Genomic DNA, 121896 nt, shown 5'->3' on the forward strand with positions numbered 1-121896 from the left:
GCATTGGCTGTGTTTGCACACTCTGTGAATGATTATGTTCAATTGTGAGTCACTGAATGCAGAAGCAGGGAGCTGCATGGAGACATTAAGGTCCGTTTTGTGGAACTGACTGTGGTGACTTACTGCTGCCATCCAGAGGGACCTGGACAGGCTTGAGAGCTGAGCCTGTACAAACGTTACAAAGTTCAACAGGGCCAAGCACAAGGTCCTGTAGCTGCCTCAGGGAAATCCCAAGCACAGATGCAGGCTGGGCAGAGAATAGATTGAGGGCAGCCCTGAGGAGAAGGACTTAGAGGTATTAATTAATGTGTTGGTAGACAAGAAGCACAACATGACCCAGCAACGTGCACTGGCAATCCAGAAAGCCAAATGCATCCTGGGCTGCATCCAAAGCAGTGGCCAGCAGGGTGAGGGAGGGGTGAGATCCCACCTGGAGTGCTGCATCCAGCTCTGGGGTCCCCAACAGGAGAAGGATGAAGACATGCTGGACTGGGCCCAGAGGAGGGCCAGGAAGATAAAGGATCGGGGGCTGAAGCACTGCTCGTATGACAACAGGCTGAGAGAGTTGGGGCTGTTCAGCCTGAGGAAGAAACTTTGGGGAGACCTTATAGCAGCCTTTCAGTACCTAAAGGGGGCCTGCAAGAAAGCTGGAGAGGAACTTTCTGTGAGAGCATGTGGATTAGATATAGGGAAGAAATTCTTCATTGTGAGAATGATGAGACACTGGAACAATCGCCAGAGAAGCTGTGGATGCCCCATCCCTGGAAGTGTTCAAGGCCAGGCTGGATGGGGCTTTGAGCAATCCAGTCTAGTGAAAGGTGTCCCTGCCCATGGCAGGGGGGTTGGAACTAGATGGCCTTTAGAGCCCAACCTTTCTATAATTCTATAATTTGCACACATGAGGTTTTATATTAGGACAATAACAACCAGGCAAAAAGCTGCAGTCCTAGATTGTGGAGGGCCTTGTTTGATAAGAGACAGGAAAAGTTGTTAGTTCAGAAGTACAAGCATGATTCGCTCACAGAAACAGCAATCACATCTGATATCAGTTTATAGGGTAAGAGGTGGAGGGATTTAAGTATCTGAGTGTTTGAATATGCTTTTCCCCATTATTTCTTCTTCTCCTTCATCTTCTCCTTTGCCTTCTCCTTCATCTTCTTTGTCTTCTTCCATGTAACAAGAAGCTTGCTGACAAAGGATCAGTTTTCCTGTGCTTTCTACCTACTTTGCCACCAGTTTGCTCTTCCAGGGAATGAAAAGTTTGGTAAGTTCAAGGAGAGAGGACATAACTGTTCCCTTCTGGGTCTCCAAAAGTACCCCCATGGCATTTACAAGTCCTCATTCTTCCATATATTTGAATTTTCTCACAGAATTGCAGCCTGTCAATCAGTTGAGCTTACCCAGCAGACTCGAATGTGTTTCTGGTAACTGTGGTCCTTCTCTTGGACAAGCAGATTTGTGACTGAGTGGGAATAAGAAGGCCAGTCTGTTTAAGATAAACTGTTGTATACTTCTAACAGCAGGAGCAAACCATAACATTAGAGAAACATGATATTAAAATTATACCAGGTCTGTATGTAGTTCACCTTTCCAAGTGCTTGACTTTCCTCTTCCTGGGGTTCCTAAAAGGTAAACCTTTCCCTAAATTCTCATAAAAAGAGTCTCATTTCTCAGTCTCGAGACATAATCTCTCTCACTTTCTTTCAAGTGTATTTCTTGAAAAATTCTTGAATCTCTGTATTCCTGCTCTCCCTGCAACAACTGCTCATCTCTTAAAAAAAACAAACAAACAACCTGAATAAGCTGAAAAAAATACCCCCCCCAACTACTCCAATTTGTCTATTATAAAGATTGTATTTAAAAAATCCCAAGAAAACAAAACCAGACTTTTCCCTTATGTCTCAGGTGTATGAAGAGTCTTAATCTAGCCCCACCTTAATTTTCCAGCCTGACTGTGCCACTGTTATATTAGTTTAATATCTGTACACAGTAAGTCAGTGCATAGGATTCAGGAATTGTCATGGGCAGCTTTAAATCTATTTGAAGGACTTGTTCTTTGCATTGAGTCAAAAAAAGTAAATTAAGAAAGCAAAATGAGATATTACTGTTATATTACTGGTTTTATATTACTGATATTACTGTTTTCATCCTCAAAAATAAATCAAAGTTGGGAAGATGTAAATTCTTATGTAGAAAGAGTTTGCAATTGCTTAGTCTGTGTTTGGCCTGCCTGATATCTTCTAGGCTGAGCGTGAGATTAAAAGTATCTAAGTGATTAAAGATCAAGGCTGTTTGAGACTTAAAGGGATTTTGTGCATTTAAGGCCTATCTGTACATTTTGAGCTATCCTTTCGTGCTAATTTTTTCAGTCCCTAATGGTGGAAAACTGTAATGTAACAACTTCTGTGAGCTAAACTGTGTGTCTGCTATGGTACTGCTGGGCTGAGAAGAGTACCATAGGCCAGATGCATGTCTAATGTGGCTAGGCTCAATGATCCTGAAAATAGGATGTGGTTTGATCCAAAGTGAGAGATATTAGGTTAATTTTCCATCTGCAAAAGAGTTCCACTGTTCTATTTACATTACTTCTCTGAGCCTGAACACTTGTTACAGTTCTTTGAAAGGGAGTCATTTACCTTCTTCCTTCTCAAGATATTTATCTGCAAACTCTCAGGTCTCCTAGAGCCCCCTCCATTCCCTCTTCCTTTACCTTTGCAGATGTTGGCACACAGCTAACTAGTCTTCCTGGCCAAAAAGTTCTGGCTGTGGCTCCAAGCAGCGTCATTCAACACTGCTGTTGGCTGAATATAAAACATGTGCTGCTCCTGCTCCTTGTTACACAAGCTCTGCTTCCTGCCTCCTCACTGCTCATCAGAGTTGGCAGTGCAACTCCTATTTAATGAGAACATCTGACAAAAAAAAATTGGCTGTTATCAACTTAGAAGTTTAAAGATGTTCTTTAGGCTGTTCAGTGTCCCAGAGTCCACTGATGCCTTTTATATTTTTCATATATTTGTAGCTTTGTAGATTGCTAATGCATGGCTGTAGCTCCTTTCCTATCCTCTTTCCCTACATTTAAGAACAATAAGCTGACCTTCTAAACACATTCCTAAAATATTGTTTAGTTGTATTCCAAGAAGAGAACCAACTACAAGGATATTCTGTTTTCCAACCAGAATCTGGACCAGACATAACTAAAGTGGGGCAAAGAAGTCCCTGGACCGCTTCCAGTGGGGCAGGACCCAGAGAATTATTACCTAACCAACTAACCTTTTAATTGGACAATATATGATAGATATACTAATCAATTAACCTTCTAAAATTGTAGAATTACTGTACCATATGCTTTTTTTGCCATATTGTGTACCTGAAAGCTTTCAAGTAAAGTTTGCTTTTATATTATCACTCTAACGTTGTTTGGGAAGATCTGTTGTATTTTCCACGCAACACCATGTTATTTGATCCTCTGCTGCTTCAGTAGTAAACCTTCTGTTTCTGGAGCCTCATCCAGTTTTGTGTGATCATCTTTAGGAGGAAGGAATAGGGAAGGAACTGGAAACTGTGATTTTCCAAAAATTGTGTAGTCTCTGTTCCTGAAACAGTGGGTATAATACTACAATATGTGCCATGTGTACTGTCGTGCAAAATAGTTCTGAGAGCAGTATCCTACTTTCAGAAATGTGGTCTGCTATCCAGCAGAAACTCGATACTTTTCAAAGGCAAACATTTGGAAAAGTATCTTTATGTCATTGTAAGGAAGGTGGTCTATATGTGTTAAAAGATTTGGAGAGACTCATCAAAGAAATCTCCAAGATCTTCAGTTTGCAAGGGCAGAGGTTTGTGACTGGTGGTATTCCTGAAGAACTTAAGGCCTTCTGTGAGTGAGCCTGAGCACAATGATAAAATTTAAGCCCTCTGCAGGAAACAACCTGAGGAAGGGAGTTCTCCACCTGCTCAGGACCACGAAGGCCACAGGCAGCTCTGTGTAAGGAAGGGAGAGAAAAGTTGCAGTAAAACTCCTGGAAAGGTCCAAAAGACAAAGTGAAGGTGCTGAAGGGGCTGTGTAGAGTAGGTAGTAGCAGAGAAAAAAATACTATGAGATTTTGAACCAAGCATATGAATGGCATTGATGGGAACACTGCAAGGAAGGGGAGAGGGCTCTCTGCAAGATGCGTAGCCATGTGATTGAGAACACCTGACTTTTACTGCTGGCTCTGTGACCATGCCAAAATCTTCTCCTTGTGTCTGAATTATTCAGCTATAATCTGGGAGCTTGTCTCGTAGGGAGTATTCATATTATTTTGGTATTTGCCAGATAAGATGTAAGAAAGAAATACTTAGTGAAACCATGTCTTCAGCAAAAGCCTCGATGAATTTGAGAATTATGCTGGCAGACACATAAGTACTATCCTGTCACTGACAATATATTTTTTCATGCAAAAGCAATTGATTGTCCTTACTCGATAGTGCTCTTTATCAACCTCATTCATTTCAAATGCACTACATACATTCACAGCTCAGATTCTGTTAAATCATTACTGAACTTTGCAATCTTCTTGCTCAAAGCTCATAGGTACAAGGAAAATCCTTTATATTTTCCATTGTGTCAGGTAGGGTAGACACTCTAAAAATCAAAGCCTTCACTATACCATTTCTCCTGCCAACCCCCTGAATGCTGAATGAGCTAAATTTCATATTTAGGAGCCAAAATAAATATTTCTGCCACTTACTGCTGGCAGTGTTAGTCTGATTCCACTCTAAGCTAAAGTAAAGATGTTCCTGGAAAAAGAAATCATTGGCCAGTGGTTGTCTCTCAGAATGTATTAGAAAGCTGTATATATTCTAACCATCAGGGATACAGAATTTAAGTGAAATTGGATTAATAAGGTTTCTATAGTGTTTCTGTAGTGTGTGTATGCCAACATGCTGAGGAATATTTATTTCAGCTAATATTATATTATAATATACATTATAATATAGACCATTAGTCTGGCTCCACATGTAGGCTTTTCATGGGGTCAGCAGATAAACAGTTCCAGAAGGCAATTATTCTATTTAGCTTTGACATCTATGCTGGGAACTGGTGAGTTTCCCTCAGGTGTCTTGTATCCCTTCATTGACTACAGAGGAAGCCTGTACAATCAGCCAAGCCTAAATGCATAAGTGACTTAAGTGACTACAGGTATCTATGATAAATTCACCAGGTACTGTAAGTATATGTACAGTATGCAGCACAGAAAACTTGGAGAGCCCAGGGAATGCACAGTGGTTTGATGTGGTGTGGCATAAAGGATTTATTGTTATACACAGTGTACAGACAAATCTCTGTGGCTTATCCCAAATTTGTCCCATTTCTGCAGCTTAGCACCTTGCCTTCACAGGGGAGGATAATTGTTTAACCACACACACACCCTCACATATCAGTGACTGCTGTTTCATCTGCTGTGTGATGTAGAAAATCTGAATATAGCCTGGTCCTCTTCCAGTTTATTTTCATTGAATCATGGAATAGAATCACAGAATCAATTAAGTTGGAAAAGACCTCCAAGATCATTGAGTCCAACCTATGACTGATCACCACCTTGTCAACTAGGCCTCTCCTAAACCCATGCCTGATCCTCTGGTTGCCCTGTATGTGCCATGTGATTGCACTCAAGATTTTGTATCCTCCCTCAAAATGTCTTCTGGATGGAACAAAAGCAATCTATTAGACAATACCGATTAGCTAAAAGAGTAGAGGAAAAACACTGAAGATGCAGGGAGCATGGGGTTTTTTCACAGAACTGAGGGAAAGGGCCTTGAGTTATCAAATATTTTTTGTTCTTACTGGAGATGAAACAATATAACAGTTTTAGTAATCCCAATTTCCTGCTTCAAAATGGCATCAGATCATGTGTGACATAGTGGCAGCAAGGGGTGCCAGCCCAAAGGGGGCAAAAGTAGAGATTTGATAAGACTTGGTTTTAATTTATGTAAAGTGGGCACTTCTAAAGAAGGCTTGGGTGAGATTTAAAGATAAAGGAAAAATAGTAGCATTGGCCTAAGATACCAACAAGTAGTTGGAAAGTTAAGATAATGACAACAGCTTGAAGGAATGGCTACAGTCCCACAGGGCTCACAGCTAACATGCCAAGCAGAGAGTGAGACACTGATTTGTTCGCAAAAAATCTCAGTGGTTGATTGGAGGAGTGACAGGTAAGTCTGTCTTCCAGAAATAATCATGAGGGACAGCAACTTACGGTAACTCATTTATAATCATCACCAACTTATAAATACAGGCTTCAGGAGTTTGCTAAACAGTGAAAATTCAGTCAGTGCTTAGAAGAGTGATCCAGGGTGTGAATTCATTTTCACTTAGTGGCAAAGGGGAGGCAACAGTGGAGTCACACACAAAATGAGAAGTTCAGAAACCGCAGAAAACTCCCTCATGTTGATCTTCAAGGTTTTGGTGCAACAAGCCATATGTGGTGATCTTCCTCCTCTCTCCTCCCCCTCCCAGTTTATCCAGACAAGCACTGCTCATTACAGGCTATTCAAATGCCAAGTTTTATGTTTTGTTGTTTAGCCATCCTGGAATAATTGACCTGCAGAAACTTTGTGACAATGGACAAACTGTTCAATACATTTTGTATTGTATTGTATTTATACGTATTGTATTCAATACATATTGTGTTTCTCACACACAAATCTCAGACATGTCTCAGTAGATTGTTTTGTTTTGTTTTTCCCAAATGTTCTCCAGAAAAAATTGCCTTCAGCCAAATACTAAGCATGGAAGATTTTGGCCCAAAAGACCAATATTTTATGAGGTTAATGTATTATCATGGAAATTACTTGATAACCAGTGGTAAGATAGATAGTATTGATGTCAGCTGTCACATGTCTATGTCACAGGTGGGATTGGTAGCACTGTCTTCCCCCAGTCTTCCCGTGATAACACCTTGCTTTTCCATGCTTTATAACTTTGTTGAACTCACACAGTTTAGGCTGAAAATTTCCATGTCAGGTGTCTGCCCGAGTCTGATTATTTTGGAAAACTCAGTTCAGCCATTTCCAAAAATAAGACTAGAGGAAAATATGTTGGTTCTGACTATGTCTAAAAAGCTGTGGCAAACTTTGTATTGAAAAGCTCTAGAACTCCAGTGCCTTAAGGCACAGGTGTACCTATTTCTGGGATTATGAGGCTGAAAGCAGGGGAAAAGCTTTGTGTCAGTGACATAACTTGTTAGTCTGCTCAGTGCTGGGCATGTATGGTCAAGTTATAAGCCTCTAAGAGAACGCATTTTGCATGGACTCTGAAAAGGCCTACTTGTATGTAACAGTTTAATAATCCTAAATTATATCTCTGCTCAGACCATTTTGCACCTTAAAGTTTGGCAAGACTTTCTTTGCAACTACAGATAGGTGCTATGTCTGATCTAGGTAAGGGCAAAAGAAACACTAAAAGTAGGGCCCATGACAGGAGATATGAGTAAATAGGGAGATGAACGAGAAAGTAAATGTGAATTATATTCAGATATATAGAGGTGGTATGAAGGAATTATCTGTGGCTAGTCAAGGTGACAGAAATAAGGAAAGAACATCAAAAGGAATGGAATTATGAGTTCTTGTACCAGAAGATGGGTGCTAGATTTGGAGTCCTGAGGAATGGCTTCAAGGAATGAACTAGTGAAGGAAGTGAAGCCCTGCAGATCTGGCCCTAGACATAGGCAAAATACTTAGAAGAGCGAAATCCATTTGCTTGCTGCTTATTTTGGCCATGCTAAAGTCCTGAGAGGTTGACAGGCTTCTGAGGATGATAGAGGAGGAGATGGGATGTACAAGGCAGCATGTGCTTCTGCTAAATCTCTCATGTCCCAGTTTTTGCAGGAGAAGGATCTCCTGCTCTTCAGCAGTCACTTCGGCAATTTGACATGAGTCACACCTCTTCTTCCCATGCCAGCCCTGAACAAGCCCTGACATTATTCATAGCATGGCAACAGGCATCTTTCTCTTCTCTTTTCTGTGTTTGGCTGCCTGGACTCAAGACTGTGAACAGCACTTTGCTTGTGTAGTGTCCATAGCCAGCCTTGAGTCCAAGAGAAGCCCTGATGAGCTGTTGACTACTTTTCTCAGGAGCTGCTCCTAAGCAGAGGGGTTTGCCCTCGGTTCTGTCTGAGCTGTGTTGTAGCTATGCCCTTGCCTGACCATGTCTCTTGCTCATCCACACCAGCTCAGATAGAGTAGGAAAGTGAACCTGCAAGTAAAGCCTCAATATAGTCTTTACCAACCCAGCAGCTAACACTCACAAATGAGATTGGAACCCAGTATGCTAAGTGTTGTGTTTTCTTGCCTATGGAAATGCAATCTCAGTAAATAAAAGGTGGGAACAGACAGGGAGCTACAAAAACATGTGACTTCATCAAGATCAGTTGAGCTGAAAACCCAGTTTATTATCCATGTTTCCTGGCTTACATATGGATCACACTGACAACAAAGATGTGCAAAATGTTATCATCTAAAATACTTGCCATTTCTAGGTGGTCTTTGACCATTGCATTGTTAGTTATTTATTTTTTAGTAGGATGGGCTGGGAGTCTGTCTGGAAAAGAATCATAGGGGAACTAGTTGGGGATTGTCTATACAAATGAGATTGGGATGCAGAACCATAAAATTAAGTATTTTTCATTGCTGGGTGACTCCTTTGGCTTTTTGGCTTTCATTTGGCACTTCATTGTTGTAGCTTTACACTACTGTAGTCGTGGCAGTAACACTAGCAAAGAACTGGAATTAAGCCTTGGCAGATTAGGAAGGCTAAAATTAACCACATTTCTGAACATTTATCTTACTATTTCAGGGGTAAAATAGTATGTTTTCATAAAAATTGATCATATTGACACTTGCCTTACCACTGAAGCAGGTTTTTCAAGTCCAAGAATTTAGATGTCACTATTGTGTGTCAGCATTCATAAACTTGATGTTGATAGGAAGACAATATGGTATTTATCTCCAATAAATACGAGTGAAGTGCCCAAGGCCCTTGTGTCCATAGGGAATCTTAATACTGTACATTCATATTTTAGTGCATGAAAGTAATTTGTTTCTGGTACTGCTTATTGTATCCAGGTTTGACATATAAACAGATATAATAAATAAATGCAGACCTCAGTTTGTGTCAACGAGTGCATAGCTGATTTTAAAAAATAAACAAACCCCAACACACCTCTGCTCTGTGCTGTTGTCTTGGTCAAGCACCTTTGACATTCTGCTGGCTTGTGCTTTCCTGAGTGCTGGTAAAATGACAGGTAGGAGGTATTTGACAGTGTGTCTGTGACTGAAAGAAATTAAACTAGTGGAGTACATCTGTTTGTAGCAGGTGGTGACATGCAATGCAGGAAGAAGAGAACATGAAGTTGTGTGGTGTGGTTCAAAAGTACAGACTGGAACATTTTATCTAATGGTATATAATGGGAACACCAGGAAAGATGTGCAAGCTAATCACAAATGAGTGCCACTGACACTTTTTTTCAAACTGGCTGTTATGTATTTATTGTGTGTATACTAGCAAAACTACTTGCAAAGTACTTGGAGGGTACTTAAAAATTGCATTTCCAATTTAAAATAAAAATATTGAGAAATAAATAGAATAATAGTGACACTAAAATTCAGAATTAGATTGGAGTTGGTACTTAAACACATTTTGAAGTATACGGATTTGGACCACTAAATTTGGAGGCAAAAAGCCACGAACATGAAGCCCCTGCCCTCTGGGAAAATTCAAATCTGATTCCATGGTGTCTGGCTGAGGCCCAGACATATAATACAGTATTTGCCTGCAAGCATGTACACATAGGAGACGCTGGTAAAAGAGAGATCATGTTTTGGTACACCAGAGATATCTGGGGTAATTCAACTGCTGTAGGAAGAACCACATATTTACAGCTGCATGCCTAAATGAACAGTATGGTCCACAGTCTCCAGAGTGTTAAAAAACATTAAAAAATAGGGCAGTCTCTTGAAAGCTCTCTCTGCTTTTGTCCTATTGAAATTATATAACATTTAATAATCCTTTCTTTATTTTCAGACTTACTTGTTAGGTCCAGGAATTATTATTTTTTCTTGGCAACAGCTTATCCATCATTCTCTAATTTCTCTACCTTGGAAATTGCATTTTTTATTTTACAGTTGGCATCATCCTCAAAACAAAACAAACAAGCTGGTAGTCAGTGAAAGAAAGGACAAGAAACATTAAAGAAAGGAAAGGGAAAAAAACTTCAAATCATGTTTAGCCCCATCTGGCCCTAGAAAAACATGGAAATGGATGATCGAGTACAGATTCCAGGATGGGCTGCCTTTCAAGGGAAACAGTATCTGGATATTTCTATGTCTAGACCACAGAAGAAAAAATGCTTTGGTGCTAATTAACCCATTAAAAGCTTACAAACCCTGAGTGGTGCCTGGCAACATATGTAGGGAAGTTAGCAGATTTAAACTCCCAAAGGAAATGTGGGAGGGTGCAGCCTGGGAGTCAGGAGATCTGGGTCCTGCTGCTTACTCTAGCCCTGGCTTGCTCTTTGATTTTAGCATCAATAGCTCAGCTATTCTCTACCTCATTTTTTCTCTCTCTAAAGGGGGACTGTGACATTACTCTCCCTCCAAGAGCTCTCTGATACCAAAGAGAGGAAAAATGCTGTGAAGCCAGTGCTAGGTCTTCCTCTTCTATGTTGTCTGAATGTTGTCTGAGTAGAAACCAAAGTCTAAGTCTGTATGCTGTAGTCAGATGTTAAATAGTCACTGAGTAAGCACTTCTTTAGGACCATCTATATTGCTAAAAGGGTACATACAACAGAAAGTAATATGCTCCATACTTCTCTTTCAGTGCACATGTCGAGAGTTTCTTTCTAAGGGAGGTTTAGAGGGATATACTGATATTAGCCCCACAGAAGCCTATTAATTATGCTTTAGACTGATTACTTTTTAATTACTAAAGCGTATTCACTGTAAGTGTGCCCTTAAAAACCCGTTTCAGTATGGATGGAAATGAAAAAGTAGAAACAATATTTCACAAAGGCACATGCTGCCTTTGATTCTTTCCATGCTCTTCAGCCCATCCCTGCAACCACCTGCAATTATGGTCCTGCTGGTTGGGAGCAGAGTGGAAATTGTTCCCATATGACAGCAAATACCCTCTAGAAGACAGAAAAATCCCCATTAGCTGCATCAAAGAGAAAAAAAATCAAAATCCAGGCCTGGATCTGGGAAATGCAGTGATCATCTAGTACCTGAGTTTTACCTCTTGCTCCCTTTTCAGCTCCCTCTAACGCCTTGGCAACCCACCCACTCCTCTGTTACCACAGCTTCTAGCTCAGGCCTTGCTGCATTAATTTCACTGTCTCCATTACCCCCTTTCCCATTTGGAAACACATGTTCCTCATTTGTTTACATACCACCTTTTTCCTAGTTTGCTCTGACTTTCACAAACTGGGGATTTCACAAACTGCTGGGGAGGGAAGGGAAGTTGGTGAAGGTTGGTTTGATGATGGCTAATGGGCACTCTGTGTTAGAGCTTCAAAACTTAGTCAAACCTTCAGTAGCACAACAAGTTAATTAATAATATATACTTGGGGAAGGAGCTTGAGAGGGAAGGGTCACTTTCAGCAATTTGGCATTCCTTCTGTGTTTACAGACATCTCCCACTACTAAATGAGTTCAGTGTGTTTCTTAGCATCTACTTAACCAATATTTGGGTTGTCACCCACTGATTACTAGCTTGAGAAGTGTCCAAGCAAAGATGTACAGTCCCACCAGGTCAAGATGCCCGTTCAGCAAGAATTCTGGCTTAAATGTTTAAATAAGTATTGGTACCTTGAGCTTCTAGATTTACCTGGTAGGATCTCCTACCATGTTTCTCTTCATTCTTTCTTCTATATTGCCTGTTTCTCACTCCAGCTTCCTATAGGGTATTTTTGTCCTCCATCCTGCATAATTTAAATCTGTATTGTCATTCATTCTTATTCTGGACCTCATGTCTTCTTCCATGCACCTGCATTCAGTCCTACACATCGTTGTCACTGAATCCCAGAGTGGCACAGAGCAGCTCTCTGGAGTCTCACATTCAGTCTGCATGGCTGCTTAGAACCACATCCTGCTGGGTTTTGACATACCCAAGGATAATGACTCCACAACCTCTCTGGGCATCTTTTCCAATGTGTTCCCAGCCCTAAAGTAAAAGAAAAGATTTTTCTTCCATTTAAATGGAGCTTTCTGTATTTCACTTTGTGCCCATTGCCTCTTATTCTGTCAGAGCATCCCTCTGAGAAGACTCTGGTTTCATCTTTTTTTACTCCACCTCCTCCACTATTTATACATTTTGGTAAGATCCCCCCTTTCTTTTGGTAAGACCCTTCTTTTTTTTTTTTTAATTCTCTCAGTTGGTTACCATATCAAATGTTAGACAGGGAGAGGACCACTGCAGTGAAAAAGCCCTAAGAAGTACTGGCCAGTTGCAAGATGAGACTGCCTGGAGTCATCAGACTGTCTGTGCTTGGAAGACAAGTGCCCCAAAGCAAATGGATATTTCCCAGGGAGGAAATAGACTGAGCATGGGCAGGAGCTCTCTCCTGGACTTCTCTGACAGTGGTGACAAGGAGTTCAACTCAGTATTCAACTCAATATTGGCTTCAAGCTGGAGAAAGTGAAGCAATGCCAGAAGAAAGTTCTCCCTGGAGAAAAAGAGCTCTAGACAGAAAAACAAATAGTTTAGAGGAAAATAGGGTCAGGCATCTTCTTACTTCTTGATAGAAATGGATCATAGGTTGTTGTTTTCATAGAGTAGGTTGCAGAAATCTGGATGGTGGCAGAAATTTGAAGTTCATTTGAGGAACATTGGCAGAATAGTACCCAGACCCTTGAAAATAGACCTATGCTGACAAAACCTGAATGGAGTTTTGATAACAGAACATTGATAAAAAGTGGCATTACAGGGTACAGGACACATTGGTGCAAAACTGGTATCAAATACCAGCTGCAAAGCTCAGGTTTAGCTTTATGTCCTTTGCTATAGCATATTTCAGCATTTCATTTTCTGTCTTTGAGCTAGTCTCTAGTCTTAAGATATGAGAGGTTTTTTTGCCCTTTCCAGAGACCCTGTAAGTTTGTAGGAGTGAAACCTTTACATCATATCCTGCTAATACTCATGCCAGAAGTGTGAACAAAATGTGAACTCCAGAGGAGATAGTAATAAGGGAAGTCAAGTCAGCTGACCTTTTAAACCTGCTAAGCAGATTTTTAAAAACATGCTCGGATTTGATAATGAAGGAAATTTGTTTGAATTTGGGTCTTTGTTACAAATTGTCTTAACTCCTGAGTCAAAAAGAGCATGCCAGCATATTAAACTCAAAGCCAGACTGCCAAATGCATGTTGATTTATAACCTGTGAGATTATAAAATTACAATTAATGAAAATATAAACTTTGAATAGTACAGCTGTGAGTTCAGCTTTGGTCACTTAGGAAACTAGCTTTTGTCCTTATCAGTCCAAAAGCATTCTCCTGTCTAAATGGGAAGCCTTTCTCTTAGATAAAGATTCAAGTGTATAACTTCAGAGTTGAAAATGGAAATATTTTGTTATTCTTTGTAGATGGTCTTTCCACTCTTCATCAGATATAGTGTATATGCCTTTGTAGTACATATATATTCCCAATGTAAGCTCTCACCAAGTTAAGTCTTCCATCAAATAAAATTTCCAGAATTCCTCTGCAGAGTGTTGTGCTAACAACTGATTTTTGGTTCAGTAGCTGAATACTTAAAAAGTCAGATCTAAATTGAATTATCTATTCCTGACCAATGTGAATAAATGATGCGGGTTTTGTAAGTCAAATTAACATTTTGGCATTTGAAAAGAACAGATAAGTGGAGATGAATGACTAGACTTGAGGAATGTGGACAAAGTCAGTGAGGAGGCTTTGGCGCTGGGAGATAAAAAAGGAGTATTGAGATAAAAAAAGGAGTATTCTCCCTTTGGCTTTTTCTTTGCTTTTTGTACAACTGTTGCAGAATGTAATGTTCTGTTGATGCTCAAATGAAATGTTGAGTGTGCAGGAAAATTTTTTTTTCCCCCAGTTTTCCTATAAAGTGAAAAAAGGAAACAAGAATTGGTTCCGTCTAATATTTTCAAAATTTCTTGTCAAGCAAAAAGCAATTATTTGCTCATTTCTACTAACTAGAGTTTTATAACTTGAATGGAAGAAGAAACACCAAGCAACATCATTTAGTAGTAATTTCCCAGCTATGTACAGAGACATAATACTTGATTTTGAGTTGTTTAGGGAAGCCCATCATTCCCATAACATTTCCTATGTCCTGTAAAGTTGTTATTTCTTTTTCCTCTGAAAATAAGTGTCAAACTATACTTTAAAATTATGCAGCATCGTTTTTGTTAATGTTTTATATCACTGTTGTAGAACATGGTGCTGTGTTTTATAAGTATCTATTTCTTCTTCTTTCTAGATATTTTTATTACTAAGTAGTCAAAGTTAAATTAAGCAGACTGTGTCTTAAAAAGTGAAGTTGTTTTATATGATGTTGAAAAACACTGTGTTTTGCTGACACAGGGTCATTCTGTTAACAAAGTAAAAAGGTGAACAATAGCAGCTCTGCTCATAAATCTGTTTTAGTGACATTTTTGTGTAGGTTTTCATTTCCTCAGAGATTAAAGCACATCACAGAAGAATTTGGAAAAGATAGATTAGAGGACATTTAAATAGTTTGGTACGTGGAATTCTAATTTGGTTATTCCTACCAATTCCATTTGAATCAAATTCCATTAGAAGCAGAAGTAGGCAGATTACATGCAAAAAATATTTTAATATATATTTGAACAATACACAGCTTTACACAGAAGTTGTAACACTCTCTATTAGTATTCCAACACTCTTTGTACAAACCAAGAAATTTAGTGTGGAGGGTGCTGAAGAACATCAGGAATTGTAAACATGCATGTGTATTGAAATTCTCACCAGAAGTATTCCTATCCTGCTTTCATACATATTTGTTTGGAAGAGGAGTTACCTGTGCAAGCAGTAAAACAAAACCATGTCACTTGGGCAGCCATCATAGTAGGAAGAATGAAAATGCAAAACAGTGGTTGTTTCAAGTTTGCTGTAACCAGGTTGCATGTCAGCCTTAGTTTGTCTAACCTGTTTCATGGCATGGAAGGTCTTTACAACCTGTGAACCAACAAAATGTGCTAATTTAGTTGAATTCATAGTCCATTGTGAATAGTTAATACATCTGAGCAAAGACCAATGTTTGGCCTCATTTGTGCAGGCTGATTAAATCATCCTGGAAACCATTACCATTGCTGCTTACTGTTTATAAACGTAGGTCCTTTGTGTGGTTCTGATTTTCCTTTCTCACACACCTCTCTAATGAGGTGTTGCAGTTACTTTGCAAACTGCTGTGACTGAGGAGCCAATTTCTTAGCATTCCAGGGCTAGCTAGTATTCAGATTTCTCCCATGTTTTCCTGAGTGCTAGTATCTATTCCTTAGTTCTGCTTGGAGCCCATCATTGTGCTGTATCAGTTACTGAAGTCACATCAACATCATTAATGGGGACACCATTTTACATTAAAGAGTTTGTCATTAACTTCTTGAGTATCAAAATGCTGCAAGGAGTGTGGTTTCTGTTTTTCATTTTTTTGGTTTATAATGTTATTGATTTCCTTTGTGTCTAGAAGAGGTTTAGAGGTGGATAGGACATAGTCCTGTTGAAATTATGTTTTCAGTAGCATGGTCCAGCCGTTTTGCATCTCCCCATATGATGCCCAGCTGTTTCTTTCCCTTATCCTGTCATTCATTTACCCTTTGTGATGTAATGGAGTGATATTAGTATAAGCAAAAAATTCTTTACATAGCCATGACTATGTAAAAATCACCCTTCATATTTCATAGATAGCAGCCCTGCTGTAAAATGCTTTAGAAATATGCAAATACAATAGCGGGATTTCACTATACTACCTACTGCACTGTTCAGGATGTTTGTCTTTTGCTTGAAGAGCAATCTCTGCCATAATTTCTGTCTTTCTGGAGGTTAAACCAAAAAAGATATCATGAAGAGGGACTCCAAGGACTGAAGTCAAAATGGCTTTTCCATTCCTGATTCACTTAGAGTCTGTGAGGACACTTAGTTAATGTTGCTATAACAGTTCCTAAAGCACTCTGAGTGCAGAATTGTGGAATCAGCTGCATTAATATGGTTATCTAGTTCTAAAGGAAATTTTAAGCATCTGAATTTAGGTTTCGGTTATAATATGAAAAATCTTTTAGAGAAATAAACACAGCAGAGCAAATTCTCAGATGGTTATCTATCACTCAGCATGCCGAGTTATCAGTGGTTTGCACGGGCATTTCTGCCTTCAAAACATTTGCTTTGGAAACTCTTGCCCCATTGTGCAGCACAAAAACCCCCATATTCCTGTTCTTCATTATCCCATATCCTTTGGCACTTCCAATGATATTGCTTGAGTGCCACAGTGTGGCTGGTGCACTTCCGTCATGAGAAAATAGTTCTGGTTTCAAATACTGTAGCACATGGTTTCTCAAGCTACTCTTTTTCTCTGAGTCTCTCTTTTGTATTTGTTGTTTGGACCTTCTTTGTCCTCAGCAACACTGGTATTCTCTCCAAAAACAAGAGTGAAGTCCAGGGCTGCTTGAAGCAGCTAGAAGTTTTGCTTGGATGTCAAAGAATACATGAAAGAAGATTTTTCCTTATAGGAAGAAATCCTGATAAAGGGCAAATGTGTTTGTTCCTGTTATGACTGTAGGGTAAGATTCTTTCTGGGTCTCTGGTGGGACTAGGATAGTGCAATAGAAAAAGCAAAGAAGAATTATGGTGAGATTTTTTTTTTAAAAGGTCTTGCTCTGTTAATGTGTCGAAATGTGTGGGAGGTATTGGTAAACCTGAGGAAGTTTGTGCTTGCATTAGAAAAGAAACATAGATCTGACACCTGCACAGCATCGTAGAGAGATTGTGGGACTGCCAGAGACAGTGTATGATTTTGCTTGTGATGCAGTGGTATGTCTGTGGCAGAGTTATCCCAGCACACTTTTTGGTAAGCTTAGTTATTAGAGGTGCTAAGTTGGCTGTCTGTGAAACTAACCTGGGGCTGAAAGACATGAGCTTTCTTGGTTTCTTTGTTAGCCACTACTGAGCTCTTACATGTAAAACCTCTAGGGTCCCTGACTCTACGTTTGCTAGGCTTCCCGTGGGGTATTGTACCAAAGCGGATGCCAGAAACAAAATGTCTGTCACAACTGGAATTTTTGTAAAATCTTCTAGTCCTTGTTTGTTTGTTTGTTTTAATTTGGTGGTTGTTTAATTCTGGGATTTATGCTCCAGATAAGGTTTGTAGCTCTTACTTCCAAAATCCAAACAATGCCTTATATAGTGATTATTTTGCAAGATAAAAGCCTTATAAGATAATAATTCTAATAAAAATAATAAAATACAAGTACTTTTATTTCGCTTTGACTGACGACAGTATGTAATAAAGGACATTCCTCTTTGTGTAGCTGTATTTCAATGTTGCAGAAGTGCAGGGAATGGTAATGATATCTTGTCTGACTGACTAAATGAAAACTGTCACTTCTTTTGGATATGCAATAAATGAAAACAGTTTTGGCCCAAGATGAAAATGGGTAGAGCGCAGACTGATCTGTTGCTAATAAAAACCGACAGTGAGAATTACTCAGCACTGCAAATTCATAAATATTGGTTATATAATCTTAGTTCCCATTAAAATGTGCCCTTGACATCATAGTGCATTCATTGGAATTCATTGGTAAATAAAGCAATTATGTGTGATTAAGTAAGCCTACAACAATGTCAGTCTACCTTTCATCGTGTTTTGGGGTTTCCATAATGACATTTTGGCAAGTAAACTTGATTTTCATCTCCATAATAAATGCACTTTGGTATGATTAAAGGCATACCACAGCAGTCAAACTTCCCCTGTTTATCTGGCCAGCTCCATAACAGGAGAGGAGAGAGAGCTCCCAGATCCAAAGTCTGTCTGTCTGGTGGATGCTCACAGCACAAGTCTTAACTATCATGGCTTACACTCACTTTGATGGATGTTTTGATTATATCTAGTGTTAAGCCTCTATGACTTGTTTTATTACCCTTTTCAGCAAAGTTTGCCAGTCATAGCAAATTAAATGTCTTTCCTGCAAGGAGTGCTGTGTTCAGTCTCCTCGGGAATATCTGCTGTGGCAGCAGGATGAGGGGGAGAAATTGTAGAAAAGGGCTGTTTGCTGGAGAGGCCCTGCTACAGCAGGGTACTTCTGGTGGGCAGACCAGCACCTGACAGTAACCACACAGAACGAGCTGAACGAAAGTAACCAAGCAATGCACTGGGAGAGAAGGATGCAGAGACACTTCATAAATCTGTAATTCAAAGAACAGTTCACCACATGTTCTAGGCTGACGTTCAGGCCAGTTTATTGCATTCAAACCTTCTCCTTTTTCTTCATCAGTGCCTTTGTAAGGTTGCATTCAGCAACCACCATTACAAACAAATGGTTAAGGTAATGAAATATCTTGGACTAAGCTAATCCTGTAAAGAAACTGCTGATGCTTAGTCTGAGAGTGTTGAGAGAACAGAAAATTGGTGGGATGATGGGTTGGAGGAAGACACAGAATGCCTTTTGAGTATATTGCTTCCTATTCAAATTCTCATCTGGATGCCATATCAGGAATGTACTTTTTTATTTGGCCAAGATAGTCAGTCCTTTTTAATTCTGCAAGTGGTTGTTGGCATGTGAACCTGAAATCAAAAGAAGCAAAATGGAAGAAGCCAAGTACTTTGTGTAAGATTCAGAAAATAGTGTTAGAGGCACGTACAGCATTATACAGTTACGATACTTTTGCAGTATTCTTATAATACAATAGAGAAAAATAAAAGGCCCACACGATTACCAACTGTGTATCTGTTGTGGGGATTTGATGGAAGAAGTGCATTTATCCATCAGGAACCTGATTCTGCTTCCATTGAAGTCATACGGAGTTTTGCCAAAGGCTTTAGTAGGTGAAAGAATAGGATCTGGGAGGCTATAGATGAGGAAAAGCCAGGGCTTGTAAAGTTTTCTCAGCATGTTATTGGATAAATGCCACTGCCTAGAGGGCAGTGGGTGGCCCAGAGAGAAGTTTCAGGAAAAAGAGGTAGAACACGAGTTCAAACAATTTGTTGGGTAAAAGTCTTGTATAAGAGAAAAGGCTTTTGAGGGACATCATATCTTTCTATTGACTAGTGATAGTGGAAGGGTCCACTGTGTCAGAAAAAAACCAGTAACAAGTCTAGGTTTGAGTTTTTAAGTGTGTTGTTTTGCAAAGTGGTGGTGTTAAAGAGATGCACCAGACAAAAGAAAATGGATTTGGGTGGCCAATTGATGTTCATGGCTGTCAGCCCAAAGGCCGAATTGAGGGTGTAGGAAGATATGCCTTGGAGATACACCTTGTGCTTTGGAGACTTTTGTTCATACGTCGTAGCACTAAGTGGAAAGCAATTCTTTAGTTGTCATCCTGGGGAAGGGGCACAGTCAGGGAAGGGGGATATATGAGGACAGTTCACACATAAACTAGGAACAAAATGGCATAGTCAGCTTGACTGTTCAACTACCTTCATTGACTTCCACAGGATGGTCCACTGAGAACATCAAGAATGGTGGTTTATCAATTTAGGATATGTTTTTTTCCCCACTATGTAGCTCAGGATTTTTTAAAGACCACAGATTTTCTAGTCTGTGATCTATAAAGGCATCAGGAAGATGCTGCTGGATACACAGACTAACTATAGTTACTCTACTCTCCACACAGTAGTCAACACAGTGTAGACAAAGACAGGAAGACCTGGACTGTCTGGTCTTCACAGCACTGCTGTTACCATCAGAAAAAATCCACTAAATTTTCTTTGTGTCCTGGAGGAGACATCCTGGATAGACTGTATTCATGCAGTTTTGGATATCTTAACTACTCTTGCCTTTTTACCTTGATAAAAATGGGCAGTTGACTACATGTGCAGACATCAACACACTTCAATCTACACAGTACCATCACAATGGGCGTGGCTAGAGGTGTGCAGGACATGCAGAGAGACTGATTCTGGGAATACCAGTGTTAGACATATGGGAAGAGACCTGAAGGTGCTAAGTGTAAGTGTCAGCCTTTGAGAAAGCAGAGAGACAGTGGTACTTGTATAGTGTAGGAGCATTATACTGAAAGACTGGAGAACTGGCAGATTCAATGTCCAGCTCTGCCATTCTCCTCTTTGAATGCTTGGACACACCATTCTGCCCTCAAGGCTCATTTTGTAGAAACCATGAAGATACATATTTCTACAGCCTTTTTTTTCTGGTTTGGGAATTCTGAGCAAAGTGAATACAAGGTAGTATGCTGAGGTAGATCAGAAACTGCTGTTTTATCAATCTCAAAAAACCAAAACAAACCCAAAACAAAACCAGCTGTTGGCTTCAAGCATCTTCAGATGTGCAGTGAATTAGAGTGCAGAGGCCATTATTTTTATGGTTTCAACCAGGGTTCAGATAGCAAGACCAAGATCTGAAACCTTTAAGCACTCTGCATTTCTGGTATTTTTCCTTAATTTTTTCCTATGTTTAATTTCACATTATGTACGTCTGCTAGCAAGGATTCAGCCAGGGGCACTTGAGGCTGGAAAAGGTATGCCAGGGAATCATGGCAGGACACCAACATTTCTGTCTCCATGCTTTTCTAATTCAGGAAAACCATGGTGAGGGGGACCTTATCTGCCACCCCAAGATTGCATTAGGGTTTGAGTTCAGAGAGCCATAAAGCTCTCGGTCCCAGAGACACTGGGGCTCAAAGAGTCATGCCAAGGGGATCATCAGGGCCCCAACATTGCCACCTCCACACCTTTCTCATCTGGGCCACCCAGGGTGATGGGATGAGGGGAAGTCATTTGAGGAGTAGCTGAGGTCACTTGGCTTGTTGAGCCTGAAGAAGATTAAGGGGAGACCTCATTGTAGTCTACAGCTTCCTCATGAGGGGAAGTGCAGGGGCAGGAACTGATCTCCTCTCTGGTGATCAGTGATAGGACACGAGAGAATGATATGAATCTGTGCTTAAACCAGAGGGTGTTTGGGCACTTGAACAGGTTCCCCAGGGAAGCGGTCATGGCACCAAACCTGCCAGAGCTCAAGAAGTGTTTGGACAATGCTCTCAGGCACAGGGTATGACTGTTGGGCTGTCCTGTGCAGGGCCAGGAGCTGGACTTTGGTGATCCTTGTGAGTCCCTTCCAACTCAGGATATTCTAGGATTCTATTACTCTATTTTTCTATTTGGAAACAGCAATATGTATTACCACTTGCAACAGGAAAGGTCGGAGCACAGGATACAAACTTTGGACTCTTTAAAGTAATATTCTGGAAGGCACAAAGCTATAGCTGAAAAGAGGAACTCCTAATTCACCTTTTATATCCATTTTCAGCATTCACATAAGGGGATACAGTGGAGATTTATGTACCAGAATTGCTAAATTAAGTGAAAATCTAATATCTCTGAATGACCTGATGCCGTTCATTAAACCAGGGATCATTGAAGACCTTTCTGTATGTCATCCCGTTATATTTGTCTGCCAAGAATCTTGGCTAATATATTCATCAGTTTTATAATGGAAAATCAGTTTGTGTGTAGTAAAGAACTTACATTTTCTTCTTAGCAAGTTGTTCATATTTACAATGAAAAGGTATGCATCTGATCTACAAGCTGGGCAATAACCACTCTTGGATAGAGGAGTATAAGAAAAAAATTGGAAAGAAGGGGGACTTCTGTTCCACTGGTATCTCCTCTTGGGATCCTTCCAGCAAACACATATTTAAGCACTTCTATAAACCTACCGTCTCAGAAGAAATATCAACACCAATTGCATTTCAGCCTCTTTTACAACCTGATAATTGTGTGTGTTTTTTTAGGGACTTGTGAAGCTCTATTTCAAATAGTAGTCACTGTTTTATATTACCCAATTTGCTCTGGTTAAATCTGACAGTAGCACTGCATGTGAACAGCAAATGGGCATACACAGATTTCATGTTGTGTATACAGCTTGTTAAAGAGCAGCAGCCTGCAATTCTTCCTGCAATGTTGCAAAAGTCCTATCTTATACCAAAGAACAGGGAAAGTGCTTTTGCCATGGAGTTTCTTAACTCCCTAGGTTTATATGCACGGTGAGGCCACACAGTTAAGAGAATACTGAGCACGAGAAGCTTCCTTTGTCCTTTGCAAACATACCTCCTTCCTGAAAGCTGTTTGCCCCGTGAAGGTAAGGAGCTTCTGTGATGTGGTGCACAAGTTTACCACATTGCCGAAGAGCTGCAGTGGCTGTCTGAGGAGTCAGTTTGCAGTACACACATGGGTCAGGGAGATGTGCTAAGACAGTGAAAGCCACACCTTGTGGCTCCCAGTGATGTCCACTGAGCACATCCTCTGTTCAGCTGTCACAGAAATGGCTGCAAAAATACACAGCACTCATCATCAAACCAGAACTGTGTTCACTTCTGCAAGCAAACCAGAACTGGCATCCTAACCCAGGTTTGGTCAGGTTGTATGGATGATTTCAGGCTTCTCTCAGCTTCATTCTCTTGCTTCCTTGTAAAAGGTTCAGTAATGGAGTTGTCCTGGGTTGCAGTGTATTCTATCACCATCCTCATGAGCTGTTGAAACCAGGTGGGGCAGTGTTTCCTTGCGTCCTCCCCCCAGACTATCTGTTAATGGCCCATCATTGTCCTGCCGCATGACTCAGAGATAGCTCCCTCCGGACTATCTTCTGTTAATGAGCCTAATCAACACTTGGCCTCATGACTCATCACCCCATTGTGAGATGCTCCACCCAGAGGGAGGAACCAAGCATCCCATCGTGGATATAATCTGGGACTCTGACCACTAGAGACAACTCTTCCCACTGGCTTTCCAGAGGACAGGAGCTACACAGCCACTACTGGACTTTCTGAGGAAGAGCAGACCCTTTTACTACAGGATCACCACTTCAGGAGGACTGCAGCCACCATTCTACCAGACTGCTACTACCACCCTGCCTAACAGGGTGTCAGGTTGTACCTTGACTCTGTCAGTTTGAACCAGTGTTTTCTTTTACTTTTTTTTTTTTCCTTTTCTTTAATTTCCATTAAATTGTTTTTCTGACTTGGTGCCTTCCACTGGTTTGTTTTCAAACTGGTACAGGAATGAAGCATAAAAAAAAAAAAAAAAAAAAAAAAAAAAAAAAAAAAACAAAAAAAAACCCCAAACACAATCTAGAGCTTTCCTTTGTTTCCACAAGCAAATACACATATTTTTGAATTTTGAGGCTGTACCAGGTGTTCAGAGAACAGTACAGAGATCTATGCTAGAGTGAGAATCACTGGCAACTGCTCTCATGTTAATGTCTTGTGTATATATAATCTGAGGAACTGTGCTATCAATGGCATCATTTTCATACAGACTAATTCTCTTTACACCAGCTGTGCAGAACACACCTAAATGTTTATTTATTTATGTATTTATTATTACATGCAATTTCACACACACATCTCGAGGTGGATTTAAAAAGGGCTCAGGATATCCCTTAAGAATATATTACTATTGCAAAAAAATACCAGTTAAGGTAATCCAGGTTAATAAGATTGTCATATATGGTAGAATAAGAGAATAATTTTGAAATAGAAGTTTAATATTCTTTTAACTCTTAAGTTTCAACTTATCTGGAAATTTAACTTAATTATTAAAAAAAAATAACTTGCAGCAAAGCTGGCAATGATTCAGGTCTTGGGTTTGGGGATTTTTCACTTTCTTTGTTATGTGTTTCCTGTGAGCCATAAAAATTATCTTCTTTGCATTTGTGTTTCTTATTTGCAAATTTTAATATTCTCCCAAACTCAAGAAAAATGGAAACTGACAGCAGCATATCCAGGAGAGAACAGCTTGGTATGTTAGAAATTTGTCAATTTTGTTAAGATCCAATGGTCTACAAAACTAAATGCAAGTTTCATTTAATCTAGTTTGTACTTTTTAAAACAGTGAAACTAAGAATATCAATTTTAGGATAGAAAGGCATGATTTTATTTTTAAAACAAAGTGTTAGGTTTCTTATATCTCAGTAAGGATGAAAACTGTTAATTTTGCCTTGAAGAGGCAAAAGCACCATGGTAAAGGTGGATGCTTACTTTTGGTGATGTCGGAGCATTTATTCATTTTGAGCAATTATTTTCAACACTGATTTTTTTATCTTCTCATATGGAGATTGTGGTAGTTTACACTGTCTATATAAAGTTTCTTTTTCACCTTTCACAGACTCCAGAGAAGCAGTTCAGTGGCCCTGTGTTCACAGTCTGAAAATAAACAGATAATAAGAGTAATATTACTACCTTACTCAGTTTAACATGTCCAGTATTGACAGAAAAGATTATACAGTCTCCCTGTAGACAGTCTTTTAGGAAGGGAAGTATTAGAACTGACACAATGGTATCATGACCAGGTAGTTTCATGTATTCTGTTTTGACATCTGAACCTCCTTTTTCTTTAAGGATTTTAGTCATACATCTGTTACATTTCCATGTAAACATAGGTATCCAACCTCACACACATGTTCTTTGGTTCATGTGTAACACATATGAAGTTGGATTCATTGTTTTTGTTGCCTGGATATGCATTTTATACTGTGAGGTCTGAGAGGAGGGGCTGCTGAGGGAAAACCAGAGGCCTTATGATGTAAATGGGTCATACAGAGTCATACTGCAAAAAAAAAAAAAAAAAAAAAAAAAAAAAAAAGTATGTATATGCCAAACAGCAAGTTCCTTGAAACCATGCTTACTTTAAGCTCATGAATAGTTTTTCATACAAAGTGACTCATGTCTGGTCTAAAATGTGAGGAAAAAAAAAGATGGACCCCAGATTACTTGCTAAATTTTGCTTTTTAGTATAGAATATTACTCAGATGCCAAGCCTACTAACTGTGCCCTACCTTCACTCTTTGGCTGAAAACACTGATGAGTACTGTTAAGTAGGAAGTTTTATGCCAAGCAAGCCAGCAGCAACTTAAGTAAAAAGGAACTTAAGAATGGGATAAGTGAAAACAGACACTAATACTGTTTCAGAGCCATATGGTTCTCCAGGAATTGTAACAAAGACACTATGACCTTATTGCAAACCAAGCACTGTGATTAAAGGAGTAATAACTTCAAGACTTTTTTTCTATGAACATGAAAACTAATTTCGTAAAAAAGAAACTTCACACACTCGCTAAGGTGAGGGGAAAGTCTATCACTTGGCTAGAATTAAGAATACTTTCTATTGGACTTTACAATGGCTTTGATTTTTGCTTTTATAATGAGTTAAGTAAAAGGAAATTTAATTTGGATTTTCTAAGTTGTACTGCCAGAGACTTATGACAAAACCAGACTTTCAGGAACCCATTTGAAGTAAGTATATTCCACTGGATCTGTAGGACTTCCATGGTCTGAAAGAGAGACTGGCATTTGTGGAGTAAATGAGAGTGTTGGCTCTTCCCTGATCCAACAGGGAATCTACCTACACATCCCATTCTGGGAGATTCAGTGCTTATCTCTGGGAGCAGGACAAACTGGCCTGGACAACACAGAAAGATGAACTTGCCCTCCTTGTTTTAAATTCATTTCCTGGTCAAAGAGTGCATGGAAACAGCAAAACTTACTCAATGCAGAAGAATAGCAGGGGTCACTAGCGGGTTTAAGGGTCTGTACTTACTTTTTATTATGGGTCTTATAGTGGCAGACAAAAAGATAAGAAAACATTTAGCTCTGACTGATACTGGAATTTGTTGCAAATGCATTCTGCTTATACTTGATGCATTTCTAAATGATTTGTCTGTTATGCTTGTCTGGGTATCTGACAGTTTGCAGTTGTATGTTCATCTGTTAGATGGAAATAACATTTGAGTGGAGAGTCCTGCTTGTGTATTTTTAACGTCTGCTAAGCCAACAAACACAGCTGATGTGTTGCCAGTTTGTGGCATTGTTTTCTTCTAATCTTAAATTCTCACTCATGCAGATTACTCCCAGCAATTAGAAACTGACTCACTCCTTGAATTCCTTTGCTTTTCAAAGTTTGCTTTGGATTTCTGAGGTTTTCATCAGATTTCTCTTTTATTTTGTCATTATGAATCTGTTTTTTTTCTAAGTCTGGACAATTGGAAAGGTCATACCATCCACAAGAGTTTCATAACACATTTCTGTGATGCTTATTTTTGCATTATACAGAGGCTTTTTTATATATAGTCTTTTTTTACATGCAAAGTGGTTAAATGCTCCCTTTTTAAATTCAAGATTTTTTAAGAGATGTCTTTATAGGTCTCTATTTTAATTTTAATTAACTTTGCCAAATTTGAGCTGTTTATACTGATATTTTCCATGTTGGTCTTAGCCTGAAATTCTTGTTTTAATGTTTCCGATTAAATGGTACAGATGTTTCCAAGAACAAGATTAGGGATAACTGCATTGTTTTTATCTATTGTTGATCTTTTTTTCTTAAGTCCATCAGGAATCTCTAGAGCCTTTCATTCTCTGGAACAAAGATTTGAAGCATTAGGATAAGAGGAAAGCCATGAGGAGGAGGTGCAAAAAGAAATGAGATGGAAACAAGCCCTAGGGGATCAGTCTATCTAAACACTGTTCTCCTCCTGAATGTTGCTTTGGACCTGTGTGTCCCAAGTGTTTCTTTCCCTTGCTCTCGGCAGTTAGTTCTTTGCAAAACATTCTTTGGAGACATTTTGGAAAATGATTATTAGCCTCTTCCAGGTGCACGTTGATGCCACTTGGGCAGTCCTCATTATGGCATTTCCTGAGAGGTTTTTTAAGTTTTGGATTGTAGCTATCTTGTTATCAACTTTTTTCCTTTTCTATAACTATGCATGCAGTTTATGTGATGAGGGTATTCCAAAGGCAGTTAATGCAAAGGGGAAGAAAGAAATGCATTTCCATAGAGAACTCCTATTTTAGTGTAAGGGCTGATGCAACATATGAAGAATAGTAGTGCAGAAGGTGGCAAGGGAAATACAAGGGCTAAACAAAAGGTGTATATAAAATAATTGTTAGGTTTTTTTAATATGAAGCATCTCATAGATGTGGACTCTGTCTAAGGAAAATGGAAGACTGAAAACAGGGCTCATTGTGGGCACTTGTTTTCAGATGACTCTTACCAGCATAAGATAGTCAAGTCATGAGTAAATAAAGCTTTGTAATTCCTGCATTAATCTCTGACCAAAAAACAAACAAAAAAACCAACCCCAAACCCCAAAACAAAACAGCAAACAAACAAAAACCCCCCAACAACAACAAAATATTTTTTAAGTTTTCTTCGACTTATGCTAGGATAACAAACCCAAGTGTGTATTATTTTTGATATGGACATTTTCTCACATTGAGTTTTCAGTTCTTACAGAACACATAGTCATTATTGCTCCCCAAGCAGAGACTTTGTGTCTTGCAACATATCACATATTCTAGTCTACAATACCACTGTGTTTGCAGAGCTTTGTATTTTTCCCTGGCAACTCAGTGTGACCCACATGGTTCTGTCTTGTACCCTTCACTAATTGAAGTTTTCTTCCAAAGTAAATGCCAAATCATTAGCCAGAAAGGAAAAAAAAAAAGATTCTGCCTATGCAGGGCAAACCCCTGTTCTGTAGTTCATTTTTTAGGACAACTAATGTAATGGTAAATAAATTTGTCAAAGAAAATTGTTTCACAGATCTAAACAGATAAATATTAATAAGCACTTTCTGCATCCTTGGCTCACACAGTCCCCCCATGACTGCAGGGAAGAAAACTTGTTCTTAGAAAACATTTTTCCTTCATGTAGTCCAGCATATTTCACAGATCTGCATTGCCACAAATCATAGCCAAAGATGAGTAAAAGTTATGTTTTCTGTGAGGAAGATCTCTGAGTCTGGAAAGGTTCAGAAACACATGGAGGTCAGAGTTCACATCCATTGGACACATTTTACTGGGTCAAATGCAGAGACAGGACTTGCAGCCCTAATGGCATCACATCACTCCCCAAAACAGTCATGTCCCACAGTGACTGGAGAGCAGCTCTCTAAGTTGCTCAGACTAGGGATAGACTATCAAGATAAAATGAAAAGGACAAGCCTGAAAAGCCAAAAAAAAGGCTGGGATGAAGTGTTATTAGGAATGATAAGGCAGAAGGCAGGAAGATTGAGGACATACATCAAAAAATCTGTAACGATCCCAAGGAAAAAAAAATAGGATCATGCAACTAAGTATGCTGTCATCGTGCACATGCAGAATTAGACAAACTTAACCTTACCTTTGACATTTCCCAAATTTTGAGTGTTTGACTCTATGACTAGTTTCTAAAGTTGGTTGTTGGTTTTTGTTTGTTTGTTTTTAGTTTGTAACTGTACACACATGTATAGAATGAATCAAACTTTGAACAGGTATGTGGAAGGGTGTGTGCTGCCTTGGGCTGTCCTGCTTTTACATGCAAGCTTGATCTGTAACAGGCATTTTCAAATGGAAGATTTGAATGAACACAATGCAGCAGAGGTGGAAGATAATGTGATTTGTTGGGATTTCAGCAGGAATCTTATTCTGTACATCTACATGGTCTTCCCCATGCAAAATAGGCTGAGGGTGTGTTAAAAAAACCATCTAGTGAGGCAAGCAGGAAAAGTTTCTGAGCACACTGGTTAGGGACAACTGGCCATCTGCAGGAGAGTATACCTGGATTAAAACACAATGGAGATGTTTTGCAAGTGGAGGAGAAGACAAACTGTTAGAGCCACCCTGGTTGCTACTTCTGTCTTGTCCATCTGGCATGGAGTATTGCTGGTTTAGTCTCAAAATACTGAGGCACAGACACATCCTTTAAAGCTGCCTGGTGTAACTTGCCTTTTCTCTGCTCTCACTCTACTTGAGTGAATGAGAAAAGGCAAAGAGGTAAGGAGTGTTCATGCTTATCTCCTCATCAATCCCCTTGCCTGTTAACTAGCTAGCTGATGGGCTAAGAACTTAACTCATCACAGGGTTCAAAGTCATAGGGCGTTTTTTGCTCTTAAATCAAATTATCTATTTGGCACAGAATGCTATATGTCTGTTACAAGGATCAAGATAAAATGCAAGCTTCCCTTCCCTTCTGCCTCCCTTTTTCTTCTGTCCCTCTTTTTCTCTTTGAAACTTGCTAAAATGAGTACCAGACGGTATTCTTTGACAAAGGGGTAGAGCTTTCTGTAGGTCATTTCAGAAGCGGGTCTCAAGTTCTCATGGGAAAATCAGATTGCAAATGAACAACACTCCACATAGAGTCTAGTGTTTAAATAAATTCTGATCTCTTGTCTTAATATTAGCATCTATCAAATACAATAAGTTGTTAAAACAACATGAAGAATATGGGACTGAAATTATCTGTTTATAGGGAGAAATTTTTAATTGGTTTTCGTAGTGTGCAGGTACTGTTAGTGAGTGAATGAAAACAGGAATTTGCAAAGGGAAATGGCTGCCAAATACCCATTTTGGTGAGATTTGGATACCTTAATCTCAATTTGAAATTCCCAGCCACAGCTCTTAAATATATTGTTTTAGTCTATAAATGCTAAAAGATACTCCAGATCTTTCAAGAAAGATGTGTTTATCTAAAGTGATAAAGGATCTGGGTGTAGGATAGTAACATGAGTTCTGTTCAGATGGTTTTTTCCCCCACATTTGCACACAGGAGAATAGAGCTATCCAAGCCCCAGATTCTTCCCCCCTCCAATCCAAGCAGTCCCCACTCCCTTATTCCAGATGAATTTACAAGACTTCACATCCAGGCTTTTATGCTGTCCATCAACTCATGACAGACAGTCCAGAAAATAGTGTGCCCTAAATGTCATGTAAATGTTAGTCTTAATCAGGCAGCCAAATACAATATTGTGATACAGCTAAAAATGAATTAAGGAACCTGCCACACACACTTTTAAAAATTTCCCTAGAAAGGAAGGTTTAGGGAAAGTTCAAATGCATAAAATAAGGAGAACATAGTCATAACAGGATATGCCTTCTGTTAACTGAAAAAATGAGGAAGGGTCAGCATCCAAAAGAAATGACACCCATTTAAAATGTTATGGTAGAGGGGAATCCATTGATGCTGGGTGAGAAGGCCTACCTGTCTGTTTTGTCTGGGGAATGTGGAAACAGTGTAGAAAACTAAGAAGACTCAATATCTCAAGGCACTGTGAAAAAAAGAAGTGGCAGGAAAAGCCTTTTCCATCATTTCACTTCCATATTATCAATAGCTTTCACAAAAATTGGCCAAAACCACCTTTCCTTTGTTACCCTTCAGCACTATCTTAGGGATGAGTAGTTGGTCCCTTTTATAGTAGAGCTGCTACTGTAGCCATTAAAGCATTCCCTGTTTCTTAATGGTCTATAATGAACTTTGCAAACATCTAAAAAGGCTGTCCTATGAATTATTACACTACATTCTGAGCCACCAAATGGCTATCCAAAGGGACAGTCTTTCTTTTGGTTAGCAATTCCCAGTTCCTGATCCAGAAAGGGATAGCAAAAGTGAAACTAAGGGTCCTTTATTGTGCCTCAGTAATTTTCAGGTCAAAGATCCATCTGACTGGTTACTGAGTATGTTTTATTCCGTGTTTCCATACTCAGTTGCAAAAGCTTGCTTTGTGCGGCACATGTGGCACTTTATCCTTACTGTGAGGTGTGGTGTGATTCCTTTCCCTCCTATTCTGGTCTGGTCTATCAGCTGATTTTGGTTTGTTATCATGTTCTCACTTTGTTTCCTCCTGGGACATTGATAATTAGGTGACATTTGCTGTGCTTGCTAACAGCTTTTATTGGCTGTTGTGGATATCGCTATTCCTTGCAAACTGCTTTGGGGTTGGAGCTCAACAGCCTTGCTCTGATTATAATCTGAAGGTTCTTGACTAGGTTTGTTATTTTTCTGTGCTCAATACAGACTGTAATATATCAGCCTGTTAGTTGTCTGAATTAGTACGCCTTTTGAAATATAGGCATATAGCCAAATAGCTAATCATATCATCTTACAATTAGTTTCTTACCGGGAAAATGAGAATTAACAGAATGGTTTCCTTTTGTAGGGAAAGTTGATATCCCTTTTTAAATGCCAACAATTAGGCAATAAAAAGTTCCCACTTGTTATTTCCATTTGAAGAAAACACCCTGATGATGGTAGAGTGAAGCAGTCCTGCTTATGCATAAAGGATGTACACAAACCATGTTCATCTGACCATATTTGAACAAAAGCAGTTACATGGAGCCTGTAGCTCCATGCCTGTCTTTCCAGCAAGCTACAATAAAAAAGCTGGTGCTTTGCCATGCTATTTGCCTCCTCCTTTCTGTTTTCCTCCTTGCTGCGTACAGTACACACCTACAGTTGAATCCATGTCCAAATCTTGATGGTTTCTTTTGTTTTCTTGCATAGCAGAAGGGCACTGAACCTTCTCTGCTTTTGCCTAAGTGGCCTCTCCCATTTGATTAATTGTAGAGGTGTTTGTGATTTCCTTTAAATCACAGGCTTATTGAGTAATGTCTAATCAACCACTAGTATTCTGGGCAGTTGTGAAAACAATTGCCTATGAATTTCTTTCTGTATATTTTTCTTTCAGTATCATGTAATTCCAGGAGGAAAATCAGATTCCAAGCCAGGATCCCGTCTACATAATTTGTTGCTTTTGAGTCCGAGCTGTTTTGGGATTTCAGCAATCGAAGCAGCTAATCATCCAGCCCATTAGCCTGGGAATGAACTCACTTTGCCTGGCTTTAAAGGTGTTGGAAATACAATGGCAAAAGGCAGGTTTGCTTCCAGGTCCTTTTAACTTGAATTGTTGCTACAAAAGGCTATAGCTCTGGCAGGACTTCAGTGCATCACATTTGTAGTATATTGGCAAAACTGGCAGCTTCCATGAAGCTAGGAGACCTATATTTGCTTCCCTCAAGCTGTGATACAGGTAACTCCACATCATAGTATAATCCTCCCAGGTAACAACTGATACAACACATCTTTACAAAGTTCAAAGCTCCTGTTTTTTACTGAAAGGTACCATTTTTATTGATTTTGGCATTAACAATATTTATTTTTTACTTGGTTCAAGTTCTTTGATATAAGTAACATTGACATTCGGTTGGGAATGTATTGCTGTTTTGAGAGAACATGTGGGAAAGAGGTAAGAAAGTTCATGAGGTATTAATTTGACACTTCAGATTTGAAGTCTGGATACAAACATTGGTTGCCTTCTGTTGTTTGCTACTTATGTTCCACTTTCTGAATAAGAAGTACATTTATCTGAAGTTTTTTATGTAATGTTTAAAAACATGTGCAATTGTAACTTTCCTCTGTATTGTGAATACGTTTACTGTTTATAACAGAGATCTGAAACTCATGCTTCTTTCAGGTTATACATTCAGAGGCTTGCCTTTTGCCTTTGATGTATGATGTTGGAGCAAAAGCCTTTCATCCACCACCTTCCTGGGCGCTGGGTTGTTTAGTCTGTTTTGCCCTTAGTCCTGCCAGTAGTGATCGTGGACCTGCCTTGCTCTCCTGAGAAGATTTCAAGAACCAGTGCTGCAGAAGCAGTTAAGAGCCACTGTGGTCCCCTAGTTTATGTAGGGGAACTATATTCTCCTCTGGCAGAGAACTGATGAAAATTAAACTCACTTTAAGCCTTCTTCATATTGGGGCTGGATTCTCAACGGCCTCATAGTTCTTAGGAATCAAGTAACTTGTCTGTTTGCCTGAAGGAGAAAGATGGTGTGACAGGGTAGACTAAAGATCTATCAGGATGCTTTCAGAGGCAGAATATTGCACTAATATGTGGTTCTCCAGCTGGCTGCAGGCAGCCATATCCCAACTACTTCTGACCCTCATGTCTAGTTGGCAGAGTTTTGTAGTTGCAAATGGAGAAGACACTCAGTAGGGTAAAGCAATGAATCCTAAACCTTGCCAGTTTCTCTCTTCTCCACTTTTTGTTCTTTCTTACCTCTCTGTTAAAGGACCTGCTCAACTAGCATGACCTTGATCCAGGCCTTCCTTCCTCATAAGCACTTCAGTGTGATAACTCCCTTTGTCCTCGCTAGGGAGGACACAGCATAAGGGGTTTGCCTTATGCTATACCCTTCCTGTCTCTGATTCCCTTGTTCTTGGCTTCTGACTGGTCATGGGCCACAATACTTGACTCTACCCGTAGACCTGGACTTTTTGTGTCTTACAGCATGATGGAGCTGTCGGCATTTGCCTATTCTGTGATTCTTCCATTACATCAGCCACAAAGCTATGCAATATATAAGAAGATGAAGAATTATCAAAGAAAAAGTCTCCTTGGAGCCCTGTATGGGTGTCTTTTTAGACACCAAAACAATCTACAGAGAATAATACCCATTATCTGCTATCAGTGAAGCGGAAGTCAGAGGTGCACTCATTCCTCCTGATAAAAGGCAAGAGCAACATCTCTTGTTATTGCACATGTAACCTGCACAGCGATCCATCTTAGTCTTTAATTTGCCCACCTGTGTCCATAATGCCATTCTCTCCTGTCTTGCACAGCTGTGTGCCACTTGCAATCTCAACTGGTTTTGCAATTGGACTCACAACGAGAAGGAGGCACATCAGATATGTTTTCTACTGAGCATTTCTTTCAAATTGTAACTTCCTTTTCTGTCCTTGACTCCTAATCCTTCTGCTGCATAAAAGCCTTGACGAGGCTTGAGAAGGACCTGTTTGTTCCAGTGCAGGAGCCAGGAGGACACTATCTGATTGGAAAATAACTTAGCAGCAGGTACCTCATCACCTAACTCACCATGTACAGCAATTGCTAACACACAGTACAAATGAGATTTTTGTGAACCTCTCTCTTACAGGATCCTTCTCGATGCAATGATATTTGTGGGGTTCAGTGTGAGGAATTGCACTTTGAAAAGAGCCCAGATTGCTTGTGAACTTCAAGGTACAGCACTTATTATAGAGGCTTCTTTCTGATGGCACAAGCACGTACCATGAGTCCCACTGAGTGGGCCAAAGATCATCTATAATAATCTCTTAGGAACTGAGAGTTAGATGAAAATTACAGTTTCCAAACCAGAAAGATCTTGCTGTTACCTAATACACTTTTAACACAGAGGGGCATTTGTTACATGTGAGTCTTTGGCAGTAACTTCTTAACCACCTTTTCCTGAAACTCTCACAGTTGAGAGTTGCTTTCTCAGATGAAGGATAAATTACTTATGAACACATAAACATAGTTATTCTGTTAATGCTTTGGGTATTAGTGTGAATGATAACATGGCCCTAAGCAAATTTCTCTTTGGATTTTAGACTTGTGAAGGAACAATAAGACCAATGATTTTAAAAGGGGTTATTTATGTAATTCTTATGTTGTGTCTTTGCAGATCTTGCTATTTTTACCAACTAAAATGCAGGGGACTTCTCAAAAGCAGTTTAAAATAATAAACTTGTCTTAAGTCAAGAACAGATCCTGTCAACCTATTGGCTCCTGCTTCTGTTTTGAAAGGAGCATTACTCTACCGACAGCCATTCTTCTGGTGTGAGTTTCCCATGGGTTTTCACTGTGGGCTATCTCTTAAGATTTGACCAGATCTTAGACAGTGACATTATTGGAATTAACAGCTTCTGAATGAGTCCTGTGAAATAACATTTGCATTCTGTACAGTGTATATGACAGATTAGCATAAAACCTTCACCTCCTAAGATTAGCTGTTCTCCTCATTCCAGCAGATGTCACTGAGAAAGGGGAGAGAAGATTAAAAAAAAAAAATCCCCATTTCAGACTGTCTTGGTTGGGGTTTTTTTCTCAAGAATTGAAATGATCTATAAAAATCTGAGTAATTAATGTACATGATTTCTTGACTCAAGAATTTGCGTAGGACGGAGATCAAAATACAGAGCATACAAAGTGAAGAACATATGCTTGTCCAGGGGAGCTTTCCCACATAAGAACCTACAGCAGTGTGTGGCCTGTGGGCTCATCCTGCGCTGTGTGCAGGGCATTCAGCTGCTGTTGCAGTGCTCCTTGGAAATCTGTCTTCTTGCACCATAACAGGTTTACCACAAACCTGTTATGTCTGACAATAAATTAAGCCATTTGATTGAGGGCCACCAAGGAATGTCACAAAAAAGCTTTGCATACAAAATGGTGAACAAATTCCAGAAATGTGAGCAGGAAGGAGGGTCTCCCCACAAGGTTTGTTGCGGGTCCATGCCGGGAGGTCTGCGTGCCTCTGAAGCACTGCAGCCGTATTCCTGGATCCAACCTGTCAGTTACTGCTTTATTGCATCCCTGTCAGCAATAGGGAGCAACACGTGGTGAGTACAGGAACCTCAGCAGCCTACCACCCAGAAAGTGCAATGTCATCTGTACTACCAAAAAATCTGCCTCTGCCTTCATCCTGCCTGGAATAAAAGGCATCCCATCACAACTGACTCGCTGTTCCTCTCCAGTACAGCTCTCTAGAGGGTGGGGGTCAAAAGAGCTTGCAGATTTTGCATCCTGTCACTGGTGCTATATGAGACTTGATACAGAAAGGTTGGTGTCCCCAGCTACTGGAGATGCAGGCTTAGCTCAGGCTTAGAGCCAGAGAGAATCTCTTTGTTTCAGTCTGCACCATTAGCGGGGCTCCAGGCTGAGCTGTGTCCTCACAGGCATGTGCCAACTCTTTTTTCCTCTGTTAGGAAACAGGAACCTGCACACAGGTTCAAGGTACCTGGCTTGGGGAATTACTATCAAGACAAGAGATGAAACATATAAAAACAGAAGAAATACTGAAATGTGTGCCTGTGCAAATGGCAAATCTGCTTAGAAATGAAAGATCCATAAAAAACATGAAATCATGCAGTGACAACTTCTAAGCTATTTTTCAGCATAGACCTACAATACCTATTCCCCTTGTTCATTCAGGGATCAGGCCAGGTATGGTGACCAGAGCAGGCTGGCTGGGAGTGTGGATCCTTGGTTCTTTTCCAGAGCTGTAGTCAATCCTCTGGATCCTGCTGTTAAGGCAACAGCAACTGCAATACCATAGTCATGTACTTGAACAGAATATTTGGATTAGATCCCGAATGAGCTCAGACAAGCCAGTTAGAATCTTTGCTATGTCTCATCCTCATTTGGTTCAGTAATACTTTTTATACATGGCATCTGGGAGCGGTGATTAATGATCAGAATGTGGTTTTGAAATCCTTGAATCAAAGAGGCTGCATCGGTACAATGTCTAAATATTTTTAAATTAATTTTTTTTTCTCTTAGTGCCAGTATTTTATACACTGTAAACTCTTCAGCACAGCATGAAACTCCAATCCCATTAAATTTTATTGAGCAACTTAATAAAAATCTGTGAAGTTCCAGAAAGGAAACGAAACTCAAGAATGAGCACAAGGAGCAGTTTTGTAAGCCCCGTTGTGGGTCTGTGCAAGGATACCCGGGTGCGTATGGAGCCCTCCTTACTCCATTGGTGCAGGCTTCCTCTTCTTGACACATTATTCACAAAGAAATAACCACAGGAGATCATCTTGTTTCTTGTGTGGCTGATATTACAGCAGCAGTTTATGTTTGCCCAGGAAAGCTGGCATTAGAAAGCACTCTATGTGCCCAAAGCTTGGTTTGCATAGAAAGAAACTGATATTCGCTGGTTCCACTGCTGAGGTTGCCAGAGGAATTGTCAGAGTTCCTGATTTGTTCATGACTTTTGCCATGGGAATGTTTTGTGGCAGTGAATTGGTCTGAGGCTACTGAGGCCACACTAAGCCCTCTGGTAGTATGCCTAACAAATTCAATAGGTTTGGGGCCAGTAAACTACAGACAGATAGAAACAGTGCTCACAACTTCAAGTGCATTAATTATCTCTTTACATGCTTCTAAAAAAGCTGAGCAAGTAACAAAATGGTGTTTCATAAGTATAAATCTTCCCTAATTGGGTTTAATCTCTTCTTAATATTTAAACATTCTTTTCTCATTGTTGCTTCTCTTAACCTGTAAGGTTACAGAACTTGTGGCTTCTTGCTCATAAGTATATCCCATGATACTTAGAGAGAAGCAGAAATAGCTTCTAAAAATAGTGGAACTCTCCTCTACACAGCCCCCTAGGAAAATATTATGATAAGCCCAGGCAGCAAGCAGGAAGGCTTGAAAAGGAAAGTAAGATATACCTCTCTGAATCTGTACAAACCTTAGGAAAGCAAAGCTTAAGGAATAGACTACATTTAAGCTTTTATTTTATGCGAATCAATTTGCCTATCCAATGTAAAACACATGTCATAATCCATCCAGGTAATACAAACAAGGAAAATCTCTTTCTGTGATCCTGCTGCTTCTCTGCACCCAGATGGGGGACCCTGGCAAACAATCAGAAACTTGTTTTACATTTTGTTGGTCAGCAGTATACATTGGTAAGGCTGTCAGGGAGCTGCTGCTTCTCCTGCTTGCACATCCATTCCGAGACAGAATTGCCTGAACTGTGGGATGTCCACAAAACAACAACAAAAAATTTATTTTATCTCAAGCATTTATAGATGGGAAATTGAATACATTGTGGCTCATATTATCAAAATAATCATGTTTTTTGGGTGCTGTACTCTTAGGATGAGTAGCATGGTAATGCTAAGGGGGAGGAAGAGGTTAGAAACCAGGGGGCTAATTTTCTGGGAGTGTGCACTATTTCAAATTGTATTTCAAGAGTATTAACACCATCTGACTTCAGCATCTAGCTTAAGTGCTGGGCCCATTGGAAGGTCAATGCCTAGAATGTAGTAAAAACTCTCCATCAGGTTCTGGTAACCTCTGCAAACTGTTCCATAGTTTCTGCTGTAGTGTCCAAGGTGAGAAAGGATCCTTGCTTTGCAGCCCCTTGTGTGTGTGGTAAGAGCACAGTAAGAGTTTTTGTACTTGGGTCATTTTAGGTGGCATTTTATTAGCAAATTCTCGTCCTGTAAATTACGGACAACTTCCAGTGCTACAAGTGAAAGCCTATCTTTACAAAATCATGGCTAACCACATGAATATCAGTTCTGTGAAACACGGGGAAGGGGGTTCAAAAAAAATTCCCAAACCCAACCCCAAGCTATTTCTTAGAGTGATTCACCATGAGTACAGTGAGCAAGAGCAAATCTGCAGGTTAGTGCCCTCGTCTCTCAGGCCTGCCCTGAGAATACTTACTCTTATATAACTCAGGGCAAGGCTGGATAATGGCTTACCCATCAGAAAAACATAAAATATTATATGCTTCTGTGAAGTTTTGGCAAGCTCCCCTTGCCTGTGTGTTTTACGTTCTGTTCGCTAAGGAGCTCATGTAACCAGACATCGTGCCACACCTTGGAGTCTGACAGTACCAATGTAGCAATCAAATGGCTGTCAGAGTGCAGGCGTTGTGTTTAAAACCTTGTAACAGCCAAAAAATACCCCAACCCAAATAAACAAGAAACAACCACCCAAACTCCTGACTTCTAGCACGGGAAGTGCTAAAGACATTTTTCAAGAGGACTGTTTTCCAACTAAGAGAATTGGGAGATACATAAAAATCCCAAATCAATATACTTTGCTCAAGGCTGAACTGAACTTTGATATTTGTCTTTAACCCTTGAACTAAGTCCTCTCACTAACTGCAGTTGCACAGTGGTCTCTCCACATGGTTTCTTATCTCCTAAATGTGAAGCATGCTTTCAATGGGGTCACTCTAACACTTGGGGTTTTTTAAGGATAAAATATATGTGCTAAGCATTGCATACTTAACAGGAAATTGAATCATGAAGTGGTCTTAAAATACTTTTGATGGCATAGAAATAGCTAAGAGTTCCAACTAGGAGAGTATTCCTTAGGTCACGATTCTTATTTTGATTGTGGTACGTATGGAAAAATCATCATCATCATGATCATCATCATCATCTGTTCACAAAAGCTGTAATTTACTGGAGCAATTACCAGGCTGGTACATTCTGTCTTCGGTCAGACCTCTCATCTAGGATTACATACCTTTTTTGTGGTCTGTGTTGGTGTGCAAGAAACATTCTGAACAGGAGTGGTCAGAGTGAGGCACCCACAGGAGATTGCTCAGAAAAAGCAACGTATATTTCCTAACATGTTCAGAAAAGGCCTGGAGTAGAAAAAGCAGAGTGCTAGCCTACCTTTCCAAGAATTTTTAATGTGAAGTGAAGCCTGAAGCTAGAAAAACATTTTCATACCAGTCAGACTGTTATATGCATAAAGCTGGTATTTTACAGGGCATTAAATATTTTTTGCCATATTTGAATTCATTTGCTCTTGTTGGTGCCAATTCAAATACATGCTGCATTTTCTGATCTTTCTTACTTACTCCTGACTAGTTCCCTGTTCGTAACTTTCCTTCTCCCAGCCTGCAGTTCTTAGGGGCATCTCATTTTTTACTTATTTTTCCTCTTGATATTTCACTAATTTGTTTTCCATAACATCTAATCCTTTTCAAGTTATTGGCTTCATCTGTTCTTTTTAGTCTGTAGTCACTTTTCATCACTCCCATTCATGTATTGTTTTTTCTTATCAAATTCGTTTTCTATTTCTGCTTAACCTCTATCTTTCAGTATTTTTCTACTCTAAGGAAAATACAGTCAGGAGATAAAAGGGCACTTCTGTCTCATACATTCCTTTCCCAAGAGATCAGGATTGTTCCCATCAGTGCAGGACCAGACTTATTCCTTGATGATGTCAGTTATATACCAAATTTTCAAGCCCAATTTTAATTCCTGAAACAGAAGGAACACATCTCAAGTATGATTTTTTGTAATGATCTAAGAATTTATATGAGATGGTAATCTCATATAATTAGTTGGTTAGTGATTGATTAAGGAGGGTAAAAGAAAACTAATGCAAACTAAGGGATGATCTAGAGGAGTAACAGCCAAGAAAGCTCTTGCCAAATAGCTGTTATTTCCCTGGTGTCCACATGGACACTTGCCTTCTAATTTCATTAAGTTTTGGATGGAAGCTATTTTACTACTGTGAAGATTTTGGAATGGTGGTGCAAGCTGATTTTCATTTTAACCAGCTGAAACAGACAGCTTAGTGTTCCTTATCCTCAGAAAGGCGAAAACATTTAAATTTTAAATTCAGCGAAGTTCATCTCTACATTTATACTGAAACAAGCGTACCTGAACACACACAGTAACTTCCCTTATTTATGGAAATTTAAGCACAGAAGCTTGAAACATTCAGCCAAAACCCCCTTAATACTAACATGAAACCCTTGAGCTTTTCATCCTTTCTCTTAGTCAAATTCTTCTGTCCTATGGCCAAAAGTGAAAACTGTAAGGACTTCCTCTTCAAAACTGTGCAGAAGGCAGGTGCAGCAGCACACTCAGAATCTCCTGGCTCAGGCACTTGAAACCTCAGGCCTCTTATTGCAGGGTGTAGAGGAGTGCAGCACAGCCATCACCTCTTGGTGTGCAAGATTAAAATGACAGAAATCAGAGAACTACTCCCATTCCCTGAGAGAGTGGATGGGAGAGGGAACTCTTTGCAATGCACAGAAACAGTGAGCCTGGCAGTACTGCCAGGCTGCAGTTGGTTTTCCTCAGTGCTGGAGTAACTAAACACAGGGCTGCTGGTTGCATGGGAGAGCTAGCATGAAATGTGAAGTGCATGGAGACCTTATACAATGTCCTTGCCAATGCTTGCCTGATAACCTCTAACCTACATAGACCCAGCAATGCTTTGTGACACAGGGGAAAATACACATGTTAAAGTCCCCCGTCTCTCCCTTAAAAAAGATTGTTTCCAAAAGCAGTATGGAATACTTGAGAAAAGCTCAGCCAGAACTGACCATGTCTCAACAGGTGAGCTCCCCTTCAGTTCACACCTCCTGTTTGGGAGTCAGCATCCACCTGCAGCACCTTTGCTACAAAAGTACGTAGAGGGACCAAGCATGGTTAATCCAGATGAAGGTGCAGCCTGCCCTTCCCTCTCTCCCTGTGTGTTTGGAGGAATCTTGTTACAAATTAATTGGAAGTTGTAATTACAGCTGTCTGAAGTGGGATTTTGTTGTTATTTTTCCCCTTTCTGGTAAATGTTTTCTTAAATTTGTAACTTGAATAAAACATACTGGTAGGTGTATATAACCATGGATTCAGAGAGCAGTGATAACTCCATCTGCTGTGTTTGTGTCAGTTACCCAGAGCCTGACACTGCCCCAAATAGCCAAATTTGCATGTGCAAACAAAGAAGAGAAAACTCTTGTAGACTTATCTAAGATAAACTCCCATTCCTAGCAGAGTGAACATTGTGCTGATAATGAAAACTTCAGTAATTAAGCAGCTCTTAAGACATTTGTTCAGAAATAGTTTCACTGGCAGATGTGTCACATCAGGTTATAATAGGCTTCTGAAAATACAGAATCTGGGGTGAGGAAGCATTCAGTCTGGATGGGAGATGAAACCTGAGTTTCAATAGTAAATAATGCAGTACAGGAATAATATCTAGTCCAAAACAGAATTGTGATACAGTCTTCAGAAAGCCATTGCAATTGCAACCTTACTGAATAATGGTTTGTTTTCTGTGTGTTTGAGCAATAGAAGGGTTTATCAATCACTCTAGATTTAGGTTGATGTTATATGGGGTTATTTTTAGGTGTGAGCACCTATACCAGTGAGGTACATGTAGTATGCATATTTAATGTCTGACATTGTCTTAGAAGTGTGGAAAAATCATTTTTTAAAGGCAGTAATTAATGTTTTATTTGAGGAAAAACTTGGAAAGAACAGAATGTTTCTCTTTCTTATAGAGTAAAAATTTTGTGATTAGCTTTTTAATTTCGTCATAGTAAATGCAAAATATAACAGCTGAGATTTTGTTAAGAGCAGAACACAGCTGCCAAAACCTGGTTCTGTTAGATCTCGAATCAGCTAGCTAACTTGTATTCTAACTCCCCTTATTATGTGTATGTAACTTAGAACTGTAAACAAAAAACCTGAGAATTCAGGTCTGAAATTTAACCAGCTGCTCAATGCTAGTAATGATGATGACTGAAGATACTCATGTCTCCCTTTTGTGTGTCAGCATATTAGTCAGTTGTCAAAAATAATCCCATTATATTTCTTGTCATTTTGGTTTTCTGAGAAGATGAAATAATGTTGAAAGAATTCACAGTAACAGTTATGCCCTCTCTGTTCCACATGGGCTGGGAAACTGATCTACATCACCAATGTTACAAGAAGGGGGAAGGAAATTGTCTTAAAATACGTAAGGGAGAAAGTACACATAAATGGAAAAAATTGCCTATGCTTAGAAAGAATGAAAAATCTAATGTACATCTCTCTTTGGGCAGTCATTACTGTAGTCTCAGTAGTACATGAAACATTTTCAGAACTGAAAGGATTGGAGTTTTATTGGCACGGCTGCACATCCACGCACAAGGACTCCCTTGTAAACTTCAGTGTCTTTTCTGGGAAATAAAGAAATCTGCAGATGTTTTAAAGAGCGCTGACAGAAGAAGGTTGTTGCTTAAACCTCATTTATAATATGGAAGTGGCAGGTTCTGTAATAAGTTCAACAGTAGACAAAATGTTCTAATTTGCGCTGTTCCTCTTCTCTTCTTGAATTCAAGAAGGGATAAACATACAACCTTACAATGAATCCTGAAATAGGGTTTGTGGGGAGAAAAGAAATTCATTTCACTCTGATTTGTATCAAACTCTGTGGAAAGACTAGGGAAATGAGTAAGATTTTAATGGATATAAAGGATTGAAATTCATAGGTAATTAAAAGAATCCTGTTGCATCTTGTTCTGACTTTAGGCATATAGAAGCTTTCTGATCAAATATGTCCCAGAATAAGTGTTTTCTAAAATATAACTTAAGACTGTGTTTGTGTTAACAGAGGTACGGCCCTTTAGAGGTGCTGAAAGCCCTTCGGACTTGAAGAATATCCTAAATTTCCACTATCTTCAGCAAGAGAAGAAAATACTCAGCACCAGGTAGGAAGAGACCTGATCTACTGGTCTCAAAAAATGAGGAATCTTGAGATATATCAAAGAGCCTTGCATTCTGAAGTCTTGAAAGTCCTCGGGAATTCAAAATGAGGTTTCATTGTTCCTTAGGTCAAAACTCTTAGAAATAAGCCTGTCATCAAGCCCTGAATTAAATATATCTTATGATAATCTGATTGTATCCATATTACATTACTGTCTTGGCCTTACATGTGTTCATGATGGTGCCAAGTATTCCTTTTATTTCCCCTACATACTTTAATGTAATAGCCTATGTTAGCAGAAGGGTGATGATTGGGGTATGGAGGCCTAAAATTACTGAATTTTGCCTTTTCTACTCTTTTTACCCTGTATATGTAACACAATTAGTATCACTGCTGACATTTATGGTACTTACGGTGCACTGCTCCAGATACTGGAAAATCTCCAGCAGGGAAACTTGCTGCGTATCTGATCCTATTCCTTGTAAAGGATGTGGAATCACACCAACATAAATACTGATATAAGTTCTCTCAAATAAGGGCATCTGACAGACAGCAAGTATTTCTTTTGTTTGTGGATGGAAGTGAAGCTCAAGAGGGTGTTAGGATTTCTGAGCCTAAATTTGGCTGTGTGTCTTCAAGAATCGTCTGTCACAAAGTGTGAATTATGCACCAGGTATAAAGAGATGCACCAACTTTTAAGGCCTGGAATAGACTAGCAAAAAACAAATTTAGAGTGCTGTCAATTAGTCAGCTAATGACAAAACACATTTTGTCATTAGCCTGTTAAGTTTTTACCAAAACCCCTTTGGTTGTAGCCTAGCTAAGATGCAGTTAATCCACCAGTAGTTCTATACCTTATCTTTACTGTGGAACAAAGCAGAAATGGATTTTCAGAAAAGCAGACACATATGGTTGAAACAACAGTGTGGTAGGGACTTAGCTGGACATAAAGCCCAGTAATCTTATGCTGGTGCAAGAAATAAATATATAGCCTAACTACCTAAAAAGTGTAAAGTTATATTGTTTAAATTATTATTCTGTTTGCATCAGAAGATGAGGTAGTTCTTTAGTAGAGAATGGGAACTGGACATGATGTTCAGATGGTCTTGAGTGACCCTTTATATTTTGCAAGCCGGGATGGAAGTCCATGTATCATGTCAGCTCTTGAAATGAGGCGAGAGGAGAGAGCAGAACTGAATGATGGTGTATCAAAAACTGAAGTCAGACACAGAGGGAAAGAGCAAGCAGCTGTCTGGCACAGAGGGAACGCAGTGGTGGTTTCCTTTTTATTATTTTTTGCCAGCTAGCATGAATGCCTAGTGTCAAAGATTGTGAATGAAAGAGTTCTTATCTGTGGCTGTTCCAATGTTCCTAAATGTGCAAGTAAATAGTAATTAAGGATAAATGTTTAAGATCTGAAAGTGAACTACTGATTCCCTAGTTAGTAGTGATTCTTTGGTCAGAAGCCTCTTCACAGTAGAGACAGTGGAGGAAATGCTGCTGTCTGTCCTGCAGTCTGGCCTCTCTTCATATTCCTTCTGAACAGTCTGTGAGAATAAAAGGCCAAGCCTGTAAATAGAAAAGCTGCTTTTGCATATCATCACTACTTGATAAGTATAAACATAGCTTGTTCTCACTTAATTCCTGCCACAAAAGTCTTCTGTTTTCCATATGATAGAGTTTATAGCACATGGACAGAAAAACTTGGCACCTGATTTTTGAAATGCAGGTAGCAAGAAACAAGTTTGCTCATTTGTGATCATGTGTCTCTAAAACACTTCATAAAGAGTCTCCAGTGAGAAGATTTGCAGTAGCATAACAGAAACCTTTCTTCAAGAGAAAGGTTCTTTCTCAGAGAATTCAAAACTCCACTGACTGTATAGCTTTGAATTGTATAGCTTCCTGTGGACTGACACTTCTTCCTGAGAAATCACTGTCTCTGGGGTCTTTTCTCCATGTCATCCTGGCAAAGTTCCACATAGTATGTGGTTACTGAAAGCTGTCCTCAGATGGTCTTCAGGATTTCCCAGGCAGGCATTCCTGAAACTGAACTGGGATTACAAAGTAGCTAATTTGAGAGCCCAGCTACGATTTAAAATAAATCCTGTTCTATCCTCAATGCTTCCAATTTTAACTTTTACACTTAAGTGGCATAAATTATATACCAAAGCCTACCAGCTGAGCCTGTTGTCATGCACCTTTCTGGCTCTCAAACAAATGAAGTAAAAAGGTAGCAAAGAGCCATCACAGAACAGCAGGAAGCTGTGTTTCTCAGAGCTTTACAGTGTGCAGGTGTGGAAGCAAAAGCAGTGAGTTAGGGGGCCGAATAAGGTGGATCAAGTCACCTGTTTGTTTAAAAGAGTAGATGGGTCAGTGCAGCTCTGCGTTGGAGACTGTGCTAGGAAGTGACTGGACACCTGACTAGACCACAGGGCAAAATGCAGGACAGGCTTCTTTCACACTCTCTTCCCTTGCCCGTGCTCCTCAAAGTCCAGATGTGGCCTGACCTTTGGTCTGTGTGTGATGTGTCTGGAAGAGAACCAAAAAGATCTGGAGCTCTGGTGTTCTGCTGTCTGGGTTGTGCTGTGGGCCGGTGAGGATGTAAACATGGTTGGGGAAGGAGAGAGCTTTCGTCAGCCTCCAATCTCCTCTCAGGAAGGCGGGAAGCCCAAGAGCCGAAAACATGGCAGCATTGTCTTTTAGAATAGACTGAACATGTGAAAAATCATTATCCTAATGATAAACACTGTAATAAATATTGGCAAGACATGAATCCAGCCTCTGCAAAAATGTCTTTTTTTTTTTTAACCTAAAATCACATTTTTCTTTAGCACATCTTTTTAAAGTTTGTTATCTTTCGCCCCTCTCTAGATTGCCAGCCGTGTGGTGAAAGAAATGGCTCTTAGAACTGTTTTCTGTAGAACTGTAGTAGACATGAATACCAAACAACTTCACAAAACCACTAAATATTTGGCAAACTTCTAGTCTACTGTAATTTAAAAAAAATGCTCAAGACAAATATTTATGTTGAAGGGGGAAAAAATCCTCAGGATAAAGCTGTCAATTAATGGATAATTTCAGCCTTCCTATATAACCCTGTTCCATAAGTCATACTTCATAAAGAGTGAATACTCTTCTAATTAAACTTTTCTGAACTTTAAAAAGTATTTGAATTGTCAGTGGATGCTGCTCTGGCTTTTTTGGCATATTACATACAGGACGTCTGGCCAATTCTCCAGTCTTGTCTCAGATACATTACTGATCCAAAATATTTTCACCAGACACCCTGAAATGGAATCACATGTTTGCCAATTTCCATTTTGTGTATCTTCCTTAGAAAACTGAAAATTACAGCTCATGAGCACTGGTGATCTGATTGCTCAATGTCCAAACTTAACTCACTGAAACAAAATAACAACAAAGGTGCAGAAGATGATGCCCGGTCCTTGTGAGACAAAATTGTTTACAAAAAAAAAAGCTACCTAATTTCCAGTTCTGAAGTTAAATCAGTGGAAATTGGTGCTCTTAAAACACTGATGAAGTACAGATCAACAGTTATGGTCCAACTTCTTCAACAAAGTTACTGCATTATTACACTGACATTTCCCTGAACCTGCCCAAGTCTCCAAAGCAAAAGAGCAATTTTCAGTATCTTTACACTGTGTAATTTTCAATTTTCTCAATTCTCTGAGCTTCAAGTCGGCATTTTTTTTTGAGAAACATGTAAGTCAGAAGAAAATTCTCGACAAAGGTCTCATATTCTGATTTCCTTGGACTTTATAGCAAGATTTCAAATGCTGTTGAAACTGCCAAAGAAGAAAAATGTGTGTTACAGTATTACAGATGATAACATAGTCCAGTCTGGAGTTCTTTCCTTCTACCCAGTGCTGTGAGAGCTTAAGCAGTGTTATTTCACTCGGCCAGGAAGTCTAGGCAGAACTTCATTAAAATACAGCTGAATGACCTGCTACACGAACTGAGCTCCAGAAGAAAGTATTTGGGAGTTTGGCAATGCTAATGGTCCTGCAAGTTGGGTCATTGTTCACTAAAGCTCTAGCCCATGGCTTAAACATCTCTTGTCATCTAGAGAGGGATAGTTTTTCCTAGATGCCCCATAAGGTGTCTGGTCCTCATACTGAAAAGTTCTACTCTGGTTCAAGTAAAAGACTAAAATTCCTTTCGATTGTTCTGAAAAACACACTGCCCCCCTCATTTTATTCAAAACAAATGCTGATCCACCATGCCAGCCCATGCTTGTTCCAAGCTGAGGCTGTGTGTTGGAGCCACCTCTTCTTCCAGAAAATCTTCAGGGTGGAAGGAATATGGACAATGGAAGAGAGCTGTGGCTTTAGTAGAGAATCCCACAGGATATGCAACACTATGGTGATCTGACTCTGGAGGATGAACATCCAGTTGATGTTGCCAGAAGCACTCCAAGAAGCTGGTAAAGATTATAGCTAGGCCAGGTCCAGTACTCCAGGTATGATCACTCAGATGTACAGGATATTTCTATCTGAAGCCCAAGGATGGGACCATTTTAGGAACAAGTTCAGATTTGCAGAACTGGTGAGTAAAGTGATAGCCATTTAGAAGGATACCATGCTGTAACCAAAACTCGTAAATTCCTTATTTCAGACTTTGCCTGAGATATTTTGTCCAAACTCATGTTTTGACCTTGAAGGTGCTACACATCCCATGTAACAAGTGAGAATTTCAGGAGCTGGATCTTCTAGGAAAATTTTGGTTCAGCAGACCAGCTGCAATTTGCAGGAAGTGATACAAGAAGAAATATACATAGAGCCAAAAGGTGTATCGGGTCAGGAGGGCACTGTCTGGGCTGGTGTATGGTAACAGCCTGGCTGCCTCTGACATTCCCGAGCTCTTGCACCAACCCAGCTCTTCTCAAAGCCTGCAAACCTTTTCTCAACCCTTGCTCAGTGTAATGTAGCCACCCCACCAGAAAGCTCCAGCAGGAGTTGATAGGGAGTGTATGAGTGATTTCCAGTCAAGGATATCTAAATATGCTCTGAATAGTAAGCTTTACTTAGTGAATATTATACTTGAAGGAGAATAATATGATGTCTAGTGAGGGAGGGACTGCAGGGCCATGGGCAATCATCCAGAATTGTAAAAGAGGGCTATCTTTTATTGTAGTGTATATCAGTTTATAAATATCAGAGGGTTAAAGTGACTGCTTACAGACAGGTCATAAAAATAAAGGAACCCTGAGGAGTTCCAGGAGTAGCTTTAGTGGTGGGAACATAGTATTTTTATTCGTAATTGGATACAGTCTATCATTAGCACAGCAGTCTCTTCATTTTGTGCAGTATAAAATGGGAGGGAACAGTGTCACTTCTGGCTGTGTCATCTCAGCAAGTGCTCTGTGTTCAATAAAGGGCTTCAGTCATAAAGACTGCCAGCTCAACAAGTTTCACTGAGGTAAAAGAAGACATTCCTTTAAAATGTTAAAAGCTGTTCTTGCCAAAACACGATCTGGAGAGCACTAACATGCTCTGTGTTCAGGGCAAAAGCAAGATGAATATCTTGTGTCCAACTCTCTCCCCTTTTTTCTGCCATCATGAATCTCTGCAAGGTGAGTGAACACCAAATAACAAAAGTGAAGTATCGGCTGTTTCTTTATCTACTTCCAAGTGGCCTGATTCTGTTCCAGCCAGTGAACTCTTGTTCATTGAGACTGATTCTTTCACCTGCTACTTTGAGGTGATAGCCTGTATCCCTCTTTGCACGGTTATCAGTGCCTACATGGCAGTGGAGGGTCTTGCCGTGCTCCTATCCTGGCCAGCCTCCCAATCAGAGCTTCCTTCTCCTCACTTGGCTGGTGCACACAGGCAAGGATCGAGCTGCCCAATAAAAGCCCCAAGATGATTATGGAAGTTCATTACAGAGTGCCCAGCTGGAGGCTTGCAGCTGCTAGTAAGGATTGCTGTGCCTCAGGGGGTCACATTGCCTTTACAAAGGTGTTTCATAAGTAAAAGTATCAGGGATGTTTTAATCCAAACCAGATTATTCCTCCCCCAAATCACAGAAGAGGCAGATTGTGCTTTCATCCTCCAGGGTTGTTTCTGCTGCCATGGAGCTGCCCAGAGGCCTGTGCTGGGGCTAAGTGCCTGCAGAGTGCTGGGACCAGTGAGGACAGTGAGCCCCACCACTGCCTCCACCTCACCATTAGCCTTCTCCTGCTGCCTCCTGGGCTGCCAGTGTTGTCTGGATTGGCTATCCTAGTACTGTGCTGTTTGTGTGCTGTCAAAGGGGAAATTGCACGTTATGGGAAGGTCAGATGAGATTCAGTGACCCTAAACCACCAAAGAGAGGATTTTAAAGGATTTTTAAAACCAGAGCTTTCAAGTGCACAGCCAGAAGTTAAATATTTAAATCTGTATTTAGGTATCAAAATAAACAGGGGTCTGATTTTTAAAGAGTTGTGGAACAATTTGGATTTTCCACCCTATTCCCCAGAGCCTGCAATTTGTTTGTTTCTGGCAGCCTCTTTAGATCTTTAGGAATGGAGTTGCAGTTCCAGCAATCTGGGGAAGATTGAGAGCATCCCTCAAAACTTTGCTGAGTAAGGAACTGAGGACTGAAATCCAGAAAAATCTGTGGCCTCTAGTCTGTAAAAAAACCAGCAGGAATCTGGGTGCCTATACTCGGGAGCAAGACAAAAACAAGTAAGCAAAAGAATTGAAATAAAAAGTAGGTCCTCCCTATTTGTTAACTTCCTGGCCTTACCAGTCTTGTATGGCTTTCCTAAGTACTATAGTTTCCACATCACAGCTAGGTCCTTGGAGCTGAAATTATTCCCTTGGGAGAGGACAGAAGTGGGCCCAAACCCCCTGGACTTGTGAGGCTTCTCCTTTCTGATCCTGTGTTTCACTCCTTGCACTGTGATAGGAAACAAAGCACTGTTCTCACCCTTGTCCATCTTTTTTTTTCTCTAAAGAAAGCAATAGCAGTAATGCCAGTTGCCAAAGGGGACCAATCGAAAACCATGAGATTTCTGCTGTTCTCACGTAACTGTGTTAGTGGCGGGGCTGTAGCTGCTCTGCTCATTTGATCGTTTCTGGTCATCCGTTTCAGGTAGCTCTTTCTCAGCACACCTTTTTTTCTTACTTGTTTTCCTGTGTGCTTAAATTTTCCCTGTTCCCTGAATAAAGAATTCAGTTGGGGCTGTGAATTCCTGTCCTGAAAACTCATGGCAGTTATTTCATTCCCCTGGGAGAACAGATCCTGTGACCAAGAGTCTTAACACCTGTTGTCAGCATCTGAAAGGCAGATGCATAACCTGAAATGCTTGCCAGCATCCTTTCTGAGGTCATTTGAGAGAGGCAAGGACCCTTTCTAAGGGCAGTCCTGACCAGTTATCTCAGATATCTTTCTGAGGAAAGGATAAACTGAGCCCAGTTCAACGCTCCCACCACTGACAGTAGAGGAAGCCTAGAGGAACACATTGGATTAGATACCTAACAGCAGGCTGAATATAATTGTCAGTTGTCACTGTCACATTCTGTAAGTGATGTGTGGGTGGAGCTAGGAAAGCATTTCCAATCAACACAGCATCTCTCCTTGTACACTGTTGTACAAAGCATTAGTGAAGAAATCAAGTCATTTGTGCTCCAGAAAGATGAATTCACACTGGAAGACATGTAGAGGAGAGTCAAATAATTTTCTTTTTAACTCCTATTTAAAAAAAGGCTCAATGAGACCCCAGAGTTTGAACTGAGAGTTTGAACTTCCCACAGTTGGTCTTCCAGTTCTGGTGCCACCCCGTAAACTTTAGATCTCTCTTAGGCAGACACTCAGGGAAGCTGCTGATACAGTGAGCATAGATATAAAGATACTGCATCCTCATGGCCCCTGCCATTTATCGTGGCCTTCTGGATGCTGTTCCCGGTCAGGAAAGAGATCACTGATCCTTGCTGGGCTTAGAACTGAAGTGGCTCTAGTTTCTGGACATGGGAACTGTTAGCTTGATGTCCTTCCATTCACTGCTCCCATTTCTGCATCATCGGTTTCCAGGGATATTGGGCGTTGCACTAAGTCTAGCACCGTGGTTTTAACTATTCCCCAAAACTGCAATAAAAATGAAACAATCCAGCCAATACTTTGATGTCTTTTTCTTACTAATCCATGAAAACATGGCTCTTACCAGCACTGGAAATTTTCCCAACAGCTTTCTTAACAAAAAGCAATATTTAGTTGACTAACAATGTCAGCTTTTTAAAAAAGCTTTTCATAAAAATGTGAGAAAGTAAATGTATTTTCCCATCAGTCCAATTGATTTCTAGGTGCCTAGATATGACCTTTGCCTGCATAAAGCAGGTTCATGAATAGGCACTGAAAGAAATAAGGAATTAATGCATTTATTGATCAAAAATATATAAAAACAAGCACTCTTTTCTAATGGTCCAAAAAAGGCTTGAGAGGCAGACAAAGCAAATAATTCCACTCATTCCTTCAACTCAAAAGATACATCAGTGTGCAGACACAGTGTTGAACAGGAAGTTCTCCATAAATATTTCAGTTTAATGGCTTTGCACCATTCTCTCTGGTACAGGCTCCTCAGTGCTCATTGTCTTTATGTTTTGAATTGATACCATGAATTATTGAGAATTCTATTCTCCATAAGATGCTGCACCACAGCCCATAGTATTTAACCATGTATTTATTTTAGCCTTGAAAGAGAAAGGATGACAACTCTGGGAGGCTGTACTCCAACAGCCCCAACATACACACCCACAAAGACAAAACTGGATAATAATAATAATCATGTGAGACATTGCTATAACTTTTACATTGTAACTGATAAGAGGACTTCAGAAGAATATCCATGAAGAGGATATAAATTAAATCACTTTTGTTAATTATTTGTGCTGCTGAAAGGGCCACTTAGGAACCCTATTTGTAACACATCTCCCAAAAAAGCATGAAACCAGCCTGGCCACAACAAAAATATATGTTAGAGAAGGAAAAGAGGAAGGTTATTTTACAGAGAGATGTAAGTCTTAGACCTTCAAAGATTTTTATCTGGAGATCTTGACAAAATCATCCTGAAAGGGCATGCCAAAACTAATAGTAAAATCCTGATCTCACAGTCCCCATGCCAACACTGTGCATCCCATATTTTACATTGTCTTAGGCATTTAGAGTGCATGGCTTATGATTATTACTTTGCTGGTAACTGGGCACTTGAAAACTCAGTAGACAGAAGGTAGTCAGGCAATCACTGCTCTAAACCTGTTAAGAAAGTATCTGTAGTAAGAGAGCTTGTCACAAGACCTGAAAGTAGTAAGAAGTCGATGTCTTAGTTGAAACAATTCTGAAAGAAAGAAGCCTCCCTTGGCAGTTATTTTCTCCTCATTACTTTCAAGCACAGCAGTTCTCAATTGGTTTCTGAAAACCCTCCACAAAAGGATATTTTCTCACAGTTTGTCACTTCGATTGTCACTTCTGCAAGAACTCAAGAATGAGTGATTTCTGAATATGAGAACATGATGTTAACATGATAGCTAACACCACCAGAACCACTGTTTCTATTGCTGCTGTGAAGGTCTGTTAAAATCCACTGATCAAAAAAGCCCCATCTGCCCATAGCGGATGCTATAAAGGCCAGCTATCATGGAATCTATCCTTGAAATCTAGCTTTGCTGAGGGAGATTTCAGGCAGCTCCTGTCATCTGCCTAGGACCTCTTTTTTCCAGAGTTGTTTTTATAGAGCCAGCATTTTTCATGTGACAGCTGTCGGATAGCATGCTAGTGACATCTTAACAGATTTATATCAGCTAATCAAGGGGGTTATGGGCATAGCATGTGGTTTGGTGCTGTTGCACACAAATTCTGGAATACAGCTAAAATTCTGTATTCTCCTACACTAGCTTTAGCTGCTTGTATTGGTCATTAATGCGTTCTCTGCAAAAATCTTTCTGATTGATTTCTGTTTGTCATTTAGCTGTATGTTAAGGTATTAGCAATACATAGCTTGTGTCTAATGCTTTAATCAGCAGGCCTTGTGGTCCTTGGCTGAGAGACCAATGTCTTTTGCTCTGAGAAATGGAGAGGTTCTGGGACTGAGGCAGCTGCACATCCCATGATGAAGACAGAAATTCAGTATTTTGTTTTAATAAAGTTTGAGCCCTCCTTTTAGTCCACTGGAAGCAGATAGAGTTTCTGTGTGGAAAATGTAATCGATGACATATGACTAAAGGTTGCAGTAGAATGTCTGCATGCAGGAAGGCCGTATTCATGTTGATCAAGCAGCAATTGATTCCAGTATTCCCCTCACATTTTAGTGCTTGGTATTGGTGTCTTAATAGTGTTTTTTCTGCATATTTTCATTAATCAAAAGTGTTAGCTACATTCTTTGCCATGTTTTCCTAGTTTAAGTGCACTAAAGTGAATTATCACAGCATAAAACTAGAAAAATAAACAAATCTTTGTTTTGATACGAGTGAGTGATAAATCAGCAGTTTAAACTCAGAGTAGGTTTCAAAATATCATTTGGTTGTAAGTGCAAAGTACCACTGAGACCTAGAGACTTCTGATAGCTCGAGACATAACATTTTCATAGCATGAAGAATCTCTTCATAGAAGCTCCAGTTCAGAAAAATGTTACGACGTGTTCTTAAGTCCCACAGAAGACCAAGCACATCCTTTTCTGAGCAAGGGCCAGAAAAACAGTTTCATTTCCTCTTGCTCTTCCATTTACAATCACATAATGCCTCTGTACCAACTCAAAACATTGTATATATGGAAAAATATGTGTGTTTCATTGCAGGCAGTTACGGATAAGTGGTTCTCTCCATTCTAAAATAAATTAATCATTCTGTCTACATTTGTTCCTTATTTCATCTGCTTCTCCCATCTGTTCTCTTCCTCTCTCTCTTCCAGCTCACTCTGTTCAACTGAGATCGGAATTTGGCCCAGCATGTGTTTGCAAATTTTATTGTATGTGTCTTCACAAGGTTTTGTTCAGAGCTTTTGGGGTTTTTTCCTTTTTAAAATCTCTTTCTTTAAAAATGGATGCAATATCCAGGCCTTTGGTCTCCCTTTTGTGGGAAGTCATAAGGTTTTCCCCTAGGGGTGGTCAAATGAGGAAGGTAGTGTTACACGAAACCTGACTGATGGAGCCTTTCTAAGCTGAATTATATGCTCAGCTCCTGGTCTTGGGGAAGACCTACTTGATAGCCAGCCACATTTAGGGAGCAGAATGTGGGGTGTTTGTGAGGCAGGACTTGGAGGCCTCTCACCTCCTGCTCTAGTGCTCCAAGCCAGAGTGACCTTTGTACCACATCAAGCGCTTTATATCCACTCTTGAGAGTATGTCCAGGCATGGCAGGCGTTTTTGTTTTACTTAGGCATACATACCCTATTCATGTAGTTCCACATGCAAACACTCATCAAAGTAGATTAAATAGACTAATGCTATTCATCATGAAACAAAGCTTCTAAGTGGCTGTTTTCATGACATTTCTAATTCAAACATTTCTCTATGGCTTAACCTGTCCAATAAGCAACTGGTTTGCTTCTTTTCTTTACCTGCTATGAAGGCATCTTCAATATGAAGAAAAATGCAGCAAACCAAATATGTCATTATTCACTTGGAACATGATTTAAAGTTTTGGAAGGGTCATGCATTTCTGCCCTGCTTGACTGTTCTTGCTAAGAGAATCTTAGTTTGCTGCACATGACATTTGAGAACTGTTGTAGGTTTGTAGAACAACTTGATGTGTTCCAGGGCCGAACACATTTGTAACAGCCACATGGAAAGCCGTAACTCTTACTGGTGTATTTGAAAAGCAGAAAGATTTCCAGTGCAACTGAAGGATTCTGCTCTTCATTCTGCTGCCAAAAAATTAGAGTAACTCCACTTGAAATCAGCAACATTGTTGCACTGGAGTAATATAAAAATCAGAAATCAGTTTCCAGAACTAGCATTTTTCAGTTTTTACAGTAAAACCAAGAAAAAAACCCCCACTGAATTTGGCAACCCTTTTGTTTCTTGTCTGATCCCACTGACTCTCCCTTCAGCCACTTGTCTCTCCATTCATTCAGCCTCTCACAGGCACCCAGCACTGTTTTCAGTCTGTCATTAGATTCATTACTTTCAACTACTCGTTTTTATTTATACTGTCCAGCACATATTGCAAATGAATTTGCTTCAGTGGGTTTCCTCTTCCATGCTGTTCGTTAGTGGCAGTCATGTTATTCACAGAGAGAGAAAGTGGCTTCTTGCTTTAAGTTCCTGTGCATAGTCTAGAGTAATTTTGAGCCACCATTGCTGTCCTGACCCCAGTAACCCTAGCCTGGCTCGGCAGCAGGGTCCAGCCGGGGAGTGCTGACCGTGCTCTGTGGGGCAAGAGCCTCCAGAGATCACAGGTACTAGAAAATCAAGGGCTTTATTAAGGATGTGTGAAATGCATTTTTTAAAAAAGCTTTCACAAAGACAGCAAAAAGGACTCCTGGCAGGAGTGCCCCTTCCCCTGCCAAATTTTATATACATTCTTTAAAGTATTAAACAAATTACATACAAGAAATAGCCTAATTTTTTCATGTGTGGGCAAAACTTATTTTTCCTTAACTTTCTTCTTAGAAATAATTGAACCATGACTCTTGAAATTTAAAAACACATGAATAACAACAGCCTGGAACAAACACCAGGCATGGAAAATTCAACTGAACTTGTAAAAGTTTAACTAAGTTATAACAGCATCTTAAAAACTGAAATGTCAAAAAGTCTCTTACTAGCAATAGAGTAAGGGTGAAGTAAATCCAGCAGTTGGTTTTGGAGGGTTGATTAGGTAACAAGTAGCATCACAGGAAGAATAAATGAAAATAAATGAATGGTGGGTAGTAACAGGTAGCACACACAAATTATAGAAGTTGTAGAAAAGTTTAGAAAGTATTTCAGAATATGTTTTTTCTTAATGTATTCTTTTCTAATCATACAAAGTATTTAATATTTAATAACAGTAAGTTTAATAACAGTAAGAAAAAATATAAAATACACTGGAATGTTGCAAAGTGGTGATAAAGTGATTCTTTCAAACATCTAACTATTTTCATGGCTAAGGAATAATATCTTGGGTGATCTTTTGACTTTGTTGTTCCAGTCTGATATTTTTGTAAACTGGGCTAATGTATGGCAGTCAACTCTGTGGCAGCCACTCCAATTGCAATGATATTAGGTCCCATTCCTATCCACGACGAAGAAAAGTCTCCATTGTAGGAAACGTGTGGAAATCAACCTTTCCTATGCATTGCAATGTATGGTTGTTAGATATGAATGACACTACTAGTGCACATCTAGACCATGGTACAGGTGAAGCTCTCTGAAATCCTCTCTTGCACTTGGTTTTTTCACCTATTTCACCCACAGTCCATGCATCCTCTTTTCTATTGCTGAAAAAATGAAGGATATATTCCCTTTCTTTGCTCTCCTACAGGAGTTTTGCATCAGAGCAAAAATAGCTAGTATTCACTGAGATGAGCTGTCTCTAGCTGGAGTTCTTTGCCTAGCAGCTTACAGGGAGTCTTTCCTTCTGAGGAGCAAAGAGTATTAGCAACAAAGATGGGGTAACCATTCACTGTCATATTCTATTACTATACCCACACAGCGGCTTATGAAAGGTCATCAGTCCCTGAGGATATCAGTACAGAACCTACCAAAACCACTGAATTTTCCTGTTTCTTGGAACCTGCTCTTGCCTAGGATTCAGGAGTAACTCTTTACACAGTTTTTTGGCCCCTCTTGTTGTCTTTCTGCATAGCAGATGATTCATAGGGTTATGCATCTGTATGAATGAGACATCTTGGCCTTCTCATTGGTCAGTTCTTGGGTAGAATAAAATAACTTGGGGACAGTTGTACCCCTCCTTTCCCACCTATGCTTGGAAAAGCTGCTTGTGTCTTTTGGGGAGCATCAGCTCAGGCTGGTCCCTTCCAACCATTCCATTCTGTTAGCCAAGTTTGTTCCCTTACCCTGTACTATGAGGTTACCGACACATTCTAGGGATTTATTTTACTAGACAAAAAATAGCAGCTTCCCAAGACTCCGTGCAGTCAGCTATAAATCCAGCTGGACCTCAGAATAGACACTGGTGCAACTTTCAGCATTTTCAACAGTAATGAGTTAGATCACACAACAATAGAAAAAATATTGTATTTTCTTTTGTTGAAATAGAAAGGAGTAAGTCCCAATCCACACAGAGTCTTTCCAGGGTTCTACACAGATCTTTCAGCAACACTGCCTGTCTGAAAGTCTTTATGAAAGCTGGAGCTTTGTGGTATGCCAAATACAGAACATTCTGACAAAAGAGTAGAAAAGCATAGTCCAAAGAAAGGAATGCTTTTGTATTTAATCCCCTGAGAATATTTCTTTAGCTTTGGGCTTAATTTCTCCTCCAGTTTGCTTTTCCCCAAAAGGCTTAATTTGATTTTGTACTGTCCCTTTAACATGAAACAGTGGAATGCATCATAATATTTTCTCACTTGCCAAGATTTTCTTTTCCAAATATGTGCGTTTATTGGATGAGGTAAAACCAGACTGCATTACACTTGGGTAGCAGATGTGGCAGAAGTCTTCAGAAATTCCCTGGTAGATGGCTAGGACTCAGTGAATCCTACATGGTGTAACATCCGAGGTGTTTCAGGAAGAGACACGGACACTCTAAGGAGAATTTTTCAGTGGAGAGAACTTTGAAAAAATGGGTTAGTTTTCAGATATGCTTCTGACCTTGCCAGACATGACAGAATACATTTCAACTCATCTCCCAGCCAAGACATGTTAATTATCTGATGATTTCTTTATACTGTAATTATCAGTCAGTGCTGTTATTTTCCACCCTCAGCTGGAAAGGTGCATTTTCTGTGAAATATTGTGAAATACTTTAGCGTCATTTTCAATTTTCATTTCTAAATTGGATAGTAGAGGGATAGTATCAGTTTTATTGTGTTTTGCGTTGTATAACAAAAAAAAATTATAAGAAGAGTAAGGTGGCCTACACATGGACATTATTAGTGATTACTACCATTTCAGGAGCTGATGACTATGTTCTATTTTACCCAGGGGAAAAAAAGTCTGGGGGAAGGACTGTGGCCATTAGTTTGGAAAAAAAACCCACAAAGCAGTAAATTTAGAAAAGAAGCAAAAATTATAATCTTGATTTCTAGCATTGGTTGGTCTGTGCTTGTTTCTGCTTAAGGAAAAAAATATCTTCTCACCTGAAGGTTAATGTGTATACACTCCTTCTGTTTCATGTCCTTTTAAAGCCCAAGGCCTTGCTTTTGGTTTCACTTAATCTGGGTTTTACTTTAGCCGGCCGATTTAAACCAATACACGTCTGCTGCGAATGGGTCCCATTTGCCGCTGTGCACCAGGAGCGGCAAGCAGCCATTAATCCGGGATAACTTGATATTTAACCCCGGTTTACAGCTGCACATTGTCAGCGGCCTCCCCCTTTCAGCTTGCTTGTGCTGCAGCAGTGTTTTTCAAAGTGAAGGTCATGTTCCCCTCCAGGGCAAGGGGAAGGATCAAAGGGTGCCTTGGAAGCTGCAGGAGGAATGGTGTTAATCGCAAGCAGCCCCCGCTGCGGTTCCGCCGGGTTTGCTTTGATCGCAGCGCTGGTGCGAGGAGTCCCCGACCCTTCCTCCCCGCTGCCGGCTCCTCTCCTGCACACCAGCCCTGGCAGGCTCCCGGATGGGATGGGGCTGGGGAGTCACAGCACCTGAGCCAGACCCAGGGGTCGGCCTGGCTGATGAAGCGCTCTGCCACACAAGCGCACGCCCTGTCACAGCCAGATGTGTTTCCAGGCCCAGCTCTCCATGCAGACACGAGGTACCAGAGCGTTGCTGGCTTCGTGCCGGCTGTGGCACAGGGTAAGAGCTGTGGTTAAGCAGCAGAGGCACAGGTTAAGCAGCAGAGCCACAAGCTGGGAGCTTGTAGCGTCAGGTCATTCAGGGTCGGCGAAAGTGGAGGCTGTAAATACTTGCTACAGTTTTGAAACTAGCCAGGAAACTACAGATTGACTTTAATTGCAGACAGTTTGTCTGCATGGAAGATGTGATTATTTAACTAATACAGCATATATGAGCAGCCATTCTGGATCAGACCAATGTTCTTATTAGCACTGTATCCTGCCTCCAACATGAGCCAAGTATACAAAGAAAACAGGCATACTCAGTACTTTCCCCAGTTACCCTCCTTGCTGCCAGCCACTTGCAGCTCAGGGGTTTCTGAGCTACATATGGTTGAATTTAGCGGTCCTCAGCAGACTTGTCTTCTATGAATTTCTATTTCTCCTTGAACCCATGTAAAATTTTAGGATTTGCAATGTCCAAAGACAGTTTATGCCTTGATGTAGGAATTTCAGCGAGTCTTTTCTTCTCTGCCTTGGAGAAAACGAGCTGCAGCTCCCACTTGGAGTCATAACAAGACAGATGAGCCAAAAGGAGTGGATGGAATTGCCACAGTTTCAAAAGGTTAAATAAAACTCTTTTTATCCGAAGGAGGTAATTTGGTCACTGTGTGCATTGAGTAATCTCTTCAAGAACTTAAGAGATGTATCCTTTAGATGGCACAGGTTTATCCTTACAGACTTCAACAGCAGCAAATTGCAGTTGAGCTTAGCTTTGTAAGTCGCCATCAACTGGCTTGTAACATCTGCTTTTGCTGCTGGGGGTGTTCTGGGGAGGGAATTGAAAGCAATGCTCCCTGCATAGCCATCACAAAATCAGAAAGTGAATTGCTTAGATTGGCATACAATGGGTAATTTTTTAGCTAAAGAGTGGCAGAGGTCTCTGGTCATTGATCAAATATTTCAATATCCAAAATTCAGTATATGATTTTTGGTCATTGGATCAAAGCTCTGCCAGCTTAATTTCTGCCAAGGATCCATCAAGCTTTTGTGCTGACTGCATGTTGTAAACAAGCTGTACAAATTCTCCCTGCTGATGCACTTGTCTCTAACAATGACCATCAACTGGATAGGTATACAGAGCAAGCATAAGACCTGTCTCGTTTGGCTTCCAGTTTCTGTAGGTTGTTCATTTGGTTTATCAGATATTAGTTGAGGTAGAATCATAGAATCATTAAGGTTGGAAAAGATACATCTTAAGCAGAATGTGTACTAGCTTTCCTTTTGGTAAATTCACATCACAGCCTCGATTCCTGGCTTACAGTAACAAAAAATATGCCCTTCAGAGGCTCATTTGTTTTCTCTTAGAGTGTGTATCTAAGACTCTTAAAAACAGTATTGACCTACATCTCACCCTTAAGGACAGAAGCTGGGAAAGCTCAAAAATACCAAGTTAATGACATCTAAGCATGACATGTGACATGACAGATGTGCATGTACAATGAGTGCCAAGGAAAAATGTACTGTAACATGCATGTTAGAAGATGCTGTGGGTTAGCCCTGGCAGGCAGCTCATTCCCACCCAGATTGCTCACTCACTTTCTCCCAGCAGAATGAGAGAGACAGTTGAGAGGATTAAAGTGAGAAAATTTGTGTTTTGAGATAAAGACAGTTTAATAAGAAAGGCAGTTGTGTACACAAGCAAAGTGAAGCAGTGAATTCTTTGCTACTTCCCATGGGCAGGCAGGTGTTCAGCCATCCCAGGAAGGCTGAGCTCCATCACAAGTTGATAACTTGGGAAGGCAAACGCCATCACTATAAATGTCCCCCTTCCTCCTTCTTCTCCCAGCTTTTACTGCTAAGCACAACACCTTATGGTGTGAATATCCCCATGATCACTTGGGGTCAGCTGTCCCCACTGTGTCTCCTCCCAAGCTTTTGTGCACCCTCAGCTGTGCTGTCGTGAGAAGCTCTGAGCTGCACAAGCACTGCTAAGAGTGGATAAAACATCCCTGTGTTCTCAAGACTGTTTCCATCACAAATCCAAAGCATAGCACCATAGGAGCTGCTATGAACAAAATTAACTCTATCCTTTCCAAAGCCAATCCAAAGTCTGTATATTCTCCATACACTGTACTGGGAATATACTTGTTTGCATATCCTCACTTAGCAGTTCTAGAACTGACTGGGAGGTCAGTATATCCTAAACATAAAGTGACAGAGAAAATAAAACAAAAAGTTCAACAGCTAGTGTTGAGTAAAAGCTACGGATGTATTAAGATGTTATCTTCACCAGGTATCTTTTATCATCCAGGTTAACTCACTGCTTCCTTAGTTTCACCAATACTTCCTGCCAGTATTCTGAGAAAGTCTCCCAGAAGAATTGATCCAGAGCACTGACACTCTGAATTGCTCTCAGAAGAGCTGCACTGTTTGTTCTCATCAGAGGGAGGACCTAGGAAGGCCTTTGGCCTGCTATTTTAGATGCATGGAATTGGGTGACTTGATTCCCGCTTTTTCAGGGAGTCTAAGTGATTGAAAATCTTTTAAATCAATATAGAGATTCAGCCTCCATACTGATTTATGCATTTTCAGAATTGTATGTGTGTTTCCAATATGATAGATTTGAGTTTAATCTGTGTCACATTACATACTGCTGTATGCAATGGCTCTCCAGTCTCTTTGTGTCATTAATGTACACCACACTTCATGATACCTCAGCAACCTGGAATAGACCTCTCAATCTGTGCAATGATAATGCTGCCAGTGGACTAGGGCACTGGAAGAGAACTAAAAAGATATGAGTTCTCTTTCCATCTCTGTTGCTGGAGGATAGCAGGAGTGTTGCTCTCTTCTCACTGCTCATTTGGCTTCCTGGTTTGTGGAATTAGGATCGTGAGTGCAACCATAACCCTCAGTGAAATGTATTAATGGAAAATCGAGGTAATAACTTTTACTGCAAGGTTTAACATTGCTGACTGCTTGTGTAGGTGCTCTCTCATCAGTCAGATCTAGGATAACTTCTCAGTTCTATGCTCCTGACTCTAAGGGATACACGCTGTCACAATTCCTTGTATAAAATGCAGGCAACCATAGGTGCAGGGGGAGCAGAGCCCCCTAGGTGCTCTAGGTGCAGGTCACCAGGCTAAGCAGTCAAGGTGCCAGGACTGTGAAGAGTCCCATGGAACACACCTGATACAGGTACTGACTGCTGTGAGGATGCACGCCAGCTTCACACACACACACACACACACACACACATGTATACACATATTAACACCCTGCTTCTCTTAGTAGTTGGGCCCAGAGATCAAGATCTCTGCATTTTCCCCACTGCCTTTATTAAGGGATGAGAAGAAGGGATGCAGTTATAGCTGTCTTTTTCAGTGACAGCTATAGTGACACTTTGTTACTGTTGGAAGTACACCCATGGCATAGAGAATGTGTCTGGAAAGTACCTGACATGCCATCTTTAGGGTGGCGGTGCCTGAAGGCATCTTAAATCTTGCAGATGTGAATGGTATATGGCTGTGGCATAGCTGCTGTGAGCAGCCCTTTGCCTGCTGGGCTGTGCGCACAAAATGCCAGCATTGCCTGTGCCAGAGAAAACAGCTGTCCTTCTGGTAGAGATCACACAGTTGTTCTCATAACTTCTGGGACCTGATTCATGCAGATTGTGGACTCTGAAGAGCAGTGCTCTTGAAAGGACACTTAAGTAACAAACAATTTGGATGATGAAAAATAATGTCAATGTGCTGAAGGTAAATGTAATTCATGTTTTGACTGCCCTCAGTCCTCCCAGTCTCCTTCAAGGACCACATTTAACTTCTAAAACCTGAAGAACTTTCCAAATTATCTCTTAATGATAGACCTTTTCCTTCAGTTGTACCAGCCCACGATACTTTCCTTGTGTTCTTTTGCTTCAAATTGCATTGACCCAAGGTGTAAGACAGGCAATAAGGAAGTCTGAACTGATGGCAGATTTCAGATTCAGTGTCTCACCAGAGCTAGACATGGAAGCTTCCCAGTGCTCTCTGAGATATTTAATAGACTCAGAAAACTCTAAAGAATGAGTCTATGACCAAAAAAAAAAATTGAAAAAAAAAAAATATTTTTTTCTTTTAGGAGTTTCTAAACTGTATTAACTGAGGATACTATCTCTGTTTGAGGTCCACAGTAGCTCTAGATAGGAGAATAAGAAAATTCAAAATCCTCAGCTTACTTCCAGTATATTTTTCTTTAAAATGCAAAATAATCTTTGTTCAAGCATACAGAATACTTGATATTTGGCCTGGTAAGTTATAGCTTTTAGCTGCACCTCACATAACTGTACCTCAAGATAACTCACATAACTCACGTAAGGTTGACAACTTCTGAGTACAGTTGGAAGAATAAAGGCCTTTTTTCTCTATGCCTGAGTGGAAAAAGTTGGAGAAATATTATTTAGATTCAATTTGGACGGCTCAGGAAAATAGAAACAACAGACAGGTGTTTTTGGACAACTGCAAATATTTAATTTACTCTGAAATACAGCATTTAAATCAATTTTTTTGTCCTCTTCATTGCTTTTTTAATAAGCTTTTTGTGCTTCCTTACTTATAAGGTAGGCCATTCTAATGGAAAAAGGACATTTTAAAACCAGAAATAAAAATGTCAAAGCAGACCACTCTGGCTCTCCATAGACAGATATTTCATATAAGGAGAATGCGGGAAATTGCCTTTTAGTCTTCAAAATTCTTTCAGTTGATCTTGGCACGAACTTTGGTCAGTTTCATTGCCTCCAGAGCTCCATTTCTTCTACCACATCTAGTGGTCTAGTGGTCAACTCTATTCAAAATAAACCCATCCGAACTGATGCCAGGAACCCCTTTTTGCCTTAGCAGTGTGTTCTGAAAACCTGCTCATACAGGTACCATGTGCTACAGTGGTGTAGATTCCCTGCAGCAGTTGTTAATTGCTTCCTCTTGTCCCAGACCCCTGGCTGCCTTTGTGCGAACCTGCAGCACTTCTGCTTACAGGGGCCTGCTCCATGGCATGAGCCAAAGGATCCAAGCAGCTTCTCTGAAACAGACGTGTTTGTGCAGGGGCAGGGAGCTGCTGCCTTGCAGGGTCCACAGAAGAGCTTAACCACAGCTTTGCATCACGGCTGAGAGCATCAACTACTCTGATCCAACTGAAATCAATGACTTCTAGTTAAACGCAGTGAAGGGAAGCACGGTAGGACAATAATGAGCTCCAAAAGAAGCCAGCCTTGGCCTTAAGGCAGTAGTGAATGTTTAGCATGAGAAACACAGCAGCACTTACGGGAGGGTCCGTTCCACAGGAAAATTCTAGGGTGACTGGCCCAGCTCTCTAGGACCACTGCCTGTCTGAAGGAGGATAGACCACAGCCCATAAAACTGGCTACTAGAGCTGAAACAGATGAATCTAAATGCTGTACCATGAATGTTTCTTCAGTTCTGAACTTTCAGGTGCAGTACCTAAAATTGCATGATGTTCTTTAGCTAGTTTTTGTGGGAAATAGGAGGTGTCTCCTAGACTTGCCATATTCATTCTCTCTCATTTGAAGAGTTTGCTCCATGTGTGTGGTAAGGTGGAAGTAGATAGGAAAGATGGGGTATTGCAGAATAATTACAACTTTCCTGAGCCCTTATTAAGCATATTCACATGATGTCATCTCCTTCATTTCTTGCCCTAATGTGTGAGTTTTATGCTTCATTTACAGAGCATTAAAAAAACCCCATAGAGAATCAAAAAAGCAGACATGCAGTTGGACTGAAAGAACTGGGAAACAATAATACTTTTTGTCAAGTCTGATTATCTTCATTTTACTCACCTAACAAAATGAGAAAACATGTTTTGAAGTGGAATTATTTGGAATCAGACTAGATGCAGGATGTGTCATTTGTCTGAGATGTAGAAATTTCTGGATTTAGTTAGGAAAACATTGCTTTAAAGGGAGTTCCTCAGAAGAAAGCAATTAAATGTCATTTAGAAAAAAATGCGTATTGTGGCATAAATGATGAAATACAATTGCAAAATGTATAGCTTTTTCTTCTGGATTTATTTTTTCTGTTGGACCTACTCCACAGACCTGAACAGCAACAGCTAATCATAATGAAATGTGGGAGAGATTTTAGTGGTTTTGGGTGTGGGAAATTACCTACCAGAAGGACAACTACTTGTTGCTCAGGTCAGACTTACAAAGTTCTGATCTGACTCAAATTCCCAAGGGTGAAAAACAAGTGCATTGAAAGCCCATAAAAAACAATAGCAGTCTTTCTTTTTACTTTGCTGACCTTTAAAAATTACTCTGAGGTTGAAATCCTGCCCTCACTAACTTCAGTGGTTCTTGGATGAGGTCCTCATGAAAGTGTTTACCACCTCCAGAGCATTTCTTAAAAAAGTGGGGAGCTTCCCTGTGCTTGCTACATGCCAACCCCACTGGCAAAGTGGAATCAGAACTCAGACAACTGTGCATAAGATCCAATGTATTTATTGATGAAAGTACTTTGAGCAGTCCTGCTGAATGCCTGCATCCCTCTTACCAAAATCTTGCAGATACTGAGGGTTTTTTTCCCTATGCTTGATTCTGCCTAAGGAATTTCTGCCATCCTCCTCCAGGGGCACTGTGCAGGTACAACAGTCCACATCCACAATCCCTGCTCCTCACAGTCAGGGCTCCCGACTGTGGATTGGAAAGGCATTGTGACATTTTAAAAGGTTTATGCTACCTTGTGACCTGATTTTTCTCCTTTAGGAGTGGGAGTGAAAACCTGGATACTTTTCATAACAGCCAATTATCGTGTAAAAAACCCAAGAGAACTTAAGACTGCATTTTCTCCCTTAGGTTTAAGTGAAGTACTGTCCAGAAACAACTGCAGAGGCAAACATAAAAAAAAAAAATCTGTGTGTACACTTTGGTTAGGTTGATTCCAACCACTTTTGCGGCTTTTACAGAGACTGTCATTTGTCTGGTTTCAATATCGAAGCTTCAGAAAAGTATTAAGGTACTGAATATGAAAGCAGAAATGTGTCAGCCTCAGCCCTGCTCTCACTTGATCCCCACTAGCTGGGACAGCGGTTCATGTGCTTCAAGTGGCTGTGGTTAAAAACGCTTTTATGTCTATCTAAAGTTACCACCAATAACACAGGGCCCTCTACCAGCACTGTCGCAGGGTACAAGTTCTTGGAAGCCGTAATAACAGGATTGTTTCTCTTCCTGCATGTATGATCATTTTAACTTTAATTGTAGCCGTTCATTTATTAAAATAAATAACTCAGGAATATAACAAGTTTTAAATTCCAGCTGTTCAAACAGTCCTTTTATTTTCTTTGTGCACATGGTTTGGTGGGTAATTTATTGTATCCATTTTCTATTTTACTAAGAAATGGGCAATATATTTTCCAGATTTACTTGAGAACTGTGTATGGAACCACCACTGGTTCAACACAGGACCATAACGAAAAATGAACTTTGCTCTTTCTTTAATAGCACGTGACCTGTGATCTCATTGATTTCTGATTCTGATAATGATTCACAAAGTGATTGAGACTGCCACTGTGCAGCTTAATATTCCACCTGTCCCTTTGCTCTTCCCTTTACCTGCTAACTCCTTTTCCCTGAACTTCACTTAAATGCTTATTAGTGTCCATTGTGCCTTCTCCCAAAGGGATACTACTCTTTGTCCTTGAGATATACACCAGACTCCATTTAACAGCCTCCTTTGAGATAAGAAGCTCTGCTTCCTACATCAGACAGCTTACAGGAGATATACAGGTGTAGATTCAAGGCCAATTCTTCCCCATGCTCCTCCAGCAAAGCCAGAGAAGGGCTTCCTCACTTCCATCCCCTAAAGGAAGAGCAAGGGGGCAGAGAGGTTCTGGTCTCGAACTGTCCTCCCACGCTCTGTCAGTCCTGAGGAGATGCAGGGAAAGGGAGGCAACTTGCAGCAGCAGAGAGAGTCAGCACTGCTGGCTGGCATCCAGGCATGATTCAGAGCACAAGTTACGAAAATGTTCTTAGGAGCTGCTTATGATTTTAAACCTTTCATATACATTATTAAGTCAGACTGGAAGGGCAATATAATCACTGAATCCAAGTAGGGTCTGTACAAAGGTCTTTTTTTTGTAGTGTTGTATTCTTGTTATCACACCATCTCACACATGAAGCAAAGCTGGTGATTTTCTTGCATTCAGCAATGCAAAACATATAATGAAGCATAGTTCCACTTGTAGAAAGAGATAAAGGAAACAACATTTTGTACCTGCTAGGGAAATGGGACACACAAATATGAATGCCTTGATCTTCATTAGAATTTAAAGTTGGCAGAAGGTTTGTCTGGTCTTAAAGTGGATATAGATCACTTTTAAACCTCTCTTTAGTACTGGAATAGTGTAAAATGTCCCTGTAAATCAAACAGGACAGGGTCTTCTGACCATTTATCTTCTGACACAGACACTGTAAAACTCTAATGTGGTCAAGAAAGGCTGCAGCTTTTCTGCCTGGTGACAGGTTTAAGTAATCTGGAAGAGTGCATGTAAGGTCTGCTTCTGCTTAAATGTGTATGCCAGTTGCCTAATTCTGATGTGTAAATGCTTCCCATATCTGAAAAATGGCAAAGCCTATATAATTCACCTCAAGTCACCCTGGAATTCTGAATCCAATTTGTGATAGGAGCCAATGTGTTCTGCTTCAGTACTTGCTTCCTTTCAAAAACAAAAAGAAAATCTCTGTGAAGGAGTGGTTGTTCACAGGGCTACTGCCTCCTGATTTTCTCTGCATGATGTTCTTCTTCACACAGACTAATTGTCAGTACTTCTGAACGTGACGTGCAGCTTCCAGCATGCTATAAGATGCTCATAGGGGAAAACATACCATTATTATGAAAGATAGTGTGCTGTCCCACAGGAGACACTTGGCAGAAGAAATAAGGAAATAAAGTCAGTTTGAAACTATAGATGAACATTTGCAGACTGTTACAATGCCTGCAAAACAGGAGAAATCCCAGCATGTTTCAGTTACGTTGCCTCTCCTATATCATGTATTCCATGACGTAGGCAGGTCTGTTCCACAGTTCACAAGAAGTAATAATGGGAGAGAATAGATTAAAGTCGAGGAAGAAAAAGCAGCAAAGACAATAGAAGCAGATTTCCTAGCTTTTTATGAGGAATGTCTAATAAGAATTCTAAAAGCTGGCCTGTCTTCAGAAATGTTTGCTTGAAGTTACAAATCCCAATAAGGATTCCTGAAAAGTATTTTAAGCCTTCTATTTAAAGGCAAGTGTGTGTGTGCATGTGTGTGTGTGTTGTGGGGTCTGCATTTTAGTTCTTCACCTTGGAACAGAAGTTTTTTTTTCTGCTTATGAAGAACTACTTGTATGGTAGTGATGCTGGAGTTATGAGCAATGTAAATGCTTTTAACCTAAAAGAGAACTAAAATGTCCAGATACCAGGATAGGCAGAGGGCTTGTCTGGAAAAAATTTAGGAAGTTGCTCTGAATAGAGACTAACTAAAGATCCTCTTTCCACTTACACAGTAAATAAACTAGGCTGAAAATAACTACTGTCCACAGGTATGACAAAAATAGCTGATTCCTGTGACAACCATGAACAGATGTATGAGGAAACCTTCCCAGGGTTTGCAAAGCACTGCCTGGGGGCACCAGAAAGCTTTGTAGCCTGGAATGATTGCTGATGTTCTTCTGAATACCACACACGTTACCAACCACCAGAGAAGTCAGGGATAGAGTGATTTTGTCTGAATCCCTTCCCCTCGCCGCTTTGTACACATCATCACGCATCCAGTCCCATGCAGAACTTTCCAAATTGAAATCACACATTGTGCTTCCCCTGAAATGTGCAAGCCATCTGCCACAACTCTGCTTGGGTTTGAGCCATTTCTTTGTGAATAGGTGCTTATCAGTTTCCCTTGTTATTATTTGTACTTTGAGGTAGGCAATGGGGGAGTCCAAGACCACCAACACTCTCTTTGTCTGACCAGATGCATACAGAATTATTTTCTATAAATAATGGAAGAAACTTCTGAAAAAATGTATTCCTATTTATTCTTCTATTGGATTTTTCATTAGTTCTGGCTTCTGTGTTTATTTTTATTGTGTAGAGAAATAAGAATAAAGAAGTATTGTAAGTATATTATGACAAAGGTGCTAATAATATCAAAGAAAATTATCTGTTTTACAAAAATGGTGAAAAAAGTGTTTATGATTCACTATAAATGTATGCCAGTGTTTTCAGCAGGTGTTATGAAGTATGTGAAGTACTAGTAAGCAGTATTTGTTTTCCCCTGTGGATAGCTGAGATGGTCGTCACTGATATATGGGAGGCAAAAGGACAGTTTTGTTTTGCTTTCGTTTGGTTTGGTTTTGAAGAAAACCCTGCTGAAGAAGTGGTCTTTTATTCCTTTGACCTACATGATCTTAAGACTTGGCTTGCTCTCCCATAAAGAATTCCATAGCCAGTAATTCTAATCCCCAAAATACTCTCCCTGAACACTGTCTAAGACAAAGTCAAAACATGTCTTTTTTTTTCCGCATATTGTCTCAATGGAGCACAGCTGCTCTGTGGGTTGTGGACAGAAAGGTGATCAGATGCACACTTCCTTTGAGCATGCACAGGAATATATATGCATCTACACTATTTTTTTCCACAGAAATTATCCTGAACATAGAAAAATAAATGTTATTCCCTCAAAAAATGGAAAAGGTCTCAATAATTCAATAACCTGAAGTATTAGTTTGATACAAATGTCTTTTTCTTCCTTTTGAAGGTAGCAGATTTATGTGCATGTGTAAAAATAAGATGAAAAATATAAGTTGGGGTTAGAAGGCACCTGTGGAGCAGAACCACTTTAAAGTTATTTCAGGTTTCTTGTGACCTTGTCTGGTCCAGTTTTAAATACCTCCAAAGAAAGAGAATCCATAACCTCCTTGGGCATGAAATATAATTTCATGTGCTTACATTTTTAAATAGGAATCTCCGTGGCCACCTTGGTATTTCCACAGTGAATTTAAGCTTTCTTACCCGTTATTAGAAAAACACAATTCAGCTCCTTGTATGATTAATTTAGATTTTCCTTTTTCAGAAGACTTTAGAGCAAGGGAACATGTCAGGCATACCAGTGTTTATTAAACATAGCAGCAAGACAGGAAGGCAACAGACACAACCTGTGAGCTTAAGTACCACTGGTCAGAGTAGAAAATGCTTTTCCAAAAGTCTCTGGAATTTTTAAAGGAAATTGTAATTTGATTTTCACCAAAAAAAATTTAAAGCATTCAGTCCATTTGGGACACACTTGCCAGGAATATTTTAGTAAACGAACTTATTTTCTAAAGAAAAGAAAATTATTCACAGGAAATTAATTCAGAAGTTTTATCCAGAAACCAGAATCTGAGTTTTAGGTTTGTCCCATGACCATAAAACTCTGTCCAAAGAAATAAAATTTGTACGCTTGCAATAGACAGCAGAGCAAACAAATGACAAACAGGCTGAGTAAGTAATGGGTAAATTCAGGAAGATGGCATCCTTCCTGCAAATATCTTTCAAGCAGAAAAAGCAGCGATATGTGCCAGGCTCAATGCTTGTTTTCATACACCTCTTACATTGGTGCAGTCTGCAGAACACGTTATTTTAGAAATTTACAAAACCAGGTTGGCTGCTGGATAAAAGGATAATCTGGTGTCTCAGTGTTTCTTAACCTTCATCATTTGCACCACTTCTAGCAACAATCCCCTTATGTACACAATATTTGCAAGGATCTTGTCCCGAATGGAGGCAGTTCCTCTAACAGTGTCCAGAAAATAAATGAGTTTTACCACATGACCAGTCTCAGGTGCAGGCTGCTCTGCTGTACCTAACCACTGTTGTTCACTTTCTTGGAAATGTTTGGCAGCATTGAAAATCACTAAGGTTAATTCTTTTAAAGTACATGTCTACCCACAAAGCCAGATGCCTTGGGAACATGAATGCAGTTTGTGGATGTCTGAGAGACAGGAGGAGAGTGTAACTGATACTTTGTTTGCCCATCCCATTTGAAATGTTTTGCTTCTCTAAAGTATGGTATCATTTAATGAAGAAAGGAAGCACCTTGGTTGAACTCAATGGTCTTTGGGGTGTATTCTAGCCTTAATGGTTCTATGACCTCTCCTAATGTGGAGAATGCCAGCAGCTCCATCAAACAGTCCTGTGAATGGGCATAAAGTACAGAGGTTTTAACTTCTCAGACATGTAGGAGTAAATGTTCTTCTTCTTCTCCTTGAACTAGTGTGTTTCTTTCTTGTGAAGACAAGTATGGGAGAGTTTGGGGTTTTATGTCTTATCCCTAAAGATGCATGTAAATTTGAAAAAAAAAAAGTGGCATTTAAATAATACCAAACCCTCACCTGTACCTACAAGAGGAGCAGTAAAAATCAGATAAAATTCCACAGATGTTTTGCCAGAGGCTGGTGTTCCTCATCTGTATCTTTGTTTTGCTGATCTGAAACTACAATGCCCTCCTTAATAATCCAAAAGAGGAAGCAGAGTGACAGGCAAAGAGGGAGATCAGCAGGAGAAAAGTAACCTGGACCACATTTACATGCTGACCTTAAATCTGTGAACTACTCTCTTAATAAGGTCCTCATAACTAATATAAGCATTAATATTTCATGAACAGCATTTCCATGAATTTTCATTCTTTATATTGTAAAATTCCCCACAGCAGCATCAGCTCTGCCCATGTTATCTTTGATATTTCCCTTGGAAAGTGACAGCATTGCTGTGACCATATGTACTACCAGTGAATGTGTGTGTACTCTTTGGCTAGGTTGCTGCAATTAATTTGTATTTATAAGGGCAGAGTTCTGCCCAGATTCTCTCAGACTCTTTTATCCAGCAGTGTTTGACACCATTTGAAGGAACTTCATTACCTACCTCTCTTTGAAACAGGTAAAATCAATTCACAAAACTCAAGTGATTGAGCTGGGAAGGTAGACTCATAGACAACACTTCTATGTAAGTCCCATTTCTTTGCAAAATTTCCACATTTTGTCGGTTTCTTGGCTTGAAAGAAGGCTGAATTAAGTTCAAGATATATCCAACTATAGGCAGGACTTGGCATTAGTGTGTATATAAAAAGTGGTCTTATTTACAGTGGTCTCAAAAGTTACAATGCTGACCCCACAAATGTGTTTTCACACTGTCATGACTCTCCTCTTTAAATATCAAATTTCCCTGCCTATGAAATTAGAGCAGTATAGAGGAGCAGCAGCTCAAGATTATGATAGCCAAGAGCTTCTGGACCTTTTTACTGAAATGGTTGGGCATGAATAGGCAAATTAATTCTTAAACAAAAGATTGCCCTTCCTGTTCAGGAAACATTTAGTGTGAGGTAATACAGTTTTAATGGGAAAATTTTTGAGGCTTTTTCATTAATATAATGTTGCCAAATTCTAGAAAAATCTAGTCTGATACTCCAGACTAGAAAAAATCAGTGTTCTCACACCCCCCGAGTTTGGGTGCCCTGCATCCAGAACTGCAAATCTTGGTATTGGAAGCCTCATGCAGTTTCCCCTTTTCTCCAGGCCAAAAAGTTTAGACAGGTCCAAAAAGGCATCAAATCTCCAAAAGTAAAGATCTTTAAGTTGTACATTTACATGTGGCTTGTTTTAAACCCTACTGCTACATCCTGTAAAACATACTAGGACTGCTGTTACTTCTTTATTGGCTTGTAAAACTTGATCATCTCTCCCAAATCCACAAGAGCACTGTTTGCTAAGCTACTAGTTCCTATTTTCCAAAAGATACCAGACACCTATAAGGAAGATCTAGTCTAGGAATTAGAGTTCATCAGCTTTAGAAGTTTTGGGTTGAAAGATGTTGGCAAAGAAGATGCTGTTAACATCAAAATCACTAGTAAGTACTGAAACAGTCTGTATGTTTGTGATGAGAAGATCATTATAATTTGATTCCCTGAGAACTGCTAGGGTTGTTTCTAATGGGTTGTATCCATATCTAATGCATAATGGAGGGCAAGATTCGTGCTAGCTCAGGCTTATCTAATAATTAATAAGGATTTTGATGAGTGATAAATTCAGGCCAGCTAACTTCATATGCCTTCCCTAGATTTAGCTAATGAAGTGCAAACTTTCAGACTACTAAATACTCATGTGATGGCTGCCAGATTCACTAGTGCTGGCAGATGCACTGCTGGAAAACAGGAAATTCCCTGGCCAAGGAGGTGAGATGCAACTGTCCCCTGCCCCCAGGAAGGGCAGTCAACGCACGGTCGGCAGAATGGGATGGAAAAGGATAGACACGTAGGCATGGGTTGATTCTGAACTGAAAATATGATCCAAAGCAGGTGGGAGTTTAAATCAGTTGGTGAGGCAAAGGGCATTGCTATTCCTACTGTTGGTGATCAGCTGTCCAATGGCAGTAGTTTGGAATTTATCAACCAATTTGCTAAGCTGTTGGTATCTAAACTTTCTTCAGGTACCTCCTTTTAGGCCTACATTGTCAACCCTTTAAAAATGGTCTTTGGTGCAGTCTGAAGGAAACTGCAGGAAGTAGTACACAGGCTGAATGTTTTAGCAGCAGAGGGATGTGAGAAGTGTGGGCTCTTTTGCCAAATCTTCTTGGCTTTTCTCCACTAAATTTGACTAATTTTTCCTATGTTTTAACCTTTGACACTGTTCTTTAGGGGCTCTGTATAGCATATATTTGAGTTGCTGAAGACTCAAACAGTCACAGCAAAAATCTAATGGCTTATTCATCAAGCATATCAGGTTTTCAAGACTCAAGTTATTTCTTAGTAACCAGCACTTTTCTTAGCTGCAGCCTTGCATCTCCTGGGCCTAATGTACAGAGACAGCAAACATTCTCACATTCTCAGAAAATGAATGTTTCCATTCTTTTCAGTGTGGGTAAAAATGGTGAATAGTCTTCATTAAACATAATTCTCCCCATCTTCTGTATGGCATGTCTTTATGGTGAAAGTTCTATTCACCCAAAGTAATAGTAGTGATTTTTACTCCTTTTAACACTTTTTCCCCGTAGTCCTTCAGAGACTGATAAACTAGATGTAGTGAGTGACCGCAACTGAAACGCAGCCAATTTTGAGGTGAAACACAGCAGCTATAAAATGGCAAACAATAACATTTCAAAATAGGTTAGGAGAGGACAGAAGGAGTAATAGTATATGCAAGAGAAAATTCAGGGGAAATGTAAGAATACAAAACAGGAATTTGGTCAGTACATACCGTATTTAAAACTCACACTAAAAATCAAAATTTCAGGGGAGGGTTAGTAGCTGAATGTTCTTTTGAGTCTACATTCAGCTTGTTGCCAAGCACATTCAGTGTGTGATAAAAGCAATTGAAATGTTTGACCAAAATGTGAAACATTGGGATTTTGTTTCACACTACACCTAATTGTAATTTTTTTTACTAGTGAGAGCTATTCTAGTCAAAATAACTAGCTACCCAGGAGGAGAAATGGGTGTGGGGAGCATCCATTGAGTTTAAGCCAAGGAGCACTCAGTGTCCGTCAGCACTTTTACTCCATCACACCTTGTTCACAGAGGGATGTGACACTTACTGACACCAGGGCATACAGTATCTTGATGGCTTTGTATATTTTCCATCAGGATCCTAAAAGGAAAATGAGGTATCCAGCAACCCACAGTTTAATTTGCAGGTATTATTGTAATAGGCCCTGGATCTAAGGTGTGTCTCAGTAAATTCTGCCTTGTCTATATTCCTTTATATCCACTTGGGATTTCCCTGCAGTTCCTCTTGAACAGCATAAAGACCTCTCTATTCAGCCTATGAAAACTCCCATTGGCTCAACTGCCTCATGGAAGTGCATTGGTGTCAATTATTTTCAGCAAGGGAATATTGGGCTTTAGACAATGTAGACCCGACTGTGTTATTAGTCTTTTCCTGGCTATTTTACTTCATTCACTTTCTGCATTTTTGAGATAATGCGTAGCAGCCCCTGGTGGAGTGGCCAATGGAGCCAGCCCCTGTACAAACATCCAGCTCACAGGCCCTGTTGGCCAGTTGGTCTGTTCCAATGGACACAGTAAACATCCCACACTGGTGAAGGAAGCTGGTAATGGCAGCTAAGTGATGATATGAACAGCAAAGTCTTGACTTTGTATTGAGATAAGACACCCCAGGGCTGTACACCCATCTCAGCCTAGGTCTGGTTCAACATTAGAAGCAGACCAATATCCCAAGCATTTTTCACTGAACTGCTCAGGGCACTAAGCCCAAATGAAGGCACAGCCGCAGGGAGAACGACGACCCAGCAGTATCCAGTTCCCACATGCCTCTCTTTTCAGGGGGATCCTGGTAGGCACCCTATTATAGGGAGAATATCACCAATTATTACAGTAAATTTCTCTCCTTCTATCTCCTGGGCTGGCATTGTCTCTGAAGGCTGAAGGAAGAGCTTGAGAGCTGGCCAGGGGATGGAGGGCGAAGAGGGGAACAGCTCTACTACTAATGCAGGGTTGAATTTTGCCGCATCCAGGCTGCAGTCAGAAAAGAGATTTTTAGCTTTGTTTGTCTCCTCCATCATTAGAATAACACAATTGTATTTTTGCATATGTTGCTAGGAAGTCTGGAACTAACTTTCAGTAGGCAATAGAGCTTTATGTCTTTTTAAGTCCCTGATGTTGTTTAGCTCTGAAAAAAAGCTGACTTAGTTTGTAGCCTGAAATTCAGATGGATAGTCCCTGCTGTTAAAATTATTTTGCTGTTAGTCCAGCTAAAATGTGAGGAAGCAGTTCAACATCTATTAGACCTTTCTGATAGCCATTATAACCTCCAAACCCAAATGTTTCAGGCCGAATTGTTTAGCAGAGGAACGTGCATTTCCCAAAAAAATCATGTTGCACAGTCTGAGTAGTAGGTGTGATGGGAAATATGCTGTGTTGGCATCCAGCTAGCACAAAGGCCAGCTTCATTCTCTGCTGCGTTGACATTCTTCAGCTTCTTTTCCACATTTTTTCTGCTTGTTCAGACAACCTGAATCTTGAAATGATGGAAGGATGCCTGCAGCCTCCTGGGTAAACTGGTGCCATTGGCAGTTCAGCCAAAAGCTTTGCTGTAGCTTAAGTCTCCACCAGAGATCCAAAGAACTCAAATGTTGGTACACTCCAGCCCAAGCAGACAATGTGTAAATGTTTAGTCTGAGGTATTTTATTATCTTGTTTCTCGTCTATTTGAGAATGAACATTTAACCTGCTCTGGATTTTTAATAATTTTTTCTGCAATGGTTGAAAAATATAATTAAATCAATTTGCTGAACCTGTGTCCTCCTAGTCTCAGTGAAAGAATAAAACACTTGAAATTCTCTAGGTTGAGGGAGTGAAAAATTATTGCTGTGGGCTCTCCTGTGAAATCCATGACTTGTGTAAAAAAAACTTTAAAAATCCTTCAGGCAGAATATTTTCAGAAAGAGATTTGTTTTTAACTGTTGAGAACTTTATTCAATATGAACAAGAGAAAACATTCTTCCTTGAAATGCTGGAGAGATTTCAATGTATTGGGCAGCTGGGAAACATTATAGATCAAATGAAAACCTCCTGAATTGAATTTTTTCATGGTGGTTGGTGATTATTACTTATTACAGTACATGTTAAATTGCCTTTGCTTGCTCCTGATGATTTAGCTTACATATTCACTCTTGAGTAGCTGAAAGGTTTAAGTAGTGGAATTAATGTCACTTGGAAAGAAGCTCCCAGACTTCAGCATAAGATATGTCTTTCTGGTCAAATATTTCCTGCCTTTCCTGGCAGGAAGTTTTTCTTACAATGAGATGGCTTGAAAGGAAGATCTCATTGTTATTTCTTGCAGAGATGTGTGGGTGCTATTTTTTAGTTTTACTAGGTGACATAAAGATGTCTATCTTAAAATAAATGATTTTTGAAAACTTCATTTTCACAGACATTTCAGATGAAATCCAGCTGAATCAATGGGCCAGCAGCCACCCCAAATAATTGAGGCCATTAATTTCAGAAAAATTACATCGATGTTCAGTTTGAGAAGACTCAAAATTATTCAGTCAAGTTAGGATGCTGAGTTTCTATTTAGCTGATTCAATTCACATAAGGTAATTTAACTCAATGCCAGTGCAATTGGAGTACCCACAGACATACCAGGGATCCAGTAAACAAACCTTCATTTGTCCATCTTTTTCTTCAGTTCGTCCTTGTCTTTTATGGTTGTGGTGACCAGTAGTACCAAAGCTTATGAGCTTCAGACTTATTTGAATATATATATTATCAAGAGGTGAAGGGAGAGAAGCAGACTCCTCATTTAGTAGATTGCTGTGCTGTAGGTGCTAGTGAAAAGAAAGGATTTTCAGGAACCTATGTACTTGTGATGTTCACCAAGTTATTTATTCAGTAGTGACTGAGTAGTAGGAGACCTGCAACTTGAATCACTCATAGCCTTTCTCCTGCTTTTCATCCATGCCAGTTCATTTTGCTGTGAAGTAAGATTTTACAAACATTTCAGCAGCCACAGTTAAGCCTGTGTTTAACAAATTGGGCAGAACGGCAGCAACTTGTAACAATGAAGTCTTAAAACCAGCATGAAAATATTTTAAAGCTTCGACCAAAGCAGGATTAAGAACATGAGCTTTTTACTTTTACGATTACAAATAAGAAGGTTCTTCCCTGTTGCTCAAAACCTTTAACCCTCTAAATCTTACTCCTCCTGTCTGTACAAAGCTACGTCCATTATTTACATTAGCAGAAACACAGGGGTGGCTTTAGGACACAGGGCTGTTTTTCAGCAGACAGAGTAGGAAAATTCACAGGCCAAATCCTGTTCTGTTGGCTTGAAAGAGAAAGTTATTTTCCTCTGTTGCCATGTGACAAGATGGAGGAGCACCCACATTTAAAATGGGTGCTAAATCCTTTCTTGTTACCCTCACCAAGTAAATCCATGGGGCTCAATTTTACTGTCAAGATGGATTACATTACTTAATTGTACTTATTTAGGTATTGACCCGAAGGTCTGTCTATTAAAAGCAGTGTGTTCTCCATGTGGTCTTCAAGAGAAAGAAAACTTTTTGCAAAATCTAAAATTTGTTACAATTTTTTTTAATGAGAATTTTCTTCCCCCCCCCCCCCCGCCAACCTGAGCAAAAATTGCAAAATTGCTTTTGTGAATTTTCATTCAAAATTTTAACTGGATGCTTAATACAAAGACAATCAAGATAGTTCTCTGCTTTTTTCTACCCAACATATGGACAAACTCCCTATAAAGACTTTGTTTTTCCTACCTTTATAATTGTGTCATATCTCAAAAAATTGAATTTCTCCCATCACCCCCTCAGTTGTAATGGTTTTCCTTGTGATCGGAGAGTTAGGATATATGGCTGTACATCTGGAAACTTTTTCGACTTATCTCCAAGATCTTAGTACAAATGATGCTAACAGGCAACCAACCAAGGAAATTATGATGCTTGGACTGTGTCTTTGAAAAGGATGTTTTGAGTGATGCTTGGTTATAATTTTCCCGATTGCATTCAGATGTCAGAACTGGCAGTTGCTTCCCCAAACAGCAGGTGTTCAAGCTGACAGACACGATGGTAATAATAACAAGCATAAAATTTTATGATGAATTCTATATAGCACAATATCTGTGTTTGACTACATGCAGAGCCATTAGGCAGTGACAGATTTATTAAATCCCCAGACTGATAAGAACAGAATCTGAGTTCAGTTACTGAATATGGGGAAAGTCAGTAAGCAATGAGCATGAATGTTCCTTTATTCCTTATTAAAATGATGGACATTTCCAGTACTATCTCCATATGTTTACCCCACATCTCTTCCATGTGAGCACCCCTGTAAACATCCCGGAGACGCTTATCTGCCCTAGCTCCTTGGGTTGTCTCCCTGCAAACTAGAGTGAAGAAAATTATCAATAACATTTGAGCTCTGCCCCTGAAAAGTTCTGAGGCACAGACATGGGTACTGGAGGCAAATTTAGAATTTGATGTATTCTTAACCAGAGTAAGGCTACATCAATGTGTTCAAAACCTTTTGTATTATAGTTCACATAGAACTGTCAAGAGATAGTTTAGAAAGAACAAACACAGTATTTCAATACAAACTTGGTAGAACAACCACAGAAGAAGCGTTAACAAAAACAATTTTTAAAAATGGAAGAGTCTGGTTTTGGATGCCTCTGGTTTTAGGCTGTAGAAAAGACATGCAGCTTATTCTAAACTGCTGGATGATCCTTCTGACAGACCTGTGCTCCTAGTCTGACACGTACATATTCTCTTAAAATATACATTGTTAAAATTTCAGCAACATTAAGCTGAAAAGGTGGGTGATCCAAAGAAAATGTGCTTGCTATCCAAAATGCCTGTTGTTCCCTCACTTCAAATATTGACATTTGTCTGGGGACTTCTTGTTGTTTAGGTTGTGCACAGACCAACTTAACCAAGACCAGCCTGCCAAGAAATAGGACTTGTCTCAGTAGGAAATTTCATAATCATTACCACTGTTTAGTGCCCGCTTTCAGTCTCATTATATTTTTTATAAATCAATTTAACTTACAAATTGATGAGGTTTACTACCTGAATGACACCATACCACACCGTTCTGCCCTCACAGTAATGTTAAATATGCCTTTTTTTCCTACACTTATTTTCAATTAATGTGTAGGCATGTATTACTAGATCAGTGTTGTTGAAAGACCTGTTTACTGGTATATTACTTGGGGTTTTAATTTACTACTATGAGCTTGGTGTCAAAGAAAGCCATTAAAAGAAACTTGCTACGGATGATTACAGATCTACAAGCAGACAGATCCTCAGATGGCTGAGAGATCTTGGAAGAATTCAAATTCTTGTAAAGACTTGCTAATCTTAGAATGTGCCTTAATCTGTCCTTATTGTGTTGTAACTTTCATTTTCTATATCTTATAGTTATGGTGTCATTTTAAGGGACTATTTAATGGCACAAGAGAATAGAGATAGCAAGGGAAAATCTGATTTGATTCCAGAAAAAGAAATTCATAGCAAAGGAGATCAAACACTGGAAAAAGAGGCTCAAAGAAATATTAAAATTTTCATCCTCGGAAATATTCTAGATTTGGCTAGATATTATCCTGAGCAACCTGCTCTAGCTTCAAAAAAGGATCTGCTTTTAGTAGGGACTTGGACTAGATGGCCTCTGGAGGTCCTTTCCAACCTAAATCATTCTCAGATTCTCAGAAAATTCTGCTCTTTTGTCAATAGTTTGTGAAGAAAGTTCTAGCATACTAAGGCTTATAAAATCTAAAATTTTAAAGGATAGCAATAAAATTCTAATACTAAATAATTCCCTCTGAATAACATAGTGACAGAAGATACTTCACTGAGTTGTCATAGATTGAATTCATCAGCATCTGTAGCAGGGAGGCCCCTACTGTCTTTTCCTAGCTATTTTGTCTAACTACTTTTTCTTTTTGACTAGAATAAAGCATCAGCCTCCATCTTTCACTGATTTTTTGCTGTCACTTTGCCAATTAAAATATCATAGATGAACATTCTAATGAATGGTACCTTCCACCTCTCAACAGTGGAAAAATCTTCCCTTCTGCATGCTGATGGTGTTTTTCCTTGTCTCATTTTCATCTCCCAAGGTTTCCACTACTGCTTTTGTCCATCTACTTTTTAAACAACAAACGGAGCTCAATCTCATGAAGTTTTCCGTATCTTGTCTTATCTTTTCTTGTTAATTCTATCTCGCATATTATATTAATATACCCATCTCACTCTTTGCGTTTAAATATTTCTCATTCTTTTAGCAGTTTATATGTTATCACCTTCATTTTCCTCTGGGTATTGCTCTTCCCAGCCGTTTTTTGCTTCTCTGAAGTCTTGCCATCTTTTTGATCACTGGGCATGTGAAACTAAGCATCACCTTCAAAGCTTACATGTATGGGAGCCAAGAAGAATTTACGTTATTTTCCCCTTGCTCTGTGATGAGGCACCTCTGCAAAAACAGGACAGAAGTGCATTTAACTTTCCTTTCCTGAATTTATATTACAGTACAGCTGTAGAAATTTATTGTCCACTGTCCCCATCAGGGCTCTTTCAGGATTACTGCCTCCCTGTGGAATAGCTCCACTGAGTAGGTGAACTCTGGGGTCTAAGAAATGATCCTTTAAGATAGGTTGTTAAAATCACTGGGTTCATATGTCTCATTGGAAAAACAGAAATAGAGGATAAATGTAGTGAAATGCTCTGTATGCAGTGAAGCCACTATAGTCCTTTCAGCATGCTTAAAATATTAATAGATGCTACCTACATGCCATGCAACTGTATGAAAGCACAGACTATGCAGAGATTTTCATGCAGCTCTTAACTCACATCATGTGTTGTAAAGGTCATCTGAGGGACATGGGACCAAAAGAGAAATATTTCAAGCATGTGAATAAAGCAAACAAGTCGAGAAAGGGACAAGAGAGTCAAACTCACTGTGGAGGGGAGAAAGAGGAGGGAGATGACAAGGAAATGGTAATTCCCCAATGTAAATAACCTATATGGCTCTCCCGCTCAGAGTCCACATGATAAACTGAGAGCTATCCAAAATCTCATTCCCTTTCCTCCTGCTAATCTCCACTCCATCTGTCTCCAACCCAGAGAAGGCATGCTGAGAGTGTGTCTCGGTGTCTATAAAAAGACCACTTGTACCTGCTTATCTTTTGGATATGTTCTTCATTCAACACCACCAGGAATATGTTTCTGATTAGCTGGAAAAAGAACATGTTCTATTTCACATTGAACCTCCCTTCAGGGAAAAGCAAACAAATGTGTTTAAATTGCAGGAAGAAAAAGTTCACCAATTCAAAGTAGTCTGATGGGTCTCTAAACTCAAAACAGAAGCATGGGAGGTTTGCCCACCGGTATGAATATGTGAGTCTGAATCACCAGAGAGGGAGGTCAGGATGCCAGCAGAGCTCTCCCTTCACTCTGTCAGGAAAAATCAAGGGCCCTGTGTTAACTGGGAATTCATCAGTCTCTGGAAGTAATCTCCATCCACATCTCTACTATCTGCAGGCAGGCACACAGGCAGTCTTGAAAACAGATGAGCATTCAGCCCACGCCCCAGGGGATGTCACCACCCAGTCCGACCTGCGGGACACTGAATTCAGTGTCCATCAGTTAGAGCCCCTTCTATAGCTGCTCCTATTTATCATTAAACTTGTCTGTAGAACCTGTTAGATAAAACAGCCTTTGATAAGCCTCTAAATAAGAGCTGTGCTGCAGTAACAAGCCAGTCATGTCTGTCAAAAGCTTGGGAAAAGCTGTACTCAGTTCAAAACAGTATTTTTATTTCCAACTTTTTAACAGAGACCAGCTTCTAAATATGATATCTTTTTGCTAGTCTTTCTGGAAGTCAACCTTTCTGACTGTTTTTCTTTGGCATCTGCTATTCCAGCAAGGAATGATCTTAGTAATTTTATAGAGAGTTGGTTGGATTTTTCATCTCGCAGTTATGAGACAAGCAATGCTCATGAATTGGTCAGTGTTTCCAATATATTACAGTTTGCATCTCCAAAGTTGAAGCAATAATGATTTTTTTTTTTTTTTGGGCACATCTTAGGAACAACACAAATTTTCAGTTTAGCCTGCCTGTAGGCTCTGTCCTGCCCTGTTTGCATTGGCTTCTCTGCTTGTCCTTTGTGCTGAGGGATAGCAAAATGGCTCCCTCTCAGTGGGCAAAAGAGTTATGGAGTTTTTTTGTTCTGTCTGGCATCTGTTCACAAAATAAAAACCCACAAAATTGAAGGCATGATGCCATAGAGATGTATCAGAAATCTAAACCTCTGCTGATGCTGCATCTCTCCATTTGGGGGGGAGGGATGGTACTATTAGATACCCTAAATTAGCCTGATTTTCAGGAAATACAGATTCTGAAGAGGGATTCCCTGTAAAAGTGTATCAAAGTAGTCAATTCCATTCAAACAATTTTTGGGCAGCCATTCCCTCTTTCTTTTGTCTGTACCTGTTCAATTTTACCACCTTGTTCTAACAGCCCTTTTCTTCAGCTGTATTATTTTCATACCTAATAGCTAAACATCAAGTGAAAACTTGCTGCTGTTTTAAAAGGATCATGAAAAGATGCTTCCCTCTTTACATCTAATATCTCTGTGAGGCAGGCGTAGGCATCCTAGTATTTGGTATCCATTTTATTTTTGAAACTATAAGCTGAAAATACTCATTAGATTCTTATTGAGGAGTTATTTTTATTTCCTTGAGCAAATTTTTTTGTGAAATGCAAATTATCTAGAGTCAAAAATATTATTAAAGCAGGATTTTCCCATAGGATGTATGCTCTGTTTTATTTTTTACTCATTTTGTCCTTTGTATTTACGTAGTTGTGTTGGGTTTTTTTAATAAATATTTGAAAGTAGTGCTTTCAGTATCCACAAAGATGTCTATTTCTAGTGAGAATGTTTAATAATATCTAAGACTAGATAGCTACCTTCATGTTTTTTTCAAGGGATGACAAAATCCAAGCAAAATACTTCCAGTTGCCTACAGTGCTTCTCCATGCTGTACCAGGAGACATAACAAGCAGGGACTGTGCTGCTGTCCTAAGAATAGTTAATGCTGCATATTCCATAGCTCTTTTAAAGAAAAGGTATCTGAGGGGTCAGAGGGAGAGGAGGAAGGAGGCTGAGTGATGTGGTCAGGCTTAAAGCATAGAGGTTGTTCAAAACTGACCATACCAAAGATACTAAGATGCTCATTTACTGCAGTTTAACAACCTCAGCATAACTCTTTGATATGGTAGTCCCTTTTCTCCTCTGTCTCTGAACTGAAATCCCAAATAGAGATTTTCTTGAATAAAACCGCTATGATCAGTTTTAGGGATTCAGTTTCCTACTATTAACATAAGGACATAAGTAAGTAATGTAAGGGACATAAATGTAAGCAATGTAAGGGTCTTGAAATGACATTCAGCTGGACTTTTTGAAGCTGAGAAGTCCTACCTTGTTCTTCATAATTTCTTAGTGCAGCCATCAATCCATATAACCATGGAATTGGAATTTCACAGACAGATATCAAACTTGAAAAGATATTGATCATTTGTGACATTAACTATTTAGTGCTTGTTGCAGCATCTTGTTCTTTGCTGTGTTGAACATGTACAAGGCATTACAGTTGCCTCAAATACTTAAACAGAGGTCAGGCCCTAAAACAAAACAGAAACCCAACTGTGCTATCCCAGTCAGCCTCTCTTCTGTCCTTAGAAATGAGCTTGTTCTTTCTCAAATTGTGTTTTCTCACTTCTCCCTGTTAAAGACTTTTCCATTGTGAACACAGACAATTAGTTTAAAATTGCATCCTTTGCCTGGCAGTGATGTGTTATGAACAGTCTGGCTGTAGCGCAGGCACAAAACTCTCTTCTTCTGGAACAGCAAATATGATCTGCTTTTATCACCCAATCCCATATATTTTTAGCAATGTGGTGGGGGGAAATAGAAAGAAAACTGTTTATTCAGGCTTTTGCATTGTGTTATCAATATAGCAAGGGACCTGGAAAGTTTTAATTCCTGAGAGGTTTGCCAAAAGTATCCTTAAAGGAAACAGTGAAAGAACTAATAAGGTTGTATCATTCTGGAAAGAAAGAGGCTCTGTAATATGGTATCCCTATAGACCTGGAGATACTATTATTTATAGTAATAAAATCTAGTTCTTATTTGGCATTTTTTCTATGTTGGTTCCACAGACAGTTTCTGAGTTTTCCACAGACAGTCTTCATCTCCATTTTGCAGATAGAATAACTGAGGCTGTAAACTGTCTGCAAAGGATTACCCCAAATGCTTTCATCAGAGCCAGGATCAGGATTTGAGACCTGGGTGCTCAAGCCTTTGCACGGAGCAGGAAGCCAGGCTGGCCCTGCAAGGGCACTGACACAATTGTCTGAGAGTGCCAAACGACCTGGGCCGTTTCTTTGGGGTGCATTTTGGAGAAGCACTCTGCTGTTCCTCCAGTCAGCCACAGTTCTGTTACTGGAGTCAGAGGGAGCAGAGTTCTAGATTATGAATTTTTAAAGAAATCCCTACCTTAGTACATCTTATTTGTAGCAGCACCTATTATTAGGAACCCATTTGTGTTATTCACCATGAGCAAGTCCCACATGGTTACATCTCTGCAGCCGAAAGCCTCTTGTAAACTCCAATTTGAGATGAAGAACTGTTCTGCAGGCTGTTAGGCTCTCCACACTTAGAGATAACACACCAAATCTGTTATACCAGCAATTACGGATTACTTACAGAGCCACAATCTTCTTGTGTAAATAATCAGTCACGATTTGGTCTGTTCGGTTCTTGTCCTGCTTCCAAGAGGCCAGACAGTTAGCTTCGGAGTGCCTTGGGTTTTTCTCCTGGCTGCAAAATAGCCAGAATCTTCATTAATATGGGAAGCCTGGGGCCCAGCAGAGTACCAACAGAAGGTTTCAAAATGCTTAAGAAATGAAGACCTGAGAAGGCCTTAAATACCTCTTACTGACAATGTCCAGTGCATCCTTTCTTCACTGCTAAAAAGAAGCTGTCCCCAAGGCATCCTTTAAAAATAGGGATAACTAAGGCATTCAATGCAAAATAGTTGCTACTATAAAAAACTGTATCATTTTTATTCACTGAAATTTGAACAGCTGCAGCCTTCTTTTCTATCTTGAAGGAGGTAATTTTTAAATTACTTCTTTCCTGACATTTTGCATTTTGGGGCTAATTATACATGGAAAAATGAATGGCTGTATCAGATCAAATTGAGTTGAACTCTAGCTGATCCAGGATCCTGCAACCAAAAAGTGACTAGAAACAGATACCTGGATAAGAGCATCAGAAGGGGGCAACTTCACACTAATACATGTCAGCATAGTCATGTTTTCTAGCTATCTGCAATTCAGAGACTATCTGAAGCTGGGGTGATAATTGTGTTTAAGTTCTGTCAGGAAAAAGAGAACATCAGGAGACATTGTGTCTGGGTTTAGTGCAATTACAAGTACATTCATTTTTTTGATGCCTTATTGCTTTCTGTTTAATTCACACATTTTTTTCTGCAGTTCACCTAATTTTGTGAATTACTTCTCAAAATGCCTCTTCTTGCTAGTTGGCCAGAGTAGAGAATTTTTAGTATGGCATGAAGGATTTGTCTGGTCTGATGTTACCTAACTCAGAAGTATTTTCCCTTTTGCCACATTTATCTATTAGCACTGTTTCCAAAAGATAGCAGAATCAAATTCTGTATGTTTAATGTTTAAGTCATTATCAAAAAATTCTTGAAAAGGACAAATCCTAACAAGAAACAAACCCAAATGGGAAACAAACATTTTCCTTTATTGTAAGTTATTAGCTGTACACTCAGATTTTTCCCAGGAGGACACTTGAATGTTTTGCCAATTATGTCCTATAATCTGTAATACTATAGGACTTCTCATTCTTTTTCTTCATGAAAATACCTGCAACTGCTTCTCCAAGTTGCTGAGCAGCTAATCCACTAAAATTGCGACAGCATGTTAAAGTTAATGATGTGCTATATAAATTCTAATGGTAGTGTGTCTCATATCCAAAAAATCTCTTTAGACTAGTAGCATTCCTTGGAGGAAAATCTCCATTCAGCTTACATCTGTAGGAGTGGTATGTATTACAGGCTTAATGTTGAGAGGGTAGTGGAATTATATTTACAGTATAGAAGTTACAACTCTGATTATCAGCATGTTAATTTATTGTGATTTGGGGTAATAAATCGTGCTCATACTCCATCATGGTTAAGTTTCTCTTACATGCTCCATTGGGCTGGTATGTCAGTATGCATCACTGCTTACATAGTGCCAGTAATTAGAATTACACCAGTGCTAAAATGAACCAAACTGCCAGTCTTGAATGATGAAAGTCTAAAGCAAACATGTGACAAGACATTGGACCAAAGACTTGGCATCAGGAATGTGTGAAGAAAAAATAATTTTAAAGAATATTTTCCAAAGTCATGAAAGTGTGTATTTTGCAGAGACTCAGAAAACAATTATTTCTGGGAATTACACAAAAGGGTCTTCTCTAAGATTCATTTGTCTCCTATGGAAGACGTTACTTTCCCTGCCACAGGGATCGTCCCAGACTGCCTGGCTGTTTGGCTCCATATGGAGAACTTAGAGACTTCCTGCTGCTACAGCTCAGGAGGACTAATGCCGTACTGGCAACTGAAAATGTTAAAAACACAAATGTGATTATTCTTTCAGTTCTCATTTGGGTGCTTTGATTTCAAAAATATTATTTTCATAGCTGTCTTTTTAATATTACTCGTTACCTTCATGGCTGCTTTGCACATTGCTTTCCTTTTCACTTAAGATGCATTGCTTACACTGGGAGAAGTTGTGCAGCCAATGATTTGAGAAAAAGGCCGAGTGGCAGGAGTTCTCACATCCAACATCCAGTTTGTCACTGATATTACATATTGCCTTGGGCAAATTGCCTGGTAGCACTGCCTATCAGGTGCCCTGTGCATTTGTAAAAGGAGTAGATCTACCCTGTGGTGATATTCTGATTGTGATCACTGCCTTACTGGGGTGGTTGTGTTTGCATGCCCCAGCAGACCCATCCAACTCTGTGTTGTCTGGGGATTTGGTCTGAAAATATAGCATGGAAAAGAGGATGTAAAAAGAAAGTGGAGTAAGTAGGGAGTAAAGAGAATGCTGGCCTGCTTCTCACCAGCATCATTCTCCCTAGAGGAAATCAAGGAAACACGAGTTTTGCAGACACTAGGCTCTTAGTTTAAATGCCTTCTGTGGTAAGCTTGATTACAGCTGTTGTTGGATACCTGTGCTTAGGCTTCACATAATTTTTTCCAGTGGAATAATTCTCTCAGTATAAAATTAGAAATGTTTTGTTATTTTTCTTGGAAGATTTTTTTTTCATAATAAAACTAAAAAGGTTTTTAATTCCAACCAAACAAGAAGCCAGATTGGTCTATACAGTCCTGCTGAATTTTTTTCACTGAAGTCAGCTTCAAACATGAAGACTGTGGTGGGGAGCTGGTCTGTGTTTGGCAAGTTCTGCCAAGTGCCTTCTGCTTGAACACAGCAGGTTTTTAACCTGAATCACCATGTTTTCCATTGTGTATTATGCTAAAGCTCACCCAGCTCACAGAAATGAGCAGATTATTTTACATATAGAGGACTAGTATGCAAAGATTACTAAGACACTTCTATTTTATCTTCAATTAAAAACTGTATTCTTCCTGTTGGTTATAAATTGTTCCATAGCAATCAGATCTGAAAAGCTGCTACTAAAAGTCACGAGTAAATTTAAGTTTCTCAGCACAAGGATGGCTCAAAGATTTGGTTTACAGCTGAATTATTTCCAAAACAACCATTCAGCCATGAAGTTTAAATAAAATGTGTGTCCTGTTTAAAAATGGTGAACCTGCTATTTTTACTTGAAGCTAAAGAATAAGTATGAATATCTATAGGTGAGGGGTTTTTTTGAGGAGAGTTCCCTTCAAACCTGATGGTCAGAAAATAGTTTGAGGAAACATTTTCTGTTGTTACCTGTTATTAATGCAATGCGAAGTATTAAGAATGGTTTTATTAAACATTGATCAGAAGGATGAGCCAGGGAGTCAGGGAATTCTCTGTGATAGCTTTCCTATGGGCTGTTTGCTCAGGTGTAGGAAAGACCATGCTGATGTTTCAAAAACACAATTCCCTAACTGTTTCAGAAGGAACCAAATAAACAGGAGTTACATCAGGTCCCTCTGATCACATTGCTTATTCTCCTGTAGAAACACCTGTATTTAAAATCCACTTGGTGTGTTATCCCCATGGTGAAGCCAGGAGAATTATTATTGGCAGCATTTTCAAGCCTTAGATGCTTAGATTTAAGCACCTAAATATGTGGCTTCATTTTTGAAGTACTGAACACGCGCACACAGACACACACACACGTTTTATTGAAGTCAGCTGGAGAAGCTGGGTCAGAAGCATTTTTGAAAATCAGACCACTTATTTAATTGTCTAAATATGGATTTATGAGCATAACTTCAGACACACTCAAATATAGTTGTAGCTCTCATAGACACTGTATTTTCCCAGCACTGTGTGTCCTACACACTTCAGACTAATCGTTAAGTCCCATTCCACAGTCACACTTCCTTCAATTAGGATGAATTAAAAGAACATTTTTTTAGTAATTATTTCAGTAAATTAAAACATTATTATTGTTGTTGGTATTATTTTCATTCTAGGAGGGAAAGGATGTTATTCTTCCTCTGCAGTAACTGGAGCATAAATGTAGTAGCCCTGCTGTTTACTTGTGAGAGTTAGAAAGTCAGACAATTTTATTGACCAGTTTTTTCCTTTTGTTTCTTTTAAATATCACAGTGCTTATAGAATCAGGGGTTAAGACTTTTAAAGAGCAAGGGGAACCCCAGATAGCCCTTGCTGTGCCACTGAAGCATTGTAGCTACATACTGCCTTCTGCTCCAGGCTTGGGACAAAAATCCAACCTTACCCAGGGGCATTAAAACTGAGCAATGAAACCCATTTTACTAAAATTTTCCTGTGAAAGTGGATGTCGACAAGGTGCAATTCTGTTGTTTAGCACCTGAGCAGTACCAGTTTATGGAAACCTTGGGAGGTTTAACCTTTTTGATGATTCCAGTTGTACATGGGATGGAATCATGCACTTTAAGTTTCACTGAACCAGGTGCATATTCAGCTGTCGTTACTAATTCAGCTGAAATCTCTCCTTGTCTTTTCTCTCTCCCGTTACCAGAGAGAAGCTGATTAATGCAGAGGGCACTGCAGGGCTGGAGCCAGCTGGACTAGAACTTTTGAAATGGTTCCTCCTCCCCCGGTCTCAAGACAACTTTGTTTCCTTTGCCTTTTCAGCACTCATGTAATTTATAAAGCATGGTCTAAAATTACATGAGTGCTGAATAAATAAGAGGTAACATGCAAACCAAAGAAAGATTTCCAATGGCTGAGTCCACACAGAAAAGCATATAAAGTGAGTGGCAACAGTATTTCTTGGGCAAGCTTCTCAAAATGTCCTAAAATGCTTTATAAAAGAATGAATGTACATTCATTCCTTCTGTCAATTCTGACATTCCTTCTGTCAATTCCATTTTTGTTTCTAAACATTCCCAGAAAAATATGTTTAATATAGAACTTCCATTGATACTCAATTTGCTCCACTGCAGGACAGGTTTCCCTGCTATTTTTATTGTCTAGCTTTTTCTTTCTCATGCTCTTTGTCAGTACCTCGCTTTCTAGATGCTCCTTGCCAACTCCATAAACAATGAGTGACAGACTAAGCGGAGATAGATTAGTAGTCTCAGAAAAGAAACAGCAGGAGAAACTGACTTTAGCTCTGAGATTGAAAGAAGTAGGTAAATAAGAAGGGAACAGTTCCAAGTGAAGAGTGAAATGTACATGTCAAACTACAAAGGAAAATTGAGAGTATTTTTCTTCAGACACTCAGTAACAAAAACTTCAGTCAGCACCAGTGGGAGATTCCCAGTTCACTTAAACAGTAATAGTGTCAGAGCCCAATGTCCTGGGCAAAATATCCCAGCAGTGTAAAAAGATGCTTTTCACAAGTAGAGGAATTGTCCCTCTCTCACAGATCTTAATAGTCTGGAAAACAAAGGATGAGGCAGAGAAACCTGTGATATCCAATAAAGGGACTGGGGCACAGACAGGTACATGATTTTTGGCTGGCTGGCTAATAATGACTTCTTGTTTCTAGCTGCATAAATGTCCTGTCCTTTAGCTTCCTAACATGATTCAGTTCCTTTTTTTTTTTGCCTGCATCAGTTCACTCCCCATACAGTGTCATCATTCTGCTACTTCTTTATAGTTGTCCTGTCTTGCCCACAGGAATATTGAGATAGTAAGCATGCCATCTGCTTAGCTCCTTGCTTAGAAAGCAAGAGATCTTCCTGAAAGTAAGGTGGTCCTGTACAGGGAGTATAGACCACAGTAAAGAGGTGAAGGGGAAGAAGTGAACTTCACAGAGATGCTTAGCACAGGAAACCAAAGATGATACAATCAGAAGCATGGGAACATGCAGAGTATGAAAGTCAAATTACTTGAGGTTTTTTCGCTCTTGTAAACAATTAGCCTATCAGTATAAGGTTCCCTCTGGTACTTTCCATCACATAAACAGGCTGTCTCACAGTCTGGGAATGATGTGGGAATCATCTGAAAAGCAGATCATTTGAAATAATTGTGCCAGCCCTGGACTGTGAAGCAATAAGAAAATTTAGATTTGTGAGGAAGGGAAGGTCTTGAGCTAGTCACACTGTAAAAAGATATTAAACAATGGCCCAAAAATGCATAGGAATTGGAAAGTTTGTCAGAAGATGAGATGTAAGACAGGCCATCTGAGGTGAGAAACAAATCAACATGTTTGTAAGATCTGGAAAGATACAATAAGTAAAGTATGTTGCTGTCTTAACCACAGCAGGATTTTCAGTTCCCAGCTACCTTCATCAATAAGGAGCCCACTAAAAACAAAAGAAAGTTACTCATCAGATGTTTTCAGCAGCAGGACAGAGGTTATTCAGTAAAAAGGCCATGTGCTGTACAAAGCCATTTAGGACATCTGCAGGACAAGGATTTTGTTGTGGTGGTTTTCCTATTGATTGCTCTAAAAAAGTAAAAATTTGAGTGTAACTTTTAGAGAGTAACACAGACCCGCTGACAGGCGGGACTGTGGGAAGAGCTCTTGGACTGATGTGGTATAATTCAGGATTTGGTTAAGATTGGTTACATGTTTCCATGTTCATTATTAGAAGGAAGTGCCACTTCTGGGCCCACTAGGTTTGGTACGAACACAGAGAAGAAGTTTCTTCTCCAAAAAGCATTAAAGTTTTGGGGTTTTTCCAGTCATAATACAGAACTTGTTTTAACACATTTGAAGTTAGACAAGCTGAAGCCTGTTTCTCACAGCCTTAGCAGCTGGAGTTTTCTAAATGAATCCTGGACAGAGCATAAAGGAAATTTACCCTACTTCACTCTGTTCTTACACAGTGATGTGGCAGAAAGATGCTTTGCACCATCATTAAAAGCCAGGCATATAAAACTATCTGCCTATCCATGTACACAGAACAGCATGCTCTGCTTTCTTTCCTCACCTAATCTCCCCTGAATCCCCAGCAGCACACTTCTGCATTGTCATTTTTTTCTCTGCTATTTTCTAACAAATATTTCACAAATTCTGGTCTTCAGCAATATAGTATTGGTTTGAATCCTGAATGCAGATATGGCTGAATCAAACTCATTTTTCTTACACGTGAGGAAAATTTAAAACCTTTAAATTAAACTAGATATAACAATAAACCAGGTAAGCCTGTATTGTTTTACTGAACCACCTCATCATTATACTAAACCTTCTACATTCATTCTCATATGAATTTGGCTTTCCAAAAAACATCTTACCTAGACTGCTCTTATCCAGAGGCTTTAACTCATACAGTGCTTGGTCCTTTTCAGAAGTAAAGAATCTGAAGTTTTTTTAGTTTCCATAATAGCAACAACCAAAAATCTCAGAAATTGCTAAGGGTACCAGTTCCCATCTTTTCATCTCTGTTCTGATATCATCATGTGAGATGGTAGAGAGAAAAGAGTTTTCTCTATCCCATAACACAGCCTAGTGTGTTGGAGTTGAGGTGAGATGTATTTAGGCTCCTTTTATTACTGGACCACCATCTGCACTTGGGAGTAATTTAGTAAAGCGATTTACTTGATTTGTTTCCATAAAATGGAGTGCTTCAAGAACCACATTTTTGGGGAGTGGACAGTGATAACAATTTTCAGCACAGACATTGCAGAAGATTGCATGCAGAAGTCAGTTATGTGGCAAAGGGATGTTGTGCACACCAGCCAGAAATACCTACTTGTCAGATGAAAGGAGGCCTCACTCCTTCCATGTGTGCTTTTTCAGTAAAACAAGTTGGTATTGCTGATGCTATATGAAAATGTGAAGTTACTGCCTGTAAAATGTCAAACTTAATGCCTGTCTGAGTGGACACCAGAAAATCCGTATGTTTTAGTATCAGGCTGCACATGAATTTGTTGCCAAATTTGTAAAACACACTGCTGATGGCATTTTGTCAGCTGTGAAACCTGTAGGTACAGAATTACATCTTAGCCCCGCTGAAGTTGGAATTTGTCCTCATTACAGATGATCAGGCCTAGTAGGTAAACTACACTTGAGTTACACCACACTCCAGTAAAGCCAGTGAGGTTGCATCAGGGCAGCTGAGAAATGAATGTTCATTTATCATTCCAGCACGGGCTGTCTCCAGTCATTGTTTTCATCTGCTGCTGCCTCTGAGCCACCAGATCTTTCTGCCTGAGAATGTTTGAATCCTTTGTTTTCCTCACCACCTAAACCGTATCCAATGGGCAACATATTTTCCCTCAGATCTTTAATATTGATTAGGTAACTGAATTTAAATTTTAGAGCTATGAAAGTTTGGAAACATCTGCAGACATTGAATAAAGTCTGTTTTCTCTTCCACAGTCTGCGAACAGCTGGAATCCTCAGCCTGAAAAGCCTTCTTTGTTTCCCAGGTTTCCATTACACATTTTTGTACCACACATGCAAGCTATCCAGGCCTATGAAGGAGAGGCAATTCTTATTTTTGTGAAAGATGTTTGCCATTTTCCATTCTGCACTCTTCAGACCTCTCCTTGTCCAATAAATGTTAAGTTGTTAAAAACGTCCTATTTTTCCCTTTATAGCTGTATTTTTAGTGCAGATACTGAGCCAAAGTTTGATTTTGCACCAAATTTAATCCATCACACACAATTAACATCAGCAAGTTTTCTCTAGATTTGTATCAAGGCATGACACAAACTTGTTAATGTCTTCCTAAGAAGCTGTAGAACAAGTAAGGCGTATCTTAACTATGGTACCCACTGAAAGTATCAGCAACATTGGTGAAGACCTTTTTTCCCCATCATATTTGCACACATAAAGTATGTTAGGTGAAGATTTATAGACCTTACTCTGCAATCTTTTATTGAGCATAGTTCTTGTCTTGATATATGACTTCACTGATGTTCTGCTAATTTTCCATGATTAGGGCTATCAAAAACTGGTTTTAATAGTATGTTAGCCATGTTGTTCGTGTATGAAATTATTTTATAATTAAAAAGTTACATAGATAGCATTTGGTTTGAGTATTCATCAGTAGCCTAATCCAAAATCCTTGGAATAATAACAATGTCTAATCAATGTCTATCTTATTTTGTCCAAGCTAACAGAATTCTTTTCAACATGTAGTACTTTGCTAGGGCATCATTGAATGCACATAGAAATGTCTATGAAACTGAGTGATCCCCACTTCCCAGAGTTACATGGCAATATTTTCAAACCAGGTTATGAAATCAAAAGATTGAGTTGCAATGTGCAGACATTCTTTGTCCTTGCAATTGCACACTTATAAAAATAAAAAGGTACTGTAGAAGGTTGCTACCCTTTACCACGTGCAGGATGAACTACACTGTACTGTACTGTACTTTTCTTCTAGCTATGGCTGATGGAAAAAAATCCAGCTTGATACTAGAAGTGTGCCATGGAAACTCTGCTGCTTTCCAATGCCATGTATTCCAGGCTGAAATGACTTTATGCTTTAAAATGTTTTCTGGTGTTTTTTCTGAATCTCCATATTTTTTCCTGCTACAGTGCACTGGAGAACATGTGGAGAACAACATACACATCTTCTCTTTGCAACAATGTCTTGCTTTTTGGAGACTGTGCCTTCAAAACATTTTTGGAGAGACAGGCAAAGAGTTTGTAATAATCAAGGCATTTTGACTGAAATGCAGACAAACCTGGATTCAAAGAACTGCCTTTTAGTGATTATCTCTGATGATACTTGGAAAGACCTGGAACAAATATAAGTAAAGCATTTGTCTGTGCCATACTTTTAGTCAGTCCTCTGCACAATCTGGAAAAGTTACCAATTCCAGATTGCCTAGGAGGAGGTTTTAGTAAGGATCGACAGAATCACATGGACAGCAATGTGCAAAACTTGTACTGAAAACTGCTTTAGAATCATGCACCTGATTACCAGAGAGTGAGCTCAGAAGCAGTCCTACAGCTAGAAATATTGATTGATAAGGTATTTCAAATTTTTTTAATGATACCACCAAAAGAAAAATTAGAGTAGTACACTAATAGCAAACTAGACAAAAGACAAGTTTTTTAGATTTTATATCTATTTCCACTGAGGGTCCACATAAAGGACAGGGTACGGAGATAATTTTTTATCAGTGTTGAACTACTTTTTGCAGAAACGCATTTCCAATAAACCCTCATCTTTCAATCTGTAGACACAATCCGTCAATGGAATTAACTTCCCACATAATACATTTGAGCACATTAAAAAGCAAAGCTGCTTCATTATTCTTAAGTAGATTTTTCATGTTAACATCATTTTGTCCAGTCCTTTCAAGCATATGAGACCCCTCATTTTAAAATGACCATTTCAAAAAGACTCCTGTGTAAGCTGTTCACATAAATTCAATTTCCTAAAACATCCTCTTGTTATTTCTAGGTATTTTGTCCTCTCTACCTCTCTACATTGACAATATTTTTCTTGGTCATAAACAGAAATGGACATTTCTGGATTTTATTTTATTCCAGTCAAGACACGAAGAGCACAGAAGCTCCAATAAATTATAACTCTGAATAATACTAGTTATAAAGGAATGGCAAAGCGTCTTGGCGATGCATTTGCGAGCCAGAGCCAGAGAACCAGAGACTGATGTCTAGTAAAAGATGTCAGATTCAATTCTTGCTGCCAATGTCTGGCGAAAAAAATCTGCTCAATACGTGATTTACCTCATATGACCCAGTTGGCCTTCAGGGAAATGTTGCCTAATCATCATAAAGATAGTGCAGGTAAATTGTAAGGAAGGCATGTAGTACTTCCCATACATCGTGTTTCTTGCATACTGTTGTTCTCTGGATTTTAACACTGGGCATTCATCCATAACAGTACTATCAGGGGTTTATAGGAACTTCAGTCTGCTTCAAATAGTGAAATATTTGGGATTTGAATCATTGCTGGCAGTGGGTGCTCACACAGTGGACTCAAGAGAGCTTCTGCACTTCTTCACTGACACTCTATCTCTTTGACCTCATTTTCGTAAGGGAGGGAAATCGCAAAGTCCTTGCGTTTCTGTGAAAAGAGTAAACTTCCTTTCCCTTTGGCTTTCCCCAATGGCATCAAACCCATATATTGAATTGTACAATGGTATTTTAAGGGACAGAACACATGATATCTGTCAAATACATGAAGCAGAGCTAGCCAGGTTTCAGTTCTTGTTCCATAAAGTTGGGAGATTGCGTGCAGGATTTTGGTGGCTTATTGGATTTGTGATTGCTCACTCCAGGAGCATCCGTGGATAGGTACTCACCTGTACTAACTGTGATGGAACAACATGAGACCAAAAACAGCTGAGGTATTTATCCAATTAGTGGCAAATTGGCAGTAATAGGAGCTCATATCCCAGAACTGTGACACCAGCTCCAAAGTGACATTTCTGCGTGTATGCCTTAGATAGCCCAATAAATTAGAGATGGTATTTTAAAAATGTCATTTCTCTCAGGCTATGTAGAAGTTATTCCCTCTACAGTAAGCTCAGCATGCACAAACTTTGACAGCCTGGCAAAGGCATGCTCCCCAAAAAAGTCTGAAAACAAACAGTCCCTTTGCTACCTACTCCTGAATGGATGTCCATCAGGCACTCCTTTATCTTGACAGGTTAATCCTAGTGAGGTCAATCAAATGACTATTTTTAAAAATCGGATACCAGCACATCTGTCTTGCCCTCCTTGACAAAAGAAGGAAGAAAAAATGCAAATAAAAATTCCTGGTCAAGGACAAAACAAGCAGGTTGAAATTTATGCCACTTAGCATAGAAATACCAAATAACGTGACTACCATCTGAATTCCCTGAATAGCATTTCATTACCATGCCAAGACAGCTCGACAAAGCCAAGAGATAAAATCAAAGCAAGAAAAGATTGCCCAAAATGAAGCAATACTAAAGTTTGACCAATTAACACTGACTGGCAAAATGTTAATCAAGACCAAGTTGCTCAGTGCTTGCATTGATCAGCAGTTTACCATTCAGCACATTATTTCTCTGTGATGCCCAAAATGTGCTCTGCTTGGATATGAGCAGTTTCTGTGGTCATCAGGGAGACCAGTCCACATTAGGGCTGCCCAGGATGTTCAGTCCAGCTGGTTGGAGACATGCCATATAAAAAAAAACCCCAAACAAAAAACCCCACATTGTTTTCAGTGCTGCTTGCAGTGTTCATGCCTGACAAGATTGCTGACTGACTGTGCAATTCCCAGATAGCAAAGATGCAATTTTCAGTATATAAAATCTGATGAATAAGCTGTCCCCTGGGGTTTGGCAGGACTTTGCAACTGCCTGAGATCTGCTGTAACTTTCTCCACTTGGCCTAAACTCTCTGATATGGGATGCCTGAAAGTTACACAACTAAAAGCCATCTTTAACCACTCAAAAAAGCAGACTGGTTTTAGAGACTCTGAAAACTACAGTTCCAGCAGGAGCATATGGGAACACTTGCTGTGAAAATCAGGCCATTGTCATAAATGACTGCTTTAGGCACACCAGTCTGGAATAAAAAGGCCAATAAACTGAACAGTATCATTGGTAAATGACCCACCAGTGGCATTCAGTCAAAAGCTTGGAGATAGCAGTTTGGATTTCATTCATTAAGATTTGCATGCAACTAATTTTCCCAGCTGCTATTTAAGGAACATTATAGAGAAACAGTGAGAACTTGGGGATCTTTCAGTTTGAGTTCTGTGCTTTGAGTGCATATTTTATGAAGCATGTGTTTGGATAATAGCTGCAAATTCATCTCAGCAGCCTCTTTGATGACATGCATTTTTGAAACAGATGCTTGTGCTGATGGAGTGACATGTTCCAGGGTTAAGTGGGTCCTCCAAGACATAGCTCTGACTGCCTGCTGCTGGGGTCACCAAACTACTTCAGTGGGTTTATTTTAGCTTCCTGAAAGACACCCCTTCTGATGGCTTTAGCTCTTAGCAACATTCTTTTGCTTCCCAAAGACATTTTCTAACTTTACCATGAGTGCAGAGTACAGTGTTCTAGCAATTCAATCCTGACTAGTTTTCATTTCTTCAGAGACATTGTAATTAACCATATCCATGGGTTACATGTTGGTTCATCTGCCAAAAACCAGTACACAGCAGCAAGTGAATATTGTTAATTAAATTTTCATGAGCCAGAGTGATCTCCTAGTTTGCAGCCATCTCATGAAAAGATGCACACATCTCCATTCAGCACTTAAGAAAGTTTGCAAGAGCAGAACAGTCCAGCTGCCTTCTCAGAGTCTCCAGGGACTGGTGTTCACAGTTTATCAGTGCCATATTATTATGTTTCCCACTTTGTCATTTGATATCACAGTGTTTCAAGTCCCTCTGTGTCTAATGGGAATACTACAGCCTCTCATATCCTACAGTCAGTTGTTTTAAGGTGTAATTTATCAGGGATTAATAATATGGTAGGAAGTACCATAATTTTACTTCTGTCTATAAAATGGTCTTTCTATGTTTGTGTATCTCCTACTTTTAAGCAAATTTGCTCCTAAGCAGTCAAAATTCTCATCCAGAATCAGCACTTGTCTCTCTTTAAGGCTACAAGGAAACCTTACTATTTGCCCTCTAGGTATTTGTCTACTCCTCTTCAAGTTCAACTCTTCAAGTTCAGGTTGTGTTGGGTGAGAAAAAGGTAAGATCCATGTAAGTCTGAGGTCTTTATCATTGTCCCCTTTGTCACAGTGTACAAGTACTTCACAGTCCCTAGGACAGCTCCCCTTCCTTCACTGATGTGTGAGTTCTCTGCTCACAGGTAACAATCTCTACCTTTCCTAAGGTGGTTTCTGGCCATAGATCCAGAGGAGCACTACGAAACAGTTTCCCTGTTTTGCAAAAGAAACAAAGAGAAGAGTACAGAACAAGTGCATAATGTCCTCTTTTAGCTCTGAAGTGAGATTTAAATAGAGTTTAGATGCCAAGTCCAGGTGTGGAATCTGACTCTGTTAAGCACTCACATCCTCTAGCTTTGCCAAGAAAGGATCTCCCAAGCACTAAAACCATGTTTCTGCATATACTCAGAGCAGCTTCTGATTTGGCAAGACTCATCCACTCCTAGATCTGCTGTTCAAGAGTTTAATCTGATGTCTCTGGTAATTCCTATCTCAGCCTTCTACTACAGTTGGAGTATAATTTGTAAACTGGCATTGGTAGAATTTATGTATTGCAGATCAAACCAATTTGTAGTGTTAATAATGTTACTGTAGGAACATCAGGAGATCTCCAGCATTTCCTCCTATACACTTAACCTAGTTTATGTGAAATTCTTGAAAAAATACGTATTTCTTCTACTCATACTTGATGTTCAGACATAATTTTGGCTAAAGCAAAGCATCTGGATATCCTGAGGTTGTTTCCATTATCTTCTCAGTAGACAGGCATTATTTCCTTTAGGGCAAAAATACTGTAGAATAATTTGTCCTTCTGCAAGTCAACAAGTATTTACTGAACCAGGAACCACCCATCTGCACAAGAGAAGACATAGGTAGAATAGATTTGAAAGAGAAGGAGCATACAGCTATAGAAATGGCAGGTTCTTCAATCTAGCAGGCATGGGGCTTTTTTCAGGAGATGAAAATGACGGGTCAGAAAATAAATGGAGGCATTATATTCCCATTTCCTATCAGAAGCAATAAAAAAACCAAATAATATATGACATTCAGTTTATACTGTATTTGTTAAGAATGGTGATTATTGAAGTAAATCTATAAATTAAAGACTCTGGTAGTTTGAAATACACTCAAATTATTTAGAGAATGAGTGGGAAATATTCTTAGTCCCAGCACCTGCTGTTTAATTCCTCTGCTTTTCTGTGGTTTTACTATTACATTTTCCAATTCAAAAAAAAAGTGAAGCAGACTAGACAGAAGATATTGTCAAATGCCCAAGGCAAATAAACTGGAAAAATATTGAGAAAATTATATGTAACTTTCTGTAATAGCAAAGGGAATATGAAGTGAATAATATTAAATTAAGAGACAATATTAAAAAGAAAAGAAAAAAGTGGAACAGTGTCCCTTTTAAACAAGTATTCAAAATGCCCACTGAATCCTAAGGGGTGAAATCTTTCTGTGTTGCTTCGACACAGAATATGGGATATGAATCAATCTTAATTTATGCAGTAGATTAATTGCACATTTTTAATGTGAATCAGATCTCTTGGGTTCTGTGCTTATAAAAGTCACCTTTACTGACCCCATATGAGAGCTCGGCGCCAAGACCACCCAGTGACTTTACTTTGAAGGATGCAGGAAACTGTAGAGTCTTAAATTCTCATGCAAATGCTGATTCTTAAATTCCTAACTTAAAGAATAGGAAGATGGAAACTCATAGCACATTACAATAAAAATTACAATAAAAATACCCTTTGCACCTAGAAGAGGAAAAGTTGCTTGTGAGGTTCCCTTCTGGGTTTCCCTGTGTTTTTCTAGATGTCCCAAAAAGTGAACAAAAGACCTTTTATCTTATAGGCAATTATGAAAAATCCAGCTCAGAGCATTAGGTAGGTGCCTGAGAAGCTGTATCATTAAATCCCTTCTGCTGTTTAGGAAGGGAAAGACCTAAAATGGGAAAGAAGGCCAGTACCATGTTAAACTACTTAAGAGATCAAATAAAATCTGACTTCAGCCAGCAATGTTTGGATTTTTCCTTTGGCTCAGAGAACAAGCTGTACATCATCCAGTAAATGTGTACTCTACAAGGGGTCAGAGGAAAAAACATCTGCCCATACTGGGCAGCTGCTTCAGTCGTCTCTTGTTGCCAAGTTCCTAAAAGTGCCCAGATGCATCTAGGCTGATGTATCAGGTCTCCTGCCTGTTCCTGGGCTGGAGGGTTCATGTGCACCCCAGACCCTTGTGCATTAAATGTGACATGTAATATGCAGAGGGAGAGGGAAAAGCATTCATGAACCATGTTTGTCCTTCTCCTGACAAGGCTGCAACTCTTATATCAAGTTTTTTATCCCAGCTTGAAGGGGACTGTGAAAACCTTGAGAGGGAGAGAGCTCCTCACTCCTTTGCTAGTTTATCTTCAGTCCACACACTTAAAAATCAAGTGTGTTCCAGCCTTACCCTGAAGACAATTTGTCTACTTGCAAGAAAGGAGATACAATTCTCAGCTCAATGGAGAACATAAAACCAGCTTTCTCAGTAGAAAAGACAGAAAACCAGGAGGTGGTAAAACCTCCCTGGACAGCATAGCAGCATAGGAAAAGTATGTGGCAATGGGAGGGGTAGTTGCATTAACGCTTCCTGACCTGTGTTTTTCCTGTGAATGTATATTAAAATATGTACATAGATGTGTCTGTGTATTTGTCGGTCTACAAAGCCACAAGAAATACAGCAATTGTCAGTAGCAACAGGGATGGACTTTCAACAAAATCAGCTGTTCTGAGACACACTGGAGAGAAGAATCATGTCGTAAGTATGAGGAAAACCTTTTTCACTTTCATATACCTGTAGTTCTACTGCATCTGGGGCTGATTTCTGGCAGGGTAATGCAGAAATATAAGAAGAGTTCTGTGGTGTACTAAGCATGCTGAACTTTACAGCCACCTGCACTAATGACATTCTTAGTGTTTCAGTATGGTCTGGGATAGCAGTAATCTGCAAAAGGGATGGAAATGATTTCTCAATTTTTATTTCTTTTGAATGTGCTATCTACCAACATGACTTTACTAAAAAAATTTAGATTGGAGCTGGCCTAGGTATTTGGCTAATATTCTGGCTTCTTGCCTTCACCTTGAGCTTTTTTCCTTCCTCTAGGCGTACAAAAACTCAGCAGTCTGTTTAAAAATGAAGAAGTCGTGACACCTAGCGGTGAGTTAAACACCAATAACTTCTGTTTCCCTCGGGACTCGCACGCGTTTTCCACAGGCACGTTGTTCTTGGTCAGACTGAAATGCGAGAGAGATGGGCATTAGCCTCACGGCTCTGGACATCCAAGCAGCTCATTTCTTTTACAGTCCCCTGCAGTGTGTGTGTGTGTGTCTTGTTGCATCAGACTCCCGTGTTTCTCCGCAGAAGGTGGCATTGTCAAAGCCCCTGTGCAGCCCCAGGTCATGTTCCTTATTGAACGTGACATTTTGAGTAGCCATTTATACCGAGATCAGTTCAAGTGCCTTGACTTTGGAGAGAAAGGGAGCATGGCAGAATCCTGGCATAAGACCAGCTGGGAATTTCAGGGTCATTTTCTTGTCGAGTACTTATTCATCAAGGCTGTTTTCAGATGGTGACTCAAAAATGTATTGTATGGCATGCTGCAAATCCCTGGCAGGCTGTTTAAACTGACTCAGTTGCTGGCAAATTCTTTTGCTTTTGAAGACTACTCAGAGTCTGCCTTGGTCAGCAGCAGTCAAAAAATACATACTGGCTGTGATACCATGACAAGAAGTCACACTGAAAAGCAGTAAACCAGTCTAGACATGTGCAAAAAAATTATAGGTTCTTTCCAAACAGTGGCAAGCCTTGGAGATTTTTTTTTTTATTTATTTTTTTAGGGAAGCAGAACAATGTACAGTTGTGCTTGCGGTAACTAGGCTGCAATCACCAAGTGGCGAGATTTCTTGGCTTGTTGAGCCAACTGGCTGGGGAGTGCCCATTTTTTATCGCAAGAATGAACTTCAGTGCAAAAAATTTCAAGTGAAAACATCACTGTAGGTTGTTTGGGAATCTGGGTGCATGCTTCTTTGTATCGGTAAGGGCTGTTAGCAGTGCAGCCTCACAGCTTCATGTCCATATTTGTGCATGCTATATCAAGCATACTTTCCATTGCCTTCAATGAGACAAACTCCTTTCTCCTCCTCTGTCTTGCAGAAGAGATGCGTGACAAAATCACATGCTGTAACGGAGAAATGGAAACTGAATTACTTGAATATACAAGATTTGCTTCATCTGAAGATTTATTTTACTACACGTATTAGTACCTGTAACATCCCCAGTTTGCCGTCTTGGGTGTAATTAACACTTATACCACCGGAGTGTCTGGATATAAGGCAAGTGAATGTAAAAACATCAGTTCTGTCCAAAATGTTCCAGTTTCTATCCCTTGAATCATCAGCATGTGACCTGTTCTGTGCCAATATTAATAACCATAGCTCATGGCTTTCAAACAACTCAAACTACTTAAAAATTAATTCTGTTTACAGTGCCTTCTAGAGGAAGTATTTTGTAGAAGTGAATAACTCAAACTGACTAGTGGCTACCCACAAAATATGACTATCAGTAACAAAATTAATCATTTAGAACTTAGTTGGCAAGGAATGGACACATTGTTGGAGAAAATATCAAGTAGAAATCAGATCCAGCAGCTGGGAGTCCTGGGTTCTTTTTCCACTGTACCATACCTTTCCCATGCTGCTCTGACAAAAGCAGGCCTAGCCTTTGTCATCCCAAATCCCACTGTTTGCTTCTCTTGCACAGAGCTGTAACCTGTGGGGGTGACATTCAGATGTCGCTCCTAAAAACACTTGTAGTCATGAGTTGGAGGCCATAGATTATATTTTGACTTTGGTTTTCCCTCTGTAACAGGGAGATGGCCGCCAACTGGTGCATGACAAGGTTGTTTGAAGTCCCTGATATGGGCCAAGGGCTAGTATTTCTTCAGTCTTCACTGAAGAGAAACAACACAAAATAGAAGGACAACACTAATGCTCGCAGCTCTATAACCTGATGCAGTCGTGGACAGAACCAGTCCAGGCAGAGTTTTTGAAGTGCCAGATTGAAAACGTGACTTTGGTCTGTAGGCCCAGCAACAACGTGTTTGATCATTCTCATGCCAGGCAGGACAGTGTGCTGCAGACTGTGTTATGTGGGTACATACACCAGAACCTCTTCTATCCCTTGCTCTTGCATTTTCATGATTCTCCTACTGACAGATAGGACACAAGAACTTTAAGGTAGAAAGCAGCTGCCAGAGACACACTGAGGAGTAGATTTCTAGGAGATATTCACTCACACAGGAGTCTGAATGCTCAGCCAGGATGTGATTTTTAAGCAAGTATCTGTATTGAGTGCAGTTGTGATGTGGACAGTGAATCCCCAGTGTATTACACTCACTTGCATGGCTAAGCCTGCAACTGCAGAATCCCACAATTGTTAGGGTGAGAAGGAACCTCTAGAGAGTGTTTAGTCTAAACTCCTTGGTCAAAGCAGGCTCAGCTACAACAGGTTGCTCAGGACCATACTCAATTGGGTTTGAATATCTTCAAGGAGGGAGACTCAGAACCTCTCTGGGCAACCTGTGACAATCCTGAATCATCCTTCAGTTTAAAAAAAAAAAAAAAAGATTTCTGATGTTTAAATGAAATTTCTTGTATTTCAGTTTGTACTCATTGCTTCTTGTCCTTCAACTGGATACCCCTGAGAAGAGTCTGGCTCTATTTTCTTTACACCCACTATATCAGGTATTATTAAGAATTCCCTCTAATCCTGCACCTACCAAGACAAACAATCCCAGCCCTCAGCCTCTCCTACTGTGTCAGATGCTCCAATCCATTTGTCAGTTTCATGGTGCTTCCCTGGACTGGCTGAAGTATGTTCACATCCCTGTTGCAGTGAGGAGCGCAGCACTGGGCCCAGCACTCCAGATGTGGCCTCAGCAGTCTGAGTGAAGAATCACTTCTTTGACCTACTGGCCATGCTCTTCCCTTATGCAGCCACAGAAGCTGTTGGCTGCCTTTGCTCCAAAAGCACATCTCTAGTTCCATATTAATGGCTAGTTCCAGCTGTAGCTTTCTTTAGCTTCCTTGATTTAGTGGCTTGAGTTTCTCTTTAATACATAGATAAATGTGCCTGGTCTGTTGGTCATCATGGACTGTTTCTGCATCAGTGCTGTTTAATTATTCAGTATCACTGGGAGCTCTAAAAAGGCCTCCAGGCTGTGGATCAGTTCATCAGAACGGAGTCATACTTAACTGCCTAGAGCTGACAGAACCAGCAGCACATTACTGTGATTTCTGGTGAACCAGGGTAATACCAAACCTCTTGCTATGCCATAAGCTTTACTGGCATCCTAACACTGCAGAAGAGCTTGAATTGAGGGAGGAGCTGCTTTTCCTAGTAGTCTCCTTGTTGTCCTCGTGGATAAAACAATGATATGATCTCGACATACATATTTGGGGCACCTCTCAGGCCTATGTTTCTTTGCCCTACAGCAGGAGGGAAAATTCACCCTTTCCCTAGTAACTGAGTGAAATTCTTCTACAAAAAACCCAACTGCGTTCTCCAAAAAGCATAAAAAATGAACACTGCATTAACACTCCAAAAACAGGAAATACCCCTAACAACACTCTATGTCATCACATAACCTAGATTTCAGTTGAGAATTTGGGTGTTGTTTTAGATAACAAAATACAACATGTGTTCACCATTAATCTTCTTGAACATTTGTTTGGCCAGAAACTGTCTCTGATCAACTCACTTATGTAAACAGGTCTGTGCTTCAGACTGAAGTGGTAAGATGTTATTCCAAGGACTTGCATTGCAGGGAATCTCTCCTTAACTCTAATGAGATTCATTTAATGACAGCCTCACTATTGGTGTCTGTACTTCAAAGACTTTTATGTTCAGTTTAAATTTCAAAATTTAATAAAAAATCTTGCCTCAAAGAAGAAAAGCACAACCTCTAAAAAATCTACCATTTGTCCCTATTCTATTTACAATTTCAATATCCAATGCTTTTGCATCTGGTTTGTGAAGAAACAAAAAAGCTGTTTCTTCTTTCATTACCAAAAGGCAGATGCATTCACTGCAGGAGATCACCCTGGAGAGGCTTCCATTTATCATGTATTTTTTTTACAGGTATAGGACCATATAAAAAATTAAAGAAAAAATGAGGAAAATAAGCTTGGTTTATTTAAGGAAAATAAATGATACATCTCAGTTGTGTCAGCTAGTTCCGGGCACAACTGGTGTGTTTAATTTACACTCAAAAATGTAGATAGTTATGTAGGCACATAAACTATCAAAACTTTTAATTGCAGACTATTGATGCAGTAAATTAAAACATGCTGTTTCCTACAAGCTCTTGCTCCCCATAGTTGGTCTCTTCATGTCTTTTTGTTTCAGACCAAAACATAAACCTGCAAACAGGTTCAGTCCAGCCAGTCCAAAGGCAGTGTGTGAATGGGGAGCAAGGCTCTTCTGGAGTGGTGATCACTGCAGCTTCTTACTGACTGTGAACCTTCTGTCTTTCTTTCTGCACTTGCAAAATGTAAAATATATCTAAGAACTAGCCAAGAGCCGTATACTTACTCATGTCTGGGGAAGTTAGCTCCTCACAATCAAAAAGAGTTAATGCTTTGAATACTTGAAGGTTAATCCAGGACTTTAAACTGTCTGATAGGAATTCATGTCCAGATAGAAGGAGCCCCAAGTTTGCAATAAACACAGCCATTAGAAATATTTATCATTGAGTCAAAGCATTGAAGAGGATTAGTCTCAGCTGTGCCAATTCCAGAACACAGTATCTTAATTGCATTACATATTTTGGACACTGTCCTGAAACGCTTCCGAAGATCGTAGCGATAGAGAACTCTTGAGATATGGTTTTGTTTTGCTTTTAAATCTCTAATTCAGTTTACCCAGGATGATTGTTTTAAGGATTTCTTACAAAGTTCTGCATTCAGTAGCTGGGAAAATGGTACAAAAAAGAGTGTGTTAAGAGACATGTAGAGTAATAAGGAAAGTACAAAAGCTAGAAAGGGCAGAGTAAGGGAAATAAAAGACAACTACACTGGCTCTTAATATTTCAAATCCCTGAAAGGAGGAGAAGAAAATAGAGTTACTTTTGTAGCTGCAAAGAGAATTTGGTAGATTTAGGAAGATGACAACTGGTATAAATGACATGGCTTCTTCTCCCTGCTTTTGGCAGAAATGGTACCCCTCGGAAAATGTGCTGCCATTCCACTGTATTTTAGTGCTTTTAAACGCATTTTAAAGCTGTATCTGCCATTCTGCAGAGCTTGCAACTAAAGAATCAGAAATGCTGACAAATTAAATGAGCTGAAGTCAGGCCTTCCCTTCCAATTCCAAAATTATTAACGCCACCCCTTTTTCATTTGGACTTCAGTCCTAGTATACTGAACTGAACAGTTGCAAGTCTCCAATATACTGGGATTTTCTGCCAAATATTGTTCTGAAGCCCCTCCATCTATGCAGTTTGGCCTGCCACAATGCTGTCATGACAAAAGTTCATTCAGAGATATTATCCCATTATATCTACAATTGATTGAGATCCACAGAAGTCTAGATTGGTTGTCTGGAGTTGTTGGAAATTACAAAAATCCATCTTAGCCTGTTATATAAACTTGTTTTGAAAGCAAAATGAAATTAGAAGCAGATAGGTTGGCTCGTATAAAACAGATAGGTTAAATCAATTGTGATAATGAATATTTACAGCTATTTGGTCATGTAATGATTACAACAAAGAGAAAAATAGGAGGAAATGTTTGCAGCTGAAGTCACCATAAGTAATGTTCATGGAATGTGGTTGTCAGCTTTCATGTTGTTTTTCTGAGGATCACTGAACAGAGGCAGAGGAAAATGGACCGGGAAGAGCTCTTATCATGATGGATTTCATCCTAGTGTGTCTCAGAGGGATCCATCATTACACTAACTCACTTCTAATAGAAGCCTGCTCTGGTGCTAAACCTGGATTTATTCAGTGAGAAAGACTCCCTGGGAGCCCTTATTTCCTGAGTCACAGCTTTGGAGAACTATCTGAATAGCTTTGGGGACAAGAATGTTAAAGGTGCAGCAAATAAGGTCTTGAGCAATTCTTTTTCAGAATCTGGAAAGCTTCAAGGCACCTTCTTACAATTTGAAAACTCAATCTTCCAGGATTCATTATTTCTAGACGTCAAATATATGTAGAAGTTTAAGAATGCAAACAGCGCCAAACACCTCCGAGTCTGCAGTCAAGATAATTTCTTTTGATACTGCCAAAATGTAATGTTTAGTTTCTGGGATTTTTTATATTTTCTCTTCCAAAACCAACTTCAGATATTTCTGTCTTGCCTTTTGAGGTGGTACTGTTTCCTTTTTCCTGTTCTCTCCATCACTCTCTAGTTTCCACCCTAAAGACAATCATGACTGTCAAAAGCTCCATTGTTCAGTAACATAGAATCACAGAATCATAGAATGTGAAGTGTTGGAAGGGACCTTAAAGATCATCTGATCCCAGCCTTCAACATGGGATGGGTGGAATTATCACAAGAGTCCCAGTAAACTGATGTTGCAGAAACAGTCTGAAAGAATCTGAATTACTTGGAAATGTGATTTTAGCCATGAACAAACTTCTCTCTAATGGAAGAAGAAGTAAGCTGGGCAATGACCAGTTTAAATATTTTTGGGTTTCTCTTATGCATGATACATTTTCTTTGTGTTCTGCTCTGTCATGGATAAAATTAAAACTACCATGATCTTCATACCAAACCTACATCTGGAGGATTGTGTAAGTCTTCTGGCTGCTCTGGATGTTACTGTTTCAATAGGTGGAGACTTACAACAGCTTTATTACATTTCTGTTAGTTTCTGTGTAATTTATGAGGGAACCAAAGGAGTTATATAATTTCAGGGGGGGGATTGGATGGAGTATTTACCTAAAGTAGTATGGACTGTTATGTGAAAAGCTGAGGTGATGTCAAATACAGACTGAGCAAACTGGGCCCAAAACTGTTTACTACTGATCACTACTCAAAGGGCTCTTGATATGAGACACAGTGGGGGAAATGAATTTGTTTTCTCTGTTGCAATGAGGGTGTCATGGTTTAGCATGAATTGTGATGGTTTATCTGAATTTATTTTGCATTTATTCTATACACAGTACTGGTATTAAAAATATAAACCCACTTGATGCTGTATTAAGAACCTAATCCACTGCCCATTTCTGAGTATCTTTTGAGGTTTCAAGCTTGCCTGCAATCTGACTACGTGTAGAGCTTTTGCAAATGGGCCTGCTTCTTCAATGGGCCTTGAGTGATCGAAACCAAAATTCTGACTCCAGCTTTCCCTGTTTTGAGGACATTTCCCTGTTAATATCTGAATTTTGCTGCATGATCTTGCCATGTCTGTCTACTGCTCATAGCAGGCACCTTTTCATTTTCCAGGAGCTGTGTCTGTGCTCAGAAGGAGCAGCCAGACTGTTCTCAAACTATGTTCAGGGTCACACTAAGGAAACACCCTCTTGGAAGCTGCCCGGTTCTTTGTTCCTTCCATCAATCTAAAATAAATGCCATTGAAAATGTCTCATTCCTCCTTGTGTATGCAAAGACCATGGGAACACTGACAAGTCACTCTCTTTCAGATACCGCATACAAAATCAGAGGAAATAACAGTGTTTGGATCTTTCAAGAAAATCCCAAGTGTCCAGATTTCTTTGGCAGACATTCCCACTTTGTTTTTCCAAGCTGAGAAGCATAGAAGTGCCTTTTCCACCTCTTTCTGCCTCCCTGTCACTCATAAGTAAGGCTGATCATACTTGGAATGAGAGATAAAACTTGGAAGTGGATGGAAAAACACATCCAGCTGACCCAAAGGGGAACTGCGTCCTCTACCTGCTGCTGTCTTCTTTCACATGTTTTACCTTCTTTCTGCAGGTTGACTCACTACATTCTTCTGCCAATTACTTATCTTCTGTTTTCTCTGTGTGCACAGCAAATCCCTGATGCTCATGGGACTGTTCCAAGTTCAATAAAATTTCATTTTCTGAAGATTATAAGATTCCTCAAACTCCAGTCGCAATCTGGAGCCAGAGGGAGGTCCAGTTTGCATAAACCCAAAGCTCTGCCACAGGCAAGTGACACATATATCTCATTAATAAAGTTCTCAATCTGAAAGTGTTACTTTCTATGTGAAAAAAGTCGTCTTAACTGAATATAAACTATTGCTGAAATTTTAACTGGAATTATGCACCCAGTCCTGGCTGGCGTAAGCAGAAAATATTTGCACAGACATCCATTGTTCTGACCCACAGATAGAGTTCAAACAAACACTGTTGGGAAAATTAAATTAGAAGTACAGGATATTGTCCTTCATTCTCTGCATTCAGCCCACTCAGATGGCAGAATCTGAAATTTATATGGCATTTTAATTGGTCATAAGCAAACTCAGAATGATTCCAAGATTGGATCTGAACAGTTTTCATACATGGATATTTAATATTCGTAACGTTTGCGAGGAGGTCTATTATGAATGTTGAAACTTTGCATTCATCTGCAAAACATGGAAAGCAACAGAGGTGAACAGTGGAAGCTTAGGCAGAAAACCCCATTAACACACTTCCTGTGCTTCCCTGTGCTGTGCCATAGTGATACATCAAACACCTGAAGTGTTTACTTTTTCACTAATACTATCAGTGTTTCTGGTTTTGTCTTTAGTTTTTGTATCTGTATCTGTCTTCATGCATGAAGTTAAATCTGATATGGCAAAGGAATTTAGCACTATGAAAGAGGGTTTTAGTCTATTTGGCCAAATGGAAAAGTTGGGGAGAAAAATCTAGTTTGGAAAATGTGACACAGGAATTTAAAAAAATGAGCATTAACAAAAGCATTTGTTTTGTCCCACCTATCAGTATGTAGTATAGTGTTTAGTTTAAAAACTTTTTTGACATTTTAACATATATATAGATTTCAAATAAAATAAAAAGGAAATAACATAATATCTTTAAGTATTCAAATGAAACATGCATGAATGGGATGAAACAATTGCAATGCTATTTACCAGCTTCACAAACAGCTCAAAACTGTGATTTCTTGCTTGCTTGCTTTTCTTTACAGCAAATAATTCTATACAGTCTCAAAATAATCCATAAAGGAATCATCTTAGCCTTCATCAGACCCCTGTTAATATCTGCTTCTCTCCAAAAACAACCAGAAGGCATAAATCCAATGTCCATCCCCAAGTCCAATCCCTATCCTATCCCAACAGAACTGGCAACAACACATCTCTCCACATCCTCCTTTCCAGCCATACTGAAATGAATAATAATTAACCTTTCTTGATGTCAAACTTTATCTCAGCTTTATCAAAGCTCATGTTGAACATGGAGCAACTGCTAAAGACCTAAAGCAAATCCCAAATTAAAATCTTGTCCAGAGTCTTATCCATGGCCCAGCTTCTTTCACAGATTACATACCTGCTTTTCATTACTTAGATCAAGAGTGAAATGGGACTTCTTGATCTCACAGAAGCCAGGCACAGAACAAGTTTCTCAGACTTCATGTAAAACACAGCACCAACCATTGCTCCCCTCTCAGAAGAAGCCTTACTTGCCCACGCAGAAAGCACACACCCTTCCTAACCATAGCTTTCATCCTGCCCTAGAGAACTGAAGGACTCTGCAGCCCCTGCTTTCCTGAACTGCAGTTTTAATATTGTCTAAATTCCAAGTCCAGAAAGATAATCTCCTTGTTCTAGGCCTCAATGCCCTGCAAGAAACCACACTAATATTTGAAACCACACTTAATATTTGAATTTTGCTTCACAGATCCCTAGTTTCAAATCCAGTAATATTGGTTACCATATCCAAAACCTGTTCAATATTTCCTGCCATTCAGCTCTCACAGGAAGGATGAGCCACAGCCTGTCAGGATCCTGAAAGAAAATGATCTACATTTAGCTTTCTTTACCTTAAACATAATGGTAGCCAATAAACAAAATAAAACCTGACCTACTCAGACACCCTAAAACTTAAGTTTGGAGAGAACCACACAGCTCACATATGATTTATAATAAATAATAGCTCACACATGATTTCCACAGAACTTTGTAGGTCCACCTATTAACTTGCTCTTGTAGCTTCCATAACATTCAAAATCAGGATGTTTTTTTAAATACAATACCAGTAAGTTCTACTGAGTTCATACCAAGAGTGGCTTCTCTGATAACAAAGTTTGCTCTTTTTCCCTAGCTTCTGAAGGAACTAATGTAAAACCAACACCTTAACCATCTTTTACTGGACTTGAGGTCCTAAGTCACCTAAGAGCATTCCTGACAGTGAATCCCCCAACATGCTTAGCCCAGTCACTGTTTTCTGCCAGAGATGAATTACACATTATTCATTGCTAAGAGAACTAGTCCTGAAACCATTAACCTACTCTTCCTATCCCAACTAGCCAGAAGCTATAAATCCTTGCCACTACCAGCCCTCATCCAAGACACACCACACTGACAAGATCCTGCAGTAAATGTATTTGTCCAGCTCTTCCTTTCCTGAGCCCTAACCCCCACTGTAGCCATATAGCTCATCCCTACCACTCCAGAGCATCAGCCATAATTGTAACCTTAACTGTAACCTCTCTCCACCACAGAATTAATCACCTGCAGACTAATCATCTCTCCACTGCTACGTGGAAAGCCTGTGAAATTAGGCTTACAGGGCAGCAGAAATGCCAACAGAGGAAAATTATCTTCCAGTGATATGTTCCTTTTTCTTAATTGTTGCTTGAAAACCATTTTAAAAGGTACTACTGTCAGTTTTAACTGTGTTTTTGTTTGAAGCAATGATTTTTAGTCTTAGTGTAGCTTATCAATGCTTTTACAAGCCTGGGCTAACAGACAATTTGAGTTTTTTGACTTAACAGCAGAAGGAGAAATTCGTGAAGGCTTTTTCAATGTCAGGAATGCTATGCAAGGACAAATACACTATCTCCAGTAAATGTGCAAATGCTTTACCAGATCTAAGCTCTATAGACCTTTGTTGGATGGGATTTTTATCTTTACTTATATTTGTATGTGTTGGAAGATATTTTCACTTATTGCAAAAAAAAAAAAAATCAAATAAATTCATGAAATCACAGTCTCTCTTTTCCTCTGTAAAATTCTCACTCTCCTAATCCAGTGCTAATTAAAAATTGTGATCCCCATTAATTTTAATAGGTTTTGGAAGAAACTGTAAACCAGTGCCTTATAAAACTAACAGCATGACAAAATAATGTCTCAGAATTAGCATGAACACTTCTCTCTACATATAAATTTCTTCGAAAGCAATTGCCTGGAGTTTTCCACAGGTTTTCCTAATCATATTTCTTTTTTGGTAATGTAAGAAGTCATTCCCCAAAGGCATTATTTAGTTCCTCTTCAAGTCAAAGATAAAAATTCTCTTGAGTTTCATGAACAAGAGCATTCTAAAAATAAAATTCCTTCTCTGATAACCTCTAATGGATTTTTTTTCTCAGAAAGAAAACACAACAAAGATGACCTTTTCATCAGTTCCATTTCTGTCCTTAGGGTGTAACTCTGTTTAGTGCACAAACATCTCAAGGATATGTGAAGGCATGTTATGTCATCTCATGCTCCCTCTGGATTGCCCTGAGGAAAAATTGTCCCATTCTAGTGGTAGTTTACAGCTGTTTCTGGGCTGTTTCCAGGCATTGGTGTAGCTCAGGAGCCTCCAGGTAAGTAGGGGAAAAAGATGATAGTCTTATACTGCATCACAGCAGGGGCTGTGATTTTTGAACTCTTGGAATTTCTCATCAGCCCTGGTATACTCCCCATGATTACCACAGAAGAGGCTGTAAGTCTGCTCTTAATCACTGTGACTCCTTCCTGAGGACGGGAAGAAACAGGGCTGCCACGGAGGAAGGTAGAACAAGGAACTGAACTTGTATCCCAGCCACATATCAAGTGTGTAAGTCAAAAAAGAATTAAAATCATTACACAGATTCAGGAATCAGACCATGTTTGAGCCTCTCTAATTATAAGTTCTTCACATCTGTGCAGAGACCCACAAGAGACTTTGTGACCCGAGCTTCCCAGGAGGTGGATGTTTAAACTTTCTGGATCTCACTTCAGGTAAAACAATGAGCAGTCTGTTGTGACGAATGCTGCCTGTGTGCCGTGCCCTTCTCCTCATCTGCTGTTTACTCTTGCAGTTAAACAAGGCTCTAAAGGACATTTCCTAATGTCTTTTGGAGACTCCTTTCTGCATGAATACGTGGTACTGCTGTTACCTTGCGCCGTGGGCACTGAGCTGGGTGGCCATGCTGGGCTCAGCAAACACCATGGAAACTGGAGCTCCACTGTTCACTTGGGTACGTGAGCAGAGTGAGGGAGAGAACCACACAGACACAACCCATATCAAACACCATTGTCAACCTCTCTAGAACACCTTTACAAGCATCTCTGCTTAAATAAATGCTGTCCATCAGGTTATCTGTTCAGACAGAAGGTGAAAGAGAAAGGGATGTTTGCTTGTATAGGCATATACTGCATTTTTCCTGTTTTAGTTGTGTTTTGTAGCTGGATTTTTAAAAAGAAAATAAAAAGAAAAAAAAGAAGAAGGAAAATGGGAAGGCAATGGGAAGCATTTTCCTGCATACACAGTAATGACAGAATGCTTACATTAAACTGATGGATTTACTTGAAGCAACTGCAGTCTGAAGACAAAATCACGCTTTTAGACACGCACAAAAGTTAAGTATTTAATCTTAATACTGACAATATATTAGTTTGTACAGCTATTACACTTTTCATTTCTTTTAAGGTTTATTAAAACATTCGGTTCAAGTACTGCTTACACAAGTACAGTAACTTGTGTTCTTCACCAGTAGAGGACAGCACGAACCCAGCTATTGTCTCAAAAGTTGCTCCACCTTTTTTCCTCATTTCTTCACCCAACCGCTAAAGTCAATGAAAGTTTCCTTGCTACCCTTTTTTTCAAGAGGAATACCTAGTCTCCCTACTGAATGTTTTTCAGTGAAGTAAAATTGAAGCATATGTTTTATCACTGGCAGAAATCTCTAATGATCAACATACAAAGCTGCCGTTGTGCCTGTTTTCTTCCTTTCGAGATAACTTTGACCTGGGAGATCCTCTAACATGTCTCACAGACACAGAAAATACACAAGTTAAATCACAGGTGAGCCTGACAGGCTGACAGATGAACAAGTTGTGTTCTTCTTCAGTTTGCAGATGTCACCAGCCTGCAGTTTGCTCTTCTCTTAATGTTACTTTCCAAGATGGAAATCACAGAACTGCGCCAGCCTTGAAATGCACATAGAAAAACTGGGTCTTTGTCCTAAAATATATTCTAACTTACTTTAGACAAATCTGACCCATACAGGCAGGTAGAAAGAATCCTGGTAAGGGGATAAGCTGCAGATTCTGCACTGCAGTTCGCAGTGGGTAATCACAGGAGGTGGCTGGTCCTTCCCTTCTACCTAGGGATTGACCAGGAGACCTTACTTACTGCCTAATTCATAAGATGCAATGAATTGTTCTAAATCCATCATTATTTCATCTTTTGCCTTAATTCTTGTTTGTGTTCCTTAGGCCTACCTCAAGCCCATGTGTGATCTGGGCTCTGGGCTGTCCCTGGCTGCCATGCCTGGCTGGCCCTGCTTGGTTTACTCTGGTAGCACAGGGCTGACACGGCTTCTGCCCTGTTGTCCTTGTTATGCTTGGCTTCCAGCTGCTCCCCAGCACTGGAGAACAGCTGGACTTTGCTGTATCCTCACATTCACCCACCTCACAGCAGCTCAAAATCTGCAGAAAAATGACACACAAGAAACATTTTTCTTTGACTATTGCCTGGGTAGTACTTCTATCTCCCTGCTTATGTGAGTCCTACTTGTCTAAGTTTGTGGTTTTCTTTTTTCAAAGTGAGTGACAAGAATTTTTCCAAGTCAGGCTGCTTTAATGAAATGACTGTTTTTAAAAGAATTCTTTCTCTCAAATGGACTCTTTTGTGACTTGAAAAAAGCCTACTCCCACTCTTTACACCCAGAAATCCGAACTGAAGTCAACACCGCCTAGGAAATGCAGGTTTGGAGTTGCACATGTGCACTATGGCTGGGTATAGATAATGGTGTAGATATTGTTAGGGAATGATTGAGTTATTTTACTGAAGCTGTTTAACCATGAATATTTAAGATGAAACTGCAGGATGATTTCAAACCACCCAAGCTTTAAGTTTGTCAAATGCTCTCCTGTTAGCTGTAGCGGGCAAGTTGCTGGCAAAAAATTAGACTTCGGCAAAGCTTCAAAGTTTTTGTATGGTTTAGGGCACCTAACTCTACATGAAATGAATGAAAGCCAGGTTAGAATGGGACACAGAAAACTGCAAGTTTTTCTACACGTTTACTTCAGCTTTACCTTCTGTAGTTTGGGTTTCTGTTGTGAGCTTCTACACAAGGGTATGAAGCACAACATTGCCAATAACTTGGCAAGAAATTATCAAACCCTAAATCTCTTTTGGTTCATAAGAGAATTTCTGTTTCTTTTCAAAAAAACTGAGTTGGTAATAGGACAGTTAGGGGAAGCCTAATGCCCTTCTGATGGGGCATTGGATTGTTCTTGTGTTCATTCAACAAGCAGAGCCAAGAGCCTGTAGCTCTGTCTGCCTGTACCTGTATTTCTGTCTTGCTGTTGCATGCCTACAGCATAAGCCACATCTGCTGCTTCTCTGCAGGCACTCACTGTGTAATGCACTGAGTCCGGTCACCCTCAGCACTCACAGGGAATTCAGGGTTTCTCTCTACTAGAATTTGAATTGTAATGTTTGTCTGTGCTGTGCTGAGTACACATTTAACACTCACAGCCACTTTTCCTCAGAGCAGTACAATTGGTATCCATTGAGCAGCTTTTCAAAAATGGTTTTGCAGTTGTTGGGAACAGCACATAATTAGGTATCTCTAATTCAGATCCCAAGTCTGTATGACTCTGAGTATTGATTTTGAATGAAAAGTTCTGCTTAACCTGACTTAAAAGTTCTCCTTGAATTCCTGCAGGGGAATCTCAATAGGCCTTTTAATCCTCCTTTTTCATGATCTCTAAGGCATCCCAAGTGTTGCCTCAGCACTGATGGTACAGGCAGCAGTAACCTTGAAGACTTCTTTTCAAATGCCCCAAATCTTCTCACATTTTGAGCTGCGTCGAGTGTAGTCCTACCTTACACTTTCCATAGCCTCTTATCTCCTAAAAGGAATCCTAAGAAATCATGATAGATGGCACACTGTAAGTTATGCTTCATCTCAGGCCCACTTAGTCCTGTGATCTCTTCTTAGAGGAATAATAAAGAGCTGGGAAGAGCTACAGATGGCTTTAAAGAAGTTCATAAAACCATCACCAGCTAATACACATTCTAAGGTCTCTTTTTGTTTTGTGAAGGTAAAGCAATACCTACTCAGCAATTTCCAATGCACTGATTAGTCTGCAATGCTAGCAATTCCTCCTGCTCTGTCAAAAGAACAGTGTCCTTTATTTTCAAAGTATGTTGTCTGTGTACAAAAAGAGTCTGACTCAATATGAATATTTATTCGACCACGTTTATTACATTCAGACTCTCCGGTTTGGGCGGGATGTTGCTGAGGAGATTCCTGTCTTAGCCTTATGTTACTGCCTCCCCAGAGAGATGGGAGATAGGTTCTTAAAACCATGAGGGATGATATTACATTTTTATTACAACACATTCCCCTGCCTGGTGATGGAATCTAGCTGAGAGGAGTGTCTGGAAAGCGCAGAGCCTCCCCCGGCTTTGGTTGTCTCAAGCAAAGTCTGGGGTTTATTGTAATTCTTATCTGATGTTCCTTAAGGTTTCTGAATTCTTTTGTCTGCAAGTAACAGTATTCAGTCTTCTCTTTCGTGACAGATAAGCAAAATATAATGGTTCTTTTTTTTTTTTTCCTAGAAAGGAAGACTGCCACAAATTAAATGCTAGGCAAGTAATCATGTATCTATAATTAGCAAGGACATGTACTCAGGAAGTATTTTGGGCTTTATTCTTTTCATAGGAATGCCTTTGCTCTTCCTTGAGGCCACCAGGAACAGTAGAATTTCAGAGAAATCTGTGATATTTCTTGGATATAATATTCTTGCACAGAAAGGCACATTTCTTGTACTACAGACACTAATCTAAATGTTCTGATGACTTGATCAAATGCCCCATAAAGCAAGTATTTCCATGGGCTATTTGATTAGACTTGACACTAACATCTTTAGCTTGAAGGAATAAATGCTAGTAGTAACTTTTTTTTATTCAAAGCCATATAACTTCCTATATAATAAATAAGAATAAATATCAACCCTTATTATCTGTGCTGCCCCACGTTTACCCCAACTGCCAAGCTACGATCTGTTTTACTAAGGTGGTCATCTTTTTTCCCTTAATATTAACAGAGTGTTTATTCCTTTACCCTCTTTAAACTCTGCCTGATCACATACTTGTTCCCCTAAAGGAAATTACAGGCTGCAGAGAAATCTGGAGAAATATCTGTGTTTTAATACTAGCTGTATGTCATCCATGATCCCACCGGAGATGACATTATTACTTTTCAATGGCAAGAGCTGGTCACATGGGAGGTGATGTTTTTATTATAATCAGCTGCAGAGAACTGGTGAGGGTGAGCTCATCTGCAGCTGAGTATGTTTGAACTTTTGTACCTTTCAGTACCTTTCTGTGAGCAGTGAAAACTCTCTCCAACTGGGATGTGTTAGGGAGTTAGGTTTCCTGTGAATGTTGAGATCTTAGAAAATAGCCACAGGAAATGAACATTGCAAAATAAAATAGAACTGAAGAATTACAATGTTGATTATTGAAGCAAAGTAGTTTCATCTGGGTTCTGTAGGAAAGGATTATAATGGTTTAAATATCTGATTTGATTTTAGTCTTCCATTCACAGAATTACTCAAAAGACTTCTTGAATCTAAGTCATATTACGCAAAGCAGATTCCACTTATACTGTGGCTTGCCATCATGCTGTGAGTCTCCTGGGGGATGCTGAGAACCCTTAACTCCTACCTGAAGCTCCAGGGATTGGTCTTTTGTCAAAGCCTCGAGAAACATATCACATCTGCTTCCCTGGGACAATTTCCAGACAATATACATCTAACTGACTTTTGGTGAGGAATAAATGGAAATCTAGTGGCACATCTGGTGCTGCTTCAAATCAATTTACAGTAGTTAAATAGATTTGAATTGGCACTCACTTGCACGAAGAACCTGTCATGCAGCTCTTTGTTCACTTCATCCCACTAACTAGGCTATTAAACAGTGTCTTTTGCCTTAATGCAGATTTTGCTGAAAAAATGATGACATTTTGCACATGGCTGGGCTTTGAGGCCGTTAATGGAATTAAAGCACAGAACTCCCAGCACAGTAGGAAACCCAGATAACAGGAACAATCATTTAGTCAGCACATTTCTGCTCCCACAGGAGCTGAGGCTAATTATCAGGGCCAAGGCATCCAGCATCCAGAGGGGTGAGGAGATGACAGCACAACAGCATTTCTCCGTGCAACTGCCCTAGTCAAATTTATTTACACATTCTGGAGCAACACTGCTGTTGAAACACATTTTCACAGTGTAGACTGGGAAGTGTAAATAATAGATCCAGGTAGCTGTCCTACCAAGTTTTCACAACAATTTGCAGTGTTTGGAAAGCAGCTTGGGCAGCGTATATACTACCATCCATATGGGTTGACCCTGGGTAATTTTGGAAAAGATGTATCAAAGGAAAAAAGGAGTTTACAGAGGGAAAGGATTCAAGTCTGGAAATCGTCTCCACACAAAACAGACACTTTCTTGCCCCCTCGCCTAATTTAAGAAAAAGTCAAATAACATTCCACAGTCATCAAAGCATGTTCTCTTATCACCAAGCTGGCTTTGAGTTAACAGCATACTTACTGATCTTTCTCTATTTTCTTTACTAAACCAGATCATAAAAGGTGAGAAAGAGCAGTTTTGTTTGAGCACTTTTATGAGTTAAAAGCATTATTTTGTGCTTCAGGCACTGGGCCAGATCTTCGAACATCTGGTTCAGTTCCTGCTTTTTCCTGTGTGACAAAATATATTTGCATTTCAATTCCCCATCTACAAGGCGGGGATCGTGTTGTTTTATTGTTTTACAGAGGCGGTCAGTTCATGGAGTTTATGTGAATGTTTGCATGGCCCAGTTCAATGAAAATGTGACTTTAAGCTGTGTACAATGGTTGATTACTTAATGTTTTGATTATCCAGTCCCAGCCCTATCACTGTTTTCTGGGGCTTCAAATTATTTTTTCCATTATTGCCATTCGCAATAGGAGAAAAATGCTGATTTCTTATTTCCAGTGGCAGTTGTGTGAATAAGTTGTTTACAATGCTTCCCAAAATGTGCTGTAAAGATGGAAATTATTTCAGTCACATGAACTCCATCCACTAAGCTGTCTTTTGCAAACAGAGTCCTTCAACTGTTTTTTGCTCCTCCTGCTCATAGAGCTTCTTCCCTGTTGTTTCCCATACATGAAGAAGTTTCATTCAGGCTTCATGCCTTACTATCTCCCAATTTTCAGATGTACAAATCCAGCTGCAACATCTGAAAGATGAGGAATGAGTAAATAATGGTTTCAGTCTGATTTTGGCCAGAACTCAGTTAAGATTTTATCTTAATGCTGTCTTTGGTGTCCAGGGAAAGGCACTGACCTGTGGGCCGTCTTCCAGCTCGTGCCTAATTGGAATGCTGGCCCTTGGCCAACAGCCCAGCAGAAAGTCAAGTCGTGAAACAGGAGAAATCTTTGAGTCAGCTCCTGAAATAGGTGGAGCGGTCGCAGGCGACGAAGTTTTTTTACCATCCACTCTGGGATACATCTTTCCTTCCAAAGATTTTATTGTTTCCGTGGCTTCCTGATAGTTTTCCAACAAGATTGCAATCTCAGCCTACAAAGCACCAGGAAGATTGATTCTAGCTGAAAATGATCTGTGGTAAACCAACAGGTTTCTGAGGACTCTACTTTTCTGTAAGGGAGCAGATTGTTTGGAAGAAATGCTGCAGACATCTTTAGGCTGATCATTTCTGCTCTGAGTTAATTCAGGAAAACCTACTAAATTGCTACACAGGACCATAACTTTCCCAAATGTAAATATGCTGATTATCTGATCCTGTTCTTATATCCCAAGAATTTTTCCTTTTAATCTTTCACCAAAAATCACAAAATTATATTCTCAAAATTACAGATTCAAATGTTTTACAACCTGTTTATAATGCAGTATTTCCGTAAACTGTGTGCTGGTCCTTTTACTGCCTCCTTCTAACTGAAGGAGTGTATTTTTCTGTGATGAGGGATTTTTTTTCACAGTAACACAGGGCTCAGCAATTCTGTGGAACACTCAGCAAATCGTGTCAATATCCTTCTTGAGCCAAAAAAACAAAAGGAAAGCAAGCAAGCAGGCTTTTTGAGGAAGGATTCAGCTTTTCATTCCAGGGTTCTTACTCAGAGCAATACACATTCCACAATTCCAGCCTGTTCCCGATAAACACAGAGCACACTCTGCTTTCCCAGGAACAAACATTTTCTAGTAATTTATATGTGACTATTTGGATTGATGAAATGAAAATTAGGTGTTTTGGAAAAAATGCCTGGGATATCAAGATATTGTATACAGATTTGGTCATACTTTCTCTAGAAGCACACCACATATTCTGGTACCCCAAAGGACTTTCTGAGAAAAGAAATGCTGAGGGATTTTTTCAGGTTTCCACTTAGCCCTGGGGAAATAACCACCAATATTTTTATCATGGTTTGTTTTGAGAAGAGAATGATCAGATAATACAACACAACATCTGCTTCTGTAAAGCAGAATATAAAGAAAAGGTAAGAGGGCACCAGGGATTGGGAGTGTTTGAACGAGTGCCGTGCATATTCAAAGAGAGACAAAACTCCTTTCTCACCAGTCTAGAAATGCTTAGTAAAAACCCCAATGAACAGTGTGGTCTAGAAAAAGGTCACCTCCTTTGTAGCCTATTGTAGCTACAGCAACGTTGCTACATTTTAATGCTGTTGGGTACTCCCGAGACAGCGTATAAAGGACCAGCTTGTATCTATGGATCTCCAGCAAC

The 121896-nt window shown here is 39.7% G+C and overlaps 1 long non-coding RNA gene across 2 annotated transcripts; it reads left to right on the forward strand.

Moving 5' to 3' along the window:
* Positions 1 to 42931: 42931 nt before the first annotated feature.
* On the forward strand, positions 42932 to 113881 carry LOC116439301. 2 transcript variants are annotated; one of them, XR_004238123.1, is made up of 6 exons: positions 42932 to 43025; positions 98660 to 98722; positions 101383 to 101504; positions 101850 to 101903; positions 102900 to 113712; positions 113805 to 113881. It is a non-coding gene; the product is annotated as an uncharacterized LOC116439301 (long non-coding RNA). The 2 variants fall into 2 exon arrangements; XR_004238122.1 differs by having other exon boundaries at positions 98660 to 101504.
* Positions 113882 to 121896: the final 8015 nt, after the last annotated feature.

This window comes from Corvus moneduloides, chromosome 2, assembly GCF_009650955.1.
Source record: "Corvus moneduloides isolate bCorMon1 chromosome 2, bCorMon1.pri, whole genome shotgun sequence".
In the NCBI taxonomy this organism is placed as follows: Eukaryota; Metazoa; Chordata; class Aves; order Passeriformes; family Corvidae; genus Corvus; species Corvus moneduloides.